The sequence below is a fragment of the Syngnathus floridae genome, chromosome 8 (genome assembly GCF_059516105.1).
Source record: "Syngnathus floridae isolate MCC-2025c chromosome 8, RoL_Sflo_1.0, whole genome shotgun sequence".
NCBI lineage: Eukaryota > Metazoa > Chordata > Actinopteri > Syngnathiformes > Syngnathidae > Syngnathus > Syngnathus floridae.
The window spans coordinates 8,624,547-8,740,406 of record NC_142420.1 but is presented as its reverse complement, the minus strand read 5'-3'; the positions used below and the strand labels follow the sequence as shown (position 1 = coordinate 8,740,406).

Genomic DNA, 115,860 nt, shown 5'->3' with positions numbered 1-115,860 from the left:
AATTGCTTGAGGAGGCTGAGGCTGAATGAAAACTTTTGGAATATTATTAATATTATTCAGTATCAAGTAACACTGACTGTCTTTTAATTATGATGATGTTTCATAAAAACAACCTCACTGGGTCATTTCTGACCCACTAACGCATCAAATCAATCAATCAAGACATTTTTTAATAAATTGTGAAAAATGTAAAATGATTTTGGGGTACTAACTGAGGTCAATGCACTTTGCAGACTAGATAATATTTCACTTCAGCCACACCATGCAAGATAAACAATCAAAATTTCAGTGTGTTACCATTAAACTAACAGCATAAAAAACTAGTAAGTCCAATTACTTGTATTTCAAGGCAACACTGTATCAATGGGATTGTCCCTTGGAACAGATTATTTATCCAATTTGTCTCAGAGGGGACCACAATCATGTCAACATATTTGGTCAGAGCGATTTGACTAGCAAAATAACTGTTGCACAATAATACCATACATTCAATAATAAACAACTCTGGTGAGTATGGAGTATTTAATTAAATGCTTTGTGTTTTTGTCATGTTATTAGATAAATATTGATTTTTAAATCCGCCGAATGTTGTCTGCGGCACAGTCTCGCCTTTTGTCAAGTATTGATGGATTCTATAATTGAAACATGATTGCGGTGGTATTAAGAGGTAAGGCCAAGGAAACAAATTCACGGCCCACCACCACATCTTACACTGGCTTCAACATTGTGTCCCGTATCGTGGTCGTAGCTTTTGCTTCCGACGTGTGATGTCATAAAGTTATTCAACGGTGTACCTCTCAAGGTTTTGGATCCTGTCTTATTCTTGATTTTAGTTTGAAGGACTCAGTGGTCGAAGAGGTGGGTTCATCATCTTTATACACTATTGCATGTTCACGTTTGTCTGAAACTTGTCAGGCTTGATGTGTTAGCTGAAAACCCGAGTTTAATTCTCAGCCAGCCTTCTCATTGTCTTTCTGTGGGCCTCTGATGTTTCTCCACTATAGCAAACACAAAGCGGCTTGGGTTAAGCCATTCGCTGAGACGGGACTCTATAATGGCTCCATGTAGGCCTGTGAAAACTAATTCCTCTTCAGATAGATCATAGGTGTCAAACTCAAGGCCCAGGGGCCAGATATGGCCCACCACATCATTTTATGTAGCCCGCAAAGAAAAATTTTGCATCGAATAGTCTTCACTTTTTAAAAAGCGAGCAATTTTTATTACCATTCATCCTTTTAAACTATTTGAACAGTTTTTACGAGTCTCTGATTTCCAAATTAGTTATTCATCAGTTTGTTGTGAAGCCTATAGTGTATGTAGACATTGACAGTCTCCAATCAGTATACATTCAGATATTAAAAGTTTGTACGGCAATGAAGATAAACCCCTCCCAAAGTATGAAAAACAATTTGATCTTGGTTACATATATTGCACGTTTTTGATATGGAAACGCCTTGCAGGTATCGTAGCGATGATTCATTGACCTGTCTTGAAGTCGAGGGGCTGGGAGATAAGACCACTAGACAAGAAGATAGTGGGAACGCTTATCAGGGATTTGAATCGCTTTAATTTAAGGGCAAGAGGACTTTACTGCATATGTCAGCAGGCAAAAAAAGCAGGAAGGCTCAAGATGGTATTTTGAATACTTTTAATATCAAAGCAGTATATATGAGGTACCTCACGTTTGAACCTTGTAAATCTGACTTAAAAAAATAAAAACCACATGACTTTCAGATTAATGTGGCTGTTTTTACATTTGATACCAGAGGGAATAACTGTGACCACAGCAGTGACATGGAATCTATTTCAGTCTAATTAGAGGTCCTTCAAATAGTATTAATGTTCTTCCTGGCAAGAATCCAATGGCCCTCGTGATGAAGACAGATAGAGACAGCTATAAGTTATAAGGTAGGAGAAAAAGGCCACAGTGACAAGATGAGCCCTGCTGACCTTCTCAAAACTTAGTCATTGTGAGTAAAATTGAGTGTGACATATAGTCTAACGCCTTCTCTCCTGGCTTTTGGAAAATGGACTCATAACATTCAACAAAGAAGTCATCTGAAAAAAGATTCCAATTAAGTCTGATTCGGATCGAAATAATGAATTATATGGTAATGACCCAAATATGAAAAGTGGATATATTTCAAAGAAAGAAATTATAGACCTGGAATGTATATATATATTTTTTAATGTATGTACTTTATCATTGGTAACTTGAACTGCTTATATTTGCCGTAGAGCCGTCGTTTAAAAGCATTTGATTTGCTGCAGCTTTTTTTTTTTTTTTTCTTTCCTGAGTGCTTAAAGTTTTTATTTAAAATCCGCACAGCACTGGAGCCAAAATTTGATCCCGATACTTCTGGATTACGGAGCAGTGTCATGTGACAATTCAAATCTTACCTAACAAAATGTGCAATGAGTCAAATATCACTATCATAATTTGACTGTTTTCTGCAAATTGAACAAAGCAGAATCTTTTGTCTAATAAAATGCCAAACAAGATGAAATTAAACTTGGTTGCACTTTTTTTTCTTAACTAAGTGATTCCATTGTTTCCCTTCCAACAAATCTTGGAGTTTTTTTTCACAATGCTGACGGGGCTGATTGTGCGGCACGAAGCAGATGCTCTGTTGCCAGCATGGCCGCGGCCAATTATTGTCATTCTTCATAGCTCATCTCTCACAGAGCAGTGAACGAAATTACACACTACATCCATTATTAATATGCCACTTGGTATGAAAACAAGAGAGCAATTTAACCAACATTTATCCTTTAAAGTGTTTGATACTTAAACATGAGCCCTATTTTCTTTGAAGGATGTACTGTGACGTTATTCACATAAATACAAAGCAATACCGAGAGACATTTTGTGTGTTACAGTGACTCAGATTGCAAGTCCTTTAAGCATTTGCAGTGTAGGCAACACTGAATTTAAAGAGACTGAGAGGAGCTTTGAATGAAGTCGACTGTGTTCACACCCACAACGGCGCAAATGTCCATTTGTATGTGCGCCTGTGTACAGAAATACCAAACTTCACACTTGGATTGTACTTTTGGAATAAGCTTGGGTTGGGCACAAAAACACAAATACACACACACACACACACGTGCACACACACCCACACACACGGTTGTCAAATTCAGAGCAAAATGACATTGTTAAGAGCAAGCCACAGTAAATCCTCACCGATTTGTAAACAATGAAGCGTCTGTCATATTTGAAGGGGGTTGGGGGTGCAAACACAGGTAAGAATAAGACGTCAGGACTTGACGGCGACGCAACTCATTTTCTCATGCAGCAGGCTGATGATAACCTGTCGTTCTTCTGGTCCGCTTCACACCTGCCAGGAGCTTCTGCTTTTTGACAAGCTCCTGTCTTTTCCGGCCTTTCATCTACACGCTGCACAAAAGAGAGTTTAGAAAGTCTTTTATCTATGCCCGGGGGTACACTTCCTTGTCAAGCGAGAAATTCATCCAATTAAGCCTATGGTACGACACTTATAAAGAGCTCAGAACAGGAAGGGGTCCAAATGTTTTTCCATATTTCATTCTGCATAATTTGTGAGTCACCAAAAGCTTAAAACTGTACTCTTGAACTCAGCTTGTTGTTTTGCCTACGTGGATTCTGTTTCGTGGTCTAAAGGTTCCTACGACGATGAATAGAAATGTTTTTATTTTGCAGTTAATTGCCAATAAGATCGACAAGCACATGCAAGGATAAAATAAAAACATCTCAGTATAAGCACAATGATACAGACAAAAGTACCTTTACGGTGTTTAAAGCTGGAATTGGAAGTCAGTTGGAATGCCAACTTTACTCTTTTGTATTTTCTCCTTGTACATTGCATTTGCAAAGCACATAGCGGTGCAGTGAAGAGATACCCGGTATGGATGCATTACTGAGAGACTGTCCGTGAGCAACTGCTGATCTTGGGAACCGATAAAGACAGCCGGGCTTTCTGAAGGCTGGAAGAAAAAAATAAAAAGTGGCTAGCGAGAGTCACGTATAGCACACAGACGAGGAAGGTCACCGACTGCCAAGGAAGGGCCAGACGTTCTCCACAATGCCCTCAACATCTCTGTTTATTGGCATTATTCAGATATTGTGAAGGGTTGGTGCAAAAGAAAACATGTAATGGGCTGCAAAAGTTAATAAATACAAAAATCACGACATTCTGATATTGGCCTCTATCCATCACGGCATGTGGATTGATTAGAAGATAATCCTCCCTATCGCCACTTTTGCATATGGTCGTTTTAAGGACATGCTTATCTTTTGCCGGGCTAATTTCCCCGCACTCTTTGATAATCTGCATCCATTTGCATTTGTGAGCAAAGCAAGGAGTCACGTTTACGAAAGACCTTTACTGTGTGACCCGTAAAGTAAATTCAGAAATTTGTAATATTTATAAATAATTGTTGAAAAGATAGAGAAATATGTAGAGCTCATTTATGGAGATTAAGCACAATGGTGACAGTTTAAAGCATCGTGGTTGCTCTCACGCTGGATCATTCCAATTTTTATCCATGTTGATTGCAATTCATCACTTTTCTCAGGATGAGGAATAAAACCCAACTGGCGCTTTCATTCTTTATTGCCATTTTAGTGAGCACATTTTCTAGCAGTGTTTAGTCACTCATTTTCCTCCACTTTTCCGGGCAGGTGTGAGGCGGCCCCTTTACAAATTAGCCAACGTCCCGGGTAATTTCACTTTGATTAATGCAGATGCGTTCGTCTTGGCCCGCACGCCCCACCTACAGTCTATTTGGTATAAATTACGGAAGCTATTTTGCTGCACAAATCCAGCCCTCTCCAATAAGGTGCTGGCTCATGTGTCGACTGGGGCCTCCAAACTACCCCTTTGCCTGCAGGAACCACTAAAGCTTTTAATTGCCTTCTGTGCAAATGGTCCTTATGTACTTGATAAAGTATGTGCAAAGTCACACATGGGTGGGCTGACTCGCTGCGTGAATGAGGGAGAGGGAGAGGGAGGGAGAGAAGGAGACTACGATCCGTGATATCACAATGATTAGGATTATGCTGCTTAGCCTACCTGTACAGCTAGTCGCCCACGTGATTGCTTCCTTCCTGTGTACATTGAGAACCAGTCAAGTGGCTGGTCGCCCCCCCCCCCCCCCCCCCCCCCCCAAGTTAAGCGATAAATAAGTGCAACTTCAGTGGAAATGATTGCATTCTGTAACGTGCCAGAGAGAAGCAGGCCATTATTAATGTGATTCTTGTCCTGACAATGCTATTTTCTAAAAGGTAATTGCAGATTCAGATCTCTGAGAGGGCCTGACTGAGAGTAAATGGCACCTCTTTAATTACGGTCTCCTCCACGTCTCCTCTATCGAGCCACGGAGATGTTTATCGCTCCATGGGATTGTGGGGAAAATGACTCTAATGGGAAATGACCAGTGTCTGGGAAGCTGACTCAGATTAGAAGCGACATTTCTAATTGATGGCTAAAGAAATCCCCGGCTGGGTGACTGGCAAAAGTCACTTTGGTGAAAATGTAATTGGAGTGATTGGAAGCGGTTTATAATCTCTCCTGATGTAAGCTTGTGTTCACTCAGACAGCAAGAAGAAGCAACAAAGCACAAATGAGAAATTCAGTATTGATGACGAGATGAAAGCTTCGCACTGTGGGAGGAGGCGATCATTTGGAGACATTTTTGAAATGAATGCTGAATTTTACCACCAAAGCACATTTAATTTAATAATTACTGAAAATATGAATGTTTGTCTGTCCTTGTACGTGTCCAGTAATTGACTGGCGATCATTCCAGAGTGCAGAGTATGCAAAAGGTTTTAGTCATGCAGCCCATGGTGATCAGTGCTCCATACCTCCTGCCGCCGCTGGTTTGCGGATTTTAACAGCTGCTGAATCCATGAGTGCTTTCTGTCAGCAGTAACAAATTCGCTGCTCTTTTCCACCTGTCTCTCATTAGTTGACATTCGGGCGCCGGACAGCAGAATCTGTGAGGTTTTCCAACTGATGTGAAATGTTGAAATGACAAAATAATAACCACATCTGTCTTGTGCATGGCGGTATTGACACAACATTACTGCTAGCAAATTGTTTGTGTGTTCCAAAGATACTTCAAGCTTATGACTTCTGAAGCTCCTGACATTTGACGGCTGATGGGCGCTTCGCAAAATGGCACAGCTGGAAGTGGCAACTGAGATTTGTGTGTGTGTGTGTGTGTGTGTTTGTGTGGCAACAATTGCAGCTCTTATATAAGTAGACCTTGCTTGATAGTGGTCCTTCATTTGGAATAACTATTGCAAAAAGCCTCAAAACAGAGTCATCCCTGCCCACTGGGCTGACGCAATTGAGGCGTACTTTTTGGAAATTGGTCAAATTCTGCATTGAACGACCTGTGTCGTTAATTCCGTCATAATTGGACAGCAAATGGGCCAAAGGTCATATAAAGTCTGATGACCATGATACGTAGCTATAAGAGAGCTGAAGTAACAAAAAACAAAAATATTTTAGGGAATACTCAAGCCAACTGTGTAAATAAGGTTGAAATGATAGACTAGTTAATTTTCACACATTCTTGGAATGTGAAATAGCAAAAATTATTTATACACGCAATACCTGTAAAGTAGAAATATAACACAATACCGTTAGACCTGATCTGTTATATTCTGATAAACCTGTTAAACATTTGGATAGAAACAGTCACGCCCACTTTTCCCAAAATGATCTTTAAAAATCTTTTTTGGACTTCTTGTTTAGTTTCTACAGTTATCTGATTAAAATACCACCAACACAGACATGAGCAGGCCATGCCTAGTGTACATAAAATAATCAATGCAAACCACCTCTGAAAAACACGCTGCTAAAAATGGAATATTGAAACACTCTCACCTACACTATAAACGTACATACGCCCCCCCACACACACTCACACGCAGTCAACTCATTTCAACCTGTTCTCAAAGGTCAACATTCACATCTCATTCAGTGGGTATTTACTGACCTTGTCACCTACTTTGTATTGCATGTGGACAAATGAATTAAGATTCACGGGCCCCGGTAATGGAAAAGTGTTTTAATTTCCCCCTGACATTAAGACGTTGTGCCTCATAGGCATGCGGTGGCACATTACTCGGCGACTGCTCTCGGGCTTCGCCGCTCCCCCCGCTGCCACGTTCCACTTAAACACTTCAATCGCAGCAAAAGATCAAAGGAGCTGTTAAACTAATCAAGTGGAGACACAAGAGATGAAACTGTGCCCGGATTCACTGTTTTTCCTATTAGCACGGGCTCCCGCCACCTCTAACCCCATTAACCAAGTGGAAACGTTCAAGGAAGAGTTTTGGCGGCTCAATCGCCTGCAACGTATACAATGATCCTAAACAAATGGCCTTGTATGAGTTGCATTATTGAACATGGAAGCCGAAATCCTCACGGGAGTGTTCTTAGCGACAACTATTTCACTCCACCACACACATACCGTGTAGTATATTTCCATTATTGCCGACATCCCCATTAGCAGTTTTGCAAGAACCCGAAATTGCGTCGCGGATTAAAAGAACTCTCCTATGAGATTCTAATAGCACATCATCTAAAAGATGGATGGGAATATATTACATGAATGGGATTCGGATCTGAATCTCCTCCATAGCTACAAGATGAATATGTGTCATGGATTGACCATAAAAAAGTGAATTTGAAGCCGTGTGCTTTCCTTATAAAACACTTCAAGGTTGAAGGACTGTCGAAGGCGTTTCTTAAGAGTCCATACAGCAGCTTAATAACAGCCCTGCACGTGGCGACTCTGCCACTTTTCACTAGCTCTCAGAGGGCCGCTGCACTGGATAATAACTTGTTATCAAGTACCTGTAAAGCCGAGTGAGCTTTTGGAGAAGAGGTCACGGGGTGAAGTCGTTTTTTTATTGCTCCTCGAAGAAAACAATCACGGACATCTAACGTTTCATTCACTGTTAATTTACCCCTATGAAAAAGTTTAATGGAGAGTTTTAAAGATGTATACTGTAATGTTAAATGTAATGAGGCAAGAAATGTGAATTGTATGTATCATTAATGAGGTAAATTTGATGATATGTTTGAACCTTTTTGAGGCTTTCATCAATCTTGTATTCATTCATCATGATGCAAACTGTACACCGCTATCTTGGGCAAACATAAGACTCCAACGCGTCGATGTAATGTAGTGGAAAAGAGGTTAATTTGACGGATCTTTACACGTCGCTAATTAAACGTAGAAGGCTAAATAAAGCAAACAATGAGTAAATACTTGCTTTGCAAATATCTGCACTTGAACTAACACGAAGCAATTAATGGAGAAAGACAGAAAGTCGTTAGCTTAATGAGGAAATGCTAAGTACAATGGCACCCGGGATGTTTTGATGTTGTTTGTTAAACAGCAGACATTTGGATACGATATTATAAGAAGCGCAACTTTCAATCTGATTACAGAAGAGAAAATCTCGCTGGTGATGAGGCAAGGAAACTTTACGGATCCTTGTTTAGAATCTCCCTCGGCTGCTCCTTCCACTAGGAAGTTAATGATGCTAGCAAGAAGATGAATCACCTCAAACAACACGCAGAGCAGCTCTGACAAGTGTGCACCGGCGAGTGTGACACCTGCGAGTAGCTGAAGAAAGACTAATAGTCATGTCAGATGCTACCTGCAGGAGCCGAGCTACGTCTGCTGCAGCAAACTGTACCCACGAGACGTCGAGTCCCGTCGCTTGATGACAGTAATGCCGGCTGACATTTGAAATGGCCTCACATGGTAATTAAAGAGGCAAACGTCTGCACGGTCGAAATTTCATGTCATCGTCAAAAAAAAACCAAAAAACGTGAATGGTAGCTTTTAATATTCATCCGTTTTTACACTGGGAGTCTGTGTGTGGAAGGTTTCAAAGAAAATATCTTTTAGCACATTGTGTCTTTTGGTAAAGTGCAGATGGGTGACATGAGAGCGCTTGCCATTTATCTTTGTCAGCCCCGCTGGGCAACCTTATCACACGCAAGAGTACAACACGGAACGTTATTACACATTTCATTAAAGTGTTCAGTGTGGGGATTACTGAAGACGGCACCTTTGCACTGCATGGGTTGCAGGTTGGGAATTAAAGTGTACACAACACAGCTCGCAATATCAACAACTCTTAGTCTCGGATATTTTGTGAGTGGAAAATAATTAGTGTGTCATTGATTTACCAAAGTCAGCTTGGATAGGCAGGAAATTTAGAATCTACAGTTAACCTAACATGTTTTAGGAATATGGACAGACAAACACACTAAAATCTCCATGCTCCGAAATTGAATTGATGGAATTAATACATCACCAGAACAATACGAGTACCAATCACCATTATAACGAAGGAGAGGAAGCCGATACAAAATGTACACAGCATGTTCAAAAGTGTGATACGACTTGTATTCCCTTTGTGCCGCTACTTGGGGTCACAAAATAAGCAGCTGGGGACAGCTTATAGCTCATAAACAGCTTATAAGGCTTTGTGAAATCAACCTACTACTACTGTTGAGTGTCATGTTCCGACACTTTATGGGAGCCTCTTATCACACAGCGTAAGGAGGATATCCTGAAATAAATTAATGCACCGCATTTTCTAGAAAATACACTTTGGGAGGGGAAAATAAAATAATAATAATAATAATAATAAATACAATGTTAATAAATACAATAATATTAATAAACTCAATAACAATAATTGTGTTTTCAGACACACTCGTGTCTATTTAAATACATCAGTAATTACTTTTGACCATGTGCACAACTCCAGTTGAGAGGACACGTTATCTGTCAATAATAAATCACACTGTCACAGTCAAGAGAAAAATAATAAATATTTCATTCCATCTGTTGTATTTCCAACTAAGTGAGCCATATCAGATTGAACCTGTGAAACAAATGTGCCAAGTATACATAAACAACATTTGTCAGCCTTGAGTAACCATCAAAAATGAATAATACCAATATTAAACATTAGTTGAGCTGGAGTGACCCCACTCCCGACCACAAGTTTAAAAGTCAACACACGTACGGCTGAATTCTTCCACTGGCCACTGTCAGCGATCATTTTCATTATTTAATGATCTGTGTATGTAGCATACTTAAACTATATTTAATGGTCTATGGCGGCGATGGGCAACTTTTGTTTTATCCATGCCCCCGAGGGCCAGACTGTGAAAATGCACCCCTTACTGCAAGAGAGAGAGAGATTTGTTTTGTTGAAAAGCTAAAACAAATTCTTATAAGTAAAAAATACAACTTTGATTGCAATATATGATACCAGCAAAAATACACAATCTAAATACACTTGATTCATTTATAAACTTGAATAAACAAGATAAAAATGTAAAAGAGTGATTTTTTGTTTTTTTTTGCTGTAGTTTTGATTTGTGTTTCTATTTCCTGTACCACTGGTGCATTATTTTGGTAGACATCATCAACATCAAGCTTCCACAGACAGCTTATATCACTGAAAGGGCATGTTGAATAGGAATCGTGAACCATAAAACTGCTGGCAAGGCCAAAACATTTGTTATCTGTGAAAGTAAAATCAGTCAAGAGACGTGATCTGGATGAAACTAAATTGTCAAAAGACGGAAGAGCTTCCTGCAATCACACAAATAATACACAAAACAAACTCACAAATGACAATTTGGGTGGTAGCGGAACTAGCATTATTTCCAAATCATTTTATGAATAAATTTGAAAATATGACACTTTTTACAAACCATGATTATAGTTCAACAACTGACTTGAGGCCATGTTTTTTGTTCTTTCAGCCACAATCACACTTCCTCGGGCTATCACTCCCTCGAAGCCTGTTTTGCTGTGGAACCCATTTGTGTGTATAATGCGTGAATTACATCAGAATTCTAAAATGGATCTAAAAGGAAAGGCAAGTGAAATTGTCCCTCGGAGATTGTAGCATATAATTATTATATTACATAATCTGCTGCAAGACACATTGTGATAAATTCTGGGAATGATGACACTGCTCCTGTTGTATCATTCTCCGGATGTGTTATTAATTTTCTTTTTAAATTGATCTGTGTGGGTCTTCCTTAATCATGACTAAAATACTCTTGATGTACAAATTAAATTAGTTGTACCGAGGTTAGATTTCCGAATTGTCATCTCACCCAATCACTGTTGTCCTGCTACGTTAATGCCGTCTCTTTTTTAAAATCCCCTGAAACCAGAATAAATCCAATTACTTGCCATTTCTGAGGTGCGAGGCAACAGGCCAAGTCGGTCGTTGTCAATTGGTTTCAATGATTTGGACATGACAACCCAGACTGTTTGATGAATGTTTTATGATGTGACTTAAGCCTGACCCAAATGGAATAAAAGTCTACTTGTATTAACATGAGGGAATGTCATTGCGGCGCAGAAAATTCCTTTGTTCACATCATCTTTGAAGGGGTCCATTATCAAAAGCAGTAAAACAAATTTGACAGTCTCAAGAGCGTCCTCCCTCTCTCTCTCTCTCTCTCTCTCTCTCTCTCTCTCTTTCTCTCTCTCTCGCGGGACTGTCATAAAATCCCTACAGGGATGGTGTGATGAACGATTCAAGGCCAGCTCTGGCCCAGGGATGCTCCACTGAACCATACGTTTGATCTATCATCCGGCCTTCCCATATTAATGATGAGGTCACAGTATTGAGGGTCACGGCATTGCTGATAAAAGCGCAAAGCCGGCTATTTGTTACGAGCCCATCTTGACTGATCGTAACTCTTTTGATGAAGGGGGACGTGATTTCACAGCCCGGTGCCGTCACGCCAGAGACGAGTCCGCGTGTTCCATACAATATAATGTGATTTGAGGAGCACAGTGAATGAGCCCTATCAAACTCAATGTGGAACTAAATGAAGTGACTGTTATCACTCATAGGACAATGATTATGGACTAAACTGATAAAACATACTGCAGTGCTGCATTATTACCTACTTGACGCTCTATTAAGCTTTTTTCCCGAGTGACTGTTGGAATCAAGAGCCAATAAACATATGGAACATGGCAGTGATTAAGTGCGTTTGGAGGCAATGGCAATTATTTTTCCAATTTTGTAAACAGTACCACTTCCATAGTATTTTAATATCCTCTCCCCAGCCACTTCATTAGGTACACCTTCTCATTCTACTTGGATCTGATACAAATAATCAGTCTGTATGTAGTCTGTTTTTTAAAATTAAGCTGGATATATTTAGTGGGTATTGTTCACAAAGGTAAAAAACTGCATCATGATTTTTATTTTGAGCCTCTTGTAACTAATTAGACCATTAAGACCGTTTTAATGCAGAGTAGTTGAGTTTGTAATTACCGGCGTTGAGAGTACCATTCCAAACAAATGAAATTACACTAATTACATTTTTTAAAATTACTTAGTAATGTAATGCAACTCATCTTTCCTGGAAACACTCTCAGCTTCTCAGCCTTGCAGTTGCTTTGTTGTGTGATTCATTTTCCTTGTTGTGCCTGCTCAGTCTTAGCCAGCCAACCATGTCATCCTCCTGCCATCCAGTTGCACCAAAGTGACCCTTCTTCTTTTCCCCCCCCCCCAACCACATTGTGCCGGGGCCAGGTCAGACTCAGATCCTTAAGCCAGAAAGAGAAATATATAACAAGTGATCAGAACACATTCAAGCAACAGAAGCGTATCTAGAAGATACTTTTCCCACAAGATTAATCTCATTATTCATTTGAATCTAATCGTCGTAGGCAGAAATGAGTGTGACAGACTGAAATGCACTCGAGATGCCTGCAGGTATCCAGGTTCCCTGTGGTTTTTCACTTTGCTGACTCTATTTGCCAACATATGGCATCCTCCTCACTCAATCTAAACTCACTGTGTTTAGTAATGAGCTTGTTCAACGTGTCACCTATAGAAATAACAGCAACAATGTGCTTTTTATGTACTGTACAATTTAAGATCATCCAAATTTGGAAATCAATGTGGTTCAAAAAGGTTTGAGGACTGTGACTCAGATTCGATTTGTTCATATGTTGTACGCTAATGAAAGGATGAAGATTCAAGATTCTGTAATGGCTTGCTGTGAGCATCAGCAGCAGATGCAATAACTGAAGCAGCGACAGAGTGCGAGCATTAAACTGGCTTTTTGCAATTTATATTTGCAATTATCACCTTCAAGAATGAATCATTTCGTGTTTGACTTCCTGGACAGTATGGAAGATGTTTGTCAGCACCTTGTGTCGTGATTTTTTTGCCTTGGTTAAGAAGCAAAATATTTGTGGCATCTTCTTTGTACTACAGCATAAATCTCATCTATACGCAACCCCCGCCTACCCTGATCTGCCATAATAAACCTTTCTCCATTGGGGTCTGTTTTGGTTCATTGAATGATCTTCAAACATCCGACCCATCACTGTCTGTGCTCCCGGTCCAGCAGCCATGTTCTGCTTCATTTGAGCCAACATCCGGCCAGAGAATCATCTAAGCGGCCCAGGCATTTTGTACGCGTCTGGACGTCCCGGGCTCCTCTGTATTCATTAGCAGGCGAGTCACAGTGGTGCGATGAGGCATATCCTCTCAGGAGCCTGCAGGGACTGTCAGCAGAGTGACGGAGATGGATCGCAGGTGGACCAACGAGGAGACCTGCCATAGATTAACTCGTCTGCCAGCAGGGGGACTCCGGCGCCATTTGTTTTCAGCTCAACAGATAATTTTTCCAATTAACCTTTAAGTGCATTGCTTGACGTTGCATGCACAATTCGAAAAGAGCACCGGGTACCCGCTGGACCTTCCTTTTATTCTGGGATAATGACAGGAGAAGAAATATCTTTTTTTTTTTTTTCCAGACACACACAAAAATAGTCTGTCTAATCCCAAATGTATGAATTAATTTGACGTTTTATGCATGTTACATCTTAGCCATGCTGAAATGTAACAATACATCCATTCATATTATATTCATACATTCATTATATCATTATATTATAATTCATACATTCATATAATTTATGTAGCTCTTGCATTGGTTTGTTGGCCGTACTTATATTATGGCTGCTGAGTGTACAGTGTGTATACCATAGTCTGAATTTATTTGTACTCTCAAACTCTACAAGTTTGAGATTGATGGCATTTTTCACACAGTCAACACAAGGACTCAGGAGATTTTATGTCAAATTCGCCCCTGGGGCAACCGAATGTCTGCTCTACAAATGAATCTAAAATGGCTATCCCAAGAAGATTTCCCCAAGCCTGAGGAAGTCCATGCCTTAGATTAAAAAAAAGTGTAATTCCACAGCCATCTGGTTCGGGAGAGGAAATTTAAGTGCTGCGAGGATGCCAACTCGATGCCACATCGTAGAATGGGCTATTGCTTTCCAAATGACACTGGTTGGGCTGTGTCCACTTCTGTGCATTTCTGCAAAAGCATCTTTTTGTCTGCCCCTTTCGCTTCCACAAGTTTAAAAAGTAACCTTTTTTTTTTCTGAGCATGGGTGTCTTTGATAAGGAATCTAAACTAGGTCAAGGACTGCAACTAAAGTCATTGAAGAGTAATTAAAGCACCCGGTAATGCAACAATTCAAATTGTCTCCACCATGAGCTTTGGAGATAGAAATCCATTCAAGGATTTGGAGAGCCATTGTCTCACTTCCCTCTTGAGTGAAATCTTTTCCTTGCCATTTTCTTTCCGGGAAGCTGAGTCTGTAATTAAGAGAGCCGAGTTATTATCAAGCCACTGGAGACACTGGTGCAAAGCCTGCTCACCTATAATGAACAACTATATGTGTATATATTATATACTATATATATATATATATATATATATATATATATATATATATATATATATACTTTTTTATATGTATTTGCATATACCTACTATGCACACATGCATGCTGAGTTCACGTGTTCCTCATAAGAACTCACATGCACAAAATGTATGTATGTAAAATGTGCTCACATGCACAGACACGTGCGTGCGCACACACACACTTGGCCAATAATATGCAAACTAATATACGCACCAATGGGACTACCAGTGCCTTATGAAATGTCTAATCCCTTTCTGTAAGAAGAAGATATTTGGCAACCACCTTCATCCACTGTCACATTGTGCCTGTGGTCTTTTTGTTTCTTTCGCAGAGCCTCTGGCAGAGCATTTGAAGTTTTTAATCTGGTGCTCCAGAGACTAAGGTCACCTTACACTACCCCTCTTCCTCCCCACTTTTATTTGCTCTTCTGGCAACCTTGCTATTTCACACACTATTAAAAGAAATCTGCTAATGCAAGGAGTGAGGTCCTTGGCTCATGGAACGGAAAATGATGGCATTTCTGAATGCTGTCTCTCGAAAAAAAAGACCCCGGGCATCTTGTGCAGGGTTTATGACCCAAAGATTAGTCACTTTTTGGAGCTGGATGTACTGCCCTGAGCTATTTCAGCCAGAAACTGATTTTCATATTGATGTGCGACGTTGAGCTCTCTCCAGTCCACATATTGGCTCATGCATCACCTGGAGTCTGCAGCTGTCAAGCCTCAGTGATAGCAAAGTGAAGCAGACAATTCCTTTGTTAATAAATAAACAAGTGAGCCACTGCAGGTGCATTATATTTGTCATGCGCGAGCCATTTCGGCTACAGGCTCCACATTCCATTACCATTAACATTGCATGTTATTCAGTCTCAATCTGCTCCTGATTTACTTTCTCAAACCATTATTTGGACAGCTAGACTCTATGCATTACTTGCTATTTCATCAAGAATGTAAATGAATGAACGGGGGGGTGCAGTTATGCAACTGTGGCAGTGTCTTAAGTCTATTTAGTAGAGAGGGAGGAATGGAAAACAATAGAGACCATGTCAACATGTAGATATACGGTCTTTGACCTCGTCAAGGAGGGTGGAAAAAAAAGAACAATCGGGAACCACATATGGCAGGGCTTTGCATGTATTACGCGGGAAAAGACGAAGGAGAGATTATCCAAGGCCAGATGTGTCTCTCAAAGGAATAATAAAGAAAAAAAAAAGAAGAAAAATTCCCGCCGTCCGCTAAGAAGCTGCCATAGTCTGCTAGCGGAAAGCAACAAGCAGGAGGGCGGTGGTGCTCAGCTGTCTGCGCCATCACTTTGACTGTCTCGGAAAAAGCCAGATTTCAGGTTTAGGCCCTCTTTTAATGCCGTCATCCATCATACTTGAGACAAAAAAAAAAAAAGCACCAAGCTGACCGAGTGATGCTAATGCGGCATTAGAATGCTGTTTGCAGGCAAATGTCTCTATAAGGGAAATGAGATGTGCACATTGGGCTGTATATAAGCTTGAAAGATTATTCCACACATGACACAAAAGGTGCATGATTATGGAAACCAATGTGGAGTAAATATTTTTGACGTTATTTGCAAACATGTTCAAATGTAGAGCAGGGAAATTCCAAATAATTATTCATGAATTAATTTTAATCAATAGTCTGAATTGAATACTGTACAAAACACAAACCGTATATAACCACAGCTTTATGCTCTGCGATCTGGTTGTGCACAGTTATCGATCTATCTAATACAAAATTGCTACTGCCTCTTTGAAAGTCTAAAGTGTCAGTTGTGAATATTTGTTGAGGAACATCCTAAAGCAAAAGCGTTCTTGTACAAAGCTGGGACTCCGAGATACCAACACCCTCATCTACAGTTTATATTGGATTTTCATGTCAGCACTTTTGGTGAGCTGGTAAAGTATAATTGTGTCATCCTTTATGAAGCAGTGTTGAGGTGACAGCGCCCACAGAAGCGTCATTACTCTGCTTTTTATTGGAGTGCGAGGACGGGACATTTTGTTGGTGATGAATAACGTCTACCCGCCGAAACGTCACTGTGGTGCTTGTGTGCTCCGCTGAGCGTGCATGGGTCATTGAAAATGAAATCAATTCCAAATGAAGAATTAGATCTGTTCACCATAATGGGTTTTATTTGACAGCCATCAATACCCGCATCGATTTGCAAGTCCAATTGAATCTTGTGAGACACAAATATCGGCAGAGCACGGCAACAAATGTAAGAAAGGTGTAGACTGGCAACTGTTAATCAATCATGATTTTCTTCAAACGGCTGCGCAGAAGCACATTGGGATTTATAAAGCAGAGTATCTTAAAAACTAGAAAATATGAAACATATGATTTTTGTATTCTTTCCATTTGCAAATGGCAAACGAAAAATGAAACAGCAACTCATTATTTTGTCATTTGGTTTCAAATCTAATATGCTAATCTAATCTAATGCTGTTCAGTCCAGGGGTGGATCTAGTCTGGTGGGATACAGGGCAGAGGAATCCCCCCCCCTCAAACTCCTCAACTATTTGTCTTATTCACATTTTTTTTCTGTCTGCAACCCAAGAATAAAAAAGTTTAAACACCTCTGCTGTAAACACTTCTTGGGAGTAGAAAAAGATGACACACATTTTATCAGACGTTAAGCCAGGGTTGAGGGAAAAAAAAATTAAAAAACAAAAAGGACCAGGGCAATCTAATTGTGGGTTATTAAGACAGAGGGGTCACTCCTGGGAGTCACAATTTAAATAGCGGTCCAAAGTTTTTTTCTTCATTTCCTTTGCACAATCACGCTGATGCCCACGAGACAGAGGATTTTTAAGATCCGGCGAATGAGACAGAACCAGCATTTAATAAAGGCAGAAGATGAGATACATGTAGATTAAAGTACTAAAGAATAATAAAGTCAGAGCAGAGCTGCAGGGAACTGTAAGGTCTGATTTTCTTTTTCTCATAACGGGGATTAAGTACAAATATCCCCGCTGCGGGTATTAACTTGTGGCAGGATTGTTCTGCGTTATGATCACTTCTTCGAGCTGCTCTCCAACACAACAGACAAAATCATCCTCACTAATAAAATGCAGCGGATAAACATCTGTAGCGCTCACTTGGCATGGAGCGTTTCAAATCCTTTGCCAATGCCTCAAACCTACAAACTGGGCATGTTTGGTATTTTTCATTTGGCCAATTTCAAGCTTCAATGCGCGACAGATTTGCTGCTCTTCCACTGCTTAAATGTTAAATTCCATTTTTCATAGAATAATTCTCAGGTGAGATAGTAGAAAGTTCACAGCTTTTCATTCGTCCGGATAAGAAAATGGCAACGTGGTAGAATCGCGCAGTTTTTTATTTATTTATTGTCTATTCATATTTTTATTTATTTAATTTCATGTATTTATTCTTATTTTCCTAATTAATCAGGCAAATATGATTCAGCTCGTACCAGTAAGCCAATAATACCAATGATATTGATAAATGCTGCCCGCAATAACAGTACCGGAATAAAATGCCAATTTCATAATGAATAGGGTCAATTTGTGTTGTATTTTTTTCGTGTGTGTACTTCTGGTTCAATACGTAGCGCATTGAATATAACGAGCCGCTTATCAGCGCAACTAGTCCACATTCATTCCCACGAGAGCAGCGCTTAGGATACGACTAACGAGGCCTTGAACCACTAGATTAACGAGACATACAAACAAAAACATGATTAGAGCCAAGTCACCACTTTCCACCCCTTTCTGATTTGTGCCTAATCGGCTTAGATTGATTTCAACTGGCGAGTTTACGCCATCGCTTCTCTTCTGCGAAGTTCAACCAACAAGCAGAGAGAAAATCCAAATAACCAACTGAGCCATTCAAGCCCACACTGTACCGTATTCACTATAACGCTGTTATCCAGGCGAATTAAATGGAGGAGGGGACTGTTAGAAGTCGTCAATCAAACAGCCATATTGTGCTGGACCCAGTCCTGTGGAGGACAGCTGCTATATAACAGCACCTGCTAAACAGGACTAATTCTCCTGGATGAAATATGTCACAGAGGCGAGCCATTTACACGACTGATATCAGAGCTATATTTCAAGGCCCGGGAGCAGCCTCTGCCCATTAGAGGGTGCGTGATGTATTTTAGGGCCACTTTACGTGCTGCTAGGTTCTCCGAGAGCTCCCCTGACATGATAGCTGATAGAAGATGACTCTTGGCCAGTGTGGCGAGGAGAGAAGCCATATTAAAGAAGATAAACATCTCAAGAGAGAATTTGGCCAAGCGCTGAATATCCAAGCTCCGAAAAATATACTCAGATGCCATCGAAGGTTTGTCCTCAAAGATAAGTGGAGTCCAGGCACTTTATGACAAATGTGCAGACAATAACAAAATGGAGGGGAAAAAGTTGTAGTGTTGATATAAAAGTTGAATAAACAAAAACTTTTCACTATTTTACCTTTGGCGGCCAAAGGAAGAAAAATACATTTGCATACACTAAATAAACAGTGACTCTTTCAGAGAGGTTTTTATGTTTATTATTAAGATTGTAAAAGGTCAAATTTGCAGTAAGTAACATTTTTTTGTTATATTGAATTTTAAAACTGCATCACTTGACAGAATACCATTAAATGCCTCTGCAGCCTCATCTCATGCCTCTATTTAATTTTTAATTGTTATTTTATAACTTATCGAATAAAACCAGCCAAGAAGTGACCGAGGAATTCAAACTTTTGCTGCACTCAAAGAAGCTCGTAGGGACAAACAGGGGCTCTAGCAAATTCTAATTTCTTAGCCGGTTACTTCACTCCGGTTAGAAACGGAAGTTAAAAAGAAGAAATTGAAAAGCTCTCAAATTCATGTCAGTGGCAGGTGATGGTGCAACCATGGAACTAAGAAAGTGCCGTCAGGAATCTATGTAGCACCAGTTAAGGCCCTCCAGAATTTTATTTGATGTTTAAAATTTTATTTGATTATACATCCACCCCGTTATAAAACATGAAACCGTGACTGTTTTGTTTTTGGCAATAGTCCATCCTGAATAAATCATGTAGCAATGTAGCTTGCTTTAGCGTGACTAAAAGGAGTAAAGCCTCCTCAGATAAAAAAAAATAATGACTGCATTTGCTCATTAGGGTGAGCCAGAGGCTGAAGGTTCATCTGTGATTGCCGGCCAGATGGAGCAAAGCAGGTTGGCTTCTTTTCGGATGAAGAACTTCACCTAAAGGTGTCTCCAAATCAGTGTGTTGGCACGTGAGCAACATCTGACATGCTTGGTGTGAATGGATGGATTTCACACTTCATTATCAGAACCGTCGTGGACAATTAGAACAAAACTGCACGTCATCATGCTATAGTTTCCGATGATCTGTGAAAATGTATTCATCTCGTGTGATAAGACGCCAAGTCGCATAATTCTTGAAGAGAATTAGCGTCAGTAGTGTGTTGAGGTTGATTATCTCAGTGACTAATGCTCTGTCACTTGGTGGTGTGTGAGGGCCCAGTGAGGACCTCCTTTAATGAAGCCTGAACAGGTGCTGGAAAACGCATCGACATCAGCAGGGGATGGGGAAGGGGGATGTGTTGAGGGGAGTGCATGGACAAGAATTTCGGATGAATTTCAATTACTGATCTATTAAAGCTAATGAGGTAAATGAGCAGCCAGAACGCATTTACTAGACAGCCTCTGACAAGACCTGAGTAGCTTGACATGTGTTGTGTGTGTGTGTGTGTGTGTGTGTATGCAGTTGCATTATAACTAAAAATTTAAAAGCTACATTTTAAAGTCAGCCATCATTATGAGCATTTAAAAGCATGTTTGTTATTGTTTAACCTTAATGCTCAAGAATGCTTTTATTATTATTATTAGTTGTGTCTGCTGTCTGAACGTGAAGTCATTGTGCCCTCTGTTGGTGAGCTTTTTAAGCACATCGATTCAGTTTGGGCCATTCCTGCACATGCACTGCCCTCCGCTGGGCTTAAGGTGCAACTGTTGTTTAGGTCAAAAATTATGTACTGTAAAAATACATGAGAACAAGTTGAAATATCTTAAAAAAAAAAAAAAACTCTCACCAAGACGTGTATAAACAGAATAATTATAACGCATGGTAAATCAAACAACTATAATAATGCATAATTTGCTAAATTTACCATGAAAACTAATTAATACTATAGTCCTGTAAATTGCACAAAGATAGAAAAATGAAAACGATAAACATTAAAAATAATTTGCGCACTAATGAAACAACAGCTTCTCGCAGTTTTTTTTTTTAAACGTCGATGAGCCTTATGCCATATTTCACACTCACACCTACTCATACTGCCCTCAAGATGACGCAAATGCCTTAAACTAATTTAAATCCAGTGCTGAAATGTAATTAGTTCACTCTTTTTAACGCTTGCATCAAGGCACGTAACATAATTAAACTCAAAGGATCCTTTAAAGTGAAGTAGATCAAAATTATGTTGCAATATTCTTTTTGGCTGCTAATTTATGTTTTGTTGCCAGTCACGCGCACACACCAAATAACCATTAGTCAATACATTTAATTAAATTAATATTTCAGATTATTTTGCAAAAAAAGTGTTAATACAGTTCAAGTCGTCAGATTTATTTGTCTATTTTGAAATACAACTAGTAAAGATTAAAAAATTATTGACAAGTTGAAACAGTGCAATCAAAGTTAATTAGCTTACATTGTACCTTCTGACACACCACAGTACAACTCTGAATCTCGGAACTTACCAGTCAGACGTGCTAAACACAACGCTATCGAATATGAACAACATATTTGAGACATCTGCATATCTCCCAATGATTCAGTTCAGAGAACTAAATGATTTTTCCCAAAAGTGTTTTGCTTCTTTGCCCTTTTTACGCAGACAAGAGAAAACTGGCAAAAAAAATAAATAAAGGTAAACGTGATGATAACCCTAGACCCAAAAATGGAATACATCCAAACAAATCAAGGTTGACAGAATGGATTGTGCTCCATATGATAATCAATTTAAAGCTGATTGCAATTGCTACATCCTTTTTAATATTCATTAATATTATTTCTTGATGAATAAAAGAGGCTCTTTCGAGGATCAGTACTGAAATCAGGTTGCTTACCTGGAGCTTCAAACTTATCTTACACATGTGTATTGATTTCACTCTTATCTTGGTGAATCGACCACGATCACCTCCAGGTTATTGTTGAAGAGAACTTTCCCGTCAGCTTCGCGGGAACAAGCCGGATCTCTCAGTAACTTGATGACATCGGCTTTTAGTTGCGGTGAGGCTGTTTGGCTGAAGCGATCTACCTCAGTGAGAAAGTCGAGCAGCAGTTCTCCACTTTGATCACCCTCTGAGAAACACTCTGTGATATCCATTTCTGAAGGCAGCGTGTAGCTCTTGTATTGCACTCCCCCCGAGTCCAGGATGCTTTTCACATCTGCCGTGGTCACACACTGACTTATTTCACAGACGCTGATCTGACCCCTAAATGTCTGCCACAACTTTCCCCAACCACTCTCACCTGAAAAACAGATCATATTGAAGATGTCAGTCTACAACTATAATAAAAAAGTTGACTCATTATTCTATATTATCGAGATGCACCTGTAGAGTAAATATTAGGACAGACTATAAAGTGCACAGAGAGATTAGATCCCTTACCAGACACCAGAATAATGAGAAGCTTCCCATTTTTATCAAGGAGACTTCGAAAGAATCCGACGGTGGCTTCAACATCCTTGACATAGTAGAGCATCTGTCGATTTTACAAATCAAATCAACGAGCTTCACTTTTGGATTCATAAAATGCCAACTTGCAGGCACTGCAGCAAACGAACAGATTTTGTGAACTTTTCCTCAGCACTAACCTGAATCATGTGAATTAAATCAGCCTTCTTTGTCATCTCCTTTAACTTCCATTGTTCCTCAAACTCAGAGGAAGTCATCTTGTTCCACTTAAATGTGATATAATCCAAATCAGACTTCTGTGACACCAACACTGCAACAGTATATGCAAAATATATTTGACAAATTCACAATCAGACCATCGTAGCCCGAAGACCTTCTGTGACATCAACACGTGATGGGAGAAAAGCTCAAGCTACCTTTGTAGCTATGAAGTTGCTGGCTGCTGGGCTCGACCACCTCGTAGTCCACCGTCACCCCGGGGTGCTTCAGATGAAGCTCAGAAAACATCTCCAGATCAATGCGACCTACAGGAACCAGCACAGTTTCAATCCCAAACACACATGCAGTACATAGCCTAGAAACTGCGACCTACTTCTTCCTCACAGAAACAATGACAAATGTAGACAAATGGACAAGCGTCAACATGTTGAATATTTCAAATCGTACAGTGAACGTTTTTAGTTTCCAACCTAGAAACGATCACTGTTTAAAAATCGGTACTCCACTTTAAAAAATGCTTTGTGGCCATGTGCTATGAGGACACATTAGTTATTGATACAAGAATGTGTCCTCACCTTAGTTGACCACTACAGAAGTTACTCAGTTATATAGCATCATAAAATGTGAAGTTGGCTCGGCTATAATAAAACTGCGTCGAGCATGGTCTCTTACCGTCACCACTTCCAACTCCAATAACATTCAGATGGGGCTTCCCGTTTCCGATGCTATGGGGGAAAGAAGAGATTGACTTAAATGTCATTTTCCAACCTGCCAAATATTGGTCACACTATTTGACCCTTTTGTCTCCTGCCAAACACACAAAATCTTTCGAAATTCATATGGTTTGATTTATTATTTCTGTCACATAGAATAGCTTTTCTGTGACATTTAACATGTTCCGTTTAATGATCTATGACAAAAAGCATTCCGAGCCAATACAATGTCTCAAGCCCATGAGTTTAGACAATTGTCAGCAACTGTGAAATCAACTCTTGCTCGTTTTAAAGGTTACGGCCAGATTCTTGACAGTGGTGCTAATTGGTAGAAATCATAACCATACCATAACATAACGTCTCGGTCCACCCTTCGTGTGACAGTATTATTATATGAACAGGTGTGGATTACCTGGACACAATGTCTGGCAGGATATTGTGAATAAAGTCCTTCATACACTGATGTTCAGAAGAGCGCTCCAGAAAAAGATGGAAGGCCTTCTGGTACCGGTTATCATCGTAGACCAAACTCTTGAGTGGAGATGCCATGATGCTATGTCTGGCAAGATAATACAAAACACAATATCAACTCACCACAACAAGGTACAAATTTCAGTTATTTATGGGTTACCCTAACCTTATTTGAAACCCTAACCCTACATTGAAACCGTACTGTGAAATCCTAACCCTTGTTTGAAACCCCAATTTAAAACCCTAACCCTATTTTGAAACATAGGTAAAATAAAAACATTTTCAAACTAAAAGCTCAACTATAATTTACAACCAATCAGAAGTTCCGTTGTTCTCAACATCGTATTAGTCACCTAATCAGGTTGAGTCTTGCATACAGGAAAGAAGAAAAACTTGCCAGGGCAGCACTGTAAATGATTCAACACAGGAATATTAAGTCTCACATCTGACAATCTTTAACTCTGCATTATTGTTTTGATAAGGCATAGTTATTATCTTAGATTTCCCAACATTGTACAAGCGTACCTAATTCTATGGCATGTGAAGTAATAAAACATTTTTTTGTGTTTTTTGTTTTAAATGGGCGATCACTGAATTCAAGAGCGATGACAGCGATCACCCTTGACCGGTGACGTCACCACTTTCTTTTTAGGACGAAAATTCAACCTGCAACCGGGTTTGGATTGCTTAATCCATCGAGGCGATTTATGAAGCATTTTCCGTGTGGTGAAGAATTAGTTGCAACATGTGTGAAATGCAATTGGGCGGAAGTAGAACGAGAAAGAAAATGCAGCAAAGCACTCGTGTCGTGCAGGGAGGTGAAATAGCCAACTGGTGCCATACAGAAATGGCACATTTCGGTTTGCTCACACGCATTCATCGTGTTCACACAATGTGAAATATTCGTTCACTTACTGTGTGGGGCGGTGTGTGCAGCTGATCGCAGTCCAGTCGGTGAATGTGCACTACCTGCAGCTTTGGAGGGGAAAAGCTAAAGAACACTGCCACAGCCCTGTCACGCATTGCTCAAGGTTCACCACTAGAGGGTGTCATAGCCCCCTTGGAAAAAACAACATTAGGCACATTTTCGGAAATTGGCAGATATGACACGATTTACTTACTTGTGTGGGTGGGCAGTCATTGCAGAGATCCAAGTCTTTGTATAGAAGCAAAAAAACAAAAAAAACAAACAAACAATTTGACACCTCTTCCTTTAACATTTGATAACATTTGGTTTGGAACAGCAAAGCAATAAGGCCACAGTTTGATTATTGCATAATTTAAAATGGAAAATTACAAAGAGTGACCCTATTGAGTTTGAAGACTGCAAATGTATTACATCACTTTTTCCTCCTTTTCTTTCTAAAATCCAGCCTAAATTTCAAAGTCTTTTTATTACTTTTGAGTGCTTGCATTATTTTTCCTGTCCACCCTCATTATTGGATAAAAGTATGTAAACATTTGCCAATTAGCAAAATATAGCAATAATATCAGAGTTGTCACATCTTACCTGTTTGTTTTACCGAATAACAATTCTTGCAAATATCAATGTAATCATTAAAAAAAACACTTGTTTGGCTCGGTTCCAGACGAATGTCCGTAGAGCAGTCCATAACATATTACAAGACTTCCCCATTATCAAATTGTTCACGTATCGTCACAGAGACCTGCAAATATGCCCGTGGAGGCTCCAAAATGAAATTAATTTAACTTGACAAGATTAGCCCACAGCTTTGCCTCCTATCAGATGGCCGCGACACAAGCATTTGGAATTGAACCTTGGCTTAAACAAAAGTGACAGTCTTAAATGAGTCCATTAGATATCACCAAAGATTTTAAACACATTTCTCCTCACATCCGGCACGACGCTGTGAGAATGATCAGTATTCATTATTCATCCCCCTGCCATGAGAGTCACAAAGCTGATTAAGATCACAGGTGTAGACCTAAAAAAAAAAAAAAAAAAAAAAAGACGTGATTCTTTGTTTCACAGGGTTCCACGATTTATTTGCATCAGTGTTCATATCTCCAATACACACAATAGTAACACAAACAGCATGATATTTGAAAAACAATAAGGGGGCAAGGGGGGCGCACAAGCCAATCTATAATCAGGAGAAATAATGAAATGCCAGCAAAGTTGATATGTTCATGGTCTTTAGAAATGATCCATAGTTCACAGTTTGATCCAATTTCATGACTGCATCTTTTGAACTTGTCACAACTATTAAAACAGAGCATTTTTTTCAAGGCCACTTTGAGCATTTCTGTTTCAGAATACATCAAGCTTACCTGCGCACAATGAGCTGCTGAAATACAATTGCTACATCGAGTAACAACCACGGGTGATAGTTACCGGTAATACATTCAGAAGGAGGTCAGGTAACACCAGAGCAAATATTCAATTTGTGGAGGCAGGAGGAGAAAAAAAAAAAAAAAAAAAGGTAGCGTACACTGTTGTCAGCTGCCTACTATCACTCAATAATCCATTCCGTCATATGAATAATGCACTAAAGGTTGGAAATGTAGATGTTGATCTTGATTGCAGGAACCATCGAGATGATAGTTTGGTGGTAAACTTTTTTTTTTTTTTGCATAAGCAAATGGTGGATATAAGAATAAAAGCAGATATACAGAAAATAAATGACTTCATTTGTGCTTTCAAATATTTGGTTTTTAATTGTCCTTCATGTCACCTCGCAAAGAATACTTGAAGAGGTGAATGGAAAATTGAATTTGGACAACGACAGTGTTCATGATTTTGCCTTTACTAATACGAGTTTGAACTAAAACAATCAAGCTGCGAGAAGATTTTTTAAAAAAAAGGGATTTAAAAAAATATATTTACCCTTTATTAGCGGAGTTATCGTTTGTCATTTAGTTCAAACTGTGTATTTTATGTGTAACTAGGAAAATACTGGCATGAGGCTTCGAGGTGTAAATGAGAAATGATTGAGGCCTTGTCAGTTACCCTTTTTTGTCACTGATTGGTTGGTTAGTTGGTTGGTTGGTTGTCGGGCGCGGTGGTTTCTCGCAAATCAAATTAGATCCAAAAGTTGGTCCGGAAATGAACAAACGAGTAATTTGTGATTTCCAACTTCGTTCTTTTGTTTATTTTTATACAAGTACAATCTATTATTTGAGTAATAATGACACACAAAAAACCTTTAAGAGACCCCCCCCAATCCTTAAAGGAGAATTGCATTCTTCTGCTTCTCAGCGCAGCTGAGCAAACTAAATATGAAAGAAAAGAAAGATTCTTTGAAGGTTGACAGCTTGAATATATGTGGAAAATCTCAAAATCTAGCTGAAAGCCTTTGGTCTATTTGCAAAGTGATTGTTTTATTTCATATCCATTGTGGGGGAGTAGAAAGGCAAAATGATGACCCATCATGTCATTACCCAAAGAATTCCAAACTGTCTATCTTTCTCTTCCTGACATTCATGTATGTTTTGTATGATCTAAGTTCACGTGACATTCAGCAATCCCACTGAAATGATGTTCACTTTTATCGGCTTCTAATGACATTTGCGTAGGAAAAATAAGAATTGTTAAACTGGAGGCAAGCCTGCTTTTGGTTTCCACGTCTACACAACATACAGTATGGCATCGTCAACAAAGTACAATCCAACAGCAACGACTTGCATAAACATTTCAAACACTATAAAAGTCATTTCAAAGGAAAGGGAATCGTGAATCAGCACTAATGTAGTGCATAAAAGCATTTTCTTTTGTTTATTCTCCGAAAAAAGGCTGGTTACACAAAAAAAGTTGTGACATTTCCTTGATAAATTTCCAACGAGGATGAGAAAAGTGTTCCATGTTCAGTCTCTGTATGTCATGAATTTTTAACATGTCCATTAGGAGACAACCACATCTCCGTTTGGTCCTTCTGATTTTTAGCAAACATATACACGATCATAAAATAAAACAAAAAATGTTTCAGCTTTTGCAAGCTGTGATGATTTCAGGTTTGCAAGCCAGCCTGCAGCGCTGCCTCCATGTTGCGACTGACTTCTCAGGCTCTTCTTTCGAGGAGCAATTTACTGTGTGTGAGTGTGTCATTCAACAGCGAATGTTATTTGTGCGACTCTGTTGGAGTACCTCGGTCCGTTCGTACCGCCTGAATGAGTCCGGCCAAAAGGCGGTGGAGGCCATTCGTATGGAGAACACCAATGTGGTTACATATCTATGTCACCATCATAGGCCAGGGTCAAAGGCTTCTGTGGCGGAGGTGTCGTCCTGGTCATTTTGGTTGGTTTACTATTAAAAAAAAAAAAAAACAGGTGTAAACAAGCTGACATTGCTTCTGATTTGTCGCTTCAAGGCAACCTGTCATGATATCAATCTTTGTGCAGAGTTGTATTACGTGATAGCAAAGTAGTGGCAAAATATTGAGAGGTGTATAAGTCATCCCCGACAGCATGAAGAGCAGATGTGACTGTTTACATCTACGATGTGTGCGTGCATGCAGCTGAGCTTTTCTGGAGGGCGGTGGGCGGTCGCAACGACGCTGTTGAGCAAATAACATGCTACATACCAGACCAGGAACGAGAATGCAATAATGAAGAGTATTAAGATGAATCCAACCACGGTCACGGCGTAAACCCACAGCTTTACTCTTCCATCTGTGCAATAAAAGTCAACTTTTAGTTATTCATACTCGATGAGAAAACATTCAAATATTACTCTCGTGATTTCAAATGAAGAATTAGCTTCAGCGTCCGTTAACTCATCCTTCTGCAGTGTTACGGTTCAGCTATTTTTACAGCATATAATGACAGGCCCGGTGGAAACACTGAACTACGATAACTGGCTTCGAGATTCAAGCTCTATAAAGCGACTAGTCAAAAGTAATGATCTCGGGCACGGGGTCAAAGCATTACAGATCATTTCCATTTCAGTACCTGGGCCCACGGGTCGTAAGGTCCACTCTGTGAGACGGTCTCGGGCCCGGGATGGTTTTAATCTTCCCGAGTTGGTTTTCACGTCAGCTTTCTTATTGGTGTATGTGCCCGGTGTTCGAGTACAGTAGTCCAGGAAGCCGTGGGTGGTCATCACTTCGGTGTAACCCTTCTCACAACCACATACCCCACTCTGCATGGTGACCGGTGAGGGAGCAGCACGGTAAATATATGAGTCAATGCACATACGGCATAATTTTTATATTTTGGGTTCAAATTCTTTATTGGGCTCAGCTTTGGTTCAGTCTTGTAGTAGCATAAAAGCTACTGCGAGGGGCAGTAAAACTTCAAACTTTCCTCACATCTCCTTGATTGCCTTTTGATTTGTATGCAGCTCCCGAACCTTCTCTACCTGAATGTAGTTGCATCCTGCCTGAATTTATATAGTTATATTCTACGGCTTCAAAATGCTACATGTCATCATTCAATGTCCATTTGAAAGAAAGCACCATGGCAGGAAAGTGGTAAGATGAGACAGGAATTGATCTCGGTTGTGTGATCTTACCGACGTGCAGTGTGAGAAGGGCTTGGTGCACGGTGGATGGCAGTGCCGAATCATGCTCGGTCTTTTTTGCGGGAAACACCCCCCTAAAGGAGAAGAGGGGGGGAAAAAAGGGTTTCACTTCAATGCCTGGGCTCATCGATCACTAAATTAATGTAGTGTCACCACTGATTAATGGGCTTAGTTGCCTATCAGGGTCCATGATCAATCTGCGAACATTTTAATTCCAACCTGGAAAATTACATGTCAAAATATCAAAGAGTGTCGGGCTTCCTCTCCAGAGGGAGGTTATTCCTCCCGGGCTCATATTTGCCAGAAACATTTCCTTTAAAGCGATAAGATCACATTCAGGTTCTATTTACAGCACACAGAGCTCACCCTAAGCCTCCAGTCCCATAGCACTGCTACCTTTGTTCCATTTCTCTTCGCCTGCTTTTCTTCCCACACATACAAATGCATGATTATATTTATATGGATTGAAAGTCTCCCAGCTCAGCCTCTGGCTTATTGATTACTTATGCTAAGAGTGAGCGGAGGAATCAATAAAGGCCGCACTGAGAATAGGCACATCAGATAAGGTGGTAAATTCAACTAGAGCAGTATACTAAAATTCATCTTCTCATGTGCGATGTGTGAGACGTGTTGGCACCGCGGGACATATTTTTCTACTATCAGCTAGTATTTCGAAATGAATGCGTCGGATTCTGATGGAGAGGATTAAACATTGCCGTTTGCAAAAAATAAAATAAAAAATCCCACATACATTATCCATCAAATGTGAGTACACGAGCTAATCAATAATGTTGGATATTTTGTTTTTTTTGTCTTTTCATGAGTGAAAAAATTTACACTTTGTGGCCACTATGCTGCAGCTCAGTTTTAGGTTGTTGACAACATTTTTTTTAAAGCCGAGGCATGCGTCTAGAGCAGGAATTATCAACCGGTGGTCCGCGGCTCTCCAATGGTCCGTGGCGGTATTGCAGGCGGTCCGCACAATTGGAAATGGAAAAATAATTGTAACATTTTTAAAAATAAAATTGATTCATTATTTCAACTTGGTTTACTTTCCTTCTAATTTTGTGAATCATTTACCCATCCAAATTATGTCAAATGTATATGAGCTTCCCAAAATAGACATACAAATGCAAATAAATAGCCTGTATAGGTCTATCCTCCTTCGCAAAATAAAATCATATTCCACCAAAGCAGTGGTCCCTGAGTTGAGATATTGTACACTGTAAAAAATGTCTCATCTTTTACAGTTGAAAAACATTCCAGCACAAAACCTTCATCATGCATATTGATGCACTTGCATCTCACCAACGTGAGGAGCGTAAAAACAGAACTAGGACACTTGTGTCCCCTGCATCAACACGGACATAGTGCACAGATATTTACATTCATGTGCAGCTCTGCATATTTGTACGAGAATGCAACTTCCAGACCCATCTGGTGTGATAAGCTGACAGTGCTCACCTGTGACAATGACACCATCCGAACGCTGACACCACACTGCTCTCTCATTATTGTTCCATCCTCCTGTTCTCCACTGGTAACTGTAGCACTGGCCTCCTGCAGCAGAAGCAGATGATGCTCATTAGCAGCTCGTATCGACCATTCAGTGCCGTTGTTAGGCTACGATAGACATTTACCGCACAGGATAAGACATAATGCGGATGGAGGAAAAAGAGGTACTATTTACCACTCCGTAAGGATTACGGGGAAATGGGATGGCTGGAATTGGTTGGAACTGAATTAGAGACGGCCTGTTTTTTTCCTAAGTACATTTTTGCTGGAGGCAAAGTCTGGTGAACAAAACGTGGAACTATTCAAGTCAGACTCCATTCTGGCTGTTTCATCAATTAAAAAAAAACAGGATTAAAGATCAGACCATTGTGATAAGACAAATTTGGCAAGAGAAGAATGTGGCATTAAATGAAATGCCAAGTACTTTGACAAGTGCTTTTAAAAGTGGATAATTAGTGAGGGAATAAAAAGCCTGTGGTTTATTCTGAATATCAACGTACGAGCAGGGAAAGGGCAGGCCTATTTAACAAAACACTGAGAAACTGCACTTAGAAGTGCGTGACTCAATGAGTCCCCAAAACTAAACTCATGGAAAATAAATACACACAGTACATCTGTAAAGTCCAACGGGTCAAGCAGTAACCTAATGAGCCATCCTCAATATTTCATTAAAATTGGATACACGACGGAGCAGTGATGACCTTTCGATGCTTCGAATTCTGACCTTTTAATAATGACCTGTAACACTCAATTTTTTTTCAATGCGACATTAATACGACAAACCCATCATTAATTTCACCATCGCATATCTAGATACGCTATATTTGTGTTTTTTGCATTACTTTAGTGAAAACTGAAAACAATAATTACACAAAGCTGTGAAATCTATTGCGATGGCCAATTGAGGAACAAACTAAAATATTTGTTAATAATCACATGTATGTAGCTTCTTTGAAGCACCTATTGTTTTATTTCAAGCTTTTTTTTGGATGGGGATAATGGGATTTTATAAGCACGGAAAAAAATCTTGTAAGTTCAGTTATTGAATATATTTGTAGATGAGTCAGAGCTCTGTGATTCAAGCATTCAGGTTGTTCTTGTCAAAGAAAGTATTTTTCTTATCCACTGCCTCTTTTAACAGTGTGTTGCAGCTTTTTGTTCACTCAGTGGTTTAAAAATAAAAGTTCAAATTCCCTACATGAATATCAAAATGGAGACCATGGTGCAGCAGTCGTTCATTTGCATGACTTGCGTAGAGGCAGAGTGAGTTTCGGTGTCACCAGTTCGCCGTTACCTTTACATGGCTGTGTCTCAAAGACTTGCTGCGGGCAACTGTCTTGGTTCTCGGTGACTTGAACGATCACCGCTCTGGAACGGGTTTGGCGTCCTGTGCTTTCAAAGCTCCGCCCCTCCACACAAGTCAATTGGCAAGAGCTCCAAGATGACCACTCAGCCAAATGGCAGTCACCTGAAGATAGGAAAATGGGAAAAAACACATTACTGGCATGCACACATTATTCATTACCATAATCAGATGATGTTTCAACACACACGGTGGTTGGCAAGCAGTATTTCAGGAATCATTTTATAGGCCTTCCCCTGACAGTGCCTGCTACATATAATAGCAAAAACTACTTCTACACATCTGTGAGTGATACCAACGAACAAATTACTCACAGCCCAGTGGGTACTCAGAGAAAATAGCCCAACCGCCGTTGTATATTACATTAACTTATAACTCGATAGCCAGTAGTGAAATGTGTCTCGCGAGGGAGCGTCAAATTAATTTGATTTGGAGAGACATTTTTAGTGGAGTAAACCAGTTGATATTTTTGGTCACACTACAAATAGCACATGAGCACTTTGTTCCCTGAAGGGCAAACAGGAAAAGGCCTAGTAATCCTTGATGGGGTCATTTTGCAGTAATTAATAAATAAATAAATGAATAAATAAATAAATAAATAAAAATAAAATGCATAGACACACACGCGCACACACACACATACATATATATGAGGCTCTACAGGGATTGAAGGATTTTATGTTTTAAACAACAACACAAAAAGTCATTGATGGAATTAACACAGCAGGTTAAAAATGCAAAACACAAGTTATTACTTTTCGAAGTGAACATTTGCTCTTTTTACACATAAATGTTAATGTAGCTTCACATTCACACTCCTTTGGTTGGTTCCCTTTTTCACAGTATGAAATACTTGTGCATCTCTAAAAGTTAAAGTAACAGCTAAATGGATGGTTCAATCAGAGCGAGTGGATTCAAATCAGACGCAGTTATCTTTTTTTAATGTCAGCATACAGCTCAGTTGGATCACTTGAAGGGCTGATGCAAGGGCTCTTGACGATGTGATGACGAGTAATAGCATATTTAAGCTTAAACTTGTGTTTTGCATTGACCCTTGTGACTTAGCGTGTTATCCTGCTGAGAGTATTCATCAGAAGAAGGTAAATGGTAGTATTAAGTAATACAATTGGCATGAGCATAGTTTGAATGATAGCTCATACCAAAAGCAGACCAAACATTGCTTGGCTTCAACATAACATGTTTCTAACCAACAAGTGGAGAAAACAAGCTTGTTGTGGGTATTTTGTTGTTGTTGTGACACTGTGAAGTATAAAACAACACAACAAAGCTTTTTCATGGCCACATAAAAATCTGACTAAAAACACGCTAGGAGTGACGTTGACTCACCGCATAACCTCAGGTGACCGTCAGGCTTTTTTATATATGCAGTTCCTTGTTCTGATCACGAAACACGTTTTGGATTAACGACCGTGGCTCATACGCTATTTATATCGTACATTTACATGCTCTGTAATGGCAATCTATTCTTTCAATATGTTGCCATTTTCTCTCTCTCGCTCATAATAGCTGAATGTCACACCCTGATCTTTTTCTTTGACATAAAAGCTGAACCGATCATCAAATGCATCCATTTTTCGTTATTGTCGTATTTCATGTTGTCATTATGCGGTCAACAACATCCATTTTGCGTGCAGTGTGTCTTGCTGTCACTCTTTTTACACAGCATACCTAATAAGGTCAAGCATGGTGGAGGAAGAATGGATGCTATTTGTCAAAGAGACATTCTCTGAAAGTCAGCTATGCTGATTTATTTAGCAAGTGAACCTCAAGTTCGGTTCCATGGCCAACTTAGGTAGATGAGTGACAATATTAGCTTTCATCTTAGCGTATACTGTAATTTTTCACTGTATAAGGGCTTGACTTATAGTGATTTTCTTGTAGAGATGTGCCATGGGGAAGCCATAGTGTCGTGCAGTGACACAGTTACATTCATTTGAAGAGCCTTTTCCCCGGCTGCGGCAATTCTCACCAACTGACACACAATCACATCAAAAGCTCCTGATCCTGAGCTGAAGCTTGCGGCACCAGTGTGTTGAGTGAGGAGGAATTAAGGGAAACATCAGAGGCGCACAGCATGATGGTACATCTTCAGAGAAAACAAGAGGCTCTGGGTCGGAAGCTGGCGGCCACATGATCATCATAAATATATTTGATCGTATTGGAACAAATGAGGCCAATCCTTATATTTTTGATCCATTCTATCTGTTCGGTGGTGTAAAAATAAGCTTGCATAGCTCAAATAAAGAGCTAGTGGAGAGATGACATAAATGTCGGGCGGGAAATAACGATTTGTTACTCTGTATTGGTTATTGATTTTGCAAAAAGATAACATGCAGGCTGTAAGTCATTTTGGAGTGAAGAAATTGGTACGTGTGTTTTAAAAATCCACCTAGCAAGGAATACTAGTAAGATTAACAGAAATGAGTTACTAGGCAGAATTAAAAAGCCATTATATGACACACCCACACATAAATCCAGGAGCCAGCAGTGGCATCTATCCATTAAATAATTGGTCAGATGTTTTATCAGTGTAGCAAGACTGCATTAGTAAATAATGTGGTTAGTCGTGCAAGTGTGAGGATACTTTTTGACACGACCAGTTGTAGATAAATAGGTAATGAGCTACTGCAGAAGTTTATTGACTTGGCAATAGCAGCTGTTTTCAACAGCAGCTGAAATGTCAATGAGTTGGAGGTGATGGATGCCAGCAAATGGATGCATGCACGAGTATTGACGATGTGGCATGTAAATCAGGGAAATAATTATTGGTGTTATGAGTGTGAAATGAATGCATGATACATAATTCATGCAGGCAAAAAATAATTACTGTAAAGAGAGTGTTGGAAAGCTCCTCATCGCTTGTGAATTATGTTGATACATTTCAACGGAAAATGCGTGTTTTAAACAAAGGCAGCTTTACCTTGACAGGGAACAAAGCAGGGCTGCTCCACATCCTGTTGGATTTTCTGCCTCAGTTTCTCGCCACAAAATTTCTCTGCCGCTGGCAGAGGAGGAGACTCGGTGGGGTTGCCCTTGTGAGTGACACATGATAGGTTTCTTCTCCGAAGCCCCTCGCCACAGTCTGCGCCCTGCATGTAACAAAAGGAGGCCCAAGTAGTGGCGCGATTTGGGTGGGTGATCAAAGCACAGCAGACAGACTTTGCTATGTGTGGTGGATTTCATCATATTACATTCATAAATATGATAATATCATCGGTTGAATCCTCATAATCATCACAAATCACTTCACTTTACAATATCCGCAAGTAGAGTTCTTGCGGTTCCTTAGAAATTTCATTTGCATGTGCCAATATCCTGGACATACTGCAGCAAGTGAGTCTGCACCTCACATGTACTGAATTTTAAGCCAATGAGGGGAGCCGCGTTGATTGACCGTGAATCAAGTTGACTGTGTTCACACCCACAACGGCGCAGGTGCCTCTTTCTAACTGGCTATGTCTATAAAATTACTCCCAAAAAGGAAAACTATAACCATGTGTGTATTCAGACTTCACTTTGTACTAGACACATGTTGTAGTCATACCTCTACGGTACATGGGGACCAGTCGCTGAGCAGCCACATGTAGCAAGGGCTTATGGGGCATGGCCTTGTCTGGATGAGCTGGTTGGGACAAGGCCGACCTTCCTTGTGAGCCTCCCGCAACGTTCTCCGAGTTCGCACGGATTGCCCTGCAGAGCACACGTAGAATTCCCACAGTAGAATCAATCTACTTGTCAACACGGCAAAGTGATAAACAATTAAAAAGTCGGCTTTATGCGCTAAAATAATTCACACGCCGAGCACCGTGAAATGGGCGTCTAAAATTGACATAATGCATATTCAGAAGAAAGAAGGCAGCTGTGCCCACGCTTTTCCCTCACGACACATTTTGCCAGAGACAAAGAGGAATTAGTTCAACAGCACTTTTACTCTGTTTCATCATTAATGCTCATGTCTAACACAAGTGTTTCGTGCGGGGGACTCATTAATAATTTGTGAGCGTGAAAGTTAGGGAAATGGCTGAAAAGAAAGGAGTGGCCCGAGAGGCTTTGCTAGTTTCAGAACAGTTCAGCATCTGAGCGTGACCTTCATCAGTGGTGCGGTCACGACGGGGGGAGAAACAAGAAAATTTGTTGTTACTGCTGATCATCACACCCTGAAACAGAGATGACAAAAATCCCTCGTCGAGAGTGACGGACCGGCCAGTAGCGGCGACTGAGCTGTGAGTTTTACATCCTCAGCTGCAACATGCTTGGCTGGGAACTTCTTGGAGCAGAGGGGATGAGAGGCAAGAGCAACCAATGTCAAATTAGAATTAATGAACTTAGGAAGATGCCAGTGAGTCTTTCCAATTAAAAGAATAACAAGGTTTCTCTCCCACATATTGGCTTTAGGAAGTTCTGGCAAACCATACGTGGATCCGGGTTCAAATCATTACCTCGTGGATAATGCATGAGCTCATAAAACATCTCTTTCAAAGGAAGCCACAGGTTGGTGATCCCTAATTGCATTTTTGAAACCACCCAGCATGGATCTGATATATATTTTATTTGGTCCCTCTAAATTATTAAAAGCGCTTATCCTGTTATGGGTCAGGTGAGCTGTATAAAATTGAGATGAAATCAACCTGCTGTTCTTTCACGATGACCTCTGAGAGCAAGTTTGTATGTGGCAGTTACAAATGGCAAAACACGGTGCCGGGTTGCAAAAAAACGCCCTCGCTGTCTTGAAGGAGGCATCGCCTTAATTTTTCATAGTTTAATATATTAAAATATATTCGTGCAGGATAGCAGAGGAGAGGGGATAATGAAGCCTTGCAAATGTGATCAGCAGTGTCAGTCCATCAAGTTGTCATTCCCACTGGGTTAGGTGAAATTTGTTTTTGTTATTTTACCTTGGCTGCCACATGCGAGCATTGTCCCCATGGCGACCAATCAGAGAGGACACAGCTGACCAGACAGTGACATTTTTATCAGATTTTTTGTTTCAAATTATTTAGAAAAATGTTCAAAATGTTTTTCAAACATTTTTATTCAATGTTTTTTTTCATTATTATTTTTTTTTACCTTGGCTGCCACAGGTATGCGAGCATTGTCCCCATGGCGACCAATCAGAAAGGACACAGCTGACCGGACAGTCGACCACGCAGCTCTCCACCAACTTCCAGTCCTTGATCAGTCCAAGCTGTGCGACAGAAGGGAGCAGCAGAATTCATACTCGCCGCCAATTAAACATTCGAACACACTTTATGTAAAATACACTTTTCAAACTTCCCGTTGAGGCTCATAAATCCTTTCAATTTTTTCGTGCTACACAATGTATGAGAAATGAACAGTGCATTTGGGACCGAGAGGCGTTTACAATTTATTTTAAACACACCGCCGAGAAAAGCAGAGGCTGCTGCAGATAATTTAGCTAGAGACCAAATTGCCTCATGAAACATGAATTGATGCAATATCTATAAATTATTGAAAGCCCGATCACCGTGTTTGTTTGAAACAAAGGGGACAGAGGTACAAATATTGCTCACGTTGATCTTCATGTGAAATGAATGCAAATGGGGCACTTTTATGTATTACACTGGTCAAGTTTTCTAATTCAAGATGCAAGTAAAATTCTCAAATTTTCTTTTTTGCACTGAAAAATTACACGAAAAACCGATAGATACATTTTTAAAACCAGCAACAAAATACATTTAGTTAATTTCTGATTCGTATTTCCTATTGACCAACTCTTCTCTTACCTGCTCACACTTTTGCAAGTCCACAATCTTCCCATCGCTACGGATGCAGTCGAGAAGTCGTTGCCTGACACCTCCGCCACAGATGGCATTTTCACTCAGCCGACATGCACTCCATTCTGCAATACACGCATACGCACTTTGAATAAAAAAAAAAAAATGCATGCAAAAGCACGTATGCAGTATTGTAAAGGGGAAAAAAAATTCCAAGGCAATCTTTAGTTTTATTGCCTTAGCGATGACTACAATGTCTTAGCATTGACATTCGGCAAGGCTGAAAAGTTTCTATGCCTGTAAATATTCATTCTGGTCACTGTACTCTCGGGGCATTGGGTCGATGGCAGCAGAACCGTTCTGCTCGTCTATACCAGTGATTCTCCACTGCTGGCTTGGAAAATGTACTATTTTCAAAGTTATCCTGTTAATCTGTAGATTCTTAATCACATGTAGGTTATTAAAATATAATATACATAATGACGTCAAATTAAATTTCTTACTGAAGCGTTCAGTTTAGTTTAACTACTTGGCGAAAACAACATCATACGGGTCCCCAGCGTGACAACAGTTTGGAACCACTGAGCTAGAAGATGTTTCGTCTCACAAGGCTAGACAGAACAGCTGGACGAGCCTCGGTGCTTGGTGTGGAATCCAAAGTATTTATCGTCCAAGTTGGAGGCACGACCCGGCAACAAAAAGAGTAGCACTCTTTTGGGATGCAACACAACGGTCATTAAGCTCATTGGAGAGAGGCTGGCGCCGGCCAACAACAGTTGTTTAGATGGAATCGCCCTCTTGAATATTCCATTCAGTTGTAACAATGGTCATGGAGGTTATTGGTTAGAGGCTAAATATTGGAGCCATTTGGAAGCGATAAAATTACTTAACTGTAATCCGATTGAAAATACTAGAGTGTCATATTTTTGTTTAGCAGGCAACTTCCTTGAAATTCTTATTTCTTGGCTCTTTTTGTGCAAAATCAGTGAGAGTAATGTGAAGCTATTGGTAATTCCAGATTTTTGAGACTGCTGTAAATTAATATTATTATTGTAGATAGATATAGTCAATGGATAAATGAGAGCTTTTTGGAATCAAAAGTTCAGCCGTGTTGCATAGCAACACAGACGTACATAAAGAAGTCACTGAGTACAGACGTACAAAGAAAATCTGCCTACCTGAGACGCGATATTGATAAGTGAAACAGGAGCTGTTGAGGAGACAACTTTCTGACTGCACAATTTCCGGACAGGCTGCACTTCCCACGGCAGGGAGGCGGAGGATATGTCTGCTCCGGTTTCTCTCTGAACCTCGGTCACACTGCTGCTTGTGCAGAGAAGAAAGCAAAAAACAAACAAGCGTATAAGAAATAACGACAGCGCTTGACTTAAGTTGGATGCTATATGTTCAATGCTCAGCGCTTTCTGAATAGAAATAAAATGAAATAAAAAATACAATAAAAAAATTAAAAAAAGAAAATTAAAATAATGTTTTGTGATTAGTTAAAAAAATACAGTATACACCTGTTTACACCCAAAAACTCTTATTTGAGTAAACTAAATTTTATATTTGACTTTTCCGTAAACCGTTCTTCTCTCTACCAAGAGCGAATGCATGTATGATGGCAATGAGCTACACTACAAATCTATCACCAGTAAACCAAGTGACTTAATCAAACACGGAATAGGGCAGACCTGCTTGGAAAGTCTCTGAGGGAGATTGGCCAGTAGAAACCTTTGCTTCAAGGTTTATTCTCCACTGTGGTCCTGATTCATCAAAACCTGCACTTCAATCACTGTCACCCCCTAATGAGGCTCATCACTGGGAGCCTCATTAATCAACAGCGGTTTTCACACCAACTGTCATTGAAACGAACAAATCCATTTGTACATGACAGCACCACATCTGGCTTTTTTTGTTTTGTTGTTGACAGATTAAAAGCTTTCAATGAATACGCACACTTGGTTTCTGAATACGCTGCAATAATTAAAGTCAAGTATGGCACAATTAGGCCGCAATGCATAAACAATGCCTTGTTAAAGTGCCACCGAACATTCTGTTGTTGCTTTTTACGTTTGTGTTCGTCACACAATGCTGCGTGTAATCAACATTTAGCTCATTTCACAGCCTGCATTTAAATAAAAATGAATACCAGTAATTTTGTGAATGCTTGAAAAGGATCCAATTACATCACAATGTGAGCTATATACTAAACCAAAACCAGCAGAGCATAATGTCAACTGAAGAATAAAAGCCTGGATGTATTTTAGACAAAATAAAAAAAGGGAAGCTATATATTTTAGCAGGCCTGTTTTGTTCAAAATCAATAGCTCCAATGCTTTGTTGCAGAAGGAAGTCAATCAGCCTCAAGCTATATTTGTGTGTAGATTCATTTCCAGCCATTACACAGTCTAGTCAGCTCTTCATTTTTTTATTGCATCATTCTTGGCACCTCGACCTATGAAATCCAGTTTGGGAAGATGATGTCATTAGTTTTTGTTAAGTATTTAAAGGCTTTGGCGGTGGCTTAACGCAAGAGCTGAGTTTGATGGCACGGTTCATGGCTGTGGATCAATAACAGTAATAAATTAGTGATTTTGGGGTAAATTAAATATGAATCGGATTATGGGGAGCTCTATATTGGTGTGCATCAGTATATGCTAAAACTTATATTGCCTATAATGGCCTGCTTCCACCAAGACTTACTTGTATAATATCCCACAGCTAAACAGAGCAGACAGTACATATTTGCAGCAATAAATGCAAGCTATAATGCGTAATATGGAATGCCTTGAAATGTTAATTTCATTCCAGACACCCAGAGAGAAGAGCGTGATCTAATTCTATAGCATATTATATTGCAAACATTTCCCTGATGTCTAATTAGAATGTAAATGTGTTGTTCAGTTTTTCAATGCGAGTATACATAATTACCCTATTATAAAAGATCCAACTCTAATAAATTCAATGCGTGCCCAAAGTCATTCTTTGGGGGACAAAGTACATTGCAGTATTATTTTAATTGATCATTATGTGAATAAAACTGTAAGTTTCAATACAAAATATTGTTCATTTAAACAACATAGTGGTTAGCATTGCTGTGCTAAGCAGCAATAATGTCCCTGAATTGCTGTAAAATACATTAAGCCACCTGAATGATCCAATAAAAAAGGAAATTTCGTTTCTTACCAGCGGGCAGTCGCTCCAAGGTTCCCAGGGTGACAAGACGCAGTCGTTGTGACAGGCCAGAAAGCAGACTTGGGCTCTGGGCGGCATTTCTTCTTGATCACATTGACTGTCCTCCACAGTACTGACCTCCCCGCTTGTTCCTTTCTTCACACACCTGCCCGAGCAGCAGATGTGGCTGTATTAGTAGTCTCCAAGGTACTCCTAACAAGGTCTTCCTGGATTACATCTACAAATTACTTTAGTGACTATACAGTTGGGTTTTTCATTGCCTCTTAGGTTCAGTTACTTTTTTCAGAGATCAATTTGTAAAGCAAACTGAAATAGGAGTCCCCACTGATAAAACATGGTTTGGTTCAAGTGAAGAAAAAAAAAATGTAAGAAATTGTGCTTAATGGGGAGATGTTTTTTGTTTGATTATTTTCTCGCTGCCCTTCAGCAGTTCTTCTCTGAAAATGATTATGAAAATTAATTATTAATTAAAAGCATTGTTCTTTTTTCTGAAATAATTTTAGGGTGCCTGAAACTAATGAATTGGATTTACATTAGAATGTGGCCTTGTTAAGAGTGCAGAGTCCCATAAATCCCAAAAATCTGTGCACATATTCAGAGTGGATCAGCACTGAACGGCTTTTGCCTATTTTAAGTAGCAGCCATTAGAAGGCAGCTGTTTGCGCTGAATGTTCTCTCTTGGCATAGAGAGCACCAGAACACGAGCCAATCCAACCAAACCCCTCCGGTGGGGTGTTGGCATTCCAACACTTTGCCAATGCTCACTCGCTTACTGACCTGATCTTGCGGCTTTGGACTCCCTCCCCACAGGATGGCGAGTCGCCCACAGTGTTGATGGTACAAATGGACCAGGGCTCGAGCTTCCATTGATATTTGCTGCACTCGCTGTGGCATGGCACTGCTTCATTTACCTGCACACACACACACAAGACCAAGACTCATTATGCAGTGAAAAGCCCAATGTTTGTCAAACAAAAGAAATGGACGCGCTAATATAATATAGAATGTAAACACTCCCCCTTGACTACCTACAGAGAAAAAAAAAAAACAATTCCTGGAACGGCATATAGAAAAGTTATGGGCTTGTGTATTCTATTGAGATCAATAATAACTACACTTGCACATTAAGTTAAGGCAAGATTGGTTTCAAGCAATATAAAGAAGGCCAGAATGCAGTACGCCCATCCTCCAAGTGCATAGAAAAAAATTTGGCTCACTCATGGGTGAATTTGAGAGTGGCACGGTGAGCTGAAATGGATGATCATGGTAAAAAAAAATAAACACCTCAGGCGAGGGTGAATGTTCCGCCTATTCACTTTCAGCCGACTGAGACAGCAAATCTGGAGCGTCGACGTAACAGACAGAAGAGCCAGCGCCAGGCTCCTGTAAACACGTTTACGCTCTAAACGTGTAATAGGCGGCTGCGGTGGAAGGTAGACTCCAGAGAATAATTTGGTGGCAAAGGCTCTGACAAGCTGTAGTAGGTGTGTGTGTGTGTGTGAGACTGTTGAGCTTTGCTTCCCCCTCCAGGCTGCACAGATGACCATTATACACCCTCATCATCGACCATCTGTCCCCGCAGATGCCCCTGTTGGGTAAAATGGGCAAATAGTCTCCTCATGCTTTCTCCAACACTTTTGTAGCACCAAGAAAAGATGACTTTCACCAATGTGAGTATTACCATTTGTGTGAAATCATGTCAACCACACAGGCAGTAGCACAATACACAGACGGAGCAGAATCCTATAGAATATGTTCCCGAGTAGATGTGACATGACACGTTTATAATCATTTTTTTTTCCACTGCAGATGGAAAGTGTAGTCTGGTCTAGACTGTCGACATTTTCTCTTTTACGTAGCTATTGAAATGACATACTCTTCTGATAAGCAATACACGGATGATATAAAGAACCAATGTCACTTGAGACTCACTCTGAAATGCTTTACCGGCTATTCAAAGTCCATGAAAGAGTTCTTTGGAAATGTCGGTCTGACTGCCTGAAATAGGAAAACAGCCAGAGTGTTGCCCCATCCTTTCCACCCGGCTAGCGGTGCTCTCTGATAAAACTGCTTTTGTTTCTCTGGGGCAAAGACGGCTTGGGGTCGGCATGCAGTTTGTCTTCATTAGCTAAAGCAGAGTTTAAGTACAGAGTGAATGGAACTAACCTGAGCCTGCGTGGATGTCCATATTAGCAGTGCATGACAAGCCCCAGGTTGGGAAGGGAAGAGAAGAAAAATGATATGAGCATTAGTTTACTATCTTGCATGAATGTTGATTTTTGCCTCAAATTATGTCACATTTAAAAAAAAAGAAATACGCGTGGTCAAAACTTTTACAACTATTTTTTTTCTTGATTGGAAGTCAAGAAGTTCAATGAACAGCTTGAAATTGTACAGGAGTTCTTTTTTTAAGTAAAGTTATCTAAAACGAAAAAATATTAGACATATTAAAATTATACAAATTAATGGAAAAATGTGAGTGTTCTAAAACCAGTAGTGTTTAATATTGTAATTTAAAACAGAGGGAAATGTGTGGACAAGCAGGATAAATATTTACCGCGTTTTATCATTCAATGAGGCGTTTTTATCATTTTATCTATTTATCCAAGCTCTTTATTCATGACCTGCCTACATGAGAGGCAACATATGCAAAATACCTGACTGGAATGATTAAATCTGCAATTATCGAAGTGATGTGTTTGCCTGATCCTCAGTGCGGTTTTCTTTTAATATGGATGGTCACACATTTGAATTTATTCTATACCAGCTTGAACGGAAAATGGAAAAACAACAATCGAAAGTCAACTGGCCATTTAGAGATCATCACCAACTATGTATTTGTTACTGCAATTGCCTCACCCTTCAATTGTTTTCTTCTCTTTGCCCTTGCCTTTAAAAAGAGAATGTGACCGATTTAAAGCCCAAAATTGTCAAGCGATTCCAACAACACATTTGTGATTTGTGAAACTGCATCTCAAATCATCCAACTACCAGCAATTGTGAGGCTTCCTCAAAGGAAATGACAAAGCACCATGTGTTCCTTTGGCAGGGCTTTTGAAGATCATGGCCCACCGGCATCTAACGGGGGTGAAGGGAAACATGCAGGTACGTTTAATGTGGCGCCACTAAGCAGCTAACGAGCCTGCAAAGTGTCGTGAACAATACTCTTTTCACCCTTGTCAATGTTTGTTTGAAGCAGCTGAATGCAAACATAAAAAGGCATTGAGGTAAATATCTACAAAAAAAAAATAAATCAATGACTTCATATATAATATATACATCTTTGTTGCGAATGTATGCTATTCAAGCCATTTTGGATAATTTGCAAAAGCACAAAGATGCCTTTTAAACTGCTGCAGCTGGTTGTGACAGTTTGGCAATAGTTGAGCCCAATTCTAAATAAAGTCTGAGAAATTAATTGAGGTGAAGACAGCGAGACAAGCCAGCATGCATGAGCATGTGTTTTTCAGTGAATGTGTGCACTGTATACAAACAAGATCATTAAAAATGTAACCGTTTTATCAGTGGCGAATACATCGCTAAGTGTTCCAACTGGGTGCATCATTACCAGTTGATGGTAATATTCACCTTCTATCGATGAGAATGAACAAAGAGCGACTATCATTCTGCAAGTTACCGTGATTTTTTTTTTTCCCTCTCACAAATGACCCTAGTGACATCACTAGACATGAGACACTGAATGACATCACAACAAATGAGATGACAAATGATGTATTACAACTTTGTGCGAGCAATCCTGGTTGGAACGAGTGGAGATGCAAGAGCACACTGAGTGGAGACACTACATCGAAAATGGATGTACAGTGTGTTGTTAGGGTGACATTTTATTGTTTGCATCTTCGGTGAGTGCACATTTCCAGTTGGATAATCAGTGTTCACTTTGCGGTGACAGCTGACATAACGTTCGGTTTCCCTTCAACTGCTAATGCGGATCGCATGGTCAAATGTGAACGCCATCATCCGAGTCCCTTGTTTGCATCCAAAAACAAAAGTGCGCTTTGGGTCACTTGAGCTCACAGTGAGGCTGAAAAATATTAAGGTGATTCACTTGGAGCAAGTGCTGTGTTGTTATTAGGGATGGGCGGAGTCATCCATGTTGTAAAGAGGAGTGAAACTATAACAGAAGCCCTTGGGAGAGTTTTTTGGTGGTTTGATTAAGAAATATTTCTGATAAAACTGCCACTATGACAGATTATCTCTTCAGGTACTGCCATTGTTTGCAAGCGTGTCAGTTTTTTTTGGCAGAAAACTGTGCGACTAAATCCACAGCTGGCACATCCACTGGAAAGGTTTCATTGGAGCTTGGCAAGCCTGGAGCCCTGCTTAACCATTTTGCCAAGAGAGATTTCATATTGATAGTGGGCGCTCTGAATGTGTTCATATTAACATATGAATATATTATTACAAGTATGAATTTTAATCCCACTTTTTTTTTCAGTACCAGGATGAGTACTAGCCACTGTGTCCAATGGGAGTAAAGTACAAACAATGATTTGAACCTTGACAGAACCGTGTCAGACCTTGATCATAACACGCTGAGGCAGAAAGGAACAAACAGGCCCCCGAGAGGGTGCACGGGCCGAACCAGTGTGTTTTTGAACCTCCGGGACGTTCCGCTCTGCAGGGTCAGTCACGTATAAGGTGATCGACCGTGACAAAACTTGACAGTTGAATATGGAGAGTAAAATTGCCATATTTCCAAAGTGCGCCAGGTTTCAGGAAAACGAGGCTACTGTGGCCACAGGGAACATTGCGTAAACATAGCCTGGCATTTCTTTGTGAACAAAAGAAAGATGCTTTGCCCTTCAAGTTGTGTCACTGTGTGATTACACCCAAAGATCAACTATACTGTTTCAAAGTCAGGCTTTAATCAGACGTGGACTCAAAATATCTCACCACTTGAGAACTCTGTGTTTCCCCAAAAATGTCAAGGCCTCAGAAGGTGAAAGTCTTTCAAACTCAACTCACCAACTTACATCGGCCATTTCAAGAACGCAATAAGACTGACAAGTACTCAGATGGGCTACATTGAGACGCTTCTGAGCTGAAATTCTGCGTTCATGTAAACCAAGTGTTTCATCAGATTTCCGGGAGGCTCCCTCCTGTGGAGCTCTGCAGTTGTGAAGCCTAATGTTGATTTCTCTCACTTTGGTTGTCATCAAGTTTTTGACAGCGCTCAGTTCGGGTGGTCCACCATTTATGCATTCCTTCGCTTGCTGCCTTACAGTTTGTCACATCCAAAACCAACAGCCAAAAAAAAAAAAATGAAAAATCACCCTTAAGAATAAACAACCTCTGACCATCAAATTCCAGATTACACAATGCAGTCATGCAACTTTCCTTTCTGAAATCAGCCCTCTCCTCATTTGTTAATTCTTACAATTGAAAACGACAGAAATTAACTTTGCAATTTTATCTTCGGTTACAGCAGACTTGGTATAATATCATGGCTCAAGTGAACGATTAATAATCTCTCATGAACAACCCAATAACTTCAATCGTCTTTCTTTTAAATGTTTGGTATAGTGACCAAAAATTGGAGAATAATGTACCCGTGAAGAAAACATGATGACAAATACGATGCACCTGACAAGCTTGACCTTGAGAAGAGCATACAATAGATGTGTATCGCGAATGCCTGATTAATTCAAAGGTTGAAATTCATAAACAAGTCATCACTATTCTTGATGCTTTCATCTTGACATCCACTTACCTTCCTCTCAACACGCCAAAGTTTCCTGCTGCTTTGGCTCCTTCAGCTCCGCACATCAAGACATTTTATCTCACGACCAAACAGAAAACAAACTCGCAAGACTCAAAATTGCCTGCTCATCAAAAAGTTGAAAAAAAAAAAAGACGACTAGTTGAATTATGAATCAGTCAAACTGGTCAAACCCAAACAGAATATACACTCAGCTGTTCAATATTTGTCTTCAGCGAAGCTCAGTGTATCACGTTCCACACGAGAGCGTGAAGCTTACAAAAGCTGTGGTCAAGCATAGCCCAAGCAAAATCTGCAGCAAGTACAATACCCAGCATGAAGTCAACTGACTTTACATCAGCCATCGGAAAAACGTCCAATTAAGTTAAAATGACGTTACAATTTAAGGTTGCACCAAGCTGTGAATGTCTCATTCATGATGTATGAGCTGTCACCAAACTCAATAAAAAAAGATCAAAAAGCCATGTTTCATTTTTACTCAATACTGCAAAACAATATGATGTGATTACAAGTCAATTTGCACAATATACGGAGCACTCGATGACGGCATTCCGGAACAATAAAGCACAAAGAAACTCAACAAGAACCAATCAAAAGTCTTCAGAAAATATGCGCACTAACGCAGCAACGTTCCACCGAAACAGCAGGTGATGCGGTGAGATGAATAAGAAAAGTACCAACACCAAAGTGGCAATTAAGTATTTTCCCATATGCATGCGTCAAATATCTAAAAAAAAAAAAAAAGCACACCCATTTATTTGCGTCAGAGGTGCAAATCCCTGCAAGTGACAAAATTAAATTGTTATTAAAATGACTAAACACAATTTTCTCACTATTACTTTGTTATCATGCTCTTGCTTGCAGTTTAATATTAGATATTTGTTTTTGTTTGGACTAAAGAACTTACACTCGGACCAAACACTCATTTACCGAGTGTGTATCGTTTCCTTCCCTCAAATTGCGTAGGATCCGTGAATATAAAGTCAAATATTCATTCCAAAAGTTAAACAGCTGGACAAACTTTCTCCTGCACTGGTAAAGGCTCATTGCCAAAGCACTCGTGGCTTTAAGTGCGAACATTATGCTCGCTAATTTCCATCCAGGCTCACGAATGGCTCGTACCCTACTCACAAAATTGCTCACATTTCCTAAGCTTCCATTACTGTTCACTGCAACCTGCTGCTTTTAAAACCTTAAAACACACTTTGCAGAATAAAGCCAATTTTATATGGCATTAAAACCACACACATTTCTGCTTCTGTATGTTCAAAGTGCCGCCATAAAGAGTTTATATTTGCACCCATAACCACATCACATACGGTAGGTAGATCCTTAATAAACTTTTCTTTCAAACCTCAATGTCCCGATTAAACCCTCAACCCTCTTACTGTAAAGTGCTTCAGAGATTCTAAACCCTCAATCAACCAAGTATTATTATTGTTCACCCCCCTTGACCTGCACTACCCATCAACACATCAGAACAGTAAATGTAGAAGTGACACATTGAGTCGCTTCCCATCACTTTTGTTCAGTCAAGCATGGGACGATGGAATGGAATGGAATGTCGTAAATTTCATCTCTGTCAAGCCAGTCTCCTTTAGCCCTGATGGAGGCCAACCATCTGCTGCTGGGAATTTGACCATATTTGGTCCAGAGATCACTTGACATCAACGAGGGATGGGGAGAAGAGAGGAGCCATTTAATGACTTGAATACATCAGCGGCTATACAAGCAACTAAATATTAGTCCAAAACTTGGAACACCATTCACATTCACGGTGCTATCTTTCTGAACAGAATTGCTAAACTTGATTTAAGAAGACGCAGCTTAGCAAGGAAAAAAAAATCGTGACCTCCAGCATTCGTTATTCTTGACAGCTGTTGCCTATTTGTTTATACTCTTTAGCGCCACTGGAATTCAAATGAATCGATGCTTGCTGTTGAATTTTTAATGACATTTTGACATTTAACACCTTGCTCTCCACACTTACAACAGCGACTAAAAAGGGACTCATTTACTAAGCTCAAGTGGAGCTAGAGTATATTAGCTTTTTTTTAGCCACAACTGTGACAGATGTAACTGGCTTTACGAGGACCATTCAGAAGGTAACATTAACAGCAAGCCCTGTTGTAACCCTGAGATAAATCTGGGAGGGCTTTGGCAATAATGGGTGCCGGTTTAAGTGGCTGGGGTTATTTCAGGGCATTACAAGCTGGGCAGTAAAGACCTTGTTAACGGGTACTTAACCATCTGTACACAAATCTCTTCTCGCGGGTCGTGCCTCATCTCCATACTGACCTCCGCCAACTACAATGGTTCAAAATCACTGTAGCGTAATGGCGGCGTTCATAAAACACATCTCCCCTTTAAACCAAGACCGACTAATATATGGGCAGTTCAGAACCACCTGCGTATAGAACAGCGGTGGACTCGTGGGCCGAACTGGATTTTTTTTTTTTTTAATGAACAGATGGGCTGAGTTATAGGTAGATTCAGTTTTTATGTCAAGGATAGGCGAGGATGTAAACAGAAGCAACACAAGCTAGGCAGCAACACCACAAGAAAATATTTTTTTTTTTTACAGAATCACAGCAATTTTCCTACAGATATATGAGACCAGGGTTTAACTACAACTAGCATTGTGTACTGCATATGCCATTAGTACAATTTGACTTCCAGTGGCGCCATGCAAATTATATGTGTAATGGTGGTGAACACGAGTGGACCGCGACTGCAAATTGCCCTCATTTGCATTCAATAAATGAGAGCGTAGAATCTTGTGGATGGCTGATGGGTTAACTGTAGATGCCACATCTCCATAAAAGTTGAAATGTTCAACTGCCTGTTTGTACTCGAAAAGATGACTCGGGATGGATTGAATAATTCAAGCTAGCGGTGGTGATTAAACTCATTGCTGCTTTTTTTGTGACCAATTGTGATTGGCAGTTGCCATCTTACCTGGTTCTTCAGATCCAGTTTGGGACACGGACGGCCCCCGTTAAAAGCCTTCTCCCTCAGCCACTTGGATCTGACCTTCAGCCCGGGGCCGCATGATGAACTGCAGGGCGACCACGCCGACCAATCGCTGAGCTTACAGTCGAGGGGGCACGGGATGTGGCACAACTCCACCGTGTAGCCTGTGAATGGAACATTGGCACACACGAGCGAGAGAGAAAGAGAAGTTGAACTCGCACTTGGGTGACAGCTTCATTACGGGTCACCTGAATAATTTCCTCATATTGGCCTGTGCTCTGGCACACTTGCTCACTGTGACCAAGAAGTAATTATCAGACTAATGAGTGTTTTTCTACTCAACTGTGCCAGCGCGGCAATGTGAAACTTTTACAATGCCCATTATTCTTACACAAACTATATTTCGTACGTAATTAGGGCTTTTTTTTGGGCCTTACCGGTCTCTGTACACAGCGTCGGCTGGACCAGGCGTCCTTGCTGATCGATGCAGGCCACAGCTCTGTAACGTAGACCCTGACCACACTCCTTTACTTCCTGGTGGCTCATCCAAATGTGTAGCGACCCCGGAGTGGAACGTTCACGGAGGATGCAATCAGACCAGTTCCCGAAAGGTTGGGACAAGTACTCCTCACAGGGACAAGGCTCTTTCTCTTCGAGAGGATATAACGCCTCATTCAGGCATTGTTCCTTCTTTTTGCTGCGACCTGATGGATGACAGACAGCATGGTGAAAAGACGATTCAAAATTGTTTGCTCACAAACTGAGCAGGAGTTTTGTTTGACATACTGTAATTATTCTATTTTGGAAAATAACCACATATTAACACAGCAAGGAGCAAGAGCACCGATGTCTTTGAAGTTTATTCTTCTGCATACTGCTTAGTTGGAAAGTCATATTTGACATTCAAAAATGATTCACTTTGAATTGCAATATCCTTAAAAGAATTGTGCAAACTATGTCCGTTAATTGCGGCTACAAAAAGATCTCAATTCTCAACAGGCGAATATATCATAAGACAAATCTTGATGCCTCAACAGCTGGTCGTCTTTTTTTTTTTTTTTTTTGTAGACGTCAAATAATGCTTTTTATGAAATGGAACATTACAGTATACGCCATTTCTTTTCTCTTGAATACCATCTGCTCTGTCTGAAACAATCATTCCAACACAACTAGTGTGTGAGCCAGGCTGTCGATGCAAATACACGCACTCACAAAAACGTTTGGGAAATCGGGCTTTCGGGTTAGGATGAACCTAAAATGCACCATAACTTTTCCAGCAGAAAATGCGACTTCCTCAAAACTTTTGAATGTCCAGCTGTTCGCAACTTTCTGCTCTATAACAAGAACTACTAAACTGCGTCTTTGAAATATAAATGATTGAGTCAAATTAAAGGAATCAAAATGGAAGGAAATACAGCAATCAATAAACCATCCTTTCATTTCTAAACAGTTGGTGGTTTCTCAGCGATGGATACATAATAAACATCATCAAACGAGCAGGCTGTTATTGACTTTTTCACTCAAATCTCCAAATTGTTAGTAAGAAGTGACAACACATTCACAGAAAGCAACAGGAGTGAATAGAAAAAGATGCCTGCATGTTTTGCTTTAGTTGATGTGTGACAAAGGCTTTCAGATGTCTATAATTTGGTGTCAACCTATAATTGTCGGTGTGCCGTCGTTTCAGAGTATCAATCCGTCTCAGAGAAACATTATTATTTACCACTAAAGCAACGGTTTAAATTTTCAAATAGGGGCAACATGTAGGGGGTGGGGGATGGTCTTCATAGCGTATTTATACAATAAGAAACTAACTACTTGACCACCTGATTAATTTTACAGGTAGCTCAATCGTTGAATGAAGAAATAAAGTCATGACATTTAAACGTTACAACGGCCCTAAACTGCGCCACATGTATGCGACCCTCAGGGATGACCTACCGCCCAACTCTGGCACATTTTAATGAATTGGATTCAAAGAGTATTACAAAAAGAGACAGGGTGTGTTTACAACAGCCCCTGTGGCACTGGCTCAAATATTCATGAAGACAAATAGTACCCAGCCTGCTCTGCAAACACAGCATGTATTCCAATTCGGCCATCTGTGTTGAAATCAGGGATTACATGCTATTTAAGACTCAATTTTGATAACTACTGGGAAAGTAGAAAGTTCAGCTCGATATTGGAGGGGGTGAACATTTTTGCTCCTTCAACTCCAATTCAATCCACTCTTACCTGTGAGTGAGCGCTTGCGACTTTGGAAGCCGCCACATCCCGTGCACTCGGAGAACTTGGACCAAGCCGTTAGAGTGCAGTCATCCTTGCATGGCACTCGACACGCTCGGATCTGAGCAGGCATAGGACCGGTGGCCCAGCGCAGGCACTCTGTCAAATTGGCCGCCTCATCATCCTCCCCGACGCAACTGAGTCCTGTCGATATGGAAGAGGAGAAGAAGCGACTCTGATTACATTTGACCGTATGTAACTGCATTCTCTCTGTCGTGAAAATTATTTATTTATTTAATTGGCTGTCTTCCACTTGAACTTTCAGCAGTTCCAACCAAGTCATTAGCTCACTGGTTCAACCCCATTGTCCTTTTCTTGGCAGATTCCAATGCTGGAAAAAGTGAACTCTCAACTCTATTTTCGATGGAATTTGTTCAGCCGCGAGGTTGCCCAAATCCACACGTGTGGTATTTCACATCAGCTCAGCCACAGACAGGGATCATCTTTAATTATACACGAATTTAGAAAGGTGATAAGTTTGGAGGAAGTGCTGAAAGGACACTTTTGGAAAAGGCTCCTCCTCTACAATCTCCACATTTTGGGGAAGAAACTTATTGAATTACTCTACATCGAATAAAGTTTCTCTTCATTTTATATCAGCCAGAGCCAGTTACATTCTCCATCCTAATTTGTAATAATAATAATCAAATTTGATCTTTATATTAATCCAACTATTCATACAGTGTCGTTCAAAAGTGTCACATGTGTAAACACGCTATGGCGCCAAATTATGTATAACTTTTTAATTTTATTGGCGCAGCCTTCTACTCACTTCATTGTTTTTATACTCCTGGTACATTCTAAGTTGCCTCCAAGTGTCTGAAATGTCACAGGTTATTAAACGCAGGCATTTTTAATCACAATGAAAAGGTGAATCGCTAAAGGTCGGGGAGGATTGCCCTACACCTGCTAATGCTTCATTCGTCTTTCCTTACCGGAAAAGGTGCATTGAGTCGTTTAAAAAATGTAGATCAATTATGAAGTTAAGTGGAAGAAAGCGAGCCGGAATTTTCCAATTTTTTTCAAAGTGGCAGATGTCATCATCATTACTGTAATCGATCGGGCCAGTTTCTAGGCCAATTTACTCTCATCTTAGCGAGTCCCCAATTACACGGAAATGACTAACTATGGGATGAAATGATGTTGTTGTCATTTTTGACAACTCGATCCTCAGAAAACTCCTTGTTAGGGCAAGTACGTCCTTAATAGGGACGCTTTGCCACTTGAAGCGCTTTGGTGTCTGGTTACGGGACAAAGGCTTCAAGTTTTGCATTTCACACACATGAAGGTCACAATCAGTTCTGCGCAATCAAACCAGAATTTGTGAGGCAGGAAATATGCTTGCATAGAAAGCACTTATTTTAGAGCATTTTTATGCGTATAACCAACCCAGTCATCCTTGTTGGCTCAGGTAATTAAGTGCATCCGCAGTGGCACGTCTGGTTGTTGCTGGAGTCAATAGAATTTCTTTTGCAGCACAGCAGATGCATAAAAACTATTGAATATTGCGAAAACTGCTTTCCTTGTAATCATCTGCAATTAGTCTGTAAGAGTGATTCTTTTTTGTCGTGCTACAAGATAAGTTATCTTTCAGTCTGTAATGTGCCTGTGGCTGTCCGGCTTGCTCCATTAATAAGGAACCGGTGGCGTGATGTGATGGTCACGACAACAGACAGAAAGATTCATCTTATTATACTCTCAGGACAAATTGCCTGCCTGTTTTATGGCTCCATCAGTTGTTTGTTAAAGGAGCCGTTATGACCTTTAGGACTCATTAAATAAGGACAGTTAACTTAAAAATGAGTAGTGAAAGACAAATACTTGTGGAATAACAAAAAGACTCGCCTCTTGTTTCCAAGCCGTTTCCGCAGGATTCTGCTGTTCCAGATAAGCTACGTTGGATGGATTCAGGAACCAAGGTACAGGCGTGCCATTTGTGTATCCTCCACCTTAATGGAAACACAACAAAACAAAGACGTGAGGATAACTGCTAGCTTGGAAAGACTCAAGCAGCATCGAAGGCCTTCGACATTGTGTTGGTTCATAATGAATCATCTGGGCCCTTTTTCGTCCCAATGAACAAAAACATGAGCTAGACAATAATAGCAGCGGTAGAAAGGGAATGCGTTCAAATTGTATTCTGTCAAAGCAAAATTGCCCTGTGCTGCTTTTGGGAACAGTGCAGGAATAAATGTAAGCAGAAAACCTTGATGATTTTTCACATTTGTTTTGCTGTACCTTTTAACATTTTTTAGCTGACAATCTGGGCCGCTTGTTACCAACATGCCAAAAGCATAATAAATAAGACAAAAAAACAACGACACCTTGTGTTAAAAGTAAACAAAATATTGCTCTTATGCCCAAATGGCTTTTTATGATGTTTATAGCCAATTATGTGTCTTGGCATCAATTAAATGATTTACCTGTAAATTGGACATGACCGGAGTGATTCACAGTCCCTCTCTTCATAAAGAGTGTCGGGGCACTCTTGGCCTCCATTAGCAGACTTCTGAATGATAGTCCGGTACCGAGACTGTGTGGCAGAAGTAGCATTCTCTGTTGGAAAAATAAAATATATTCATAAATAACACACAGGATTTAGAAAAATGTAAAATATCAAACTTAATAGATCATCAGTGACGAATCATAATTGGTACTTAAAGGTTTGTCTTTCCGACTTTGACTTCTCATCCAATCAATTGCATAATACGTAATGACTTTAGAATATTATATACAATATATATAATGTCTATCAAGACAAGTAATCCACCAGATCCACACTATATTTTTATGTGATCCAAACATCTCCAGTTAGTTGGTTCTAAATCAAAATTAAAAACTAAACCAATCCTGAAAATGTATTCAACTCACACAATGGATGGCTTGTTAAAATGGTAAAAACAAAAGAGAGCGAAAACAATAAATTAATAACATAAAAAAATAAGAAGCTTTTAGATCAATTTGACTTTCCATGTTTTTGCCTATTCCACCCATTTTCAAAGTCAAAACTTTTGAGTGCATGATTCCTAAACAAGTATCGTCAAATTGATTGATAATAATTAGTGTGCCTGTGTATGACTGTAATTTTGTGCAACAAACATTCCTTAATTTCTGGACATACGACGTAATAACGACCACAGACTAATCACCACACATTAAAAATGGTAAAATGAAATGTGTCTGCATCATCAGCGGATCAATGAGCCAAAGAATATTTATAGAGATGAGTTGCTGGCGCAATTGTTTTGAATATTTATTTTTCCATCAAGTATCTTTTTTTAGTAATCCATAAGCCAATGTAATATTTTATATATTAGTGAAGGGGGGAAAAAATAAAATCAATGGCGCATGAGGCAGGGTAATCGTTTGGAGTGACACTTAAATATCCAAATGCGTTTTTGAATTTTAGCTAGATATAGAATTTCACTACATGATTCAGAAACAGTGGTTTGCAAGATATGCGCCATTATTTGGCCAAACTTTTACTTTGACTTGTGAGCGATACAAGCCCTGTACGGAGGCAGTTCGTTGGAACAAAAATGGTGGTGCAACATATTTACACAAATAAATTCACAGGTATATATTGTATATTCGCTACGAAACATGACAATGACATTACAGCATCTTACGGAGTCACTTACAGTCAATTCTTATTCGTTTTGTGCCAGCTTGAAGAACTAGCACAAATGTTTAAAAGGCAGAATACACAGTAATACGGTAATTTTTCTCATTTAAAAAAAAAATAGCATTTTTTTCTGGGCGGGGAGATGAGAACCGATTAATGGCATTTCTATTCATTTTAGTGGGAACATTTGTTTAACATACTAAATTTTTAAATTACAACCATGGTCTCCAAACAAATTAAACTTGTATCTCAAGGCACACATGTATGGGTCACAAAACACAAACATAATAAAAATGTGGTGTGAATTGGATAGAGTATAAACTATACACATGACCCTGAAAATGATGGAAAAATAGTGCAAATACTTCAGTCCACACACACAAAAAAGGAAACAGCGGTAAATCAAAAACTACAGCTAAAGTTCAGACTCTTGCCACGACATTTCAGTAAATCCATCCATCCATTTTCTGTAGCGCTTTGTCTCCACGGGGGTCGCGGGCATGCCGGAGCATATCCCAGCCGTCATCGGGCAATAGTACAATTCTCAAATAGGTTCAGTAAAGTATGCTCAAGGCTACCTGGCATGCAGGTTGATGGGCAGGCCGTCCATTCACTGAAGGGTGTCACAATGCAGTCTTTCACGCAGGGAAGAACACAGGGCCGGATCGCTACCGGACGAGCAGAATCTGGGCATCTGCACGCACACATAAACAGCGCTCTTATATTGTACTCATCCCTCAGGTGATGAGTGATAAATGTTCGGAGTCTTGCCGGTAACGCTAACAGGACAGTGCAGTGAAACAAGTGCCCCGTCCTTGACATCACACATCTCCCTGCAGGAAACATGATTGATTATTTGTCCCGCTGCTTGTACGAGCCTAGGCAAAATGTCAACGGATAAAAACGAAATAAATAGAATACAGTTGTCTCACACATGATGTCTGGCAGATTAGGGCCACTTGCTTCTTAGACTTTGCATACACTGTAAAATGTTACGCAATTCTCTTCAAATATGGATTTAGAGACAAATCTCGGAATTGCCTTTTTGGGATCGTTAAAAAAAACACACATCAACATGTATAATTACCATTATAAGTTGGAAAGGTTGCCGGTAGAAATTTAAAGAGCGGAGCTAAAAAAAAAAAAAAAAGGGACTGCCTAAGCCTCGCATCCATCCGTCGATTGTCTCAAGTCCTCATCCTCATTAGTGCGACAAGTTATGCCTGTTACTGACATAGAAAGATTAACAAAGATAAACGTCATAAATGTTCATTTTCACACAAACGAGGTGAAATTGTACTTTTTTTTTTCTTGTGGCACCTATGATGATCTCTCAATCACACTAGTGCTGAGAATCGTCACCTTGATTATCGCAATGGCTTCCTAATGAAGTGATGTTATGCGATTGATAAAATCTAATGCCTCCCTAAGGAAAGCTTCATTGACCAATTATGGCCAATTGATTAATAACTTGCGATACAAAGCGTTATGGCACGTTTACTAATATTTAATAAACAAAAATCGTCAAAAGGCAGTCTATTGCTTCATGGCAATTCTTTAAACGCTAATGTGAATGTGTGTTTACAAGCAGAGAATCAGCAGTCCACTATTAGCTCCAATAAGACCCTGGGGACTCCCGCAGGAAAAAAAAAAAAAAAATCAATTAAAGTTCACAAAATGGCTGCTTATTAAACCTGACGAAAGGAAGGCGAGGTAAACACCAATACGTTCCTTCCGCCTCAAGGACACATTGTCATACTTTTTAAAAGCACATCACTATTATTTAACCAATGAATTCACTTTGTTTAGGCTGTCAGATAATTTGTATTATATATTTATGACAGGCCGCCGGCAGTGTTTTTGTCAATGCTGCAATTTTGAAACATTTCATAATTCACACAGCTATGTACAGTAAATCATATGCTTTGATGTCTTCATCCATCAGGAGTCCGCACACACAGACATCAGGCACAGACCATTTTCCCCAACCCCCTGCTAAGTGGCTTTACTCGACCTGGCAACTGAGATCCAGGTCCCACTTGAGTCTCAGCATGGTGCCACATTCTGCCAGTAGCAGAAAGTCAGCAGGCACAAGGAACCTGATCAAAGTCTGCCCAAGTACATAGAGTGACATGCAACATTCCTTCCTTAACTTTATCCTCCTCCTCTGTTTTGCAGCGATGCATGCCAAAAGGCACAGTAATGCGACTGGGCCGCTGGGCAATATTGCCAGCTACTCCAAAAATATGGAGATGGGATATATTTGGAGCCGATCAGTTAAAAAAAAATAGAAAATAAAATAACGATGACATATCACCACCTGATTAGAAAACGCACCGACCTTTTTCATTTGTTTAAACAACTTGTTTATTTGCAATTTTTTCCAGTCAGGAAAATAAGTCACATAAGTAAGCAAATAATGCAATTATTGTCATATATGAATAATAATAATAATCCAGCCATAAAAAGCAATGCATTATAAGTGATGAATGAAGCGAAGCAGGGTGGTTTTACATTAGCGTCTACTCGGCTTAAGGACAACCTGTTGCTACATTGTCAACTTTTCATAACAACTGCTGTGTAGGAGGTAGCACAGGGGTAAGGGGTAAAAATCCTTTCTATAATTCAGTTTAGAGCACTGTCAATAATATATGGAGCTAAGGAAGGGCAAAATGTTATGAATTATGTATGCACCTTCCTGGCGCCAGCATTAGCATTGTAAAAATAACACGGTTTGGAATTGTCTTGTTTAGAGTAGTACCAATAGAAAAAGAATAAATGAAAAGGCAAATAGACAAAAGTCAAGGAAGGAAAATTCCTCTGAGAATTACTTAAAATCCCAAAACTGAAACAAATATGCCAAATATCCTAAATGAGGAAAAATAAATCTAATCCCCACACAATTTACATATTCACAAGGGGCTCCACAATCTAATTTCTCATACTTTAACAAAAGAAAAACTAAGTGGTTTGTATATAAATGGCAAAATGATTTCAAAATACAGTTGAGATTTAAAAGAACAGAAAGAGCATGTTGCACATCTTACCTTTTGCTGACAACAGATCCACCATTCACCATCTTCATGCAAGTGACTTTACGAATTTCGACTCCCATAGCACAAGTGGCGGTGTCATTCCGGAAGTAAGTTCGGTTGTGATCCGCACTATCATTAATGCAGGGCCCCCATGTTGAAGCCTCCCAATAGAAAACCAAGCAGGGATGATCATTACAAACTCTCCACTCCTCCAAAGCTGGAGCTCCTGGACACTCTTTCCCATCTGGATCAAACATACATATACAGAGGTTGCTTTAATGCACGTCAGATGAATGCATAAACGAGGTAAAGCCATCAAGATGCATTTGAGTAACCCAAATCATCTTTCTCCATTGAAATCAATGGGAATGACATTAAACCGCTCCAGCATCCCCCAAAACAGCAACCCCCCCCAAATTTGAAACATATTCTACTAAGGAAAATAGCCCTCTATGAAACTGAACTTTATAAAACATCTATTAATATCATATTTCAGCAGAATGCCAACAAAAATAAATTTGCACACAATTAAGTTATTGGCATTCTTTTTTTTATGCATGACCGGATCACTGAGGTTGCAGTACAATTCTTTCTCAGAAAAACGAGACAATTGTCTGTAATAGGGATCGATAGGGAAGCACCCACCTATGTGTTCTTTTTGTGCCCTTGACACTTTACATTTTGGGAACATACTGTTGCCTGTTTGGCCTTGACTAAGGGACAATGGACTCCAGCATTTAGCCCTACTGCAAGGAAATGGGGGGCGGCATATCACTGTGAGAATTTTACTTGTGGCAGAATGTCAGACATATTCCCAGTGGGTTTTTGGCTCCACCAGTCATTGTCACATTTAACATTTGGAGCCTCTTCTCAAGGTGTCGTTAGGGCTAAGCAGTGAAGGTTTGGGCGACAGAATGATCACCTCGCCGTTTGCTACCGACAGATGGAGCTGGAAATGTGCAAGTGGGGAGGAAAAAGTATGCAGGGTTCCGCCTTACCTTTTCCAGGGAGGGCCAAGACAGTACGAGTGCGACTTTGTCGACCCTCTGCTGTTTTCGAAGCACAACTGTGTGAGCAGGGGGACCAGGAGGACCAGACGCTAAGAACGCAGTCGGCAGGACAAACCACCTCGCAGGGCGCCTGCGTCGGTGGAGGGTTTTCCGTGCAGTACGTCGTGGGCACATCCTCGCCTGGATATGAGAAGTAAATAAGACTTGAATAAAAATGAAACTGCAGATGTACGTACTGCAGTTTTTACAGTGTGTCCTTCATCCTTTATCTTGCACTAATAGAATATTCATAACTGCTCCCAGTTAACTCTTAGCTATGATTCTTTTTCACAATTCTGTATAGCATTTTTCCAAAACTTTTACATAGAGCAGCTTCAATGGTTTTATTTGAACTTATTGAAAAATAAAATGTTTTTAAATCAATCACAACCCAAGGGCACATTTGACACAAATTAGTTCTTTTATTTCCACTCCAGGATATTCTCCTCGGTGTAAGAGAAGAACAGTTTAGAGAGCAAATGTGGGGATCACTTCATTACACACATACGGACGGACGACTCCTTAGGGAATTTTGGAAACCTTTTGTCCATAAACCGACAGTGATCTCACTCCAGCTACTAAAATAGCTACGGTGTTTACAGTGAAGCTATTAGTCGACTGAAGGCAGTGATAAAATCCCACCAGTGACATCAGGGCAATGTCCTATGGTAATTATATAGCGAACAACAACTTCTGACCAGTTTAGAATTGATTTTATTACGTCTAGTTTCACAATGAACAAATAGAATATGTCAGCTCATAGAAAACAACATTGAATTGCTTGAGGCCTGTATGTGAATATGCAAAAATAAATTACACATCAATCTATTTATGCGGAAATGACTGGAATACAAATAAACAAAGGAAATATGCGAGCGTTAACATCTAAAGTCACAACTTGGGTGTGTGAAAGAAGAGACATCACGGGTGGGGGAACTCTGCAAATAGATGGCTGCCCTGAGGTCCTTTTGAAATATTAATACAGGGAATGGTAGTTGCTGCTCTTCTCAGATAATACCGCCACTACCTATTGAAATGATTTTTGTTCTGCTCGCCCACCCGCCGATAAATCTTTTAACTGCGGTAGTTATAGATAATCCTCTCACCTTTGCCTGAAAGCCAATAAATATACTCAATCCGCTCAGATGGCCCGACAAAGCTACATCGCAAAATGAGGCACTTTAAAATAAACTGTGGTTACTATCAAAAGGGGTCACGGAAAAGCTATCAAGAATCACAATTTATGATTATTTATGAGAGGTGGGCTTGATACTCTTACTGTCGTTTAAACAAGTTACATGATTGTTTCGGATCCAAAAGAGTTTGCTCAGGTAGACAGTAAAAAGCGTTCAGTTGGATTGGGCTCAAAATGAAAACATTCCAAATCGTATAATGTTGGACGCTCATTCAAGCAAGCTTGAAAGCAATTTCCAAAGCGTGGGATTTTAGGTTTAACTTTCAAGCTTTCACAGTATTTGTGATTGCCAATTAAACTTGAACATCAGAGAGAATGGAGCTTGATAAAGTCGGCCGAGAGTGGATCGACAGAAGCAGACCTGCCCAATCATATCGGCACTGAAACACGATACATACAGTTATGATAAACTCACTCAATTTGTGATAATGAAGGTGGTAGTACTTGAAATGGTGTGTAATCACGAGTCATTTCTATCAACAAACAGGCTCTGATGAAGATGTACAGGCATTTCACACTGCAGCTGCTGATCCGCGTACACCGTGGGCGACATCTCCTTTGTGGAGTGAATTGAATAGACGGCTGGCAAGGCCAAGAGAATGGATGAAGCACAATGTAATTAGGAGTATGGTCGGATTGTATATTGCCAAAATTGAGGCGTTCTACCGTCAAGTATCCTGGAATAACCCTGCAATGACTCTCTTGGCCGGGCCCCAGAATCAATTTGAAGCCTATGCTGTGAAGCTTTTTGAAATTAACACAATTTGGTTGTAAACAATACAAGTAGACAGAGAATAGTGATGACCGAGCAAACCATCCAAACACTTTTGATTACCGGTAATCAAAAACGAAGCTAATTTATGACTTTGTTTTTGGAACACCTTCATTCAATTGTGATAAGGAGCTGCAAGCAAGCAGCACTGCATTAAATTCATTAGAGAAGTGACTCAGCTTTGCACTGAACCCATGTTTAAATTTTGTCTGTGGAATTTATATACGTTTTATGGTGGCCAAGTTTGACCACACAAAAGTTTATGAATCAGAACAAATTAGGCTTTTAATCAGCACCCCAGAATGGAATGTTCTTAAACTTAGCAGTTCCGTCCGTCCATCCATCCGAACCACTTTATCTCAGCCAACAATCTCTGGGCAGTAGGCACTAGTTATAAAAAAAAAAAAAAAAGTGATTCTGCAAGCTCCAAGGGGGGGCACTGGAGGTTCCCCCAAAATAAGATAGTTCTGGTGCCCTGACGAGAGAGGAGATGGAGGTGCTGGATGAGCACTAGTTGTTATAAAGATGCTGCAGGGAAGGTCTCCCGTGGCGACAAAGGAAAGAATTCAACTTTCAGTCACGGTCAAAAGCTTGGGGAAGAATTAAGAATATCTCGGGTGAGGAGATCGAGTCAGGAAAGTGCTCTTTTCACATGGAGGTGTCAGCTGAGGTGATCCAGCCAACTAATTAGAATGCCTCACTGGCGCTTTAACTTGTCGTTTTTCATTATTACACCGACTTGGCTCTGAGGTGGCCTTGACTCTGTGCACTCGGAGGGTCTCACAAGTCAATCAAAAGTGAAACGGCGATCAACATGTCAGCTATCTTTCACCCGGATTCAAGTTTGCTAATTTCATTCTTTTTCCTTATATCCAACAAGACGATTTGCCTGTCAAAATGTATTGACTTAAGTAGGTGATGGAGGATGATTAGTTAGCGGATGGGCAACTAATGACGGAAAGAATGAAGAGTGGAAGGAGTTTAGGATGGAGGAAAGGAAGCAAGGATATGGAATTTTTGATCATTGAATTTTTCCTGCAACTAATGCAGTGATGGCCATTTCATGAATAATTAACAGAATCACATAATACATTTATCACAATGTTGCACATATTACTTGTTGAAATTCTAGTTTAACTGTGGTTTGAAAAAAAAAGAATGATTAATTTTTAATTGAGCTTATGCATAATGAAAGGCATCAAACTTCTACAAAGTATGAACATTTTTCTCAGTGGTTTACGTGATCAATAACGAATGAAAAACACACTAATTAAAAATAAGAATATATCAATGCAATAATAATTAGTGCTTATAATAATATAATAATTAGTGTAATTAGATCATGAGGATAAGTTGTGAGCTGCCCATAGAAAAACAACCTCCTTTTAATTAATGTCAGTATTTTATAGTTTAAGGAAGAAGTACCTTCAGCACTGATGCACTTTGCACTTTGGACCAAAGTTCCAGGACCACAAGTGCTTTTGTTGGGTGTACATTCGCCTTGCTGTATTTGCCACAGGTAGCAAGCTGGATCCTCGCAGGGGATGGATTCCACCAGATGAGGGCAGACATCCAGTGGACTGCTGCTGGATGCCCACAGCACCTCTCTTCTCCTTTGTATGAAACCTGGCAGGGAAGACCCAAGGAGAAAAAAAGAAAAAACAGAGGTTGGTTGTTGCAATACATAATGCATTTGGTATAAACACCAAGACCATAATAATTTTGGAATGTTCATAATATGTTTTTTAGTTTTTAAATTTGGTGAAATCAGATTTTTAAAATTATATTTCAAATATATTCTTATATTTTTTTATTTTATTTTTAACTGTTTTAGTATTGGTTTTGTGTTTTTTCCATTGTGTGCAATTTTAATTTCCAACCAAACCTTGTATAGTATACATGCCTATACACACATAAAAATGCTAAAATGCTAGAATTTCTGAATGATGTAAATCCAACATCATTTAGCAATATTATTATCAAGCCTCTCCCTCATTTTATTTCAGGCCCATAATTCACTCTAAAGCATGAAATTGTCTTGTAATTGAAGTCATTCTCTTTCAAATCAAATAAATACACACTTTGCTGACTGGACATGACTAAACGGTTTATTCGAAAAGATCCAACTTTAGTAAGTAACTATTGAGGCTTTTCAATTCCTGGATGACGAAGAGAAACTTTGGAGATTAAATAATGTAAACTTGCCTCTGACCACTTCCTTGGGGTGTTTCCACTACAGTGGAGCAACAGCCCCATTCATCTTCAGCTATACTCATTTTAACAAAGACCTGACATTTGGCACAAAGGTCTTACGTTATTTCCTTCCACAGGTGGAACATCTAATCTCCAGGAGGGTCAGAACCTCCACAATACATCCTCCAACAATCTACGAACATGACCCACAGGTTCAGGAGGATGATCGGAGTTGTAGCTTCGGTCTATGAGGAAACTTAAAGACGAGAGACGGTGTGGATCGATTGCAGCGATGCCCCGCTGCTGAAATCCACACCACAAAAAAAAAACTTATTTTGGCCATGGTGTAACGAAGTGATGTTAATAATTGATATGCCTCTTGGTCATGCTGGTTATTTCAGGCAGGTGAGCTACAGCACTGTGTGAAGATACAGCACTCCTGTCGGTGCCGTGACCTCGAGTAAAATAATTACAAAAGCTCTATTAAATAAACCCCGCAGTCAAATGCGTTTACATTAAATCACAGTCAAATCTGATAAGAACTGCGAGTCGGGTAGAAGACAAAAAGTATTTACTGCAGGGTAACTCAAAGTCTATTGAACAAGTAAACTATACCGCTGACGCAGTATTGATATTTTTCGTTTCTTGCTGTATTCCGGCATGATTTTGATTTAGGGTTGATGTTATGTCCACACGCAATTTTGCATGATCAAATGCAATAAGTAAGCAATTTCTGGAAAATTTGCTACGAGTGTGCCGTCGAGTGCACAACAAATGATCGACATCTCGTCAGTCATGGTTTCTGTCTCTGATTGGTTGTTTTTCGTCAGGCGTGATGGTTTCTTAGAATTCAAATTAGAGGCAAAAGATTGGAAAGTATTTTTCACAGAACAGGGTAGGAAATGGTTGTTTTTTTTTTTTTTTAAATTGCAAACTTCCCCTTTGGTCTACCTTGAGGGTACTCCATTCAAAGAACTTCAAGCAAACACATTGGAACAATTTTCCAACAGGGCCCACTTCTTTTGATATTGTATGGTTTCCTTCATGTGCTCTGGGTCTACTAAAGCCTCAACATAATGCGTCACTCGAGAAGAAAGATGTGCAAAACAGCAGATGCCGCGTCTTCTAACCAGCAAAATATATTAATGACACTGTCTGGGAGTTGAGCTTCCGTGGTCCCGTGGAGGCCGGTGTGGGCACTGACCTGAACAATCCACACTTCAGTTGTTCCCCGGGGGGCTTTCATGCACATTTACGCACGACAGCGATGAGGTCGCGATGCCCTTTTAGCAGAGCGCTAACACACTGACAGCCTTGAACCGCTCACACATACATGGAGTGCCTGTCTAAAGGCTGCGACACACGTGTTCACCTACTCCGAAAGGCGGTGAGACAGCACCATCCTGCTGAAGGCTTCCGGCATGCCAGACGACTGCACGCACTCGGAAAGCATCTTATCCATCTCTTCAAACCTCCTGGGGATGGAGATGGCACACTCGCTTTCTGATCTTCCTCAGTCATGGCTCACTCGTGTGTTGCTTTTTTTTTCATGGCGGACTTCTCATTTGTAGACCAGACAAAAACTCATATGATCTCATCTGGTCTCTTAATTGAGCCTTCCTGTCTACCTCACTGTTTGCTGTATTATTGCTGTTATAGTGATTGTTTATTCAGAAGATAGCACACCTCTCAAATGAAATCATTAGCATTCGCAACAGCTCTTCGGTTTGTTTAAATTTGGTTGATTACATTGAAAGTACTCAACTCAGTTACCATGAGCAGCTGGCTGTAAATATATAACATGGCAATCTGTTTTGAAACTCGGCGGCAAATAGATATTTTCCTACCGCGCACTAATTTCCACATCTTGCCCATCTGTACAATTATCTGTATCAATTTCAAGTCATATTAGCTACATATTTAGGGGAGTTCTTTTTTATCAGACGAATTGCTGGATGGATACTGCTACCGTGACTTCAACTATCCATTTTCTGTATCGCTTGGCCCCACGGAATCAAACCCGCACCCTCTGAACTGTGAGGTGCTAACCAGTGCCCTACCATGCCGCATTAACTTCAGCTAATTTGCAATAATGTATCACATTGAAGTTGTGTCAAGAAAAAGGATTACAGATTATTAACTTGTTTGTTTCTCTTAAATTTGCAGACCAGGGAAAGGGTAATCCAATACCTTTCTTCCCCTGTGGATCTTTACAGCTGTCATGTACGCAGGTGCCCCAGGATGACCAGTGGGAGAGCAGGCAGCGATGTTGGCAGGGAATCGAGCAGTTCTTGACCGCCAAGGGAGCTTCTTGACCCGCACACAGTCTGGCAGTCACAGGCCTGGCCACTGTGCAAACATGAGGGACGCAGCTGGTTTAAGTAAAGCTTCAGCACACACGGGAGGTAGCGTGAATGTTTTTACTACGCCACTTGCGAGGATATACAGGACTGCATACCTGTTGTTTGCCTAGAAAAGGTTAAAATAGAATAATTGTGATTTTATTTTTATTGTCTTAGAGGCTCAATAGGCATTTTGTTTTTTAGATTTGAAAATACGACTAACTATTTTAACAAATTGGTAAAATTTATATATACATGACTGACTCATCTTAAAATTCAAATGTAGTGTATTTTCCAGACTATAAGCTGCTTTTTTTTTTGCACAAGCTTTGAACCCTGCGGTTTATAGTCCAGTGCAGTTTATCTATAGATTTTTCTGATATTTTTTTGATTTATGCATATTCTCTGATATATGGAAATTAAACATTAAAACACCTGCGTCTTATAGTCCAGTGCGTCTTACATATGAACAAAACACAATTTCCCCTTAATTTTAGCTGGTGTGATTTATAGTCTGGAAATTATGGTAGGCCTTTTTCCACAACAAATTAATGCTTGTGTAATTTGCGGACAATCATAAAACATCTGTCTTAGATGGTAGAATAATTCTTTATGAGAAAGTATTTCCTCCCTGCCCACAATAAGAGTTTTTATTTAATCTAATATTCCAGTTTGATGCACTTCCACACATCAGTGAATATCACATTTCCATTTAAATGAGAGCCCAAAGAGAGATTCAGCAAATGTCCTTCCTGCATAATGTCTTCTTGCCCTGAGTCATTTTACATGGTGTTTGATCTTCTGTGTAGAAATAACATGCATGCTTAAACACATGGATAAAAGCGCATATTACACATTTATCGGCTTTGTTCCCTAAACTGCGGGTGACAATTACGGACATCCAACAGCAGCAAACTGTTTTCCGAATAAGTCGCGCTAGAGAAGCGTTCCGCGTTGAAGCCACAAGCCACATCGCTTTACATCACCCGAAGCTGTGCCAGGGTTGTAAACACAGCAGCTTACATATTGATCTTTGTCCTGCACCGCAGAGCGCTTCATTGATATACTGCACAATAAAAAAAAAAAAAACAAAACTCTGACCTCCAAGCACTGAGGTTATGATATGGAACGAGGCTACTAGAATTTATCTTTTATTTTCCAATTGGACAGGTTAACTTGCCATCAATGTAGGACAAGTTTCTGAAATTCTAAATAATAAAAAACACTATCGCAGTCTGTTGTACAAATTATTGACCAAGTTTTGAAAATGGCTTGGTCTCATTGACAATACAATGATAATGGCTCAACAACTATTTTTTCCCCCCCCCGAAAAAGAGAGTTTCGGAAATGTAAGGCGACATGAACTATATACTCTTGGGCGCTAAGTGGCTTTCCTTGCAACGCACTTTATTCGACCAATTCAGCAAAACTGCTTAAAGGCCATGACATGATTGCTTAATAGTATTGTGATTATTTGTTGTGTCATGACTACATTGCTTTCCTGACATGAACATGTTTTTCAGAATGTGTACCCTGCCAGCATGAATATGTCAAGATGTTGAATGGTACTAATGTTTTCCGGTTTTGTTGAACTGAATACGCAAACGGTCCCGCTTCGCCTTGGAACGTGTATCATCACACCTTTGCCGGTGTGAATAATTGTTTCACTGTCTCGCTAAATTGTTTTCTGAGCTTTATAGTCTCGCCGGGCCACTAGCCCCGGCCTCAGATGTTTTATTCTCCTCGCAAACATGCTCCCTGAAGACTGCTGTTTTTACAAGAGCTTATCCAGTGAGGACAGAGTGACACTTTAAACTGCTGTGGAAGCAACGTTTGTAGAAGATTTGCCAAGCTTCCTTCATCCCCTACAACTGACACTGCGTTGCCATAAAACACTTTCAAATTGATGACAACTACTTAGTGTTGTGGTTTAAATGCTTACAATGTCAGCCGAGTGTATTCGCCGGATGGCGTAAACAACAATACGAACACTTCGCTAGCATTTATCTATTTTCACACCGCACCGGGATGTGCTGTCTCTCAATGCAGATTAAGTTTTAAATGAAACTGCTTCGTCAATGAGTAAGTCGCTCCCAGGAGAGTCTACTGTACTTGAAGATAAGCTTTGATATATACTTTGAACATGCTTAAGCTTTGCCTTCGCTACTTGCACTTTATTCTCCATTCTTGCATGGCCACGATGTCTTTGTACGCTTCAAAGTAAAGCTGGGCCGTGATGACGGTGGTTTTGTCTCACCCTCTTTCCTGTGATGTGGAGTTGAGTCATCAAGAACTTGAGCGCAGTATGTCTTTCTTGTATGCACCCCGCCTCCGCAGAGACTACTGATGTTAGCCAAACGCCGGTCAAGCTTGCTCAGTAAAGAGGAAACCAAGCATTCATTCCAGTCGGTGGTCCTCCACTCATACCTGAAAGAGACCAGAGGACCAAAAAGTTTGAGCACAGTTTGAAGTTTGCCGTTTCAACAGCTTAATGGGCATGATCATTTCGTGACAATTTTTTCAATTAGCCAATGGTTGATCCCAATTAACTTGAATGAAAAAGAAGCTACTAAAATAAATGTGATGTGACCAAAAGTGCAGAATTCAAGCAATTATATTGTATGTTGATAATAATGAGACTAAGCTTCTCATAATTCTATTTCTATTATGAAGTTGTATTGTGAATTACAATGGTTGTGTGTTGTCACCGCCATTTTTAACAGTGCCTTTGGAAAAGACAGATAAGAGAATACTGCCTTAACCTAATTACATTTTTGGTGCCAGAACAATGTCTGTTGATATGAAAATGACTTTGTGGCAAGAAAAAAAAACAACAACAGTTGACTCAGGAAAAAAATGCAAATCAGTGAGGGAAGGTTGTAGAACTTCTAAACAAATGATCAGTCATTGTCATGAAAAGTGCACTGGAGCAAAAAGCAATATTACTTGAGGAGGTCTCCAGAACAACCACCCTAAGTAATCTATCAGATGCTTATTCTCCGTAATGAGTTTTTCCTTAATCATGTGAATCCTCCACTCATATATAGCAAATAAAACAAGATATTCCTGCAGGAAAACAAAGCTGACTACATTATTTACTGACTGTGATTAGCTACCATCTTACTTTAACGGCGTGACTGGAAAAACAACGACAGACCCTGTGGACTACAACCCCTTTAACTGCTGCAGAAGTTGATATGAAATTAAATTAAAATCAATTCTTAAGGTAGAGGGACAAATTAAATGAACAGCAACATCATGAATATCTGTAGCCTTTGGGTATACTCGTAATCATTCTAGTTAGAAAGCTTTGGAAATGTGACTGAATTTTGAGAGCGTGGGCATAGAAGATTAAATACGACCCTTACATTCTGTTCGGAGGATGGTAATGATGAGAAACGTGTCTAAAAAAAAAAAAAAAAAACATACCTCGGACAGTATGGAAGCAAATCCCCGATAATGTTGCAAGCTTCCTTTTCCTCAAGGACAGGACATTTATTGCCCCCGCTCAGTGGGATCCGTGTTACGATTCGTGACCGCAGACGGTACCCGGGAGATAGGTCGGTAGATCGGCAGGTCTTCGAGCAGGGACTCCATGAAAGCCAATCAGAGGTGTGACAGTCTTTGGGCATCACGCAGGCTTGGTAGGTCACAGGAGAGTTGTACTTGGCGCAGAGGCTGCAGGGTGAGACGATAAACACGGTGGAGTGGGAAGGGTTCAAAACTACACATGGTAACAAAAGCAGATGGCAAGATTGTATGTTCCTTAACTTTCTCAAAATCCTTCGCCTTAAACTATACTTTTTTAATTAAATTACAGAAGCTGACATGAAATTAGTTTTTGCACAATTGCTGATTCAATCAACATGAAACAAGAAGATTAGTCATATAATTACAGTTTCTATTGTTCAATTTGAACTGCTAAATTAGGCTCGTTATTAAGACAGGGCTACAATCCTGATTGAATTTGGTATAATTAGGGTGTAATTAGGAAAACAGAATGAAACAGAGCTCAGTTGGGAAATAACAATTTCATCCCAGTTTAACCAGTCTCGGGCATTAACACACACAAAGGCAACATTTAGAGACGAAAAAAAAAAATCGATTGCTGACAATTTACTGCAGTGTGACACTTGTGCTCGGTGGAAATGAGAAAACAAAATCCTGTGCATGTGCGTGTGTGTATTCGTGTTTGTGTGCCCATCCTGTGTTCTTCTGTTCTTATCAAAGAGCTAAATACCAAAGTCAGTTTAAACAGCAGAGACAGGAAAGGAGCAGTGCTTGACATTTAACACAATAGTGCTTCGGCGCAATGTTGATGTGGTCTTTAACAGGACATTTAAACTGAAAAAGACAATCCAATTACAGAATCGCAAAATTGAAGTATGCCCAGTGACGTCACGCAAGGGGTGACCACTGTATAATTTTGATCGGATGGTGGTTTCCAATGACAAGTAATCCTTGACATTATTGCTATTTTGTCATCTTACCTCATCATTGCGTTCTTCCCATCACTGCGTGTGCAGCGGATTTGCCGCGTCTGGTATCCCACCTCCAGCTCCCATGACATGTGGTACTTGCGATGGTGACGATGCTCGTGATGGTGTTGACGGTCAAGGGTGTCATGTCTGTGTAGCATGACTGTATTGTTCTTGTTACTACTGAAATCCACAATGGTCCGACCGTTCAATAGGTCATCTTTATGATGAGGGAGCCTACATTCGCTCCAGGCTCCTACTTTAAGGCTATACTGGTACTCGTCCTCCCCGGCAGGGCAGTCGACAGACCCAGAACAAGTCCTGGTTTCGGTCAGGTTTGGACAGCTGGCACCGCCGTACATAGGCGTGGTCAGAACATGTCTAGTCCGATGCTGCAGGCCGCTGCCGCATGTCCTACTACAACCCGACCATGAGGTGAAATTCGAAACGACGCAGTCCTGCGGGCAGGGGATGAGACATGCCTGCTCCACTGGCGGTCTCTGGGAAAAGAAGTCACATATCCTCGAAGTGACTGCGGTGCGGTTTGAAGTGCGCATACATTGCACTTTGCGTCTCTGGATCCCATGCTGAGCTGTAATGCACTCCGTGGTCCGCAGCTTGAGCTCGTTGGAAAAAAAAGGTACGAGAACACAGGCCTCCCAGGCGGACAGCTCCCACTCAAAGAGGTCCTGGTGCCAGTCACACACCTTAAAGCAATGACGCCGACTCTCGGGTTTGTCCATGTGGTTGCAGTGAGAGCGGTGGGTGGTCCAGCCTTCCGTGTGGACACACCAGACGGTCCTGGTTTGAACTCCGCTGGAACCGCAATCTTCACCCATACAATGACCCCACTGGCCTGGAGAAGCACAGACACCAAACAAGAACATTTTCATTAAAAAAAAAATCCAAACTCTACACAGGGGGATTTAAATTGCTGTTTTCTGCTAGTTTGCAATCAAATACGATTCTAGGCCAATCACTTAAGCTTCATGATTACTTTATTCATGAAGAAAGAAAGGATGGAACCAAAAGCAATCAAGCTAGCGGCAAATCAATGTATAGGAATCAAATGCAAGTCTCTTATCACAAAGGAGGAATCCACTTAGTTGCTCAATTCCAAAATGGTTGTTTACCCGAGTCCATGTGAGGAATGACCAGAAGCTTGACTGACATCAGCAGCAAGGTTCCCCGAGGGAAATTTTATAGACAGTGACCTTGACTGTGATGTCAACTTGGTTGCATTGACAGTACAGTAGTGTACTTAATGTGTGCCACACATTTTCGCAATGTTTCTTTTTCTTTTTAAAAGACAATTTCATCTGAGTCTTAATATAGTATATACTGTAAATCTTATGAATCAAATCACTGATTAATAGATGTGAATTCTCTGTTCAGATTATTTTTGAAAATTGTTCGATTTTTTTCTCATTAGGAGTAATTATGGGATTCTCGTGCTGTCTAGATGTTTTTTTAAATGGATCCTTTATTTCTGAACCAGCCATTAACAAGCGGGCACTGCTTTGAAATTGCATATTGTGCTTAAGGGGGCAATATTTCAAATTACTGAATTATGTCATAGTTCATTGGAGCATTTGATTGAGTTTGTTTGCCTTAATCTGAAGATGCATTGATGGGATTTTTTTGGTCAAATTACACCCGCTATTATATTTTTTGAAACATGTTAAACAAAATACCCCACTTTGGATCAATAATATATATTGATTGTTAAAAGTATGACTCATTATTTGGAGAAATAACTTGAAATCACCCATACAGTTTTATGCATTTCATAAAATAAAAAAATAAAAAACACAGTAAACCTAAAGAGTTACACTTTGATTGTTATCCAAGCACACGTTCTCACAGTCACTAATGGAACTTGCGTCCTTTTATCACCACCATTTGGAAACCCTGCCGGAATGGCTACGCATGATTTATGGAAGTGTGATTAAGCGATTCCATTGCCAGAAGAACCAGTGAACACAAGCATTAGCTCGCTCCTAAACTCGGAATAATCTTGCACTCGATCTGTCAGCATCAGCACCCGTCCGCCTCTCAGGAATGAAGAAGTCGGCCTCAGTTCTTATTGCGCTTAGGCGCTTTGCTATTCTCGACTCTATATGTATATGCTAAAATCCCGAAAAAAGATTCAGTTAAGAGGCCAATTATCACAATACTGAAAAAGACAGAAATTAAAAGAGCCATGTAGCTTGAATAAGCCTTTTATTTTTTTTTTCCAGCAGCCTTCACTTGAAGTCAGACAAAAGATGGCAATAACAAGCTACTCTAAAGCATTCTCTTGTGCCCTGGGAGCTCACAGATGGATACAAATTGGGAGCAAACAAGAGCAATACACAATCTCATCAAAAGCAGCAGGCAGCAATCAGTCCTAAAAAAAAAAAAAAAAAAAAAAACTGAGCACAGTGGAATGACTTTTCCCTCTGGTCTGTTTAATTACATTTGATAAAAGTCTCTGGTCCCTTTAATTACATTTGGTAAAAGCTGCACTGGGCAAGTTGAGTAAGAATTAACTGGACATGTGGGTGCCCAATTGTTCACCTCGTGTGCAATTTAAAAGCTATTATTGTCCAAATGTTTGTTTGTAATGTAATATCTCCTTCAAATGTTTCAGCCTTGGTTTATGTTTCACTTACTGCCAACATTTAACGGCATCAATGAATGTGAAATAGAATATGGGTTCAAATTCAAACCCTATTCCCTTAATTTTGACTTGACAAAAAAAAATCATTTCCCAGGCTAAGATTTAAGTTTCACAGTGCAGAGCAACCGATCCTCTTCAATCATTGCTCCGATGTACCATAGAGTTCACTTTTCCTGCCAGTGAAGTCTATTCCAACATTCTCTTACCTTCCTTCTCAGTCTGATTGCTAAAATTGGGTTATGCGGTCGTGATAAAAATACAGTAGGAGGTTCCGTCATTACTCTTTCGGTGTCATCCTGCACCTGCTCCTTTCACACTTGAATATTATTTGAATAAACACACATTAAATCACTTGCATGAGTTGACATACTGTCACTCAACACAGAATGAATCCCCCCCTCCCTCACCTATCGCAGCGATTGATGTTTATTTTGGGAAAACGTATGTTCATCAATGAAAGATTAAACAGCCGATTAACTACAGAGGGATGAGAAATAGTTCAAAGGATTAAAAATGGGTGCCACCACGTTATGGAGTACATGGAAGGTAATTTCCTCTCACCGTCACTGCCTCCTTCCTCATTTTACTCACAGACACTTTTCCCAGCATACATCTCCAAGCTCCCAGTTGGAGTTAAGTTGGACTTGTATTGTGTGCTGCGAGACTTTTTAATTAAATGCCACCAGGCCACATTATGCATCCATGTCCCCAGTGCCGCACTTCCATCATTTGCCATTCATGAGCATTCTTCAGTTATATTTATATAGGCCGATGTAGAAGATCTTCAGATTATCAACAGGTAACCAATTAATCGTCAGGATGGTAATGGGAGAAATTTGGAAAATGGTGAAATTATTCTAAAAAACACATGTTTGTCAGATGTCAGTCAGTAGAAGTGAAGTTGCAAATTATATGTTAAGGCAAACTTCTCAATGATTTCCCTAAAAAGTTCAACAAAATCGAGTGTGTATTGCCTTGTTTTCCTTTCGTACCGCACGCACCTCGCACTGGCTTAAGTCAACAGATCGAAAGTGACTTCAGCATTCTGCGCCAATGAATTCCATACCCCCAGGCTGCTTTTCTATATGCTCATGTACCCAGCGGGCTGTAGTTGAGATTCAGCATTCATCCTTACAGGATCAGCACTAGCTCTGTTTGAATGCTAAACAATAAGCACAAAGCCCACCGGAAGACCGACAGAGCGCGAACACTATCCTCGCTATCCTCAATTTTAGCTAATCACCAACAACGACAAAAGCTCGTCTGACAATGTTTGATAACTGCCTCACTTCCACTGACGATTTGCGTCACAATAACAAGACAACATCCCCCGCAAAAAATATTTCCTTTTAAACACAGTGCTGTGATAAAAATGATAAAATAGGGGTTAAGTGAATGGTATCCATGTTTGTTTCCCTTAAGGTTCATATTTACAAATACAGTACATGAAGGCCGTACTTTAAAGAAGAAAAAAAAACATGTCGGGTTTGCCGGTATCAATGTATGTATGCTTTAGTCTGTCTCGCTTTAAGACATCGTGACTAGAGCCTCGGGAAGCAGCTAAAGCTACGGCGATCTGAATCTCTTTCCGTGCAATTGCTCGTCTTCTGTGGCTCTCTCAAGTCCCCGGAGCAGCCTGTGCCGAGGTGACAAGTAATTGGATACGATGTCATTCACTCCTCTTCCTCACCGCCGTCCACTGACCTGGGATTTTACTTTGTTACACACTGGACCAGAACTAATGGCCATATCTTCTAACCTGCAGAAGGACCCAGGTGTTTGGGTGATGATACTGGCCATTGTGGCCATGGAGGGACAAAGAGACCATTGTGATAAGTCTGTGCTGCTCTCCAACTTGGAATTTTTTTGAAGTGAGCTATGTAACGTCCAGCAAATTGTTTAACACAGATTCAAACATGACATAAATGCCAAGAGGGAATTCTTTTAATGGAATTTTCATGGATACAGCTGTTTGCAGGTGCAGCGCTAAAGCTCGATCGATTTGTGGCCGACCTATCCTTCCTGTACACTTTACCTTGACATTCCGTCATGGTTGCACATCTGTTGAGAGATTTTCCCCGAGCTTCTCTCGGGAGGAGGCTAATGTTCCGCTTTATTTCACCTCTAATATAGAGCGAGAATACGCCAAGCTATGTTGCATTTCAACTTAGCAAGTACTTGCTGCTCAAGTACTGACAACTGAATGAACTAAAGAGCATTTTTTCAACCACTGGAAAAGAAGTTCAATGAAGGCTTTTTATGCATTGATGTTAATTTACGTTGACTCTTTGCTGGTCTTCCATGAAGAATTTTTAAATCAGAGTTGTCCATTTTTTTTCCTCACTGAGGGTCGACATTAATTTGATAATTGAATAATTTGACTTACAAGCTTGGCCATGCAACATATTTAACTCGTAAGTTTACCACTGTATATGGATCTCCCTCAAAGGAGATCCAGGAGGTTCCAGGAGAATCACGACTCCACATTCAGAACCAAAACAAGAGTAGACCATCATGCTTAAAGGACTGTTGACTTGGAGATCATTAATGTGAAATATTTCACATATTGAACCCAGACACGACGAGAAAAGTGGAGCAAACGATCGTGATTCACACCATTTGCTGCCATAATTGGATTATCATTATTCATCGGGGGAGTTATGAATAGAATCGACATTACTGACATGCTGATTACTGACAGGCTGCTGCACACAGCAATGGCTGCCCCCCATCCCTGCTTTGTTTCTGTTTCTTACAAACGCAGCAAAGTAATGTTCAGATTTAGTCTATTATTTTGGCCGCTTTTTATTCCACAGAGCCAAACACAGTGAGTTGAGCTGTCAACACTCAATCAATAGCAATATGTGTACACACACTTTAGATCTTGTTTATCTTTCAGAATTACAGGAAGAGACAAGAAGTTAATGGAATGTTTGGGAAATCTGATATAAACTCGAGGTTTCCTGACAGAATCGATGGTGTTCCCTACAGAACCGTGCTTATCTTGAGAGCTAAAACGAACTTTAAAAAAAAAAAAAAAGTAGTATGATAGTAAGTTCAGCGACGCAGCGCTGCCACCAGAGAAGTCAGAATTTATCTTTTGACCTCCGCAAAGCATGAAAGTGGCTCATGCGCATAGCAACCATCCATAGAAACACAAATGTTGAAGCACAAGACAGCGCCGCATTGATTTACAAGTGGTTTAATGTTTACGGTCCATTAGAATATCACATCATCAGTGATCTGCATTTCAGTCAATGGATAGAATTAAAGTCCCCAACAACCAACAGAGCAGGAAATTGATGTGTTGGTGGGAGCCTCATTGACTTGTTGAGTTTCACATATTTTGCCTGACTGAGGCCCTGTGCTTCAAAATCAATCAGTCTGAGAGCAGGATATTGGATCAAGAAAGGTCCCCCAAGCACCCCTTGAGCGAAGCCCACCAGCACCAGTTTCTCAGCGCCGTCTCTCTCCATGAGTTACGTTTTATTGAAATGAATTATTGTCAATTCATCTTGGAAATGTGCAGTTTGGATTTTTTTTTCCCAACAGAATGTAGAATCAAAAATAAAACATTTGTCGGTAGTTCTCAAACAATCCACCAGGGGAACCTCAAAAGGTCTCAGATGTTGATTGAGTCGTGGAAATTTGCTGAAAAAGCTTAGAAATGATCTGAGCTTTCTTCACGGTCTGAGGTGACAGCCAGTTTGTCACCCATACCGCCGTTCGAGTGGGATTTTACTCAAGTCGTCCAACTAAATCCTGACGATGACATTTTAAAGCACTCCAAGAAAAAAATGTCACTGCCCGTTTGTATTAGCACTACTTTATCACGTTACGAGTTGATGATGTAAGCTCATTGCTACATTTGCTGTTTGATATATAACAGGTGACGCTTCCAAAATGTAAATACAGTACATCCTTGGCAAGCCCTTAAGTGTATATCTGGCAGTATAATTCTTCCCTCAGAGTTCCGCCTCCCTCTCGAATATCTTCTCCCCTGACTTGACTGTTTGAGCACAGCAGGCGATCAAAGGATAGAATAAAGCAAGCGCCGTGGATCAGTAACACTGTGCATCCTAAAAATGACTCATAAGGGAGGTTGCGAATAAAATCCATTTTGTTTCACCTCGCGTTGTCTCTCGTGTAGTTCCCACTGGGTCATATAGACAGTAAACAGAGAAGGCTATTTTAACGGGTCTCCATAGAAGCCGCTATTCAAACAATGAGAACATCATTAGCATTGCTTTCCGACTCACAGTGCGTAGGACTCAGTGAAGACATCTCACTAAATTTGGCAGAGAGCTTTGAAATGGCGCAACCACCCAGGGGATAAATACCATGCGATTAATTATCAAACTCAGGAGGGAAGAGGGGTAGAAATAACATGCACGTTGACATAAGAAATATTACCAGTTGGTAACCTATTTACTTGCGACTCAGTCTGCTGCTGGGGGATGCAAGCGTTCGTGCTGACAAAGACAGAGCACTCCTGCATGGCGAGTGGCTTCTGAACAAAACCACTCCATTAAGGGAAATGAACATGAAAGGTTGGGATTTTTTTTTTTTTTTTTTTTTCCCCTGCTTGATTTTTACATCTCACAAGCGGGAGTTTCAGACTGGCAAAGATCTTGATGCTTTGTGTAGAAAAGCTATAATTGTGTCAATTAAATTGCCACTCAAGCAACTTTACACAGCAGGCAGCATGCAATTTATAAATAAATTATTAAATTAAAAATAAATGAATAGATACAAAATAAACAACTAAATAAATAAAATATAAATAAATAAAATTGGGACTTTTTAAATGACTAATTAAATGAACACAAATTTTATTCAAACTTAATTGATTGAGTGCATTTGCTCCAAAGAATGGCCAAGAGTTTTTCTATTAATTCCAAATAGCCATGAAATATTTTTACAGCATTTTTATGTGGCTAACCTTCAAAGAAACATGCGCAAAGCACAAGTACAAGGGCACACCAGCTCAACACTCATCACTTGTCTCAATTCTGGAAAATGTGCATGCATGTGCGTGTGTGTGTGTGTGTATATGAGCATGTTAATTTTCACTTAAGAAAGTAAACAAATTTTCATGTGAAGCAGATCAGATGCCCGCCAAGTTTGAGTTATCGCTCCATTTTGGGACCGCTTGATTGAAATTTGACAGAATAAGAGAAGAATAGAGAGCAACCATCCAAGGTTACACGCCCCTCAGTTGCTCCCTTCAGATGCTCAATTTGTGAGGTCAAACACAAAATGATAGTCTCCACCCACACAGCCAGCCGTTCCACCTCTGCACTGCCTACCTGCCTGTGAATGTGCCTTTGTGGAGGGAAATTAAAGTGTTCAATGCGTCAAAAAGATGAACAAACTCAGACGCCGGATTTAATTAAAACAGAAATGTGCAGGGGTGAAGTTCAACACACCCCCTTGTTCTTGCATTATTTCCCAAATATTTACATGTCTGTAGAGATTAAAAATCAAAACTAATGATGTACAATTAAATTTCTAAGTTCCAAATGCCCCATTCTGTCGCATCTCACAAAGGACAACGTCAACAGCAAAGATATGGATTCTCTTTCTGGCTCACTGTGAAGTAAATACTTCAATAAAACATATCAGCCCTTAGACGAGGTTGTCTGTCAAATGAATAGCAAGTTTAAACAGAAGATGCTTGGTGTATTTCAAATTCTTATCTTAAAAAACACTACATATTATTCATTGCACAGACATGAATCCTTGACTTTCAATCTTGAGGTAATACAACGGCTCCTGTCGAGTGGTAGAATAACGAACTTTTATGACGGTTCTCAAACAGCACGCAATCAAAAGTTATTTGATTTGTCTGGGCTATTTTCAACTTCTTAAATTAGTTAATAATGAGTATGAAGACAAGAGGATTCGCTGCAACGATGTAACCCTACATTATTGTTTGCTAATGCTATTTTATTGCCAAGATGTTTGTTCTAGCACAAAAACACAGATGACATTTGCAAAATAATCCACCCCAACCTTATTTCCGCAATGAAACACTTGCATGCGGCGTGCACTCACTCGGCCTTGCCTCAAATTGGCCTGTGCTTCCTCGCTCCGGCTTTTAGAAATTACTGTCAACGGGCACAAGCACTTGCGTCAAAGCACGGCATCAAATTTGCATAAGTGTCGCTAAGTAAGCGTTGACAGTGGGCTGTTTTGACACGTTGTTGTGCATGGCCTGAAAGAAAGAAGCTTTCGGCTGTTGTGTCGTCCTCTGCGACAGAATGATTTGAAAACGGAACACCAAAGTGCCACGAGTGTGGCGTAATCCAGGTTGTGAAAGATCCCTTCTTAGAGTGTTTTAGTTATTAGGTGAAGATAGCTTGTTTATTTTTTCAGAAGAACAACATGTTCAGTACAAGAGGTACTTGGAAATGACTTGGAAGTACGACTAAAAGAAAAAAGAATAATCCTGCTCTTTTCAAATTTGCCATGTTGGAACGCAAAGAGCTCAGCGGCTTTTTTTTTTTCTTACAATGCCGTCATGCCTTGTTTTAAATTTGGTCACTTTCTGTCCAAATATTTTCTTCTGCTCCACCAAGATATACCAAATATAATTGTGAACCTCAAAAAACATTTAATGTGACATTTAAAATGCTTCAAGAGTCAGAAAAGTAAATATCCTTCCAACTCTTCACCAGAGCTTTTTTTAAAAAAATTTTTTATATCAAGTGGGAGTCATTTACCCATGTGACCTATCGGCCGTCCACATCAACAACATCCGTAAAGATGAATATTTTCATTTACAAGATAAAGTTCAGTTATTATTAACCCCTTAATTCCAACGTGCACATGGCCTTGTGCTCCTCCCACTTCCCCTTCCAGAAGTAAAACCTAAAAGCATCAAGATGCGACTTGATGCTTTCTGGCATAGGTGAAGCAAAAGCCTCACACGTGTCACTGTGGAAATACACGGTTTATAAAAGCTTGTCTGTGAGAATACCTTTAGGAAATTGAAGTTTTAAGAGCAAAGTATTGAGTACGTTGGGAGATTTCTCATGTTGACAGTGTGTTTCTACACCTCGCTCTAATTTCCTGACAGAAGGGCAAAAACAAGTTCAATCTGAGTGTTGAAAAGCTTCTGGGAAAACCCATCTTTAACACCTAAAGTAGTTTGTCAGTACAGTTACACGAAAGTGTGGGTAGAACCTTCTTTTTTTATATCAACAACTGCTAAATAAACAGAATAAGGCTCAGAAAGGGGATTTTTTCAGTGTTTGTCACAATTAGTTGATTCCGTGATGAATCAACCCCCTTCTGTGCAATTGAAACGATTTACCACAGTTCAGAATGAAATAATTTAGTCAATGTGGCAAGTATGCTGTGTACGAAGAAGCCCATTAATCATTTGTTGTTGGGTAAAAAGTGTATTGTACAAAAAAAGCTCAACAATGGAAACCAGACTAGAAGTATCGTTTGGGTGTGGTTGTCTCGCAATAAGATTTTCTAAATTGAACATCATCAACATGGAGAACAATATTCCGTGTGCCAACACAGAGTTCAAATCAACTGCAATAAAGCGTCTTTTCAGCTTTTCAAGCATTCTTTTGTGCTTTCCACATCAGCTCGTTAGCTATCTGATCCTCCCCAATGTTATTATAATTTTCAGTCATGCCCTTTCGCTTTGGCAAGGAAGCAAAATTCCCTCGAGAGTTTGTTTTCCTCTTGATGACGCACCCGCTGCATTTGGACCGAAGTAGTTGTGACATTTGAAAACAACTGGGTCACTTCCAAAAAACTTAATAGCGATGGCATACACTCAGAAAGAAACAACGGCGATTGCGTAATCTGCTGCTACATCTTTATATCATTCAAAAATAGTTGCCAATTATAAAACGCAATGAGATTTTGGTTCCGGTGTAGTACGTCGGATGCTATAATAGACGGAAAAAAAATTTGGATTCATAGTTGAATGTATGCCAAACTTCATAAAGTCCATCAGAGCCGCCATCTCTACGACACGGCGCTTGTAGAGTAAACATTCAGGTGATCCAAAGGACAAAGTGGTTAAATCTGCCATTGATAACAAGATGTTTTATAGCTGATATCCGCGCTTGGGCATGCAAGGTAGTTTAAATGTTTGGCATAGACAGTCATCATCATAAAAATTTTCATTTGGAGATTTTCACTGCGCACAGCTTAAAATGTCAAAACAGAGACATCACAGTGCCAAAATAAAAAATAAATAGCACACACGAAGCCACTTATCGGCAACACTTTTACTGATATGGGATTATTTAACATTTTATCAAGCTCATTGTGAAGAGTGACTCTTTACTATAGTATAAATATTGTGTCAACACGTTAGCATTCTATTATCATAATATTTTATGAGTGTGCGTGTTAACAGATTCAACTCAAATGTATTTATAGAGCACTTTAAAGCAACCACTGCTGCATACAAAGTGCCCAAAATTAAGTCGCGCAACAACAAACAGGTAAAACTAATTAATCATTTAATTATTATTCACTCAAAATTATTCAAACCAAAATTAAATCTCAGGCAAAGTCAACAGCCAAAGTGTATAAGAACGTTTAAAGATGAGTTTCAAAGATAACAGTTAGTGAGAAATAATAGGACCAGCAATGGAAAAGGCTCAATAGGCTCATACTTGGATATTAAGTTTATAATTGTGGTCAAGCCCTTAATTGATCTTCCATCATTATAGCCAAACAACCTTTTTTATTTTTCAAAAACAATGCTATCATCAAAAACATGATTCACAATAAAATAATATCAGACAGAGCATTCATGAGACATTTAGTTTCGCGAGTGACACGACCCATTTAAATCCAACCATTCCATTGTGTTTCTTCCTCCACCACATTTCACACGGAAAAAAAAGCCATTTGTAAAGCAGCCAGCACATTGTCATGGAAGGCTCTAAGCTCCTCACAGCTTATTGTCCTGCAGTACTTGTCCTTGATTTCAGCTTTGAAGGCGCACCACTGTGCATCTAGACATTGAAATGAAAGCATTATTGCCCGACTGTATCGCTGCTCAAATTAGTTCATTTTTCCCCCCCTCAAACATGGGCCCGGAACAAGAGCGAATCCTCAGGCTTTGGCCCAGTAAGCTTCCTAAATAATCTGGCAGAAAACGAGCCTCTTCACATCTAGGAAAATCTTTTATTGATTTCTCTATTTTCACAATGATTGCTCCGTTCACTGACTCGCTCCATTTACGAGTAAAAAGTCACCACATCATTTACAGCGATAGAAACGATGTTTAATTTCAGCCCTGGCTGACAAAACCCAATGGAATTGTGCCGTGCACTCAAGTATGTGGAAGAAAGATATCACTTTAGTCCTTCTGTTGTCTTTGCAAAAGTGAAAAATAAATACATGTCGGATGATATCTGGACTGCAATTATTTGGTCTTTTGAAGGCTTTTCAACTTCATAACCGAGCAGCTTACAGTTTAAGATAGCTAAAATGAAATCAAGAACATACACCATAATATCAGCAATGATAAAATAGTATTATATAGTGTGAGGCAGCTACTAAGAATCACATTTAGTACGATTGAAAAAAGGAGAGCGAGAGAGAGCCTTGCACTAGAGGTCGATAAATGCCAAGAATCCGCCCCGCATCTTCTAGTACAGACATTTATTAGAGGAAGTCAGGGTCAATGTAACGCGTGATCAGAAGGGAGACGGGTCATTCATATCAATAGGTCAAAGTGTCCTTGGGCAAGACTACTTATGATGAAGCTGGATTGTTGTTTGTATTGAAGCCTTTGACATTTCTGCTTAAAAGCCAGCGTGAGCGAGCAGTATAATTCCACCCATTCAACTGATCATAGGTCATGCTAAAAAAAAAAGCAGACGTAGGTCCCATTTTTAAAATATTTTAAATGCAGCCAATTATTTGTTTCGCCTCTGAGCAGAAATGCAACAATAGACAGAAAGCAATATTTTAAATTGCAGAGTCGGAACATACTCTTCAAACCGCCGGGTCAAAAGCAACCCAAATTGGGTGAAATTGCGAACTGAGCGCTGGGTCCAAATGACTGAGGGCATTGGGTTGAGAATTGGACCCAGCAAGTTGAGTCATGATTTTTATCCAACAAGGGCACACTGAAATTTTGTTTTTTATTTCATCTAGTGATTGCACAAAATAAAACCATCCGGATGTTGATCATGTTTGGGATACAGATGATTTCATTTTGTGTAACCACTTGAAATAAAATTTAATAAATTCAACAACAACAAAAAAATAGGTTACCTATCAGTATAGCTGCGACTAAAAATACTAATTTTATCATAAACATCTTTCTAAAGTTGCTCCAGCTAAGCATTCACACATTATCGCTCTTGATTTGTCTTTTACTTCGAGAGAAACATTTGCCCAGGAAATGAATAATTTTATTCCAACTGTACAATTGATGCAAGTCTTTTTGGATATAATTGCCAAATGACTTCAATTGGGTTGATGGGTGGGCTTTTGACTGTCAAGAGACTTTTCTATGCAGAAAAAGGGAATAATGATGCCATTAGCTACAGTGTTTCCGAGCTATATTCCGCTCTCCATGGTGCTGATGAAGGTCAAGCTTAAATAGATCCAGCTCAGTTTGACTTCCGGCTACTAACAAAAGATTCATTCCACATTGCTTCTGGCCTTCAAAGACATCCTCAGTCGTGTGGTTTTGCATAACGTAGGGCAGAGCTTTCGAAAAATTACATGTTAAATTATCCACGTTTTGAAATGTGTTCCTTTTTAGTTAGTATATAAAAATAACCAAGGATGAAAATGATGAAAACACAGCACACTGCTGTCATCGTCAGCCAACTAAATCACAACCTTCTACTGATTAATGCAACAATTGATTGACCCTTAACCCTCAAAGTTTTTCAAAGTGTTTTCCTTCACTCAAACGCTGACATATTATGAGGCAAAGTAACTCAAGATTCAAATTTTCTTTACAGCTTCTCATACAACGGTGACTCATAAATACTTCAGAACCTCACCCAGGATTTTTTCATGATTCCATCCATTTTGAACATGCGTTCCTTCAAGTGAAATTAATCAGCGTCTTTATCACTTAGGCAATGTCATTAGCCAGACACAAAGTGGGAAGTGAGCGCACCAATCACCCAGCAAGGGGGCCCTTTTGTCTGGTAAAGTCACATTTTCTTCCTCAAGCTGCTTCGCAATTGCATTTCCTATTGAACTTGTGAAGCGAGCTAAATATCAGTTGTGAGCTACGTTCAAAGTGCTTTTTTGGAAAGTGAGACTGATCAAAAATTGTAGCAATAACACATCTTAAAATTACCAATGCCATTCAAGACATAACACAGGAAAATCAATCACCGTAACGTTATTTGAGTATTATGTAGAAAAAAAAATAAAAAAGAGCTTCCCTCGATGGAGGGGTTCACTTTCCAAATGTTGTCTTTTCAATGTGCATTAGCGTAACAGCCCGAGCCCGGCATGTAACCACTAAGACAGATGTTATTTCTTTGCCTGCAGTGTGATGATGAGCAGTTATGATGCCTCCGCTGTGTCACTACCGCTCGTGGTAGAATAAGCCTGCTCGATACAACAATTCACTCAAAACAGGAACATTTATGGAAATTCTCCCATCGCATAAAAAGATAACAGGAATTAATTCATTAATACCTCCTTGGATAGTGCTGCTTTGAATTACCAACAATACATAATAAATTATTCACAGTGGAAATCAAGGTGGTTTCATTTAGATGGAAAAAAACAAATCGTTACCTGTTTTCCATGTGAACTGATGATCCATATGAAAGACAATATCAGATCGCACATGGATGAGTAAGACCGAGCAGAGGACGAAGAAACAGAGGCGTTTCCCAGTTCCTCGTGCCCAGACAATGACCCCAAAGTCATCCTTTAAAGTCATAGTCCAGCCCATTGCGTCCTCTCTTACTCCTGGGGGGGAAAGACGGAAAAGTCATCAGAAACTCTCTTAAAAGTAAACAAGGTCTAACAGGAGATCCACATTGTGAGCCTTCAAAAAAAAAATCTGTCTCCCTCAACTTTCAACACAATGTTGATTCATGAATCCCAACTTGCTGCTTTGACATATTGCCTGCCCTTCCTTTGTTAAAAACGACCATAAATAATTAGTCAAGGCCTCCTCCTAACGTACAATACAAGTGGAAGTGTTGGAGACTTAAATCATAGTGTAATAGGAAGGATGTGTGGCTTTTTTATTAGGGCTTATTTATGATTCTCTGCTACTACCGGTAGCTACATGGATTTTGGTCCTAATAGTGTTAAGAGGGATTAGTAGTGGATTCACAGGCCTTCAATTGTGCGCCACCGACAGATATGACAACAGAATTTAATCCGCATGACCCCCCCCAAAAAAAAGTCATACCAGTTGAGAATGTATTCCTTATAATGGTCACACGTGTAAGGTGTCTAAATAAATATATGCTTAATTTGACTCTGGTAAGCAAAATTAGATGGTTGTTTAAGTTGTGTTTAATGAGGAAGTACATATGGCTCGTTGCCCGGATAAGAGTTTCCAAATGCCAACTTGACTGTTCAATTTTTCTTTGAATTTTTTGTGACGTGCGGTCGGAAGGCTCACTGGCCTCCAAGACGATTGTAAACAAAGCATTGGGATGTTTATTTATCTAATTTTCTAGTGTTACAAGTTAAGCTATTCAGTATTTTTAATTTATGGTAAAGAGTTTTTTTTTTTTTTTTAATTAGTTGTGTTTTTATCCTGGTGGGAAGGAAATATATTTTGTGTGTAAATTGGCTTTAGATTGACAAATTGCACCAAAACCAGTAAATCTCGACCGGGTCGGTATTTCTATATTTCTGTTTGAGGTAACCACAGTTGACAGGATAACTCAAAATGTTGCTTTTCAGAGTTTAAAGCATTTATACAGTTCAAGCTTGAGCTGCAGCCGTCTGGCTATCGTGAAAATCTGTGAAACGAAAATCTCCTAACTGCTAAATATCTGGGTCAATGGAAGTGTGCCAAGTGCTCAGTAGCTCCAGAAAACCTGGCATATAGAGCAGTGTGGCTCAGATGCCGCAGTGCCTCCTGTTAGATACGGCGTGATCTGATGGAAGGCAATCTACCCGCCTATCTTGTCTGCGGCTCATTCGCCGGATTTGCCGCACACATCTTTCACGGATGAGGAACGCTCGACCGGATTTTCCCTCACAGGTGGTCTGGGTAATGGATGTTTGATTCCATCTATTAAAATGAATGGCTAATTTGATAAGGAAGGATTTAGCGCCATCACCCAGTTAACCCAAGGGACATTTCTGGCTTTCACAATTTGAAGAAATGATCTCGACAGATCTAAATGTAATGGAAAATACGGCGCTCCGATTCAATGTTCAAAAGATTACGATTGAACCCCCCCACACACACACACCGCTCCCTCGCCCCTTTCATATGCAGACACGAATAAGTATTTTTCGGATACGTCCGGGTGATTCAAATCGAGCCAATTTTACCCATAAAGTTGCTGTGCTTGGATTAAAGTTATTAAAAGAAAAATTTCTACCAAACGTGACTTGTTTGATCTGTTTCCTTTAAAGACAATTTTAGATAGGAACCTGAGATTGTGCTTGTGGAAGCTATGAGCAATCCCCTCAAACTCTCCTGATCTTTTTTTTCTTTTCTCGTCTTACTTCATTTTCTTGTCTCGAGACGGCAAAAGGATATCGAGTCGGTTGTTATTGAGCAAAAGGGAATCAACTGCTCTTTAAAGTCTGCCAAGGTGTTCGAATCAAATCAGACCAAAAAAAAAAAAAACAACCCAACAAGCACAAGCATGCATTTCTAACTAATTTACCTTTAACTTCAACGCTAATTCAATTTCTTGTTTACATAGTACTACTGAAAAATGTGGCTCAACGGCTGAATGAATACACTATTTTATTGAGCTTCACCCCCAAGTAGCTCAATTGGGATATGAAGCATAAACAACTAATATTTTCTATACACACTGGAAATTTTTGCAAATAAACACTGTACCTGATCAAGATGATTTCCAGTCATCCCTTTGGGCAATGTTGTCAGTTCAGTTAGGGAGCAGCCCTTCTGTGGCTTTACTAGCAAGGCAGACGAGGCCTCCAAAGACGTTAAGTCTGACAGGCGGGGTAAATCAGATGTATCAGGTCCTCTACCTCAAGCACCATCCAGTGGCTTAATCCTGTGCGAATCAATGTGTCGCGAGCTGGGACAGTGTCACACCTCCGGCTGCACCTTGTACTATTAAGCCCCTGGCGTTGGATATGTCGAGGGGACACCTGCTGAGCCTGGTACTGAAGTCAGCTAAGAGTCTGAAGGTTGGGAAGACACAGAATACAGATTGATGAAAGATCTGATGTAAGAATAATCGTCAGTTCACACAAAAATGACTTAAAGATGCTTTTGATGTGTAGGCAAAAACTGAAAAATAGAATGCATTTGTGTACATTAGAGCCAAAATATTTTTTCAGTCACACATACAGCACACTGTTCCGAAATTCATTTTGTTCATATGTTGCCATGGAAACAGATATTTTACCATTCCTGTTACTTCATACAGTTGTATTAATCAGTATGATGCATTTGTTTGTAGCAGATTTAAAAAAATATTTTTTTTCTCCCTCTTACCTTGTCAGAAGTGAGTAGTAACGAGCTAGATTTACTCATAAGTAACTTTGGGAATAACTAGTACCGGTCAGAGTAATTTTACTGTTACGATAAGCCATATTCTGTTTGTTAGTTGTAATCCAGGTTTTTGCCTGATCTATTTTAGTTGCATCATCAATCCAATGTAGCTGTATCAACGTTTGCCCCACCAATCAAATAGCCAGCAAGTCATAAGCACATACAAAATCTCTGCAGCCCCACACAGATGCAATATGTTTCTAAGTGACTCATTAAGCAAGGCAGAAAGAACGGCGGAAAATACGGCGTGCTGTCAGAAACCGCACACCACCACCCCGGCCTCACATTTAATCTGTTTACTTAACACCCTATGGAGGGGGGGGAGCTATGGCGTGTTGCGATGTCTTTTTGCTTTTTTTTTTTGCTGTTTGTTTGTTGCTGTACTACTCCGAATCATGCTTGAAACAAGCACAATTCTTTTATCAACAACTACTCCCCTTGTTTCCCACAGTCCCATTAGCTTCTTTTTTGGCCCAGCTGACAAGTTTCACTCTTTCGTTGATCTTCCTGGCCATGCTCCTGAAAGCCCCAAGATCCCAGTCACCTCACCTTTATTTCCCCCGGCGTTTTGATGCTTTATTTTGCTTTTCCACTCAGGCTTCAATAAGCTTGGCTCTGTAAGAACAAGTCTCTTCTGAAAACACAATAAATAAGCCCCAAATGCCACAAAGGTGCTGCTTAGTCACATTAATTAGACAGACCTTTATTAACACTGCAAAAGTCTCGTCTAGACTTGATTATTGGTATTGTTTAGCACTGCTGCCTCACATCAATAAAATTCGGGTTGCTATCTGCACATAATATAATATAATATGATATAATATAATATAATATAATATAATATAATATAATATAATATAATATAATATAATATAATATGATATAATATGATATAATATAATATAATATAATATAATATAATATAATATAATTACAATAAAGATGCAATTGAGTTCACTGCAGGTCATTCTGCCCCCAGAAGAACATTTTCACCCTCAATTGTCAAGCACTGACATTCACCACATTTCTCTCAGAAACTACAATTTTGGATAACTTTAATATTTTGAAGAGTCCTATCTCTGCACTGCAAGCAAACAGGCAGGACAACTGCTCTTGAGGCAAGGGTTGTGAACTCAATCAGCCACTTGTTTATCCTTGTGGCATGGAAGTACTTTGGTTGCCTCGCTTTGCCGTGGTGTGGCTAGATCGGCAAGTTGACGGGGTCAAAGTACTGACCAGAGCATGAGCGATTTTTTTTACTTAGTTTTGACTTCACTGCCTCAAGCCTGGTACGACACTGACCAAATAATATCACCACACAAGTTTCGGAAAATCTCAGAGAAAAAGAAACTTCCTGGTACAATCTAACAATAGAGACAAATGATTGCAAAGAAAATAAGATGCATGATTGCTCAGAAGTATGATAAACTGTCTACGCTTGATTGAATATAATTACATAAAAGTGCTCCATGTTTGTTGCATATGCTTCTTTCAAGTGTTCCTCAAGATAAGATGCAAGATGTTTATTTCGTAAAAATATGGTCCCAAGGCGGTACTGATGAAACAGCCCAGCTATTAACTTTCTAGTTGTCTCTCTTTATTTTTAGATTGACTTGGGTTGGAAGCTCATCCAGCAGACAGGAAAGGACATCTTCAGAGGATTGCTGAATTACATTGATTAATTATAAAGTGTGATGAGACTGACTTCATTTGGAAAAATGGGCAAATGTATGTGTACTCCACAGAGTTAATTGAATTAGAGAAATAAAATTAGATATGATTGGAAAAAATTTACTTCAGCAAAGTCTGAACTAATATGTTCTACCAAGGCCCTCAGCTCAACAGTCTTCTTTCTCCCTCAATCATTGCCCCATGCATCAACACTATTCATCAACAAATATCATATTTCTATTTTTAAGCAATATTTATTCTTTTTTTTTTCCTTTTTCAACAAAAAATAGCTGTCTTTGAGATTACAGGAAGGCCTCATTGTAGTCCTGTATTATGTAAACCTTATCCAACTGGATCCTAGTCTCATGCAATAAATATTTCATCCGAAACATGAAATGAGGTCTCACTGAAAATGTAAAATTGATGCAGCGCAAACGCAAACACAAAAGCTGCAAAATGATGAGCTTCACTGGTGTAAACATATCCGATAAGAACGAGATAAGTCTCTGAGGAAAAATGTAGACGATACTGAGGTTGCTGGAGGTGAAAGGACATTTCTTATCTGCCTTTTCCGGAATGCTAATTGGTTGTGTTTCAGGAAATTAATCAACACAAGAGATGGAGGAGGAGGAAAGCACTGCCGTGGACATTGGTGAGAAGTTAGGGCAGAATGTGACAACAATAGCACAAACGGTCAAAATCAAATGCCTCTGAAATGAGTCCACAAAAGAAGAAGAAAAAAAAAGAGAGGAATAGAGAGCCTGAAAGAGAAACAAACCATTCCTGGATAATCGGATTTGTTGTGTGTGGCTGTTCCGCCCGCCTGGCCTCACGACCTCCTTTCATTTAAAAAAAAAAAAAAGTATAATTAATGCAGAACTGGCTATAATCCTGGTCACGCCGTCATTTTTTCAATTGAAAGCAACATCTTGTGGGACCAGGATATGCAGGTGAGCGTATCTGAGTCGTGACTATGAAGGACCCAGAGGGAATTGTTGCACTGGGAGGGCGCCATCACGGCGAACAAGGGGGTGGCGTGACGGCGTCAGGATTAATTTTGAGAGAGTCGGGTAGCTGAGGCAGGCTGATAACATGGGTCAGTAGTCGCACAGACACCTGGACTCCGTATGTTCCTCTAGAAAGCAGCTTTAATGTACTGAGAGCCATGTGGATTTCTCGTCTAGTCCCAAGAAATTGGCAAGGCGTGTCAGCGGAAGATCAGTTACCCGATGACGGACAAAAGAGAGAATGTGAGCCTGCCTCTTACGATAAGCAATGAATATGTCCTAAAAAATATATTTCAATCATAAATAACTCTCGGAATCAGCGAGAAATTATTATATTGTAACGGGCATATCAAGTCTGCTGTGTTGACACCCACAACGGCGCAACAGCCATTTTTGTTTTGGTAAAAATCAACATTCTCTGCAATATGTTTTGTTTACAATAAGTTACAATATTTAAATTGTAACTTAAGTTCAAATGTCAGCCCTCAGAGTAAATCGTAGTTATGTGGTTGTGATGGATCATTCCCCGCTTAGTATGCTGTGCACAATTGGCCTGTGCTTGACTGGCACTGAGTGAATCTAGCAGATGCTTGTGGTAGAAATTACAATGCTTTTCAGGTTTGCGTCAACATGGTTGTCAAAATATGAAACTTACCGAAAAATATAAACCCTAAGCTTCAACAAAAAGCAAAAAACAAAGAATAGTATGAAGGCTCTTGCTTACCTGTGACGTAATAAGCATAAATACTATTTAAACTGGACAGATAGGGATAGACAATTTTTGGAAAGGCCACAAGTGCACCAAAGTAGTAATATCTTTTTTCAACACAATTTATTTTGAATCGAAATCTGACCACAATTGGGTGGTAATTAAATTTTGAAATGGCGTCAGACTGTATTGAATATACTGTATGGTATATTGAAAACCATGAAAGAGTAAATACCTGTTTGGTCATTTGTTTTCCATCAAGTCATGATTCTAGAATTTACATTAATCACAAAACCTAATTATTATCTTTGCCATTCTCTCAGTTTCAAATGTCAGAACATTGTGTTCGCTGTTCATTGACCTTTCCTAAACTATCAACACTGCCAGCAGCGCTAATAATTTCTATCTCACGCTGTGCTATCTTCAGGCTCCAAACAATGAGACAGTTACAATACATGCTTGTGCTTATTTGCGTGCTAAAATATGTGTTTGTGACATTATCAGTCTAGGAAATGGTGATTGGATGAGGTGAGAGAGCAGAGGGTGTGTGTCATAGATAGTATAGTAGTTCGCTCTCAGATGGGCGTGCATAACACTTGTGCTTTTACTGTATTCTAGGATGGACTGGAATATTTTGCGACCATGCTACTGGCCTCATTTAAAATATTTTCACACTCCGCAGATAAAACCGCTACCTGTTGATTGCAGCGAGGCATTCCTGTTGTTTCCGAAAGCCACAATTGCCAATTGATTGACCTCAAGGTTTGGCCATTATTGCCGAGTGCTAAAGAATCGACTTGCACACGCACTCAGATCCGGATGTCTAACTCTTCATATTTTTAAAGGTGCAATAAAACCTGCGCATTTAGGCTGATTTAAGGGCTGAGTACAATTGTGAGAAGCAGACAGACAGGGCGTAATGCTCGATTTGTGGACACTTGGATTATCGGAGTAAATGGAAAGCAGAGGCGGGACGACAAGAGGAGGCTTGTTCAGCATTTGTTACTGGAAATGATGCTTCCATTTTGAGAAAAGTCACTTTAACGGGTGACTTACTTTATTGATTAAAGGGTGTTCTAGGGATTAAACCCTTACCTTATATTGATCCAGTTCAGTTTGCAAGGATGGGAAAGGAATAGTGCCGTCTTGGTCCTAATATTTTACTTTATACTTGCTTCACTTTGTATGCATGAATTAATTGGAAGCAAACCCTGTCTAAATTTAATCCATCAAGGCAAATTAATTGGTGATGTCAATTTGTGGTATTTACAAATATTGTCTGACATGCACCTGAGAGGCAGTGAGGTGTTTTGCAAACAAAGCAGCTCAACAGTCAGATAACTGACACACAATGGTGGATGCTGATTAGCTCGAAAAGAAGATGATGGAATGCAATTCGTCACTCACTCTGAGGTGTTTTATCTCAAGTGCTGCAAGACAGACACGCACAGAAACAAAGTGCCTGCTTCAGCTTGTTATGAAGACACTATTTTGGCAGCTACAATTCAGGGCCTCGTGCATAATGTCAAAGTTTGATGAGGTGTTGCCACTAATTGCAAGCTTTAAAAGAATACTGTGTGGATTATTTGGGACGATGATGATGACACGTTGAGGCAGTGTCAAAAATTATATTTACATCCATCACTTATTTATTCAACTTCAACAACATTCTCAGGGTCAGAACTGTGTGTGTGTGTAAAATGACCCCTGTTTCTCATTTTACACAAAAGACAGAACTCTTGGTAATTTCAATTCACAAAGCTCTTTGGCCCAGAGATTGCCTTTTCTTAGTTGCAGCCTAGCTTTCTGCTCAAAATGTGCCAAGTTACCACATAGCCACGGATGGAAAATTTTGCTCAGGATTTACACAATGTAAAAGTGTTGAGGAAAGCCCAAGTATCTACTTTGGCTTTTTTTTTCTAACCCCACACCTAAAAAAACCCCGACTACTGAAATGGTGAAAAAGTTTTACCCTATATCTCAAAAAGTCAATTTGAAAGAGTTTTTGGTCAATACATGCTTTCTATGATCTAGAAACAGAATATAAACTGGAACGACTACCACTGAACTGTATAGAAGCAATAAGAGGACATTTTTTTTCAATTATATTTTCCATTCTCATTCCAAATGCTACAATTCCTTCCAAAATTGAATCCAAGTTTATTTTTCTTGTCCCCGTCATTTTCCATTCCTATCGACCTTGCATACCCTTCTGCCATCAAAAGCAAAATTGAGTCCAGCATGTTTCACTGAAGGGAATTCTTCAATTGAAAAGATTCGACTTTGTCTCTACAAAAAAAAAAATCTCAGGAAGAAAATCCTGGCTTCAAACCAATTTCCTGAAACTCAATGACCCTTTAATGAGCGCAGCAAAAGTCGCTGCTCTTTCGTCTTCATGCTTCCATATGACAGATGATAGACTGAAGGAGTGGGTTTGTGCTCACCGCCTGACCGACTCTCAATGATTGTTATTATATGGTTCTGAGCTCCTTACTCAGGAAATGACAGACCGTCCAATTTATTTCAGGGCAGCCTTAGTATAGGTGAGTGGATGATACACAAGTAAACCTCATGTAATAAATATTACTGTAGTTAAAGCTTCTTCAACATGGTATTGCTCTCGCTTTTTTCTCCTGCAAAGTTGATTGCAGTAGAATAATATTTTGTAATTTCAAAGTGACTTATTCGACTTTTGGGTGCGTAAGCGCTTTATTAAAAAGTTCCTCAGCACCGGTTCATTTCAGCTGGTTACCCTTCAGTGCGCACAACAATCTTTTTCTCCTTTCGTCTAAAGCGTCGATTTAAGAAGAAATTAAAAGGATGAAGTTCATTCTAAAGTCATTAAAAGCGGTTCAATTCTAAGAACAAAACTGATAAGGAGTAGAACACTCCAGCCTGCTGACGAATCACTATTCAATGGTCCTCTTTGTGTTAATACTGATTTGAGGGCACACTGTTGACATAAATAAGATTACTTTAATAATGGTGGTTACATAAATTACTTATAGACTATGAAGTCATGCACTTTCTACAGCGTTTGTTCTCATTTGGGTCGAGGCTCAGCTGGAGTTAGCTAACTTTGGACTGCTCACAAGCCAGTGCAGGTCTACAAACTACACATTCACACCAATTACAAATTTAAACCCTTCAATTAACACGGCATGCATATTTTTGAAATATGGGAAGAAGCCAAAGTACCTGAAGAAAAACACATGCAAGCATGTAAAGAGCATGTAAACTTCACAGAGAAGTCTTGGAAGAAGTGCTAACCGCCGCGGGATGGTGTTGTCAGGAAATAATCAGGTGTGTCAAAGTCTGACACAAGTGACTATTTTGAAATGGATGTTTGCATTTGGTAGACTCGATACAGGCATTTATTCGAATTGGAAAAAGCCAATGTTGACAGAGGGAAAAGCATCTTAAGATGTCGTATCACTATATTCAATATTGATTGATACCGCCCTGATGGATTTGAAACTGCTACAAATAGGATTAACGTGGATTTTGATCATTTCTGTCATTTTTACGTCTAACAATTTGTATCTGCAATTGTGTCTTGAAAACAAATTAACAACTCTGACAACAACAAAATAAAAAGGGAGAAACAAATCCATAGCGCAGTAGAATTATTTGATCCAACACAGATCGATTTAAATTTCAGCAGTCATTCAACATAACTAAGCCAGATAATATTTCGAGGAGATTTATTCATTTTTACATAACTTTCAACTGCGTCTTCTACAAAAGAAACATTTTCTCTGTACAATCTCATTGCAATCCCCCCCACCCTCACCCACATGAGCAGGCAAGAGGATTTGTACCTCATTTGTATGAGCTTTCTGCCATCAGTCTGCACCAGACATGAATACTGTCTTTTTATCCCAAGGACAAACAAAATAGACATTTCAGACAGATGATTAAATTGAAATGTATCTTGTCTTATCTATTTATACCCAATATTCAAGATACTGCGTTTGCCTTAAAACATAAAAAGACACTAAAATGATTGAGGTTTCTGTCGTTAAGAAATTGCTTTTTCAATTTTGAATTGGGAAATGTTATTTAACCACTGTTGGTCTAGCTGAAGGTCTACCTCAAAGACTAGCGACAACAAAGAAATTAAATCGGATGATATTGTTTTCTGAAGCAAATGCGGTCATCAAGGTTGATTGTGTTTGTTGAGAGTTAAAGGTCAGTGGGAGAAAAAAAAAAAAAGGCAACTAGATGTGTTTATTGAGCATGTCACTAAATGTTCCATCATTCAACAGGCTGGAGATTCAACGGAACGGCATAAGTCAAGTCTGGAAAATAAAACACATACATTCACCATCTCCATCTACACAATCTCATTTAACTTCAACCAGTGCAGCCGGCACAACATAAATATTTCACAAGATGTGTTTTACAGTGCAGCCCCAGCAACATTTCACGAGAGCAAGTCCTCGTGGTTTGCTTTGGCAAAGACACAAAATGAATTCGCTCGCGAAATAACAGCTGCGAAAAAAAGGAGCGACATGAATGTTGATGTGATTCTTCAACTCCAAAAATTGACAGCACTAACCCGAACTTAGATAAGGAGTCAAAATGAATTTGTATTGTGTGAGCACTAATCATTTACTATAACTTTCCAATATTGCTAATGCATCGTCTAAGTTACAATTTTGTCGATTTGTGTCGTGATGGAATTTTGGACATTTTCAACATTTCCTTCCGTGAAGAAAAAAAATCCCACACACACACACAAACTGTTGAACCAACATTCAGTTGAATAGCAACCAAAAGACATTGATATACGTCATTGGCAGTGAATGAGTTAAGTCTTAAAGAAAATCCAAGCTGGAGTTATGGATGATTTTAATACAGTCTATTTGGATTCACAGAATAAAATTAAACCAGAAGGCACGCTAAAATCTTTGCAGTAAATATATGACTTGCTAAACTATTTTTCTGCAATATCTGGTGATTGAGAGTCAGATTAACATCTGCTGGGTCCACATGGTGGTAATTCAATGAAACTCTCAGACAGGAGGAAATGTGAAGAAAAACTGGATCCAAAATCAAACTCATCTATGCACACAACATATTGACTCGGTGTGAGCGCCGTGACCGCGACACCATGGGGCTTTTTGTAAATATCATTGATCTTCGCCTAATGGGTAATTCAATTCCATATTTCAACAAAATCTAATTTGTGGCTCCTTTCTCACTTAATTGATCTGCTTATTTTGAATTACTTTAGACACTTGTTGTGTTTCCCTTGCCACTCACAAACCCGCGTCAGAACTGCCAGCTCCGTAAAATCACTGGCAGAGTCTACGTTCAAGTCAACTTCTCATCTTCATCCAGCAGTCATGGACTCCACTTCCTTTGCGCCACCAGCGATATCCTCCACCGTAGCCGTCGCCACTGCTGCTCACTCAACCCCGTCAAACTTCATCTCGGGAAGAAAATCCTGACTTCAAACCAATTTCCTCAAACTCAATTGGGACGAATCAGCAATCATCCTCATTGGACCAAAAGCAACCACGGCTTCGCCTTGGACGCTGGACCCACCTCCCTTCCCCTCACAAATCCAAGTCTAATTTCCTCTCTTTCGACCAGCATGTTAAACACCTCTCAAAAGTAGCTTTTTATTTTTTCTCAAAATCATTACCTACCTTCACCTATCTCCCTCCTCCTCTGATCACACTTACCCGCATACATATCCATGGCTCCTCATACCCTGAAAGAACCAATTTCAAAATCCTCCCCCTGACCCAAAATGCCCTTTTCATAAAGTAGCTGACTGAGTATCTCCATCAACACAGTCCCATTCCCGTCTCCTCCAATCAGAGCCAAGCACAAATCACTCAGAGGCCTTCTCCATTTCTTTTTGGAACTCGCACCAAACTCTTCAAGACTCATCTATTTTGCACAACTTTCAAAGAGACAGTTTCTTCGGTTTCCTTTCAAAAAAATAATTTCCCATCAACTTGAATAATGTCATTGGAAGTCCTGAAACCCATCTCGACTGTGGTTTATATTTTTATATATTTTTCTCATTGACACGGAAACGTGGCCCTGACAAAAGACTAGACAACATTGATGTCGCAGCACCATGATCACCATTAACACAATAAAACGTCTCATTATTTTGCACACTTACACCAATGACGTTGATATTTTGGCTAATTAAACAGACAATGTTCACCGTGCATCACCTTCTCAAACGTGTGCGCCGCGCCAGGGCAATTACGATTGGAAGAAAAGCCAAGCATGTTTAAAGTCATAAATGCTTAATGGGTTCAGGTAATTGGATTTACAGAAATGGCACGAAAGCTGAAGTAGTACCATTTGAGGGAAATATATGATTGGGTAAAATGTAAAAATCCTTTGCTGCAATTATTACTTCTAGGTGGGTTGTATTTAGATGGTGACAGGAGCGGTGCATCAGCAGAGAGCTACGCCTGACCTTCCCTGCTGTTGAGCGCATTACACTTCAATTAACGACAACGGCCTGCTGAGAGCAGAAGGAGCAGCTGCTGGGTACACATGGTGGTAATCCAATGAAAGTCTCAGACAGGAGGGGGGGGGGGGGGGGGGAAGTGAGGAAAAACTTGAGTCGCAATCAAACACACCAAGGAGACAACATTGCACATCTATAGACCAAGCAGTGAGCCCTGACCCGAACAGCATGAAGCTTTCACAGCACGCAAGAGCTAGTTACAAATATGCCCGATTTTGCCAAATGGGTAATTCCATTTCATGTGCAACAAAATCTAATTGGAGGTTCTTTTCCCTCACTTCATTGATACTTTTTTGATAAATTATTATAGAGACTCGTTTCCGTTTTATTTGACCCTTTTAAAATTTTACGAATGTGCCATCTAAACATTTTACAGATTTAGGTTACGTGATAAGGTTTCATGAGAGGGACGAAATAGTAAGACCACATCTGAGGGTGACCAAGTGTTCACCCACAAAAATGATTAAATTAACATATTCAATTAATGCCTCTTGAGTCCCTGATGTTATTGCGGTTTATTCGCCTGACTTCCCTGTAGGCAGCACGAGTTTACTTTCCACTCAGTGCTGGTGTGAATGTGAGTGCCAACACGAAACAGGTTGACCCAAGCTCAATTTCTAATCATATCAATTTGTGGTTGAATGGAACTCATTTTGGTTATTTTAGTGTGATGCACTAAAGAGGGAATAGAAAATGCTGTGTATTTAAAGTAAATAAAATAAAAATAAATGAATAAATAGACGCTTAGCAGTGCAAAACTGACTGTCCCAAGTATAGAAAACAATTCTAATTAAGTCTCCATTACGAGCTATGCAATATGTGTACAATGTTAAGTCATGTGAAAAATGCAAGCCGAAAGCTGATAATTAAAAGCAAGATTGTTTATCGCCCACACAATAGACAACCATCTGTCAGAATGTTTTTCTACACGATCCATGTTGTAAGAAAATGTCACCTTGAAACTTTGGGCGTGTGACGCGAAACCCAATCCTGACAACATCATTAACATGAAAAATGTGCAACAATACATTTGTGCCGACAAGATTAAAGCCCCCCAACAATGCCCGGACCTTATCGGAAAACTTTACCGGCAGTGTAATTACGTGGGCACCAGCCAGCCTTCAACAACACCGTTGGTCTGATTGGATCTCACCTTGACTTGACCTACTTGACCCCGGGCGACTGAAACAACTCCGTACATCAAGACAAGAAAAAAAAATTAGCTAATCAGCTGATAAAGACTTTAGATAAAAATGTCTCGATCCAATTACACTTCGAAATAACTCCTTTTTATTGTTCCCGGCTGCAAAGGATGCAGCTTCTTGTAGGACATGGTGATCATTTTTTATGTTGCAAATTCTTCTTAAAAACTTTCCGGAACTTGTTCAGACTGAGTACACTTTCTGTGTAACTCACATTATAATGGATCTGATTAGTAAATAAAGAAATGCAAATTGTGTGAATCATTTAAGCCTACATTCTGAAAAAACAAAACAGCATGAGCGTGTGGTTGTTTGTAGAACTGACTTGAAAACACATATTTGACTCAGCTCCAGAGGATTTTGTAGCATCTGACTCATCTTAATGTCAACAATCAAAATAGCTGCATATCGAGTATTTATGCATCACGTTCTCTTTTGTAGCATTTCAAAAAAGGCACGTTTGAATGAGGCTTCGAGTTGTGTCATGTCTGTGTAAAACCAATCATCATTGATGGGCTCTCTTTTTTTTCCTCGAAATCCTTCGTACTGACACGGTATGGCGAATCTTTATCCGTTTTGTGCCCCGAGGTTGTAATTCAAGGAACCAATTATTGAATCCCCAAGAGCTTTGTTTGGCCCCAGTGTTACTCACCACCTGGAGCACTGTGTGGGTTACTCTTGACATCAGCACCCTGACGGCCTTAGTCAAGTTACTTAGACAACTTTAGCATGCGGTTTTCAAACTTTTCTCTATGTATCAATGACAAACGTCTTCCAAGTGTTAATTCTGACACTTAGAAAATTTGAATGTGATTATATCTGTGAGTCAAAGTCTCATGAGGAAAAAAAAAACATTCCGGCTAAGTTACTTGCTCAAGTGTTATAATTATTTTTAAGGCTGTACTTCATTATAGCTACATAATATGCTTGTCTTTGAAAAGAAGTTTGTCAAATCTACCTTCCTATACAAAGTTTAATGGTTCGATGTAATTTGTAAGATGTACTTCATCGTTCAAGCCTTCGAACCTGTTTTATGCAGCCTTTTATAATGTCACCTCATTTAGCCATTCATATAACGGTGCTGTTGCCATGGAGCATTTGCCAAGGAAATTAACATCTCGTGCACATTTAGATGAAGCTGTGTCAAGATCAACCTGGGCCTCACTCTGCACTAAGCTGATGCTATTAAAAAGTGTCAATCAAGGAGGTCACCACTAAGGCATAGGAGTAAAATTCACAACCCGCTACTTGAACCACTTATTTATTCTGTCAACACGCTATTAACTCAAAAATTGTGTATAAAGAATTTCCTGTCCCTACTGAAATTTATAGAGATGCCACTAAGCCATCTCAGGCTTTGCAAAACACCCACAGAAATTTGTTTTCAATGAGGACAAATTGTTTTTTATTAAGACAAAATAATATTATTAAATTGAATCTAAAAAAATAAACAGTTGCGACATTGCCATTGCAAAGTAGTATAATAGTCATACAAACTAAGAAGAGTTTCACAACAACTATAAATGGCTCAGTAAGTTGAAATAAATGGTTTTTCCTAGATGATAAAGAATATATACCAGATAGTATTCTTTCTTTTACTTTCTGTGTACATGCTGCTTCATTGATAAAAACACTACAGTTTTCTAACGTGTTCATTGTAATCAATACCAAACTAACCCCGCAACGTGTTGTTAACATGAGTTTAGAAAAAGTGATGATGTCCATTCAGCACACTGACTAATGAGCCAATATTGTCTGTCTGTCAGCGTGTGGATAGCAATTGATATTCATTTCAGTTATTATGAAGATTTATGACTCAGTTCAATATATTCAGTAAATATGCTCCTATAAATTAGAGCCAAATAATAAATGATTCAAGTATATAGCTTGTTCATCACATTAAATGCCAGTGGTCTTTCTTGCCAATTATAGTGAACCTGAACTACAATCGATGGACTCGCTAATCTAAATTCACATACCATCTGTAGCTTCTACACGCCTGTCTGAATGTTCCCTGGCTTGGTAAGACAGTGATTAAAATCAGCCAATACTCGAAGACAGCATCACAAAAAAATAATGATTTCCTGCTCCACTTTGTCCACCTCTCACCGCAATTCAAAGATAAGCTCTAGAAAGAGCCATAACGCAATAATGTACTTTTCTTGATTAAAAAATATTTTAAAACTGAAAAATTGAACATGTGCACGGTTGATTTTTAATAAATGTACCGCCTAGAGGGAATACTAATACCCGGATGTTATATTGCTTTCTGAAAATGCAATGAACATTATTATTTGAACATTTTGCATCTGACAATTCCATTTAAATCAAAAGTAGAGGAATTCAATGCAGATTGATAAAAATGCAATCTGGAGCAATGCATGTCGTGTTGCGGAAGGACAAACATTTGCCCAACAATACAATTGGTATATTCCCTGAGGAAAGCTACTGGGAAATTCCATCAATCCATTTTCTGAAGCACTTGTCCTCATTAAGGTCGAGGGTGAAATGGAGCCAATCCCAGCTGACCGAACACGAGGCTGGCTACACCCTGGACAGGTGGCCAGTCAATCACAGTTCACGTATCGAGACAGGCAATTATTCACACACACATTCACACCTATGGGAAACTTGGAGTATTCAATTAACACAAAAAAGAGCATGTTCTGTGGATAAGGAGGGGAACTGGGCTACTCAGAAGTGAGATTGAACATCAGATCTCATGACTAACTAGCCCCACTGCGAATTGTTTTTTTCCAGTTTAATACCACAGTGGCCAGAGAGCCATTTGCTAAAACTAGGTGCTGGTAAAACTGGTTGTAATATGATCACTGTGCAAATGGATTCCATTAGGTGGTAATAGCATGTGCAAAATAATCTGATTTGGTCACAATCTTGTTGAGGGTCAGGAAAATTTGACAGTGACGTAGTGTAAAACAGCCCAAATTATGTTACCGTATAGCCATAGAAGCAGAACTACACATTTTTTTACAATGCACCAGAGTAGTGGGGAGTTCTCTGGAAGTGTGGTCAAAATATGTTGCATGAGAGCTGGAAAAATAAACTTGTTCAAACCATGCCAAAAATGATATACGCTTTAAAACAAACGTTGTCATATGCTCTGAATGAATACAGATACAGTCTTGTAAAGTAGACATACATATGAGTGATGGGGGGGGAAAAAAGAAAAATATTTTATGATAATAATGCAACGTGCATCAGACAAACAGATGTCCCAAAAAAAATTGCTAAGATGTTTCTGGACAAAGCAGGACATTATGTTCTAAGAGCTACGTGCTGTAAATTGTCTTTCTATGATGCAAGATTCACCAAGCTGGAGTATTTTGGCAGTCTGTAATATACCAAGCCAACAAACACTATGACCCGGCACTTGGCAATGTGTTACTCGGTCCTGGCTTCGAGCCAGGACGTATTCAGTGACAACATGAGCAACCAGCCCGTTCCAGCCATTATCCAATTGTTTGAAAGCACACAGTCTGTCCTAATTGGATGGAAACAAGCTGAGAAACTCCATATAATAGCCTGGGAAATGAGGACAGAGAAAGGAGTCACCTACGGCTCCAGGTTGGAGCGTAATGAAATAATTAACCGCTATGGGATCTTCTCCTGTGGTGCACAAGGCAAAGAAGTTGCAAGTGTTTTCAAATTGCGAACATTTGTAAAGGAGTGAGGAATAAACGTAAAGAAGACCTGGCATACTGATTGATTCCTGCTGTTAGGACATGCGGGGGGGAAAAGTGTCTTTATTGAAATGTCAGGAGCCTTCCACCCTTCACGAGAGACGATGGTTGATCTGACAATCCGTATCCAAAAGCGGCGGAAGGTTTCATTGCACATAAAACATCCAAATATCCTCTGTTTGAAAATTCAAAGTCCGTCAGTTCTGCTTTCCGAGGAGGCAGGTTGCCAAGACTTTGTTGAAATAATCTGTTCTTTCTCCAAAGCAGAATCTTCCACTATGCCAAATTTTCACTCTAAACATTTTCAAAATTGATGCAACGTCGAAATCTACTGTAACACACACTCCGGCGACCATTTGGCATAAGTACAACAACAAATCACTCTGCATGATGCTACACTCACTCATTCCAAAATAGAGAAGTTACAGAGCAAAACCGCAGCTTGCCGGCAACTTAGCGGCTTTCAGTGTCAAAATATTCCTCCTCACGGTTAAAGATACATTTTTTTCCTGCTATTTTTTTTCCTGGAAATTCTTATCAGTGCCAAGGAGAATCAGAATGGCTACAGTGTGTTCCATAACAATAATACGTTCTACCACGAAATTCATTTGTTGTACCCATTAATGTTGAGCACTGTAATTGGAGGGGGAAAAAAAGTTGCAATATTTTGACATTTATTGTGTTCTAATTTGTGAATGTGTCAGTAGATGAACAATAAATTAAAAAGAGAACATTATGTTACTTTGCGCATCTAATCACCAACTTGGGAACACTTTTTTTTTTTTTTTACATTATCCGGCATGTAAATGACGAGCCACTGAGATAAATGATCAGAGTGAGAATTTCATATTTTTCTTATTTAACAGCCTTGATCCATTTATGAACGCTGCATTAATTCACGAGCTTTAAATATTCATTAAAATACCTACAAGAATTCTCAGAAGCAAGATAGTAGCGCCAAGTGGACAGTATTCAAAAAAAGAGCTTTAAAATGTAAAATCCCATTTGCGGCGTCTTATCGCAGCGAGTCTGACAAGGAGCAAGAATGGCATTGAAAAGTGAATCATTTAAAATAACTTTTCTTTGAAAAGTGACTCCGCCGGGATGACACGCTCTCAGACGGCACTTTTGAATAATACTTTGCCGTTGTTATTTACGGAATATTAAATATTTTAGAGTTTCGAAATCTATACGAGGCAAAAAGGCGCTCGGTGGACATTAAAGCATATTTTCACTCCAGGTGTTCTCTTTAGGTGAATTCCTCCTTTCTTCTCATTAAATCTAATTGTCGGTGACGTCGAAAAGAATAACAAAAAAGAAAATGTCAACGGAAAAGAAGGAGATCTCGATGGGCAACTGAGGGGGGAAAAAGAGACACCATCAGGGGGAAAAGCGTAACACTAATTCTATTACCGGCGGGAAGATTTAGTGAATACAGCCAGTGATCCAGAGTTAATAGGGGTGATGGAAGAAGGAGATCTAAGCAAAAGACCAGCGGGCTGACAGTCCTGTGCTTGGGATTTGCGACAGCCTCTTCAAGTGCCTTGCATCTGACTAACACCCAAAGAATAACCCATGTGGCCGGCTGGAAGAAGTGACAGACAAATAAGGCGGCTACTTGACAAGGACCCCCGAGATAAGGCACGCCGAAGCCATACTTTTGTATTCCGAGAGGGGCAGGGTGGTGATTGTAATTGAAAACGGCTCGGGTACGGGAGGTCAGCAAATTCAACAGCCTGAGCAACGTGCTTGTGTTCCAAAAGCCAGGCATTGATATTTTTTGTTGTCCCCCAAAAAAATACATCAGTATGACTGCCTTTTTTTTTCTATATGAAGAATAACCTTCCATCAGGAACATACTGTACGTGAATTGGCAATCGCAATCTACACTTATCTGTCAGGCACAGAGGTGTATCAAATATTGCAACGTGCAATGGAACAACAAATGAAAGTCGAATACTGTGGCTATATAAAAAAACAAAATGGTTTGTTTCATCAGAGCATAGCACCAAAATGAACACTACTATACCTACGGTGAAGCAGAATTGTGGCAGCATTATGCTTAAGGCCCGACTTATTTATGGATTTATTTTTCAGCTAGAACTGGGGCCTTAGGGGAAATTGGCAACGCCCTCCCAAAAAATAGTTTTTGTTAAAGCTGTCAGAGTGATGATCTGTGTAAAAAAAGAAAAAAAAAAGCTCTCTCTGGTCTCATCTTGCTCCTTAAATCAGATTTTCGAGAAACCACCGTGGCTGAGGAAAAACAACCAGAGTCAGAAGGCTTGACTGATGAGTTCTCAAGCATATCGCACACAACAGGCATATAAGAGAATCAGAAATGACTTGGAAGGGATTTTTTTTAATTGATTTTAAATTACCAAAAAATAAAATGTTGTGTTATATATCTATGGCAAATGAATCACGGTGGCCATGGCTCACATCAGCTTCTTTACACTTACTTTACGTTCCAAGCGAATCCAACTCCCAAAATGTTACTTTTAAACCACATTGGGGTTTCACTATTCTGGTCACGCAAGCCATGAAGTGGATGTCACAACAATTCCATTCTGAGACACCCCCCCCCCCTCCAAAAAGAAAAAAAAGCATTATATGAAGCCATCACAGAAAAGCGGCATTTTCCTTTATCCAGGGAATTCCATCCGTCAACAAACACATTAAAATTTTACTCTTTTTTTTTTTTTTTTGATGCTAATGCACAAAAACATGCACCCCATCCCTTATTGTCCCACCCACAGGATAACTTAAATTGGGAAGCAATCCAAGGGATATGCCCCATTGAATATTAAGATCATATGCATTTAAAACCCCCAGTTAAAACATCATAAAGATTTTTATTGGAATAACTGTTAAAGTTATCCCAGGTGAAGTCATGCCACGCTTCAGTGCAGCTCTTTGCTTTTACTGGGCTGGGTCTCCCAAATATGAATTAAAAACTCATACAAGCAGCAACTTATGAGGGAAAAGTAACTTGCACGACACACACGCTGCAAGCAAGTTGATATCAGCAGAGAGCCCAGAGGGGAATACAATATTAAATACCTTTTTTTGCCGAAAAGATGATTTATTATTTTGAGCCCCAAGGTAATCTTTTTTCAGTTTACTTTTAAGGGGTTGTTTGTAGTATATAAACTCGTCATAATTTACGTGCACTTTGCAAATCCTTGCAATATCGCTGCAGCTAATAAACAAGGTCATCCAGCAGCAGTCAACAAGAATACGCATATGTAATTTGATTAATAGAGGTTTTCAAGAAATGTTTACGCTATTATGGAACATTATTAAAGTTAAATTGAGTGAAAGTGATTATCATAATTCTCTGTCTTTAATGACTGCATGGCTGATATGAAACTATTCAAGGGTATAATGGCCTTTTGTAAGATGCTATTTGCTCATGTAGGCCTACTGCTGACACAAATGATGGAAATTGTGATTTGGAAATTTTCAAAAGTTTGCTGCTTATTTTGGAATGCAGCACAGGTGAGTAACTTTAGCCGGTCATCCTTTTTCATTTAAGTCTTCCTCTTCTATCTTGCATTCGATCGTCTGCATTAGCTTCTCGAACTCCAATTGTCCTCATGTCTTCTCTCGCTTCATCAATCAGCCTTCTCTTAGCCTCAACATTCTCCCGATAGCCTTGTCCGAGCCATCTAAGTCGTCTCTAACTTTTTTTTTCCTCCCAAAAAAAAATCTAACCTTGGCTCGAGCTCATTCCTAATCCTATCCATCCCAGTGACTCCTAAAGAAAAGCGACATTTTCATTTCCGCCAGCTCTGCTTTCAATCGTTTCTTCTGCACCACTGTCTATAATCTGTACATCATGGCCACCCTATCCATTGTCTCTCAAACCTTCTCCTTCGTTCTAGAAGACACACTTCAATCATCGAAGAACCTCTCACATTTTCCTCCATCTGTTGCCAGCGTTTCTTCACTTCCACCGTTTCTCTGACGCTCCACATTTCAAGTCCTCCCACTTCTCAGACTTGCTAATTCACACATACTCCGTTTTAATCATTCCTCTCCTCTCCAGCAAATGCCTTCACCTTTCCAAATGTGTCATCTGCAAACACGATGGTCCGTAGGGATTTCAGTCTAACCTCATCTGTCAGCCTATCCATCATTATTCTAAAGAGGAAGAGGCTTAGCACTGATTCCCGATGCAGTCCAACCTCCACCTTAAACTCCCTCTGTCACACATCTCATCACTATTCTGCTAGCCTGATACATATCCTGTACTAATCTAACATACTTCTCTGCAACTCCAAGACTTCCTCATGCAGTATCACAGTTCCTGTCTAGATACCCTGTCATCAGCTTTCACGACTGTACATCCACACACACAAAAAAAATGGCCACTAGCTCACTTTCCCTCCATTCCTCAGGAATATTATCACCCTCTTGGCTTCTATTAAATAACCTGGTCAAAACCCCCGGCAACCACATCTCTATGCTTCCATACCTCGACAGGCGTCGACTGCCTTTCCATCATCTATGTACATATATATATTTTATGGAGTGGGATATTTGGTTAATTAGCGGATAATACTGGTAACTTTGAATGTACCGTATTTTCCGCACTATAAGGCACACCGGATTATAAGGCGCACCTTCAATGAATGGCCCATTTTAAAACTTTGTCCACATATAAAGCACACCGGATTATAAAGCGCATAGAATAGATAACTCAACGTTGCTCAAACGTTAATGCAATCACAATATAGTAACACTCGAAATAGTGAAAATAATAATATATCAATAACTCAACGTTGCTCAAACGTTAATATCACACAACACACAAAATAAACACGTAAAGCTTACTTTAATAAGTTAGTCGTCATCCACGAATCCTTATTGGTCCAGATATAAGGCGCACTGGATTATAAGGCGCACTGGATTATAAGGCCCACTGTCGGCTTTTGAGAAAATTGGAGGTTTTTAGGTGCGCCTTATAGTGCGGAAAATACGGTATCCATAATAGTGAGAGGAAATGAGAATATTTACTTTGCAAGTCAACAGGGGACACCCCTAAATTTTAGCTTAGGGGAAAGTGCACTCCTTGTGAAAATAAGTAAATAAACATTAGGCTGGAGCCCTGTGTGATATACAGTATATACTATAGGCAATTAAATGTTAATGACACCTCACACTAGTGGGAAAAAAAAATGCAAAGCGAGACGGGGCGATGGTTTTTCTAATAGGAGCCGGCAATGGACTCATCTGTTGCAAGGGGGAGTTCTTTGAACACATTGGCTGCCATATGCAGTGTTTTTGCAAAGACGTAGTGCGCTTTTACTATATGGAATGCAATATAATCTCTTTGCCTTGGCTGCCACTAATGTGGCCCGATAGCTTTATAAAAGATTCATTTGCACATAAAATCTCACACACTAGTACAAATTCTCCATGTCGCAGAATTAACTCACACTAGACAAACATTTAATTTCAGGGGGAGCTGATTTCCATCCCATTGTTGTTATTGATAGGAGGCTTGTAATGGAAAAACCTTCAAAGTTGCTGCACTCATAAGTCAAGGTACACCTGTAATAATTCGCATAATAAACTCAGCTCGATGAGTTTTTTGATTGACTTGAATAGTAGACAAAAAGAAGTCAAGGAATGACAAAAGTAATGACGATCAAAGGCCCTTCTATGTTTCAAACCAAAGCTGACTTGGTTCCAGATTTTTCTATTCTAAGCAGGTTCTAAGCAAAATTGAAGGGATGACGCCACCGCGGCAATTTGCTGGGGAGTATCAGCAAACATCAGAGGCCTAATGAAGCTTACGTGAAAGACACTTTGCCCGCCCTCTGGTGTTACAAGCAATTGGACTCTGATTCTGTCTCATCCTCTCTGCAATTGGATCCTGTGTGAAATGCTCAGACCAATAAATGTTAGATCTATTTAAGTCTCTCGTTATCCTTTGCTGTCATATAGCTCGATGAGTCTTTTGCACCATGAATCACTTTCACATAGATATTTAGATGGGTCAGTATGGAAAGGAATTGTCAAAATTACAATGCATCATTACACTGAATATACATAATTGGAATTTGTGGGTGACCCCTGCTTGTTTCTCTTTAATGAGCACAATCACGAGGTTATGGGAAACAATGAAAATCGAAAGACAAAATGTTAGAAATGGAAACAAGTCAGTGCTTTTTTTTTTGGGGGCCAGTTTTGATTTGAAAGCCTGTTGCCACAAGTGTAACATTCACCTAAACTGTATTTTAAGCAGGACTGCCGAGCTTGTCTCTTACATGCAGCTTTTTATTTTTTGGATAGGCTCGTTATCCGCCTCAACATTTGACCAAAAAAAAAAAGCTTTCCAAAGATGTTTCTTTGTTCCTTTTTGTCAGTTTTAAGACTTACTTTTTAATGACCATATCACATGGTCTCAGCTAAGACATTGACGTGCTCCCGATTTAGAGTAAAACTTCTTTCAGATTCTGACAATCGGTAAATTATTTCTAGTCCAATCTTTCCAAGTGGCCTGGTCTCAAGTGGCTCTATTATTGTTGATGGCTGATCCAAGGAATTACTCAGACTTGTTACAATCTCTGAAACTAACATTCTATTCCATTTTAGCCTACATTTATAAATGCATTACATCTTAACCCACACTTACCTCCCAAGATTATGAAAGAAAAATGCTAAAACGTGTTAAACAGTCAGAATAAAGACAATTGGGGAGGGGAAGCTGAACAAAACCCAAACGCTTCAACTCTCAGATCTCAGACTTTCAGTAGCGAAAAACACAGCCTGGGGTCGTTTGATACAAACCGCAGTCACCGTATGCCAATCAATAATCAGGCCGGGTTGCAATTAGTAACGTGGAAGGCTTGTGAGATTCACGTCAGTTCAATCGAACATCGAGGCGGGCTACTCATCCGAGTGATTCACAACCCAACAGTTTGTCCCACGCTGAGTCTGAATTCATGCCGTCGATCTTCTTTATATGAAGCATTCAAGGTTGGAAATATGCATCTGTCAAACGTCCCCCATTACCCTGGCTGCCTGTCACACCTGGGGCAGCTCACAAGCAGCCGGGGAAAAAAAAAAAAAGACAGAGTGGAGCTGTCAGGAAGCGAACCCTCAGCGGACTGAGAAGGCACCAGCTTTCCCCAGCTCTCCGGCTCTAATTTCTGCCAAACTCTGATATTTGTCTGGGTCCCTTGCCGAGTGCTCTGTTAATGACAAAGGGGCGAGTAGCTGAGACGGCTTGCATTCCCCTCAAAGAGACGATTGTTTTATTTATTGCGATGAGACACTTTCTAGTATGTCGCATATTCATCTGAGGAAACTGAGTGCTGTTGAAGGATGCTTGGGGATGCTATGAAAAAACTCCCCCCACATTGAGGACTAATAAGGAAGACGCCAATGTATCTTGGTACAATACAACTAAAAATAGAATTAAAAAAAGTCTTTAGTGGCTGTTGGATCATCATCCGAGCTGCAACACAAAACATGTGTTGACGATGACGATGGCATTGTGTGTTGTCTCACCTCGACAACAGATGTCTTTTCACATCACAAAGCTATTTCTCTCATTTGGCCCGCCCCGCAGTTCAAGAGAGCACAATAGACTCTGTCATGAATGAAATATAAGAACAGCGCTGTATTACTTATGAGACTTAATGTAACTTTGCTCTCAGCCGTTTTCAGGTTTCATTTTCATGCATCAGTGTGTGTTTTTTTTTTTTTCCACAGCAGCCGGTGGAGCATTAGAAGAGTGGAGTTATCAGCAGAGGCCACCTTTAATCAAACCAATAATGTTCACGTGAACCATTATGGGGCAAAAAAAAAAAAAAAACATCTTCCAGGCCCTCTCCAGATAAATTGGAGGCATTACTCGCCCACCAACACCACATTAGTCAAATGACACCAGGAGTTTCGCAGAGCATTTGAAGGATTCCAGATTTTTTTTTCTCTTCAACTTTCAGTTTGATGAATTTAACGCAAAATCAGAATCTTACGTGACTTGAAAGAAACATTTTCGGTAAATGCTGTAAGTATGACTGAATGAATAGCAATGTCACCTTTGTCATGGCCTAACCTTTCCCCGTGTCACACAACAGTGGACTTCTAATCATCTCCTCATCCCGTTTCTCAAAGCAGAAGAGTTAATGTTCCGTGCACAGCGATTTACACACTGCCATTTCGACTACACACGTGTCTCCTCTCTGCTTTTCTTTATACCTCTTTATTTTCTAACAGGTCTTCCTAGTGCAATTTACAATCCAGATCAGAGCCAATCAAACATGCACGGAGGAGAATCAAATCTTGCAGCACCGTCTCATAAGTCAGATGAATATGAAGTCACATCTAATTAAAGTCGGCTTGATTTCTAACTTCATTTGAGATCCACTTTAGGTTGGTGAGAGTCCACTCAACACCTGCTGATCTGACCTGAGCTCAAGTCAGAAGTCCCTTCCATGCAGCAGCTTTGATGATCCTGATTTATCACCCAGTTTCTGTCTTCTTCCTCTCTACAATCTGAAAGCACTTCTCATCCTCCCGCTCACACAATTCAAAGAAGATTGCTGCGGTTGTCATCGCCGCACTTCATAAAGCCACACTCGGACGCCTTGGCTAAAGGTATGAAACAACTTACCTCGCGCTGTCCCTCCGAGCTTAACGTCTAATTCATCACGGGAAAACAGTGCAGGAGGAATCAATCTGTGTGCACTCGGCCAGTGAGCAATGAGCTTTGCGGTGTTGCTGCACCTCAGTGCAAAGTGAATAAATCAGCAAAAAAAAAAAAAAAAAAGGTCTTACCTGAGATCTCGGTGATGCTGCTTGTGCTGCCGCCGTTTGTAACTGATCATATCTCTGCAAGTGGGACAGCATCCGAGAAGAGGAGGATGGAGAGGATGCAAGCAGAGCGAGTGAGGAGAGGGAGTGGGAGCGGGAGGAGCTGATGGGAAAAAAAAAAAAGAAAGAAAGTGGCAGTGGGCAACAAGACAGAAAGAGAGAGAGAACGGAGAGAGCAGTCATGCTCTCACACAGCGCCGCGTTACACTGAAAAGGATGTTCTGGCTCTGGGAGGTGCTGCTACCCGGCCAAATGACATCTGCGTCTCTCTCCAAACCATTGGCTAAGAGGAATCATCTCCTAATAAGCCATTTCTTGCTGTGAACACCCGACACACACCCGCCCCCTCCCCTCCCTTCAAACGGCACATATATGCAAAAACACATGCAAGTTGTCTTTATGCAGCCTTCAAAGATCTTTGCAGCCCCTCCCCTTTTGCTACTCACTGCTATTCTTTTTCATCTGGTTGCTCTCTCAAGTTGTCCCCAGTGCATTGCACTTCATTTCTCGAAATTGTTGCAGGATCCATGTTCTTGTTTTGTCACCGAAGAATACAATTGGGAGGATTTAGTAATTGCTATAAATACTTTTTGCCTCACCCAGCCAGCTGGGAGAAGATAAATCGGCAACTCTAATGAGAAAAGCCCACGGATGAGTTGAGTTTTTAATTTTTGTGCAAGTTATCCAAATGTGTGAAGATACTCAAGTTCTTATTTAAATCTAACAAGCTCATCTGTTGTTAAATTCATTCAAAGTATTAAGAGCAACAAAAGCCAATTGATGTAAAATATTGTCATGGGAATGGAGAGGAGGGCCACCATCCAATTTTGTTGGTTGCTGCTTGTCTTCTTTTCCCTTGTACCTTGTGTTTGACTTCATTTCCTGCCCTTCTGTGTTTCCTCCAGCAGTTATTCCTTGGTGTAACCACAAAATGGTTGACCCGACAACAGAACACATTACTGATCAGTCAGAGGCCACGGACAAAATTGTTCTAGCTTGCTGCTAGACTGCAATGTCCTCGTATTGCAACGTCTGTGTGGGTGGGTGGGTATTTCTCCCGTGAAAAGCTTTTTTTTTTAAAAGTGAAACCTGATGTGAAAAGAAAATTAATTGCAGACACATTATTCATTCAATGCTTGTGAGATTAATAATCAGATCTAATGGTGCTTGGCAGTCAGCGCATGACTCGACTCTGGTTTGCATAGTAGAACACTGATCTAATCGCAAAGTATTTTTTTTCTTCTAATGTGTGCTTGAATACAGGATCCACTTTCATGAGCTATCACAGCGATCATATCCACCCACATGATCTTTTAAATAATTTTATGCTATTCATGTCCACCTGAAAGTCACGTAGTGATGGCCGACACTGTCACTAAAGGTGTCACAGTACTCATCAGGAACCATTATGGGGGTCATTGGCTAGCTGAAGGACACTTGAATGTAGTCAGAGGGGAAATCACAATTAGAATTTTTCTCAGTCCTCCACCAGGGTTTGTATTAGCCACACATAATTCGAATATCAGAATTTTTGTATCCGGCCAAATTGTCCTGCGGGAAAAAGCTGGAGCATGCGGTTTGCACAAAAAGTAGAATTAAATTGACCGCCTATGTGAACGGTTGTTTGTCTATGTGCCTCGTGATGGATCGTCGACCTGTCCAGGTGTACCTCGTCCAAGGTCAACTGTGATAAAATCTAAGAGAAGTGATAGAAAATGGATGTTTGGAAGTATAAATGTATTCGATTGGTAGATTGTCTCAAAGTGACCTCTCGCCACCTATAACCCACCAAAAGCAGTTCAATGGATTTAGCCCTGCAGGTCTTTATATTAATTTTGACATTTAAAGCCTGTATCATATCAATTAGCTTTATACACGACATTTACTGAACACAAGCATGGACACACATAAAAACATTTTTTAAAAGTAAACAACACAGACACAAGCTGACAGCATTGGGCAGTGACAACACAGAAGTAAACATATCAAACATTAAATACTGCTTATTTTGGCCTTAAGGTAGGTAACCTCGATATTACTTTGTTGGCTCAGCGGTGTTTGCTTTAATAGTTTATGTCTTATAGTGAGTTTTCCCAGAAATTCTGATGTAATTTGGCAGATGGTTTGTGAAATATTTTTTTTCCCTACTGATACAGTACGGATTTGATTCAGTTGTCTGAGACATTGAGAAAAATATCATTGTTAGGTAATATCGGCACAACATGCTATCCAAAATTACAAGGCCACATCTAGCGTATGCCCCTTTTTTTTCACCAACAGAAAATTAAATTCATTAACCAGTGCCAGAGTGATCATATTTAATATGTCTGAAATTCCACCACCACGTCTATTTCTGGTCAATGTAGTCATTAAAATGTAAATCCCAGCTGTCATTAAGTCTCAAGCAGTTCACATCTTCCTTGACACTTACTGCAATAGAAAAAGGCTGATACTTACCATTTTTTCTCCATCCCGCTCCCTTGGTCAAATGACACCGACGGTTTGGTGATGAAACGCTTCGTCTTCCGTCACCCAGAAAAATGTGTAGGCAGCATCACGGTGCGAACATATGTGCTACGGGCGTGGCAAACACAAGAAGGAAGTTCTAAACAGGTGAAATGAATGAATTCATTGGACTCAAGCCAAGTGACACAAAATACAACCACACCCTTAAAAAAAAAATCAATAAATACATCACATGCAAAACAAAAATAACAATGCACTTAGTAAGTCACATCATCAGATATCAGATAAGATTTCTACCCACTTGTAATCCAGGATTTAATTGTGGCACGATGGTGGCAGTCATGATCTAGCATTAGTATGAATGCACACCTAAAAAAATAAAATAAAATAAGCCTTACCGTGAGAGACGTCCAAAAGTCAAAGCAGTCTTTTGGTGAGTTGAATAAAAAATAAAAACTTAAAAAACATTTCCACAGTTACTTATTGTACCCTTCTGTAATTATTGCTGAAGACATACATTGTCCCTCATGACTCAATAAATGTGTCTATAGTGGTGTTTGCTGTTCCATCACGCAAACCAAACATTTGCTTGATATTTGCGTCCATGTAGAAAATATTTAACAGGCCCTCCCTTGGAGCTGAAAATGAATGTCAAGACTGCATAAAATACAAAATGAGACATGACATTTTTTTTCTTTAACAAAGTTCGCTCAACATGACTCCAAACTGCATTGTTAGCACAAATGCCAGCAGTGTTGCCACCTTAAACCCAAACATTTTTTTCATTCCAAGAGGGAAAAATTCTTCACTTGTGCATACAGAAAAGGAAGCGCAAATTCTGCTGCTTGGACTCATATCAACCAGGAGCGCCATGCCGACTCAGCGAGAAGTGAGCATAAACACCCCAGTTGATTATTTTTCACGGAGCAACAGCAATCAAACGAACAAACCCCTAAGAATATGATGTGGTTAAAAATGGTGTCAAATATTGACAGGAAGCAATAAAATAGGACATACTGCATAGAAATGGCAATGGAATAAGAATGGTAGTTGTTCCGATAAAATATAGAAAAAAAAACTAAATTAAATCCAAAATCTTAGGAGTCACAAAAAAGCAAATTGTTCTCGCTACAACTGCAAAAAATCCCTGACGATGAGTTGAACACATGAGCGGCAAACCACTGCACCTAATGCTGTTTAATATGCATTTGAAAACAAAACCTCAGTGCCAACTATACAAATTTGCCTGAGCCATCAGCTCAACTTCCAAGACTTCCAAACCATTTATTTCCTCTCTTGCCATGTCAATTTCCGCAAATGTTGAAATAATTTAGTTCAATGGAATTTCATTTTTTTTCCCCTTGTTTGTTTGCTTCTGTGTGTGTTTTTTTTTTTCTTCCGGTTTCCCGCTGAGGTTCCAAGTCAGACGCTTTCGAATGCAGCCACTTTGAAGCAGCAATTAACAAGTAACAGTAATTATATTGTACGTTAGACAGGCATCTGGTGGGAAATAATAATCCCTGAAGATGATGAT

The 115,860-nt window shown here is 39.8% G+C and overlaps 2 protein-coding genes across 6 annotated transcripts; both read right to left on the bottom strand.

Annotated features, from left to right (window-relative positions):
• Positions 1-21,374: 21,374 nt before the first annotated feature.
• On the bottom strand, positions 21,375-25,753 carry hnmt (histamine N-methyltransferase). 4 transcript variants are annotated; one of them, XM_088383060.1, is made up of 10 exons: positions 25,385-25,753; positions 24,996-25,030; positions 24,790-24,849; positions 24,228-24,281; positions 23,816-23,962; positions 23,363-23,415; positions 22,888-22,995; positions 22,651-22,781; positions 22,445-22,538; positions 21,375-22,304 (listed from the first exon to the last, which is right to left on the bottom strand). In XM_088383060.1, the coding sequence occupies exons 5-10, from the start codon at positions 23,950-23,952 to the stop codon at positions 21,943-21,945; spliced, it is 885 nt and encodes a 294-aa protein (XP_088239186.1). In that variant the 5' UTR covers positions 23,953-23,962; positions 24,228-24,281; positions 24,790-24,849; positions 24,996-25,030; positions 25,385-25,753; the 3' UTR covers positions 21,375-21,942. The 4 variants fall into 4 exon arrangements, with proteins under 4 accessions (XP_088239186.1, XP_088239184.1, XP_088239185.1 ...); XM_088383058.1 differs by lacking the exon at positions 24,228-24,281 and having other exon boundaries at positions 25,385-25,752; XM_088383059.1 differs by lacking the exons at positions 24,996-25,030; positions 25,385-25,753 and having other exon boundaries at positions 24,790-24,972.
• Positions 25,754-27,572: 1,819 nt separating this feature from the next.
• On the bottom strand, positions 27,573-114,743 carry thsd7ba (thrombospondin, type I, domain containing 7Ba). 2 transcript variants are annotated; one of them, XM_088383056.1, is made up of 32 exons: positions 114,725-114,743; positions 114,318-114,434; positions 111,825-111,963; positions 87,708-87,863; positions 87,556-87,632; positions 85,302-85,478; positions 70,889-71,732; positions 69,828-70,076; positions 68,656-68,825; positions 66,247-66,405; positions 63,289-63,489; positions 59,846-60,037; positions 58,860-59,091; positions 56,391-56,506; positions 54,611-54,743; positions 54,033-54,136; positions 52,137-52,331; positions 50,339-50,605; positions 49,887-50,065; positions 41,963-42,096; positions 41,177-41,330; positions 39,166-39,310; positions 37,997-38,112; positions 37,320-37,437; positions 35,797-35,942; positions 35,173-35,341; positions 32,163-32,336; positions 30,818-30,913; positions 29,345-29,427; positions 28,783-28,972; positions 28,416-28,503; positions 27,573-28,138 (listed from the first exon to the last, which is right to left on the bottom strand). In XM_088383056.1, the coding sequence occupies exons 6-32, from the start codon at positions 85,459-85,461 to the stop codon at positions 28,057-28,059; spliced, it is 4,896 nt and encodes a 1,631-aa protein (XP_088239182.1). In that variant the 5' UTR covers positions 85,462-85,478; positions 87,556-87,632; positions 87,708-87,863; positions 111,825-111,963; positions 114,318-114,434; positions 114,725-114,743; the 3' UTR covers positions 27,573-28,056. The 2 variants fall into 2 exon arrangements, with proteins under 2 accessions (XP_088239182.1, XP_088239181.1); XM_088383055.1 differs by having other exon boundaries at positions 87,556-87,668; positions 87,775-87,863.
• Between the last annotated feature and the right edge of the window lie 1,117 nt (positions 114,744-115,860).

Bases quoted from the DNA above. Each gene is read 5' to 3' on its own strand.
- hnmt (XM_088383060.1), bottom strand. From the start codon at position 23,952: ATGGCATCTCCACTCAAGAGTTTGGTCTACGATGATAACCGGTACCAG. The intron at 22,996-23,362 runs GTAAGAGACCAT...TGGTTCCTGTAG, and splicing joins TGGAGTTGGAAGTGGTGACG to GTCGCATTGATCTGGAGATG. The intron at 22,305-22,444 runs GTAAGGGATCTA...TCTGTTTTTCAG, and splicing joins TCTCATTATTCTGGTGTCTG to GTGAGAGTGGTTGGGGAAAG.
- thsd7ba (XM_088383056.1), bottom strand. From the start codon at position 85,461: ATGGGCTGGACTATGACTTTAAAGGATGACTTTGGGGTCATTGTCTGG. The intron at 41,331-41,962 runs GTCAGTAAGCGA...CTGCTCGGGCAG, and splicing joins GTCCAAAGCCGCAAGATCAG to GTGTGTGAAGAAAGGAACAA. The intron at 28,973-29,344 runs GTAAGATCACAC...GTCACCATGCAG, and splicing joins CCTTCTCACACTGCACGTCG to AGTGGGGTATGTGGTTGTGA.